We start from the raw sequence: 144,179 nt of genomic DNA, 5'->3' as shown, positions 1-144,179 counted from the left end.
CACCCCATGTACATCTGCCTCCTCTATCTGAGGCTCTGGTTCATCGTGATCCTCCGTAGATCTGTCCTCCTCTGCAACATGGTGGTTTGCAGGCTTAACAGGCTTTGCAGCTCGCCTGCAGACGCATTGGAGGTGTCCCATTGTTCCACAGCCCTTACAAACGTATCCATTTAATCGGCATGAATGGAAACGATGATCGCCCCCGCAGCGCCAACAAGGTGTTAATGGCCTTGCATTCATCACCCTTGATGGTGGACTCTGAGTCATCTTTGGACGTGCAGCTGCAGCTATCGCTATGGCCTTACTCAAGGTTGGAGTCTCTACAGTCAAAAGTTTGCGAAGTATGGTGTCATGGCCAATGCCAAGTACGAAAAAGTCTCTGAACATGTGCTCCAAATGTCCTTCAAATTCGCAATGTCCTTAGCTCGGCGACATAACTAGCCACTTCCTGGCCTTCAGACCTTTTGTAGGTGTAGAACCGGTACCTCGCCATCAGAACGCTTTCCTTCGGGTTCAAATGCTCTCTGACCAGTGTGCGCAAATCGTCGTACGATTTCTCCGTGGTTTTCGCTGGAGTGAGCAGATTCTTCATGAGGCCATACGTTGGTGGCCCACAGACGGTGAGGAGGCTCGCCCTTCGTTTGGCAGCGCTCTCTTCCCCATCTAGCTCGTTGGCCACAAAGTATTGGTCGAGTCGCTCCACAAAAGTTTCCCAATCATCTCCCTCTGAGAATTTCTCCAGGATGTCCACTGTTCTCTGCATCTTTGGGTTCGCTATCTGTATCTCGTCGCCAGTTGTAGTGTATGGAGAAGTGTGATCTTAGTCTTTTATTGCAGGTCTCCAGACCTCTCCAACCTGTGAAGCCTTCTTAAATACCTGTGTTCCCAAGGGATTATGGGATCCCTTGTGACTCCAGGGGATGAGCCCTCTGGTGGCTGCACAGAGTAAATACAAGACCACATATATATCATAGGGAGCACCTAATTGAATTACCAGAATAGGTAGAGCACTTAAGACAACAACAACAATTACAACATGCATTTATATAGTGCCTTTAACATAGTGAAATGTCGCAAGGCGCTTCACAGGAGTATTATGAGATTTTAAAAATTTGACACCGTGCCGCACAAGTAGAAATTAGTGCAGGCGACCAAAAGCTTAGGGGCTCACATGGGTGATAATTTAAAACTGTCTAAGTAGCAAAAAAACACAAGCTAATAAAAGCAAATGTCTCCCAAAAATGATCACCTCCCAACATATATTAATGAGGCTCCTGCATGTTTCTGACAAGGCTCTGACTGCCTGGATTGAAGTCTGCCCAAAAATTGGCATAGCGGGAATGTAATGTTATGGCGACACTTTTGTTGCGGCATTTGGACTGACTATTGCCCCATTTTTAAGTGCAAAATTGACAGAAGAGGTACTCAAATCGCCAACCACCCACCCCCCTATTGTATCATAGAGAGGCATTTTATGGATGGTTGGTGTATCAAATAAAACTATGAATGGTACTTAGAACTTGGGGCTTTGTTGAATTATTCACGGTTAAAAATTCAACATAATTTAAATGTAATTCCTGGGTATAGTCCCATATTCTCACATTATGTAATTTTTCCCTATTCCACCCAAGATTCTTTCGAATAATTATCTAATTATTCATTCATCGCTATCTTATAAAATTCTGTTAATATTCACCAAAATTCACAAAAAACATGATGTGAAGTGATATAATGTGATAGGAGAAGGGGTTGTTCATGTGAAATCAATCAAAGCAAGGTGACCATACTTACAATGTAAAGCACTTGTTCCCTATATGCCATTATTTCTGTTTCACTCATCAACATTTATCTACACTATCTAGAGAGGCATTGTAGTTTGGGCGGAGACACTTAGCTATGTATAGCTGAAGCCACAAACTGTGTGAGTGAAGCAACAGCAGCCTTTAAGTAGGATTGTACCCTCTTGTTACTCGATGTTAATTCAAGACAGACATCTCTTAAGTAATTGAATACAAGCTGACTAATTTATTTATGATGTCAGTTTCAGGAAAAGCCATTACCGATGGGAGGAAACTTTGTGCTCCTAAGCCTATACAACAGACCTGTAGACACTTGAATATTTGTTCTGGTCTATAGTTGTGAATGATTGTTGTTTGGACTGTATGTGACAAGGAGCTGTGCGCATTATGGGAGGGAGCTTCAGGAGGGCAAGGATAGCTAAGTTCTTTTGAGGATAACATTTTTGAGCTTTTAAAAGATGTTTTTTTTCCTGCACCTCAATGTTTTCTTTAATCTTATAATAAATACAATAAAGCAATAATAGAGAAATTATCAACTCTAAAAAATTGTTCATTACCATTTCTTAGCCAGATATTTTGGTAACTCTTCCTTTTCAACAGAAATTCACAGCTGTTTTGGTCACTGTTTCAAAATAAGTATAAAAATATTTAAAGCCAGATAATGTACAAGAAAGGGAGACAGACTTGGCTCAGTGGAAATGTTCTCATCTCTGAGTCGGAAGGTTTTGGGTTGGAGCCCCTCTCCAGATCATCCTGGTAAGCGGAAATGAAAGTTTCAGCCACTGAATACATCAAATCAAAGTGGAGTAGTGACCCCCATTGAATCTAGCCAGATCGAGATAACCTGTCCTCACAAAAAGGGATCTTTGTTAAGAACACAACCCAGAGTACAATCCACTTCTTGGGCAGCACCTCCCAAACCCGTAACCTCTGCCACCCACAAGGACAAGGGCAGCAGCTGGATGGGAGCACCACCACCTCCACGTTCCTCTCTTGCCTTTAATATATGTCGCTGTTTCTTCATTGTCACTGGGTCAAAATTCTGGAATTCCCTAGTTAACAGTGTTGTGGGAGCACATTCACCACACGGACTGCAGTAGCTCACAAAGAAGAGCCAACATCAGTTTTTCGAGAACAACGAGGGTTGGGCAATAAATGTCGGCCTTGCCAGTGACACTTACATCCCAAAAATGAAAATAAGTGCAAAGACGGTGGAAGAAACGGGTTGCCTCAAGGCAAAGCACAGAAAAGAAGATGAATGTAAAATAAAGGGCAGTAGAATTGAGATCTACCAGGGGTCCTTAGCTGTACTTTACAGTGACTACCTAGCATCATGAAAATTCAACTAGACAGATACCATGGGCTAGATTTTCTTATTGGGAAGAAGTGGAAGACTCTTTGTGCCTGCAAATTAGCAACACTTCGACCTTGATATTAACACCCCCACAATGGAGAAGAGATGGTCGGGGGGGTGGGGGGGAACTAAAATGAAAATAATGACGATCAAGACCCTAACCCACTGCGCACATACCCGTTGCTGTTTTTACGGCTGTGGGTTTCATGGTGTCTGATTGTCCCACCATGGTGAGACGGGGCACTTCATTAACCTATTTAAATCCACAGTGCAATTGGGAGCACGATTAAAATTTTACAGATGCCGCACGGTTTGAAAGGGAGGCGAGAGCTGCTGGGTCAAGAAAGTGCTTTTTACAGCACTCCTTGTGGACCAGGAGAAACACGAGTGTTCGCTCCGGCCCCTCAAGGAAGCCTTCGACCTCCCCTCTGCCGATCGCAGCATTCACTCGCTCCACCACCTGCACACCGTGGCTGCAGCATGGACCATGTACAAGATGCACCACAGCACCTCGCCAATGCTTCTTTCACAGCACCTCCCAAACCTGCGACCTCTACCACCTGGAAGGACAAGTGCAGCAGGCGTATGGGAACACCACCACCTCCAAGTTCCCCTCCAAGTCACACACCATCCTGACTTGCAAATATATCGCTATTCTTTCATCAACACTATGTCAAAATCCTGGAACTCCCTCCCTAACAGCACTGTGGGAGTACCTTCACCACATGGACTGCAGCAGTTCAAGGCAGCGGCTCACCACCACCTTCTCAAGGGCAACTAGGGACGGCATAAAATGCCAGCCTTGCCAGCGATGCCCAAATCACGAGAACGAATAAACAAAAAGGTCTCTCTCTCTCCTCCATCCCGATTGCCGACTTCCCCCTCCCCACCATCCTCACGCCAAGATGTCTGATCTTTCCCCTCCACACAGACAGCCTTTCTCTACCTCCAGACAATCGTGGCCGATCCCAACACCCCAAGTCCCGATCGACGACCTCTCCATTCTTCAGTCGCGACCGACCACCCCCCGTCCCACCACCGCCCAAGCCCCAAACATCCACCCGCCTGATTGCCGGCGACTGTTCCCAAGGTCCCCAGCTGCAGCCTCCCAACGCTGGTTTTCCCTATGACTAGGGTGTCAATTTGGCTGGCTGCCGAGTGGAAAACAGAACAAAAAAATGATGATGAGGTCCTGCCATTAAGTTCCGCAGGACCTCCGCAGCTCCAGCCTTGCTGGGTTCTTTGGTCATTTTTGGCTTCCTGCACCATCCCCGCCAATATTGGGTCCTTAAGTTTTCACTTTTGGTATGGTGGTAATTCTACCTGCAAGAAATTCAATCATCCATAAAAGTTATAGGGCCCGAAATTGATGGCTTTGCCGCCGACATTCCTCCTCGAGTTGCGCCCAGTGCCATTTTCGATTTGGGCTGGAGCGGGCGGGAGGGGAGAACCGCCAGGAATCGCCCGCTTACATCAGAATGGGAGTGGACCGCTGGCTGGAGGCTGGTCTGTCCCCGAGGGTGAGTATGAAGATCCTGAAAAAAAGGTGAGTAAACATTTTATAATTTTTTTCTTTACAGGGACTTACCTGGATGGGGTCCCCTAAAGGTCTTCCAATGTTTTTTTTATGCTTTTCCTTTTCAGGTCTTCGACCCTTCGTGGGCCCGACTCCATCCTCGGCGGCACTTGGGCGGCAAGTGCCTTTGCCGCCAAGATTGGGAGCTCCTGTCGGCTGACGCCCAGATTGGCGGTGTAAGTCCCTCTTTTGCCGTCCGCCGACCTTTGAAGGAACTTTTCGATGAAAACCCCGCCCAAAGTACCGTCAGGTACCTCGGCGGCCATCGGCGGTCCGTTGGGCGGCACTTGGGTGCGCGGGGGCCTTCACCAATTTCGGCCCAATATTCTGGTTCTTTAATGAGTTTCATGAACTAATCATGATTTTTCCCTTGACCTTCAAAGTCTACTGGTTTGGTGCAAAGCAGTAGAAAATGGCAGGCAAGGAACCTGTGTACAAAATCCTTCAGAACTGCTGGTGAACAAAAAAAAAATCTAATTTTTGATTAGAGAAGACATGCTCCAGTTAACATAAGAACATAAGAAATAGGATCAGGAGTAGGCCATAAGTCCCCTCATAAATCTGATTGAGCCTGAGCACACTCATTTTTAGTGGATAAATAAAGTGCCGTTTGAACTACTGGACAAGCAATCCACTCCTCAGGTTCAGTTCATTCTGTAAAGTAAAACAGATTAATTGCTATTCAAGGCACATTCAAAAGCACCTCATTCATTAACTAAAAGGTGATGAAGGATTAACTCCTATTAGACAAGATCATCACAAAGAGCAAGGCAAATAAATTACCTATCCAATGCCAGCTGTTAACTTGTTGTGCACTCAGTGAGCTTTCTCAGCAGCTCTGGTTTCCTTCATTGGCTCTATCTGCTTAGTGAAATATGTCCTTTTGTTTTTCACATATATTACGCAACACAAAATCCAATTGGCAACAAATACATTTATGATTTCAAGCAGATTCAAATGTATTTAGCACAGGGCCTTCTGCTATTCAGAGTTGATCCTTGCACATCACCTATGTACTGAAAAAAGAAAACCTATATTTATATAGTACCTTTCACAATCTCAGGCTGTCCCAAAGCCCCTCACAGCCAGTGAGGTTCTTTAGCAAGGCATTTGATAAGGTCCCATATAGCAGACTCGTCATGAAAGTAAAAGCCCATAGGATCCAGGGCAAATTGGCAAGTTGGATCCGAAATTGGCTCAGAGGCAGGAAGCAAAGGGTAATGGTCGATGGGTGTTTTTGTGACTGGAGGGCTGTTTCCAGTGGGGTTCCGCAGGGCTCAGTACTAGGTCCTTGCTTTTTGTGGTATATAACAATGATTTAGACTTGAATGCAGGGGGTATGATTAAGAAGTTTGCAGATTATACTAAAATTGGCTGTGTGGTTGATAATGAAGAAGAAAGTTGTAGACTGCAGGAGAATATCAATGTACTGGTCAAGTGGACAGAACAGTGGCAAATGGAAGTCAATCCGGAGAAGTGTGAGGTACTGCATTTGGGGAGAGCTAACAAGGCACGGGAATACACATTAAATGATAAGACACTGCTAAGTGTAGAGGAACAAAAAGGACCTTGGAGTGCATGTCCACAGATCCCTGAAAGGAGAATTTTAGCTATGGGGAATGATTGGATAGGCTAGGTTTGTTTTCTTTGGAACAGGTAGAGAAGGTGGTTAAGAAGGCATACGGAATACTTACCTTTATTAGCCGAAGCATAGAATACAAGAGCAGGGGGGTTTATGCTTGAACCATATAATACAATCATTCGGCCACAGCTAGAGTACTGCGTGCAGTTCTGGTCACCACATTACAGGAAAGATGTGATTGCACTAGAGAGGGTACAGAGGAGATTTACGAAGATGTTGCCTGAACTAGAGAATTTTAGCTATGAGGAATGATTGGATAGGCTAGGTTTGTTTTCTTTGGAACAGAGGAGGCTGAGGGGAGATCTTATTGAGGTGTAGACAATTATGAGCGGCCTAGATAGAGCAAAAAGGATGGACCTATTTCCCTTAGCAGAGGGGTCAACAACCAGGGGGCATAGATTTAAAGTAATTGGTAGAAGGTTTAGAGGGGATTTGAGGGGTAATTTCTTCACCCAGAGGGTGGTGGGGTCTGGAACTCACTGCCTGAAAGGGTGGTAGAGGCAGAAACCCTCGTCACATTTAAAAAGTACTTGGATGTGCACTTGAAGTGCCCTAACCTACAGGGCTACGGACCAAGAGCTGGAAAGTGGGATTAGGCTGGATCATCATCATAGGCAGTCCCTTGAGTCGAGGATGACCTGCTTCCACGCCAAAAAGTTCACAGGTGTTTCAATGAAGGACCTAAAATTCCAGGTCCCTAACTAAATCTTGAAGGGTGGAAGATGTCTGTGCGTGGATTTATTTAACGTGTGGTGACCGTTGCACACCAGCCACCACACTGGCTTGACAGAGCTAGGTCTTGGTCCAGTGGCAAGGGTTAACCAAGACGACTGGAGACCTGCTCTGCTGCACGGACCTAGTGCACACACATATCACAGTGTGGGCTGGCTCGTGCTGCCCCTGGGCCCTCGCCTCTCCTGGGCCCTGAACTCCTGGGCTCTGATGCACCTCAGCTCACATTTCTATTGAAAAATACAGACGTGGATCGCCTCTTGTTGGCCATCGCAGACACAATGGGCTGAAATGGCCTCCTTCCGTGCTGTAAATTTCTATGATTCTTTGATTCTAAGTACATACTGTTGTAATGTGGGAAATGCGGCAGCCAATTAGCGCACTACAAACAGCAATGTGATAATGACCAGATAATCTGTTTTTGTTATGTTGATTGAGTGATAAATATTAGCCAGGATACCGGGGATAACTCCCTTGCCCCCCTGTTTAACGTCTCATCCGAAAGATGGAACCTCCAACAGCACTCCCTCAGCACTGCACTGGAGTGTCAGCCGAGATTATGTGCACAAGTCCCTAGAGTAGAACTTGAATCTACAACCTTCTGACTCACAGGCGAGTGTGCTAGCCACTTAGCAGCAACAACTTGCATTTATAGTGCCTTTATGGTAGTGCCCCAAAGGCATAGGTGATGCTTTCAGCAACAGATGAGCTGAGGCAATGTTATGAAAGTGGAAGTAGGCGGTTTTGGTGAAGAGGAGGATATGGGGTCAGAAGCTGAACTCAGGGTCAGATAGGAAGCCAAGATTGTGAACAATCTATTTCAGGCTCAGTGGCTAGGGAGAGCAATGGAGTCATTGGCTAGGGAACCGAGTTTGGGGCGGAGACTGAAGACAATGGCTTCACTTCGAATATTTAATTGGAGGAGATTTCTGCTCATCATTATACAGTCATCCAACTCAGTTTAAGTTCTCTATTGCATGCTCACCTGCTAATTCAGGGAACATATTTTGTGTTCACCCTTGTGTTTGCTCATAAAATCCAGTTCAAAGATGACATTACATAACTCTTTTGGTGGGGTACAAATTGCAGGCGGATACCTATGCCCTGCAAAAAATCTATGAATTTACCTGGTGGTCCAGGAGATACGGTGACTTGCGGTCCTGGGGTTCCCCGGGTACCTGCAGTTAGAGGCCCACATATCCCAGTGGTGCATGTGGTTCGCAAGCTTGCCCAACCAAAAACAGAGGGGAATCTCCATTCATATTTATGGGGAGTTCCGTTTGTACAGAAACCCCATAAATATGAATGAGAATCACTTAAAAAATACACAAACACATGAAATAATTTTTTTTTAAACAAAACATATTTAAAATTAATTAAAATGCCATTTAATTAAATATTTTAAACAACAAATTATTTTTTTGAAATGTTTTAAAATATGTTTTAACGGGGCTTTATTAAAAAAAAAATTTTTTTTTTAATTGTTGTTTACCAGGCATAAAATTTCAAGGGCATTCGCTGGGCAGAAGTTGGGCAAATAGCCCAACTCTCCCCCCACGAATGCCCTTTACTTTTGGATTCGTACGATCTGTCAAGAGGCGCCGATTTTCTAAGTAGCAGGGGGTGGGAACAATTTAAATTAGCCTTCGTGGTGCCGGCAACCCTGCGCGTGCGCGTTGGAGCATGCGCACACACGCAGTCTCACACAAACATTGGCACTCGGCCATTTTTTAAAATACTGCAGAAAAAGTGAAGATTTTGTTTCTTGGACCCCTGCAAAGGCTTGTAATTTAATTTTTTTGGATATTTCTGTGTGTGAGGGAGTGCTTTTAGCAGCACTGCTGAATAAATCACCTGCTGAAATCAGTGAGTTCAGCTTTTCACTGCTAAACTTGCAGAACCGGTGCTGCATTGGTGCATGCAAATTAAGGACTGTGTATTTGGAGAAATAAGAGTGCCAATTCAACTTTGCAATGGATCAACGTCCACCAAGAACAAAGATGGCAAACAATTGCATAATACGTGGTGTTAAATATAATACTGTCGATGTGGCTGCCTCTCCCTGTCCAAATGGCCTCAGTCCCCCTCACAGCTCGAAGGCTGATGCTGTATCTTCGGCTGCCGTCGAGCCACTGACGCTACCCCTAAAGCGTGGCCGAATGGCCTCAAGCACCATAAAGAGCTGCGTGCATCAGGTGTTGATTCTTTGGCTGCCGGCCAGCCACTGACGCCGCTGATATCTCATGGCCAAATGGCCTCGGGTCCGTCCGGTGCTGCTTCTTCGCGGCCAGCCACGAAGAGAATGAAGGCCTGCCTCAAGCACTGCAGCTCAGCTCGAAGCTTGCTGCTGCTGCTGTCGAGACACTGACGCCACACCGCTGCCTGTCTCCAACATGAAAGGCCTGCCTGAAGCACAGCAGCTCGAAGGCTGATGCTATTTCACACAAGTAGGAACATGGTTTATTTAATCTTTTCTTTGCTTATAAATTTTTATTCAGGTTGGATTTATTTGTATAATATTTGTATAAGTATAACTAAGGATTGATTGTAGAATTTAATGACTTCCCTTCCCCCCCCCATTCCCTACGCCTGATTTTCTAAAGTGTAGACAAGGTTTTTTCGAGCGTACAAAAATCTTCACTTACTCCATTCTAAGTTAGTTTGGAGTAAGTTTTCACTCACGAAACTTTGAAATCAGGCGTAAGTGGCCGGACACGCCCCCTTTTGAAAAGAAAATTCTGTTCCAAAGTGAAACTGTTCTAACTGACTAGAACTGGAGCAAACTAAATAACGAGAATTCCGATTTCTAAGATACTCCGTTCTACACCAGTTGCTCCTAAAAATCAGGAGCAAATCATTTGGAAACTTGGGGCCATAGAGTGCTGCGTACAGTTCTGGTCGGGTGCAGAGAAGATTTATAAGGATGATACCAGAAATGTGAGGGTATACATATCAGGAAAGGGTGAACAGGCTGGGTCTCTTTTCTCTTGAAAAAAGAAAGCTGAGGGGTGACCTAAAAGAGGTCTTTAAAATTATGAAAGGTTTTTATAGAGTGGATACAGAGAGAATGTTTCCACTTGTGGGGACGAGCATAACTAGAGGCCACCAATATAAGATAGTCACCAAGAAATCCAATCGGGAATTTGGAAGAAACTTCTTTACCCAAAGAGTGGTGAGGATGTGGAACTCGCTACCACAGGGAGTGGTTGATGCGAATAGTATAGATGCATTTAAGGGGAGGCTGGACAAGCATATGAGGGAGAAGGGAATAGAAGGTTATGCTGATAGATGGATGAGGAAAGAAGGGAGAGGCTCGAGTGGAGCATAAACTAGCATGGACTAGTTGGACCAAAAGGCCTGTTTCTGTGTCGTACATCCTATGTAATCCTATGCAAATAAGATATAATCAACTATATGATGTCAGTGTATCTGAAAAATATGTACAGATGCATCATACCTCATACAATATCCAACATTTCTTCTAGTGGGTTGTAACATCTATTCTTTTCTCTTAACAGAAAACCATTTTCTTTAAAGTGTAATATTGGAGTTTGGCAGAGAACAATATAAAAGTATTTCAAATAAATGACAAAAAATACAATAATGAACAATAACAATAGATGATAAAATGCAGGAAGGACTGTAACCTTATTTAACCTTGAATGGCCAATTTGCTTTCCTGGTCCGCTGCTGTACATTTGCTAATCATCAGGGGGGTTTTCACCTTTGACCTCCTCCAAAATATGCATGAGTTCAACATTCCAGATCTACCTGAAGAATCATTGACAGTTATGCATTCATTAACCCGAAGCCACCTTCTCTGTTGTACAGTAGTACTGAAATGCCTCTAAATATTAATAGACGAAACAAGAGCTGCAGTTCCTAAGGAACTGTTCACTTTTCACCTCAAACTCACACACGTGAACTGGATTTGCCAACCTCTCAGTGTAGTCATGCATTAATTTTGAAAAGCACTGAAGTAACACTGAAGTTGCAGGGGAGACTTTCCTGTCCATGCGCCCAGGCACGCTGAATCACCTGAGCACAGCCAGGTTCAGAATATCAGCTGGGTTTCTTTATAGATGTGCATCTGACCAGCTACATTTTCCAATAGTCGCTACACTCAGGTGATCCAGTGTGCATAGACCCACGGAAATCAATCTCATAGTTTCGACTTTTTAAAGTAAATGATAGGATACATACACAGTATAGAAAAATATTCAATCTGTTTGGAATGAACATCTTTGGTGCTGGCACTTTATAGACAAATGAACTCCTTACAAGCCATAATATAACATGCAGTTTTAGTATGCAGCTGTAAACATTTTATTTTTGGGAGTGAAAATACCTGCATCTGCACATATACAGATGCACATACAAAGGCTGAACTCCAGGACATAGCCGACGTATTTACTGAGGCATACGAAAGCATGGGCCTTACGCTAAGCATCCGTAAAACAAAGGTCCTCTACCAGCCTGTACTCGCCACACAGCACTGCCCCCCAGTCATCAAGATCCACGGTGCGGCCCTGGACAACGTGGACCATTTCCCATACCTCGGGAGCCTCTTATCAACAAGAGCAGACATTGACGAGGAGATTCAACATCACCTCCAGTGCGCCAGTGCAGCCTTCGGCTGCCTGAGGAAAAGAGTGTTCGAAGACCAGGCCCTCAAATCTACCACCAAGCTCATGGTCTACAGGGCTGCAGCAACACCCGTCCTGTTGTATGGATCATGTACAGTAGACACCTCAAGTCGCTGGAGAAATACCACCAATGATGTCTCCGCAAGATCCTACAAATCGCCTGGGAGGACAAACGCACTAACATTAGCGTCCTCGACCAGGCCAACATCCCCAGCATTGAAGCACTGACCACACTTGATCAGCTCCGCTGGGCAGGTCACATTGTCCACATGCCAGACATGAGACTTGCAAAGCAAGCGCTCTACTCGGAATTCCTTCACGGAAAATGAGCCAAAGGCAGGCAGAGAAAACATTAGAAGGACACCCGCAAAGCCTCCCTGATAAAGTGCAACATCCCCACTGACAACTGTGAGTCCCTGGCCAAAGACCACCCTAAGTGGACAAAGTGCATCTGGGAGGGTGCTGAGCTCCTCGAGTCTCATCGCCGAGAGCATGCAGAAATCAAGCACAGCCAGAGGAAAGAGCGTGCGACAAATCTGTCCCACCCTCCCTTACCCTCAATGACTGACTATCTGTCCCACCTGTGACAGGGACTGTGGCTCTCGTATCGGACTGTTCACCCACCTAAGGACTCATTCTAAGAGTGGAAGCAATTCTTCCTCGATTACGAGGGACTGCCTATGATGATGGGTAAACATTTTATTTTTGGGAGTGAAAAGGAAGGATTTCAATCTCTCACCTGCTTTTTTATTTATTGCATTCTTAAGTGACCTTAGAGAAAGCACTTCAAGTTCAAGCCTGAATTAATTTTTTCATGGTCACTATAAGCATAACTTGATCTCATATCTGCAGCTTATTCTTTTACTTGTACTTAATTTCCTCTTTAGTTCCTAAAGTGCTTCACAGCCAATTAAATACTTCTTGTAATGTAAGGAAACCACAAGATAAATAACCAGATAATCTCATTTTGCTGGTTGAGGAATAAATGTTGTGCAGGACCCTGGGAAATCCACCCCCCCCCCCCCCCCCACCCCCTCTGCTCTTCATCAATTAGTGGATTAGGATCTTTGATGTTCATCTGAGAGGTCAGATAGGGCCTTCAATTAAAATCTTGTCTGAAAGACGGCACCTCCAACAGTGCAGCACACCCTCAGTACTGCACTGGGGCGTCAACATGGATTATGTGCTCAAATCTCGACAGTGTGGCTTCTGACTCAGAGGGGAGAGTGCTACCATTGAGCTAAGGCTACTTCTCAAATCCAGCTGATCCTGCCTCTCCAAATCCAATGGAGAAACGTACAGGGGAGTGAATCGATCACTTCTGTCACTGTACAGTGTGTTGCCCGTGAATCATGGTGAAGTTGAAAATGGAAACATACAGGGCTGAATCCTAAAGGGATGAGGTCCTACGAAACGAATTTAAGGAGCTAGGAGCTAAATTAAAAAGTAGGACCTCAAAAGTAGTAATCTCGGGATTGCTACCAGTGCCACGTGCTAGTCAGAGTAGGAATCGCAGGATAGCGCAGATTAATACGTGGCTTGAGCAGTGGTGCAGCAGGGAGGGATTCAAATTCCTGGGGCATTGGAACCGGTTCTGGGGGAGGTGGAACCAGTACAAACCGGACGGTCTGCACCTGGGCAGAACCGGAACCAATGTCCTAGGGGGAGTGTTTGCTAGTGCTGTTGGGGAGGAGTTAAACTAATATGGCAGGGGAATGGGAACCAATGCAGGGAGACAGAGGGAGACAAAAAGGAGGCAAAAGCAAAAGACAGAAAGGAGATTAGGAAAAGTGGAGGGCAGAGAAACCCAAGGCAAAGAACAAAAAGGGCCACTGTACAGCAAAATTCTAAAAGGACAAAGGGTGTTAAAAAAACAAGCCTGAAGGCTTTGTGTCTTAATGCAAGGAGTATCCGCAATAAGGTGGATGAATTAACTGTGCAAATAGATGTTAACAAATATGATGTGATTGGGATTATGGAGACGTGGCTCCAGGATGATCAGGGCTGAGAACTCAACATCCAGGGGTATTCAACATTCAGGAAGGATAGAATAAAAGGAAAAGGAGGTGGGGTAGCATTTCTGGTTAAAGAGGAGATTAATGCAATAGTTAGGAAAGACATTAGCTTGGATGATGTGGAATCTATATGGGTAGAGCTGCAGAACACCAAAGGGCAAAAAACGTTAGTGGGAGTTGTGTACAGACCTCCAAACAGTAGTAGTGATGTTGGGGAGGGCATCAAACAGGAAATTAGGGGTGCATGCAATAAAGGTGCAGCAGTTATAATGGGTGACTTTAATATGCACATAGATTGGGCTAGCCAAACTGGAAGCAATACGGTGGAGGAGGATTTCCTGGAGTGTATAAGAGATGGTTTTCTAGACCAATATGTCGAGGAACCAACTAGGGGGGAGGCCATCTTAGACTGGGTGTTGTGTAATGAGAGAGGATTAATTAGCAATCTCATTGTGCGAGGCCCTTGGGGAAGAGTGACCATAATATGGTGGAATTCTGCATTAGGATGGAGAATGAAACAGTTAATTCAGAGACCATGGTCCAGAACTTAAAGAAGGCTAACTTTGAAGGTATGAGGCGTGAATTGGCTAGGATAGATTGGCCAATGATACTTAAGGGGTTGACTGTGGATGGGCAATGGCAGACATTTAGAGACTGCATGGATGAATTACAACAATTGTACATTCCTGTCTGGCGTAAAAATAAAAAAGGGAAGGTGGCTCAACCGTGGCTATCTAGGGAAATCAGGGATAGTACTAAAGCCAAGGAAGTGGCATACAAATTGGCCAGAAATAGCAGCGAACCTGGGGACTGGGAGAAATTTAGAACTCAGCAGAGGAGGACAAAGGGTTTGATTAGGGCAGGGAAAATGGAGTACAAGAAGAAGCTTGCAGGGAACATTAAGGCAGATTGCAAAAGTTTCTATAGGTATGTAAAGAGAAAAAGGTTAGTAAAGACAAACGTAGGTCCCCTGCAGTCAGAATCAGGGGAAGTCATAACGGGGAACAAAGAAATGGCAGACCAATTGAACAAGTACTTTGGTTCGGTATTCACTAGGGAGGATACAAACAACCTTCCGGATATAAAAGGAATCAGAGGGTCTAGTAAGGAGGAGGAACTGAGGGAAATCTTTATTAGTCGGGAAATTGTGTTGGGGAAATTGATGGGATTGAAGGCCGATAAATCCCCAGGGCCTGATGGACTGCATCCCAGAGTACTTAAGGAGGTGGCCTTGGAAATAGCGGATGCATTGACAGTCATTTTCCAACATTCCATTGACTCTGGATCAGTTCCTATCGAGTGGAGGGTAGCCAATGTAACCCCACTTTTTAAAAAAGGAGGGAGAGAGAAAGCAGGGAATTATAGACCGGTCAGCCTGACCTCAGTAGTGGGTAAAATGATGGAATCAATTATTAAGGATGTCATAGCAGCGCATTTGGAAAATGGTGACATGATAGGTCCAAGTCAGCATGGATTTGTGAAAGGGAAATCATGCTTGACAAATCTTCTGGAATTTTTTGAGGATGTTTCCAGTAAAGTAGACAAAGGAGAACCAGTTGATGTGGTGTATTTGGACTTTCAGAAGGCTTTCGACAAGGTCCCACACAAGAGATTAATGTGCAAAGTTAAAGCACATGGGATTGGGGGTAGTGTGCTGACATGGATTGAAAAATGGTTGTCAGACAGGAAGCAAAGAGTAGGAGTAAATGGGGACTTTTCAGAATGGCAGGCAGTGACTAGTGGGGTACTGCAAGGTTCTGTGCTGGGGCCCCAGCTGTTTACATTGTACATTAATGATTTAGACGAAGGGATTAAATGTAGTATCTCCAAATTTGCGGATGACACTAAGTTGGGTGGCAGTGTGAGTTGCGAGGAGGATGCTATGAGGCTGCAGAGTGACTTGGATAGGTTAGGTGAGTGGGCAAATGCATGGCAGATGAAGTATAATGTGGATAAATGTGAGGTTATCCACTTTGGTGGTAAAAACAGAGAGACAGACTATTATCTGAATGGTGACAGATTAGGAAAATGGAAGGTGCAACGAGACCTGGGTGTCATGGTACATCAGTCATTGAAGGTTGGCATGCAGGTACAGCAGGCGGTTAAGAAAGCAAATGGCATGTTGGCCTTCATAGCGAGAGGATTTGAGTACAGGGGCAGGGAGGTGTTGCTACAGTTGTACAGGGCCTTGGTGAGGCCACACCTGGAGTATTGTGTACAGTTTTGGTCTCCTAACTTGAGGAAGGACATTCTTGCTATTGAGGGAGTGCAGCGAAGATTCACCAGACTGATTCACGGGATGGTGGGACTGACATATCAAGAAAGACTGGATCAACTGGGCTTGTATTCACTGGAGTTCAGAAGAGTGAGAGGGGACCTCATAGAAACGTTTAAAATTCTGACGGGTTTGGACAGGTTGGATGCAGGAAGAATGTTCCCAATGTTGGGGAAGTCCAGAACCAGGGGTCACCGTATAAGGATAAGGGGTAAGCCATTTAGGACCGAGATGAGGAGAAACTTCTTCACCCAGAGAGTGGTGAACCTGTGGAATTCTCTACCACAGAAAGTAGTTGAGGCCAATTCACTAAATATATTCAAAAGGGAGTTAGATGAAGTCCTTACTACTCGGGGGATCAAGGGGTATGGCGAGAAAGCAGGAAGGGGGTACTAAAGTTTCATGTTCAGCCATGAACTCATTGAATGGCGGTGCAGGCTAGAAGGGCTGAATGGCCTGCTCCTGCACCTATTTTCTATGTTTCTAACTCCCAAAAACAGATGGGTTGGGGAAAGGTCAGAGGTTCAAATTCAAAAAATCTGAAACAGGAACCCAACCCCTCTCGAACCTGTCCACTTCTGGTTTTAACGGAGGCGGGATGAGGCGCGGGTGACCAAGCCAGTCGCAGGAGGCAGGTTGATCATTTAAATATTATAATGAGGCTTCCTGCCTTCATTTTAACAGGCATTCTATTTATAACCACAGTGGGCTGAGTTTCCCAGGCCTCGGGAAACCCAGCAGATGAAAGGAGGCAAGAAGGGCTGAATCCATGAGGTGAGTGCTTTTACAGCATTGCTTGTGGGCCAGGATGAGCAGGAGTGTTTCCTCCAGGCACAACAAGCTACAAGCTACCCAGTAAATACCCACCCTCTCCACGATCTGTCTGTTCCCCCACCCCCCCCCACCCTCGACCACCATCGTACAACCCTGGACCATTATCTTCTCTTCCTCTCCCCCCCCCCCCCCCACCCACCAACTATTGGACCCCCCGTACCATCATCGGAACCATACCTGTGATTGGGACAGCGCCCCCCCACCGCGATTGGAACCCTCCCCCCTGTGATTGGGACCATCCCCCATGACAAGACCCCCCCTTGCGATCTCTCAATCCCACACCCACCCCCACTAGAACTACCTGCTCTCCACGGCTGCAGCCTTGTGCTGTAGGCTTCTCCCCCACCCCCGACAGGCCTCTGGTGTAAAAACTGCAGGACATTCGAGAAACCCGTTCTTTCAAAACAGCCACTGCATGGAACGCACCGCTAGGCTAAAATCCAAGCCACAGTTGCAATCTACCCTGTCAGAGTAATTGAAACTGCACCATACTTGAAATTAATAAGATTTTGTTCAACAAATCCTATACTTTTAATTGGCAGATTACCGGTGGATGAAACACGTCTGACATTCTACTACCAGCGACACTAATTTAACTCTTTAACACTCTTTAACATAAATTTTACTGTGCACTTTTCTTTATTCCTGTTTACAACAAAAACATGTAATGTAGAAAAACTTGTAAAGCACTTCATGGAGCTAGAAAGAGCTGAGCCGAAGGTGGTGATATTACAAGGGGTGACCAAAAGCTTGGTCAAAGAGGATGGTTTTAAGGTGGGTCTTAAAGGAGGAGCACTAGGTGAGAGGTTGAATATTTTAAGGAGAGACTTCCAGAGCATGGGGCTAATGCAGCTGAAGGCATAGGTGCCAATGGTGTGGTGAAGAGAGGCTGTAGTTCGAGTACGGAACATTCAGGGAGGAGTTGCAGTACTGGAAAAGGTTACAGAGGTGAGACCATAGAGGAATTTAAACACAACAATAAGAATTTTAAATCTGAGGCACTAGGGGACCAGGAGGCAATGTAAATCAGCAAGGCAGGGTGATGGGGGAGTGGAACTTGATGCAGGTTATCATGCAGGCAGCAGTTTCGGATGAGCTGACGTTTACAGAATGTGAAAGGTGGGAGGCATTAGAGCATGATAATGTTAAAGAGTAGGGGGTGGATGATTGACAGTGTGGGTTTGGGAAAAGAAGCCATTTCTAGAAATGCTGTGGCTACGATTGGATAGGTAAGGGTGGCACTAAATGAGGGCAGCGCCACCATTGTGAACACCAGTGTTAAAGTATTGGAGGAGCAACAATGTGGTTGACCATGTCAAAGGTTGCAGGGAGGTTAAGGAGGAAAAATGCACTACAGTCACCATCACAGCATTTTAACTGGGAGCGGGTTTCAGGTGATGGGGTCAAGCTTCAACGTCAACATGAGGTCTGAGCAATTCATCTGATTGATAACTTTAACTCCTGGGCCTCATTTGCATCTGATTGGCAGGCTGTCCAATCAATTGCGTCAGGAATGGAGTGCCATCCACTTTCTGAATGGGATTTTGGTGGGTCTTCCGAGACTTATTTAAAGCATAAATGCACCTCTTAAAGGGAAGTTGCATTCTTTTCTGATAAATTGTTGTTTAACACTGCTGCAAAGGGCTGATCATTCCAAATGAGTCACACGGCTGTCCCCAACATTTTCTGACATCTCCCTGAAGTTCCTGGTAGAAGAGATCAGGCCAAGGAGGGATGTTCTCTTTCCCACGAATGGGAAGAAGATCTTAAAGACCTACAGAGCTGGCTGCGTTTGTGAGTTTGTAAGGAGGGGAATGAAGAGGTTGCCCGAAGTGTTGTGATGTTAACTCATCTCTGACTGCATGGCATAGAGTGGCACTCCTTTCTCCTGCTACTTCCTGGCCTTCGCCCAAGCCTTCCACATCAGATGATATGTTGCTCTGCATTTTCCAAATGCAAACCTCTATAGAACGCAAGATTGTGTAAGATGCAGCAAACTACAATGTTAAAGGAGACTCTCCCTAGGGTATGTTGCCAGGCCTCTCCTGGCACCTAAACTTTTGTTTCGGGAGCCCCATTAGTGTGCTCAATGATGGTCCCATTGCTCTGATTGTACCTCAGTTGTTCAGGTGTGTTGGGGTTGCAGAGGGATGTCATCAGACATGTCAGCAGGCCTTTGTTCCCAAACAGCTATCCACTAACATTCCTGGAAGGATGGAATAGGGTGTGTGGTTGACTGTTGCAGGATAATGGTGTCGTTTAAGCTGATCGCAAACCTGGCACAGACTTGCATCATACTGTTGCGGTGATTACAGGCCAGCTGCTCATTAATGGAGTGAAATGTTTTCCTATTGATGAAAGCTCCGAGCTGGTCTTCCATGCCTTAATGGCTATGTGAGTGCATTCTATAATCCCCTGCACATGAGGAAAGCTAGCCACTGCTAGAAATCTCAGAGCTCTATCATTTTGTATGTGGGCATCTATAGGGAAGGGAACTTATTGGTTGGCACTAGAAAATAGGGCATTAGTAACCTGCTTGATGCACTGCAGACCGGTTAGCCTAACATCTGTCGTTGGGAAACTGCTCGAGTCCATTATTAAGGAAGCAGTAGCAGGACATTTAGAAAAACATAATTCAATCAAGCAGAGTCAGCATGATTTTATAAAAGGGAAATCGTGTTTTTTGAGGATGTAACAAGCAGGGTGGGTAAGGGGGAACCAGTGGATGTGGTATATTTGGATTTCCAGAAGGCATTCAATAAGGTGCTCCTTCAAAGGTTACTGCACAAGATAAAAGTTCATGAGCTTGGGGGTAATATATTAGCATGGATAGAGGATTGGCTAACCATCAGAAAACAGAGAGTTGGGATTTAAGCAGATTTATTGCAAGGGGTATCGAGTATAAAAGCAGATTTATTTCAAGGGGATAGAATATAAAAGCAGAGAAGTCCAGCTAAAACTGTACGGGATATTGGTGAGGCCACACCTGGAGTACTGCGTACGGTTTTGGTCTCCGTATTTAAGGAAGGATATACTTGCATTGAAAGCTGTTCAGAGAAGGTTCACTAGGTTGATTCCGGAGATGAGGGGGTTGACTTATGAAGATAGGTTGAGTAGGTTGGGCCTCTACTCATTGGAGTTCAGAAGAATGAGAGGTGATCTTATCGAAACATATAAGATAATAAGGGGGCTCGATAAGGTGGATGCAGAGAGGGTATTTCCACTTATAGGGGAAACTAAAACTAGGGAGCATAGTCTCAGAATAAGGGGCCGGCCATTTAAAACTAAGATGAGGAGGAATTTCTTCTCTGGGTTGTAAATCTGAGGAATTCTCTGCCCCAGAGAGCTATGGAGGCTGGGTCATTGAATATATTTAAGGTGGGGATAGACAGATTTTTGAGCGATAAGGGAATAAAAGGTTATGGGGAGCAGGCAGGGAAATGGAGCTGAGTCCATGATCAGATGAGCCATGATCTTATTAAATGGCGGAGCAGGCTCGAGGGGTCAAATGGCCTACTCCTATTCTTATTTCTTATGTTCTTATGTGCAGGAGATGTCCTCTTTCACATCTCAGAATAAGCCTGAGGCAAAGAAGTTAGGGGCAGTGGTGATTTTCACAGCCACTGGCAAAGCATGGCCATTTGGGCCCACAGGCAACAGGTTTTATTGCAGGAGGCTGCACAGGTCAGTGACAGCTTGCCTGGAGAAGTGCAGCCTCCTCATGCACTGCTCCTCAGACAGATCCAGGAAACTAACTGTGGGTTGAGTAAGGCCTCCTCATCTCATGTCTTCTAACAGGCCCAATTGCTCGTCCTCCTGGTTGTTCAGCCTGTTGCTGTTGATACTCCTCTTCCTCCATCCAAATCAAAGCAGCAAGAATGGCACCCATGATAAGTTCTGAGTGCTTATGCAGGGCAAAAAAAAATCAGGCAAAAGCAATCTCCAAGCTCAAATATCCCTTAGAAACCAAAAAGGCACAATAGCCCTATCATCTGAGTGCCTGGAGCTACGTGTCCCTTTAAGTATTGCTTCCAGTGGCTCTCTGAAACCAATCCTATTGCATAAATGTCTCAAGTACATCCTTGGACCCCGATTTGCTTGTATTTATGAGGTGCCTGCTTCCTTGACGTGGGTGTTTGGGCCGTCTACAGTAAGTGTGCTGTTAATATGGCAGTGGGCAAAAATTGAGTGGGAATGGGCAGAGTACTCCCAGGCTATTTTAATTGTGCACCTACCCTGTTCCAACCAGGAGTGGGGGTGGTTAAAAATCCAACCTAATGTCATTTGTTTAGTCTTGTTTCCAACTCTGCTGCTTATTGTCTATTCTTCACTAATGACAGAAATCTGTTCAATTACAGCAATGAGTCAGCATTAATGGCCCACACTTCAAGCTGCAATCTAGAATCCTTTCAGAGCTTCATTAGGAATGCTGCTGAAATAAACTATCACAATAATTATTGCATGCAGTGGGAGTTTGTTGCCTAGCAACAAAAAGATGTCATAGCTCGTTTGTGCCTGTATCCCTCATAAGTTGCGAGTCTTCCACAGTGTGAAAGCACAAACTGTCACCATCAAGCATGGGATGGGGCTGCACAGATTTTGATGAATTCAGTTACATAGATCAAATATTATACGACGTGTGTGTCTCAGAGAATACAATCCCCCTTAAATAAACACTAAATATGCCCAACCACTGTAATATGCAGGAATGACTCCTCATTTTACTTTTTAGCTGCAATCCCTGTTGCTTCCCTCAAGTGACTAGTTTCACACATGTAAGATGGTCAGTAAGTGTCAGGATTTGAACATCATCATCATCATAGGCAGTCCCTCGAAATCAAGGAAGACTTGCTTCCACTCTAAAAGTGAGTTCTCAGGTGACTGTACAGTCCAATACGGGAATTACAGTCTCTGTCACAGGTGGAACAGACAGTCATTGAAGGACAGGGTGGGTGAGGAGTCTGGTTTGCTGCACGCTCCTTCCGCTGTCTATGCTTGATTTCTGCATGCTCTCAGCGACGAGACTCGAGGGGCTCAGCGCCCTCCCGGATGCTCTTCCTCCACTTAGGGCGGTCTTTGGCCTGGGACTCCCAGGTGTCGGTGGGGATGTCGCACTTTATCAAGGAGGCTAGATCGAAGACCGTCCTATCCTTTGTTGTCGAACTACAGTACGCAGACGACGCTTGTCAACTCCAAGTTATTGTCAACACCTTCACCGAGGCGTGCGAAAGCATGGGAGGATTTGAACACAAAGGGCATCACATCTGAGCAAAATCGGACCTCCATACAGATGGCACGTTCTAGCAGGGATCACTGGACCTGCTCAGCCAATGGTTAGTTGAGTTGGACAAACATGAGCAGTCCCAGATTTTATCCCTAGTCTGTGCTGGGTGAGCTGTTTTTAATAGTGTGACAATATAAATAATATAATATTCAATAAAACAAACAATTTAAAATATGCAGCCTATGTTTGGACACTGTGTGAGACACACACGTCCTATAATAGTTGATCTATGTAACTGAAAGTACAGACTGCTACTTTACCTGAGCAGAGAACAGTGCAGAGCTGGCAGTAGAACTTACACTGCCGACCTGCATGATACTGGTGACCAACCTATTATATAACACACCATTATGGATTTACCCCATTTTTTTCTTGGATACAGTAGCCTAGTGGTTATGATACTGGACTAGCAACAGAGATTATGAATTCAGGTTCCACCATGACAAGTTATGAAATTGTATTTGATAAATCTGCTCATTAAAAGGTTTGCCTGAAAGCTTTCAGATTATATAAAAACTCAACTGGTTTACTAATGTCCTTCGAGGAAGGGAGTCTGCCCCTCTACCCAGTTTAGCCTACATGTGACTCTTGTTCCACACTATGTGGTTGACTCTTAATGCCAGCTGAAGTGACCTAGAAAGCCACCTGTTAGATCTCTTAATTCAATGAAATACGAACTCCGGTTGTAGTTTTAATATAACATTATTCTGGCAGCAGCAACAAGCTTCTGGCTTTAAGCCAGGCCTTTGTCCTTCTGAGACCACATGGCCAAAATGGCTGTACTTATACCTGGTTCAATTTACAGAAAAGAACTCGCCTTCTTTGACCTTATTGGCTCAATTGATAGTCTTTTAACCTTTAATTGGCTCGCTATCCAAGGTCCTAAAATGTCAAGTTGATTGATGACTTAATGCAATGTGGTCTGTGTTCTTTCAAAACTGCAGCCAGGCTGCAGAGCTTGAATTCTCTATTACCACCCAATTGTAAACAACCATTACAAATAAGAAGAGAATCAGATTAACCCCTGCATCGTATCAGGTTAAGACTAAGGACATCTCGATCCTACAAGGCCCTTTTCATTAATATCGGTGGGCTGGTGCCCCAGTTGGGAGAGCTGTCCTACAGACTAGTCAAACAATAGCCTGGCATAATTGTACTCTCAGAATTATATCCACCAGCCAACATACCAGACTCCTCTATCATCAATGACGGATCTGTCCTGTCCCACCGGCAGAGGTGAGCAACAGTGGTATACAGTTGTGTGGGAGTCGCTCTAAGACTCTGCAACATTGAGTCTAGAGGCCATAGTGTTTCATGGTTTAATATTAAACAAGATCAAGGAAGTGTCCTGGTGACCATCATCTACGCTCCCCCATTCAACAGATGAACTGGTATTCAACAACAACAACAACTTGCATTTATATAGCGCCTTTATCCTACTAAAAAGTCCTAAGGCGCTTCACAGGAGCATTATCATAAAACATTTATCACTGAGCCACATAAGGAGATATTAGGATAGATGCTTGGTCAAAGAGGTAGGTTTTAAGGGACGTCTTAAAAGACGAGAGAGAGTTAGAGTGGCGGAGAAGTTTAGGGAAGGAATTCCAGATCTTAGGGCGTAGGTAGCTGAAGGGGATGGGCAAGTGGTCAGAAATGGAGGAGAGCAGAGATCTCGGAGGATTGTAGGGCTGGACAATGTAACAGAGATAGGGAGGGACGAGGTCATGGAGGGATTTGAAAAGAAGGATGAGAATTTTAAAATTGAGGCATTGCCGGATCGGGAGCCAATCTAGGTCAGCAAGACCAGGGGTGATGGGTGAATGGACTTGGTGCAAGTTAGGATACAGGCAGCAGGGTTTGGCTCAAGTTTATGTAGGGTGAAAGATGGGAAGCCATCCAGGAGAACTTGGAATAGTCAAGTCTAGAGGTAACAAAGGCATGAACATCCATGAGAAGGTAACAGACATAGATGAAGGAAATGCAGTGAAAATGCTTATGGTCTACAGGGCAGTAGTGAGACCTACCCTCCTATATGGCTCAGAGACACGGACCATATACAGCAGACATCGCAAAGTGCTGGAGAAGTACCACCAACGCTGCCTACGCAAGATCCTGCAAATCCACTGGGAGGATAGACGTGCCAACGTCAGTGTTCTTGCTCAGGCCAACATCCCCAGCTTCAAAGCACTGACCACTCTCGGCCAGCTCCGTTAGGTGGGCAACATCATCTGCATGACCGGCACGAGACTCCCTAAGCAAGTGCTCTACTCGGAACTCCTACACGGCAAGCAAGCCCCAGGTGGGCAGAGGAAATGCTTCAAGGACACCCTCAAAGCCTCCTTTGATAAAGTGCAACATCCCCACCGGCACCTGGAAAACCCTGGCCCACGACCGGCCAAAATGGAGGAAGAACATTCGGTAGGGCGCTAAGCACCTTGAGTTTCGTCGCAAAAATCAAGCGCAGACAGCGGAAGGGGAGTGTGGCAAACCAGACTCCCCACCCACCCTTTCCTTCAACCACTGTCTGTCCCACCTGTGACAGAGACTGTAATTCCCGTATTGGACTGTACAGCCACCTAAGAACTCACTTTTAGAGTGGAAGCAAGTCTTCCTCGATTTCGAGGGTCTGCCTATGATGATGAATATGGATATAGTGTACATGGACTTTAGGAAATCCTTTTGACAAGGTACTACATGGGAAATTATGAGAGAAGATGGAGGGATATGGAATTAGGGGAAGTATTTTAAAAATGTTTAGAAGGAAGCAAACAGGGGGTAGGAGTTTGTCCATTTTTCAGCGCGGTGCGAAGTGGGATAATGAGGTCCCACAGTTCTGGTAGACATTTCTATTCACTGTGCAAAGCAATGATTTGGATATAGACCTAAAGGAAATAATGTCAACATTTGCAGACGATACCAAAATAGGAAGTATAGTTAATTCTTCAGAAGACCAAACGTATATTAATAAAATAGGGGAATGGGCTAAAAAGTGACAGATGAAATTCAATGTCAATAAGTGTGAGGTGATACATTTTGTTAAAAGAAAACAGCAATGATTATGATCTGAATGGAAGTGGGCTCGGTGGTGAGGGAAGAACAGAAGGATTTGGGGGTGAAAGAAAATATAAAGACTTGCATTTATGTAGTGCCTTTCACCATCTCAGGCCGTCCCAAAATGCTTTACAGCCAATTAAGTACTTTTTAAGTGCAGTCACTGTTGTAATGTAGGAAACGCGAATGTCAATTTGTGCACTGCAAGGTCCCACAAACAGCAATTAGATAATGACCAGATAATCAGTTTTGGTGATGCTGAATGACGGATAAATATTGGCCAGGACTCCCCTGCTCTTGTTCGAATAATGCCCCAGGAGAACTTTTACATCCACCTGAGGGGGCAGTTGAGGTTTCCGTTTAATATCTCGTCTGAAAGAGGGCACCTACTGAATGTCAGCCTGGATTATAGGTTCAAGTCTCAACCTTCTGACTCAGAGGTGAGAGTGCTACCAACATGGCTGAAACGCGATTCACAGGACATTAAAAGGCAACGGGGCCAAACTTGCCCCTTTCTACAAGGCCTCTGGCCACCTGAAAGTGGCGGCCACGGATCGTTGAAAAGGGATCGCCATTTTGAAAATTGCCTTTCCTCAGGTTTGGAGCGGTGTCGGGGCCCGTTTTCCCGCCACAGCATGCATGCGCCAACCCCTTACCAACTGGCGGGGACCCCTTTCCAAAATTGCCCCTCGGGAAATTGCCCCTTTCCTGGAATTGCCCCATGAGAGCAGCCCAGCTGCCGGTCGGTGCCACTGACAGCTTTTGCAGTCGGTACTCTCTCCGTAGCTTGGTGGCACGACCACCCTTAAAGGGGAAGTGGCGCTGCCGGCAACGCCATGTTATTTTTTTTTTTTGTCGGCCGACTGCCAGGTCGGGCTGACAATTATGGCCAACAGGCAACCTGGCAATCCCTCTTGGGTGCCAGGCTGCTGGCCCAGCCGAAACCCTCCATGGTGGCCCAATGTTTGCCACTAAAGTGGCTGCAGAGTTTGCACTGGCCCTCCCCTTTAACTGAAGGGGAGAGAAGTTGTGACGTGCCAGCGCCAGCACGACACTGATGCCTTGAAGCGTCAGTCACCCCACCCCACCCCCACCCCCATGGTGAGGCCACTTCCGCCCTGCTCAAACAAACCCCCAAAGTGCTGAATTTCTACGGAATGGCAGCCCCATGCATTTCGAACACTTTGAAAACGGCAGGTGCGCCTCGTTTTGGGCGGTGAGCAATTCTGGACAACACCTTCGGTTGCTAATGCCATAAAAGAAGTAATGTAATTCTACATTTTATCACAAGAGGTAGAGGGGGAAACATTTTTGTATGCCAAGAGAATTACCGGTGTCATCGGCAACTCAAGTTAACGACCTCTGAAAATGGCCGCAGCACTACCAGCCAAACATGTGCGCTAGAGGTTGGCGACGTGTAACGCCTCCCTGTAGCGTTAATGGAGGCCTCCGACCCAAAGTTCCCAACCACAGTCAGCATTGCAGCTTCTTACAGCCTGTGGGAACGAGGCTTTGGAGTTCATAAGGCATTGTGGGCAATTAAAGGAGCTATGAATTAAAGGGGCAATGCATTCAGAACTAATAAAAATTGCGATGCAGCTTTCAGCCCTTACTGCCTTTCAGTAAAACATTAATCATTAAAAAGAAGTCCCAAATGGGATTCTTCAGCACTTAAAGCTGAATTCCATTCTGAACCTCAAAAAAATGGGAAAAATGCTTCATCACTAATATAAATGGCTCAGCAGGGCAGGGAAGGGGCACCCGGGGGTCTCACATGTAGCATTCCAGCTTGTGCAGAGGGTCAACACTGCAAGAGAGGTGCTCTACGCACACGGGCCAGGAAGCCCTCCAGAAAGATGTGGGACTACTTCACTGAGGCCATCATTAACAGCAGTGTCGCCCCACCCCCACCTCCTGGCTCCAGTGCCCAAAGAAGCTTTCATGACCTCAGACCACAGTCAAGGTCAGTAAATGCATCTTTAAAAGCCGTCTTCTATCAACTGCATCACTAGCCTCACACACTTCCCAATGTACGACTCCCCCCCCCGCCAATCACTCACTTACTAGCAATTTGTACCCATCACGAGACACATCTCCCTTTCTAGCCTCACCTCACTCCCTTGGAGGAGATGGTGCAGATGTTTCTTGGCAGGAGAATTGTTGAACCCTTGGCCAGCGGCAGGCTGAAACAACACAAGATGCTGTATCCTCATATGTTATCCTCCTTCTCCCATGCACCTGTTGCTTTCAAGCCCTCCCCTCACAACTGGACCTTTGTGCCTTCCTCATTTCACACACCCAAGAAATGCAGCCTGCCCGGCCAGTGGGTGACCAAGAAGAGGGAGAGGAGAGTGAAGAAGACGACGATTGATTTCACACTCCCCAAGGTCGACAAACAAGGCCATTTGCAGTGTACCCACTGAAAGTCAGCAGCCTTCCACCAGCCATGCTGCAGCCACTGGGGTGACACTGCGTGACATCAGTAGGATTGGCAAAGGCTCACACCTGACGGTCACTAAGAGAATGCAAAAGGGTGATGAGTTGATTTCTTGATGTCATATTGGATGGATAGATGTGTAAAGTTGGATTAGAAAGTTTGCTTTCTGGTGGTTTTATTTCAGCATTGTGGCCAAGAAGACGCTGTGATGGTTAGTAACAGAGGGAGGATAAGGTGTGGGACTAATGTTGAAAGGGGAATTGGGGTTGTGGTCACTGATACCCACAGGTTGATGACTCCATCCCGGATATCCCGGCCACAAAGGAGCTGTCTGGGATGCATTCTTCCGTCTGCTTCCTCCTCTTCCCTGCGAGCGGATGCTGTAAATCTGAAATGACAGCATAAATTGTTGGAAATTCTCAGCAGGTCAGGCAGCATCTCGGCCTGAGACGTGAACTCTGTTTCTCTCATCACGGATGTTGCCTGACCGGCTGAGTATTTGCAGCATTTTCTGTTTTCTCAGAGGCCTTCCTTTACCAGCCAAAGCTTTGAAACCGAGTACTCCCTATACACCAAAAGGACTTTTAACATCTATTGCAGCAAGCCACTACTTTAATAAAATCAAAAAACCCAGTCCAAACGCTGAAAGGTAAACTTACCTGGAAGATGTGTGTGTCCCTTTAAGAAGTGCTGACAGTGCCTCTAGTCAGTCTGCTTGCACACTGGGTTTCCCTGGTGTGCTTAGAACCCAGCACTGAACTCAGCTAGGCTCAAAGTTGGTGACATTAAGTTGGCATTGCACGCCGACTGACATCACCAATCCGCCTGTTTTTTTTGCAGGGCACTAATACTCACCGGCAGTGCTACGGGAACGTCGGAAATGGCGGCCGCTGCAGGACCCGCCACCAGCTAGCGGAAGAACGCCATTTTTTCCCCGGTAACGGGTGGCGTAAAGCTCCCTAATTTTTCGCCCATAGAATATAAAAGCCTGAGGTAATGATGATCTTATATAAAACCTTAAAAGCCCTTAGCATATGCCATACCAGAAGACTTTAAAGAGGACACAACTCAGATTCACGAGGATGCTGTCTGCTACATGGAAATAATTCCACATTTTTTCATTAAAACTGCAGAGATTATGGGACGATATGAGAGACAGAAAGAGACTTTTTCCAATAGTTGAGGGGGACCATAGATATACATGAAATTAAAGAGATTTAGAACAGATGAATTTCTTTACACGGAGTTGTGAGGCTCTGGACTTCACTTCCAGGATTAGTGGTTGAGGCAGAAACGATGTCAACATTCAAGATTAGATTGGATAGGTAAATGAAGAAAAAGGGGATAAAGTGACATGGGAATAGGGCAGATAAAAGTGATTAGAACTATTTGTTCATGTGAAGGGTGAACGCTGACATGGACTGGTTGGGCCGAATAGTCAGTTTCCATTTATGTATTTGTCTATTGATTTCAGAATGACATCCACCCATCTGGGCTACTTTATATAAGATTAGCTTACATCACTAATGCTATAATACTTTGACAAAGAAACACTGATGTATAAAACTCCTTGATCCAGCAAGATTATCAAGCAAAACTATGGAATCTCTATAATTCAACTCTGGCCTTTCTCACAGCATAAGAACTATTGTGTTCTACGAAGTGTGAGAAAATATAGTTATGATGAGAGTCTTGAGGCACTAGGGATACTTCCACTAGAGCAGAGAAGGTCAAGGAGATTTAAGAAGAGATTATTAAAATTATGACATGTTTTGACAGGGTGAATAAGGCAGGACTATTTCCTCTGGGTTGCGGAGTTAATAACAGGGATTTATTAATTTAAAATTGTCCCTAACAGAGTGGAGAGATAGGTTAGGACGAATTTCCTTTTTCAGAGGGGTGTTGGATCTTTTAAGCGAAAACTGGATAAACATTTAAAGCAGAGAAAGATACAGTACTGTGAGGACAGATCAGGGAAGTGGGATTTGTTTTTGAATTGCTCTAGCAAAGTGTAATGTATGCACCTTCCTCTCGGCTTACTCCGATGACGTGTTCCTCTTGATCACGGATCCCCTTGACCTGTGGAGGATGCGTGAGTGCCAGAAGATTTACTCGGCCGCATCCTCCACCAGGATCAACTGGGAGAAATGTTCTGGACTCCTGGTGGCTCAGGCTTTTTGCCTGGAGTACAATCCATCTCCTCTATCTGGGAGTCTACCGTAGCCCTGCAAGAGCTGGAGGCCAAAGTCACCGCTCGCCTAGGGCGCTGTACAGGACTGCTCTGCGTGCTGTCCTACAGGGGTCGAGCGCTAGTCATAAAGCAGCTGGTGGCCGCTATGCTGTGGTACCGGCTGGTCACTTTGACCCCTCCCCCTGTGTTTGTCACCAAGATACAAAAGAAGCTCGTCGACTTCTTCTGGGACAACAGGAAGCATTGGGTCTCTGCTACGGTTCTGAGTCTCCCGCTTAGGGAGGGCGGTTAGGCGCTGTTGTGCGTGAAAACCCAAGCTGCGACTTTCCGTCTTCAGACCCTGCAGAGATACCTGTACGTTGAGCATCTTCCCAGATGGTGTGCGCTGGCGATGTATTTCTTCTGCCAGCAATACTGCCTCAATTATGACACACAGCTGCTGTTTGTAAACCTGGGAGGCATCCGGACCGCCATGCCAGGGCTGCCTGTCTTTTACTAGGAACTCATCAGGGTCTGGAACAAAGTCACCACCAAGCGCAGTTCTCCCCCGTCTGGAGTGGTGGCTGTCCTTAGAGAGCCGCTGCTCAGGAATCCGTACCTCCACGACCGCGGTTTTAGGTGACAGGTGGACGAGAGGGCTGTGTTTGGCGAGGTGACCAGGGTCAGGGACCTGCTCGATGGCGGAGGAGCGGGCTGAATGGCGCCAGGGGAGCTGGCATGTGCCTATCCTGGGTCAACATCCAGCCAATGCCATCGAGTTGCTAAAAATGGCACTGCGCCCTGACTCCACTCGATGTGTCGAGGAGGCTCAAGAGCGTGGGGCGATCCCGTCCGAACTGACCCCCGTTCGGACGAAATTCCTTATTGGCGCCAAGCCCTGAAACCTCCCTCGGGTGCCGGCGCCTCACAACTTGAGCCTCCTCCAGGAAATCCCCTCCGTGCCTTTCAGTTCTGTGCGGAGGGGATTCCTGTACGGGCCGCTCTTGCATACTTTCCACTTTGCCATCCTCGTCTGCCATCCGGACACGCCATGACACATCATCTTGCCATACAGAGGAGGCGGGGGTCCCCAATGGAGTGCTCTCTACATAGGAGTCCTCCCTTTATTTATTGGGGACTTGGCCTGGAGGGTGTTGCACGGGGCAGTCCCGTGCAATAGGTTTTTAAGTCGGTTCATGGACTCCCAGGCCGCCTGTAATTTCTGTGGTCTGGAAGAGGCCGTGTTCCATGTTTATGTTGAGTGTGTCAGGTTGCAGCATCTGTTCCAATATTTGATGGGGCTGCTCCTCAAATTCTGGTTGCATTTCAGTCCCACACTCCTGATCTTTGGGTATTCTGTGTGGAGTGGAGGGGGCAGGTCGGAAGGCCTCCTCGTAGGACTGCTCCTGGGCCTGGCCAAGGTGGCCATTAACTGGTCCAGGCAGCAGGCAGTTGACGGGATCGTTCAGCCTGACTGCCTGCCTTTCTTCCGCAGTTACGTTCGAGCCAAGTTGTCCATGGAGATAGAGCACTCGGTGTCCACCGGTACGCTCGCGGTCTTCCGTGAGAGGCGGGCATCGGAGGAACTGGAGTGCATCATCATCCCCGGCAACCAAATTTTAATTTGATCCTTTTCATGTCAAAAGTTTAATTTGTTTAATAAGGAGGTACTTGATTCATCGTTTCATCAAAATAGTTGTGGAGCTGTTGCACTGTGAGTTGCTTAGCCAGTCATGTGATGTTCACAAGACTTAATAAAATCCCAGTTAATTGTGTCCAGATTCTCCACGATGAGGCATGCACGTGAACCTGGTGAATGAACTAGTAGGGTTCAGTTTCATTGTTAAACCTTTGCTAATAAACCAATTAATTCTTTACAGCAAATGTGTAGCTGTGAATTCTTAAGCAAAGAATCCATGAAGCAAAAACACTACACAGAGTCAGCACAAACATGATGGGCTAAAATGGCCCACTCTTGTGCTGTAAATTGTTATGGTTATGTCGTTCCATCTCAGTCTATATTTGTAATCACCAATTCCATACCCAACCAAATGTTTACACAACTCTTTCTTGAATGAGTTAATTACCTCAGTCTCAGCTCCTTTGACTGGGAGTCTCTAAGTCTGCCAGGATATGAATAGTGAAATGCTTGGTTGTATGTTGGTAGACAAAGAGCACTGACAGGTAATATATTTTCAACCAGGCTGAAAAATACTTAGAGAGGAACATAAATATAGCCCAGTATTCCTAGGGACTGTAGCTTTTTTCTACATAATATTGACTGTGATGAGGTCAAATCTCTCAGCTTTTACTACATAATTTAGTAGGAATAACTAGAAGCACAAACATAACATTCATAAACATAAATTACTTCAATAAGACAAAAATCAACTCAAATATGTTGTGCTTCTAAGAGCTGGAAATGTGAGCAGGTTACACCCAAGAACTCAAAAATCAATTAGACTGTGCAATTGTAAATTAAGAATTATTGCTGCTCGATCAATGAATCACTTCTGAATTCACATAGCCAAGAATAACAATCAGACAGTAAGTTGGCATATATCGTGCTATTGTTCCAACTTTAATGTTTATAAATGTCAGTCACTAATGCCTGATTTATATTAAATCCAGAAACATGCTATCCAGAATAAATCTGGCTACATGCTGTTTCACCTGCAGTGATTTGTACTGCATACTCAGATTGGTTTTATTCTGACGTGAATAGTATGCGCACCATGGTTACATGATCCATAGTAACATCATTACATTGCCGCATTCTATAAAATTGTTTTAAAATCTAAAAAACTTATGATAGTATCAAGGGGCTGATTCTACAATCAAACCAAAAAATAGACTGCGCTCCTGGTGCTTCCAGGCACACCAGCAATGATTGAATGAAAGCCCAACCCTGTCACATTCCACAGGATCAGTTAATTGGAATAATGTTAATAATCTCTCTGCATGAAAGTGGTTAGACTCTCTCTTTCCACAGAACAATGCAGCTTCGCAGTTATAGAAATAGAAATGCGCTGTGACATGTTGTATCGACAAAATCTTTGCTCATCTATGTAATCATTAACCAGCAGGATTGGTGTGCTATAAATCAGGAAACTTGCACTGTAAATATATTCTGCCCTATTCATGCTTTCAATTTTATATTTAGTCAGAATTTAAATAATGCATTTACTGTAAATGCTTCTCAGCAAAATTCATTTTGTATGGAAGTATTGGCAACCTTATATTTTGCTAAATATTCCTTGTGCTGTTTTCTGATTTACAGCATATTTGACCCAACCTTGAATAGCTCCACCTACCTGAAATATTTACAATCAATCAACACTGATCCTGCAATTTATCAGCCTCATTTAAATGGACAGCGTTGCTGTTGAAAGTGCCATGCAAATCATTGCACTATGTTTACATACAGAGAATAGAGCTGAATTAAATCATTTGTAGCAATTTATTTTTATCTCTGTTTCGATAAAAATTAAGGAAAAAAATAGTAAAATCCACATTGCAAAAATGACAGTATAGCAGATGTGAACTTACCATGGCAGTCAATGTAAGGTTAAGGATTTCTAATTTCACTATGCTCCTCAGTTCAGTATTTCTAGCAAACATGTGCTTTTAAGACATGGTTACAATTTCACTAGAAATCTGAGGAAATCTTCACAAATATCTTCAATATCGCTGCACACGTCAACCAGGGGAATTCTGTTCTCAGGGTGAGTTTTTAGAACAGACTATTGCATGTATTCATATCGCATTTGTATTACAGAATTGCACCAGAGGCAGTCTCTGACTGACGACAGCAGTGCAGAGACTAAGCTGAAGAGGTGGGTTTCCCTCACACGACTGGAGGTGCGGTACTGCAGAAGGTGAACACCAATGTATGTCTCGGGCAGTACTTAGCTATTACAGGTTGCTCAATTTTCTATCTGCGAGCAGACTGATCTCCGTGTCCAACTGTGCTGGCCATCAACAGAGTGTTTGCATTGCCAACCTAGAAAGAGCAGGCCAGGATGCAGCCTGAAGACCGAACAATTTTTTAAAAACACATCAGGATTGGACCCGCTTATAAATGGGGCAATGGGGACACACAATGGGGCCTGGGGATCCTTCGACCAAATGCTGACAGGTGCTCGATTACCCAGCTGCACGGAGTAGGTGGACATCGGAGCTGTACCTGTTGGCACCATGCAAATTAGGTATGTTCCCAGTGACCCTGCAAAGTTCAACAGGGTCAGTACTGGAACACACCAATGGACATGAACCTGGTATAACTACTAGGATCGCGGTCCTGTGGCTTTTTGGGGCCAAAATCGGGGAAACGGAAAGCATTTATAAATTGGAAAGTATGGTATTGCATCTTCAATAACCATTTTGCTTCAACCAAGGCAGAACTGGGAATCAAGCATGTGAAATTTTCAAGAGACAGAGTAAGCAAAAAGGGAGGAAAAATTGAATTACTAATTAAGGATGCAATTATAACATTCAAAAAAAAATGATAGTGAAAAAAGCTGGAGTTCAGACTGAGTGATTTGAATGGAGAAATAACAAATAGCTCTGCAACAATACTTTAGACCATTATAAACTGTTAAATAGTGAGAAAAAATTACAGCTCTATTTCTTCTATTTGTAGAAGAAATAGGGCTGTAACAATGGAGGACTTTAAACAACCCAGAGGGAAATGGTAATGACAGTGGCCAAAAAGCAAGGGGTTCACAGAAGGCATTCAGGACTGTTTCCTAAGTCAGAATGTTACAAGTTCAATGGGAAAAGATGCAGTACCCTGTATTAGTAATGAATTGAAGCAATAAAATGTAGCAAGTGGCCTGAAGATAGGAGAACATTTATGTGCCAGTGATCATAACATAATTAGGTTTTAAAACCAGAATAAAGAAATAAAGTAGTCAAAAATTAAAGGTTTTTGGAATTGGCAAATTTCAGAAAGATTAAAAGGGACTGTGCCCTAATTGGATGGATAAACTGGGAGATAAAACAGCAGAGGAAGAGTGGAAAATATTTATGTACTAAATAGATAGAGGACAAACAAAAAGCATGCTGAACAGGAAAAATAAGGTTGAATAAGGAGACTGGGCCAAAAGTAAACAAAGATTTGACAAAGTTAAGACTAGTAATGGAAAGAAAAACCAGAAGAAATACAAAAACGTAAAGAAGCACAAGACTAGGAGGCTCAATGGGTATATGCAATGTGTTGTGACATTGAGCAGCACAAATTATGAATATTACAGATTTGTTGCCTGGTCTGTGCTGACTCAGTTGTTCTCAGATGGGACACTCTAACTGGCCTTAATGCCCCAAGGCTAGGATCACATTTTAGCCAAGGCACCTGTTCATTTGTTGTCCAGTAACCCCATGCTGGAAGTGCAGATATTGGGTGAAATCCCCATCCTGCTGGATTGTTATGGCACCCATGACCCAAATTAAGATGATGTTACTGCACTTAGCATTGACCACCTCAAGATGTGTTTTTCCTCTCCCATCACTGAAGTGTGTCATCACACTCAAGTAGCCTGCTGACATACTGTCTGGGCTCATAAGTAATGAATGTCCACTCAGGCAAGGTGTGGGGAGGCTACTGAAATCATACTGGAAGATTTATGGGTAGAAATTGAAGGGAATATCATACAGTGGGGAGAAGGAGAATTGCCAATTTGATCTTTAGGAACATAGGAACAGGAGTAGGCCATGAGCCCCTGAAGCCTGTTCCACCATTCAATGAGATCATGGCTGATCTGCGATCTAACTCCATATATCCGTCTTTGGACCATATCCTTTAATACATTTGGTTAACAAAAAGCTATCAATCTCCGATTTAAAATTAACAATTGATCTGGCATCAATTACCATTTGCGAAAGAGAGTTCCAAACTTCTACCACACTTTGCATGTAGAAGTGTTTCCCAATTTCACTCCTGGCTCTAATTTTTAGACTATGCCCCATAGTACTAGAATCCACAACCAGCGGGAATAGTTTCTCTCTATCTACCATATGTTTCCCTTAATATCGTGAAATCTTCAATCAGATCACCCCTTAACCTTCTAAATTCTAGGGAATACAACCCTAATTTGTGTAATCTCTCCTTGTAATGTAACCCTTGAAGTCCAGGTATCATTCTGTTAAACCTGCACTGCGCTCCCTCCAAGGCCAATATATCCTTCCTAAGCTGTGGTGCCCAGAACTGCTCACAGTACTCCAGGTGTGGTCGAACCAGGGTTTTGTACAACTGCAGCACAACTTCTACCTCCTCATACTCTAGTTCTCTAGATATAAAGGCCAGCATTCCAATAGCCTTTTTGATTTATTTCTGTAAATGTATGTGACATTTTAATGATTTATGTACCTGAACCTCCCTCCCCAAATCTCTTTGGACATCCACTGTTTTTAGCTTTCCACCATTTACAAAGTACCCATTTACTAAAGGGACGGTTCCTGAATCTATAGAATATTGGAAGATTATAGTTAGGATATCTGCAATGTGCTCACCTACGTCTTTTTAAACCCTGGGATGGAAACCACCTGGCTCTGGGGATTCGTCACTCTTTAGTGGCATTATTTTATTCATTATTGTTATTTTACTTACGCTAATCTTATTGGGTCCCTATCCCTGATTCAATATTAGTTTCTTTAGGATTACCAGCATGCTATCATCTTCTACTGTAAATTCTGAATCAAAACAATTATTCAAGGTGTTCGCCATTTCCCCACTGTCATTGATAATATCATCACTTCCAGTTTTTAAGGGCTCAACATTGCTCTTTTATGTCTCTAAAACTTACAAAGCCCCAAGTAGCAAGCAACTGACACCGAGGCCCTAAAATTACTCCTTAGGTTAATGGCGTGCACGTAGCGCATTTGTCTGAACTTCTTCTGTCTGCTATTTTAGTCAGCATTGACCCATTCCCAATAAATGGGTTAACACCTCTACTAAAATAGCAGAAAAAGGAATTTCAGACAATTAAGGATTTGTATGCGATTATCCCACAGCTTCCAGAGTGGCGGGTTATGTTATCAATATGATTCAGCACTATTCATATTCCAGGAACAGAGGCAGCGTTTGTGTGGGTTTGAAATGTGGTCAAACAGACCAGAAAAATTAATACAAAGGCAAAATACTGTGGATGCTGGAAACCTGAAATATAAATAGAAAGTGCTGGAAATACTCAGCAGGTCAGGCAGCATCTGTGGAAAGAAAAACAGAGTTAACGATTCAGGCTGGTGACCTTTTGTCAGAACTGGAAAATGTTACAGATGTAACAGGTTTTAAGCAAGTCATCATCATCATCATCATCATAGGGAGTCCCTCAAAATCAAGGAAGACTTGCTTCCCCTCTTAAAATGAGTTCGTAGGTGGCTGAACAGTCCAATACGATAATCACAGACTCTGTCACAGGTGGGGCAGATAGTCGTTGAGGGAAGGGGTGGGTGGGACTGGTTTGCCGCTGTTTCCGCTGCCTGCGCTTGATTTCTACATGCTCTCGGTGATGAGACTCGAGGTGCTCTGTGCCCTCCCGGATGCACTTCCTCCACTTAGGGCGGTCTATGGCCAGGGACTCCCAGGTGTCAGTGGGGATGCTGCACTTTATCAGGGAGGCTTTGAGGGTGTCCTTGTAACGTTTCCTCTGCCCACCTTTGGCTCATTTGTCGTGAAGCAGTTCAGAGTAGAGCGCTTGCTGTGGGAGTCTTGTGTCAGGTATGCGAACAATGTGGCCTGCCCAGCGGAGCTGATCAAGTGTGGTCAGTGCTTCAATGCTGGGGATGTTGACCTAGTCGAGGACACTGACGTTGGTACGTCTGTCCTCCCACGGGATTTGTAGGTTCTTGCGGAGACATCGTTGGTGGTATCTCTCCAGCGACTAGAGGTGCCTGCTGTACATGGTCCATGTCTCTGAGCTATACTACATATTACTACAGCCCTGTAGACCATGAGCTTGGTGGTAGTTTTGAGGGTCTGGTCTTCAAACACTCTTTTCCTCAGGTGGCCAAAGGCTGCACTGGTGCACTGGAGGCTATGTTGAATCTCGTCGTCAATCTTGTTGATAAGAAGCTCCCGAGGTATGGGAAATGGTCCATGTTGTCCAGGGCAGCGCCGTGGATCTTGATGACTGGGAGGCAGTGCTGTGTGGCAAGGACAGGCTGGTGGAGTACCTTTGTCTTACTGATGTTTAACGTAAGGCCCATGCATTCATACGCCTTAGTAAATACGTCGACTATGTTCTGGAGTTCAGCAAGTACAGAGGCAGGGGAAGGAGGGAAGGAAAGAACAAAAGGGAAAGTGTGTGATAGGACGGAAGGCAGGAGTAATTAAATGACAAAAGGGTGGTGCAAGGCGTAGCCCTGGGTGGAAATGGGATAAGTAAAGCAACAAAAGATTGTTCAATGTAAGAATAAGTTCAGCCAGACAGAGGAGGGAGGTGGTGGATGGAGACTGGTTGGGCCTCTGTCCGAGAACAACTTCTCCTTTGACGCCTCTCACTTCCTCCAAATAAAAGATATTGCTATGGCAATCATATGGGTCCTGGCTATGCCTGCCATTTCATGGGATATGTGAAACATTCTTTGTTCCAGTCCTACGCAGATTCCCTCCCTCATCTCTTTTTCAGATACACTGATGACTGCCGCTTCATGCTTTCGCCCTGAACTAGAAACTTTCAGCAACTTTGCTTCAAATTACTTCCTCTCCTTCACATGGTCCATCTCCAACTCATCCCTTCCCTTCTTCGACTTCTCTATCTCCATTTCTGGGGATAGGCTGGCGACCAATATCTACTATAAATGACACTGACACCCACCTTGACTACACTTCCTCCCACCCCGCTTCCTGTGAGGACTCTATTGCATTCTCTCAGTCTCTCTGTCTCCATTGCATCAGTTCTGATGATGCCACCTTCCAAAGTAGTGCTTCCAATATATCTTCCTTTTTCCTCAACCGAAGAATCCCTTCCACCATGACTGACATGGCCCTTGTCGTATCAGTCCCATTTCTTGCACTTCTGCTCTCACCCCTTCTCCTCCCTTCTAGAACCACAATATGGTTCCCTTGTCCTCACCTTCCACCCCACCAGCCTCCACATTCAATGGATCATCCTCTGCTATTTCCGCCACCTCCAGCGCGATGCACAACCAAACACACCTTTCCCTCCCCTCTCAGTATGCCAAAGGGGCTGTTCCCTTTGCAACACTTGGTCCACTCTTCCATCACCGCCAACACCTGTTCCCCTTCCCACAGCACCTTCCCATGCAACCACAGGAGATGTAACACCTGCCCTTTCACCTCCCCCCTACAAATCATCCAGGGCCCCAAACACTCCTTCCAGGTGAAAAGAGGTTTACTTGTACTTCTTTCAATTTAGTATACTGCATTCACTGCTCACGATGCGATATCACCTACATTGGGGAGACCAAACACAGATTGGGTGATTGCTTTGCTGAACACCTTCGCAAGCGTGACCCTGAGCTTCCGGTACCATTTTAATTCTCCGCTGCACTCCCACTCTAATGTCCTCGGCCTCCTACACTGTTCTAATGAAGCTCAACGTAAGCTCGAGGAACAGCACCTCATCTTTCAATTAGGCACTTTACAGCCTTCGGGACTTAAGATTGAGTTCAACAAATTCAGATCATAACCAATGCTCTCATTTTTTTGGACAGCAGCTGTGGATAATGATTCTACTGTTGCCATTTACAGCTTCTCTGGACTAATCTTTTATTTTTTTCACTTGTCCCATTACCATCTCCTTTCGCTTTGCACCATCATCCCTTTTGTCATTTAATCACTCCTGCATTCCACCCTATCACAGACCTTCCCTTTTGCTCTTACCTCTCTCCCCCTCCTCCCACCACCATCTCTGTACTTGCTTAAAACCGGTTACATCTCTAACATTTTCCAATTCTGATGAAAGGTCACTGAATTGAAACGTTAACTCTGTTTCTCTCTTCACAGATGCTGCCTGACCTGCTGAGTATTTCCAGCATTTTCTGTTTTAATTTCAGAAGGATTAATAATTACTTCTAAAAAAAAAAGTAATTACATTGTCGAATTGCCATCATTGACGGTCCCACATTTTGGCAGCTGTGCTATGATATAAATATGATGCCTGTCACTAGTGCATACAGGAGGTACCAGAATACCACCTGAAGAGGAGGGTTTTCTCATGTCACTGAAGGCAGAGCATCACCGGTGATAAACAGGTGCCAACAGCAGCACCAAATGCAGTTGGTTGCCACGATTGAGTGCTCAATAGAGACCAACAATGCTATTTTCGTACTACTACCTTGTAAGGACATTCACCCGCATTCAGAGCAGGTACAGCAGCAAGAAATTAAAAGATGGTGACTTATAAACAGTTCTACGTGCACAAACCTATAAACGTGCAACTATTTTTGTGTTGTAGTCAATGATTGGAAATATATCCGTCAACAAAAACAGTTGGATTGCACAATGCAGGCAGCCGATACAAACAGAACTACTTCTATTTCTGTACAATATAAACGGGACATATGTTTGTACCAATATAAAATCAACACTTTCATATACAGTATGTAGTCAACTTAAAATATAAATTTGGCAAACATCACTGAAATGGAAAGGGACATTTAACAAATGCAAACAAAATCCATCTTTATGAACAAGTGGGTATCTTGATACATGCCATGACACTAAGTATAGTTGAGATTTTATGTGTGTACTCAGTTTCACATCAACTTTGATAAGATTAAATCCTGAATGAGTTCAAAAGTATTCCATCTATAAACCATCTTCTTTGGCTGCCAGATAAACTGACAGATATTGTGGTTTAATATTAACTCCATAGGATCTAATCCTTGTCAAGATCAAAAGTGTAGACTCTAATTTAAGTTCAAGGTTATTTATTATGAACCATTTGTCCCATCCCAAATTACTCAAAGTATTCGATTAGTGACATCTTCATGGCTCCGATTATCTCATGTTTATTGCTTTGCCAGTGTTCAAATGCAAATGTTAAAGACAGACCTTGATTTGCAAAATTGCCTTCAAAAATCAGATAAAAGTGATTATTACTATTCCCCCTAATGTTTAGCTGGTGCATGCACTGACTAGCATTCAACTGACAAGGAAGATGACAAGTTCAATCCCCAGCTTTGAAACACAGCCCATACTGTGGTACTAGGAACTAAGGCCTAGAAATTGGATCATGTAGCACACGTTTTACTGGCGTAAAACAGGCATCTAATGGCACCCTATGGCAGGTGGCATGTGCATGCTCATTCTGTGCCAGAAGTACACCGTTTGCCATATTAGTAAAGGTTCCTCCATAGGCGTCCAGGGCGCGTGCCTTCAATAGGCGTTAGGCACTTTGCATATGCAAATAAAGGACTTGATGTCTGCTTAAGGCTCCCTTTGTAAAATTGGGTGTGCATCATCGCAGCATGCATATTGCAGCCACTTTCTTCAGTCGCGTGGACACCATATCAGTATGGTCCTTAAAAGATAAAAAGTGTCTGAGTTACGAGGAGAAACATCAGGGGAACAGTAACGAGAAACTGGATAGACTGCTGCTTTTCAGCCTGGAAACGAGGCATCTGAAAGGTGAACACAGATAAATATAGGATTGTTAAAGGTTTAGAGAGAATTAACCCAGAATTTTGCTTTAAAGTAAGCTGTGGAAGTTGAACTCGGGGACACAGGTTCAAACAATTAAAAGGTAATTTTAGGACTGTGATCAGGAAATTATTTTCAGTGTAGAATAAACTCAGAATAATAGAGGCAAAAACCCTGGAATCAATTAAGAAGCAATTGGAGGCTACAATAGAGGATCATTAGGATCTTTCAGGTGGATGAATTAAAATGGGCCGATTGGCATTGCCTTCTTTGATTTGAAGTTTGACTTGGTAAAATATCTATGTTGTAAGATATTAATGGTACTGTGTCATGAACTATAGATTAATATCCTCAGTATTATCTTGCCTTTGCAACAACACTATTATAAAGAGCAAGCAATGTTGATCCATTTGTGAAAAGACTTGTTTTATAAAAATATATATATTAAAAATGAAGATATTGATAAATCATTAATGCCTTCTTCATGTGTAATTATCTTCTGATTTTGTGAACTTCTCTCTGATATTTAGTGCAGGCATTAACCCATTTATTTTAAATGAATTGATGCCACTACTAAACTAACGGAGAAAGGACTTTGTAAGGCGAGTGTTCAGCATTCATAGACTGCCATCCCATGGCATAATTTCAGGGCTTTGATCTTTTTCTTTGTGGTTGAGAAATGTGCAATACTAAAAGGAACTTAACTCTCTTCAAACAACGATGAATTTCATTCATTTCCTCATAAATAGAAGCTTTTGTTTAGTTTTGTGAATGGTGTGCTCCAGTGTTATGTGAAACTCAGCCTGTAAGGTTGCATGTGCTCGCGGCCTTCCGCGAGAGATGGGCACCGGAGGGACTGGAGTGTATCATCACCCCTGGCAACCAAATTTTAATTTGATCCATTTAATGTTAAAAGTTTAATTTGTTGGTTTTAGTGCCCCTTTAATAAGGGGGCACTTGATTATTGTTTCAACTTAAAATAATTATAAGGCTGCATGTTGCCATTTTCAGCTTTCCTGTCTGGTTAACAAGAAGAGTTTGCCCTAATAAAAATACATTATCCAAAGCAATGGGTTCCAAAGCAAATAATTAGCAACTGGTGCCATTTTTGCCAGAAAACCTGTCCAAATAAGCCAGACAAAAAAAATAATTATTTACAATCAATTGACCTTAAAAGAAAATTGTTTATAAACCTCTTTGACTTGAAGTTTGACTTGGTAAAATATCTATGTTGTAAGATATCAATGGTACTGTGTCATGAACTATAGATTAACATCCTCAGTACTGTTAACATGTTCTTGCCTTTGCACCAGCACTATTATAAAGAGCAAGCAACGTTGATCCATTTATGAAAAGACCTGTTTTTATAGATACGTATGTCATTAAAAATGAAAGCATTGATAAATCATTAATGCCTTGTGGGTAAGTTACATTATATTTGGCAAACAAAATGAACCAGCAACTTAAAATGTTTCTGAACTTGAGGCAATACAATAGCAGAGTCTGTTTATTACCATGGGACTTCCAGGCTCAGCATTGGGAATAATTATCTCCCCTGTTCGTGCTGGATAGGCAGGTTAAAATCTCCTTATGATTCAAATTAATCTATTGGTAAATCCATCAGTTATTATTCAATAGTAGTTAACTTCTTTTAACACCCATGCCATAGATAGTATCATGAGCAGCCAGTGAATATTTATCCAACAGGCAGAACCAATGTTAAAATGCAGAATGGCTATATAATTTATTCAATATCTTTTTTTAGCAGCGAGTTGTTATGATCTGGATTGCAATGTTGAAAGGATGGTGGAAGCTGATTCAAAAATAAATTTGAAAAGGGAGTTGGATAAATACTTGAAAGGAGAAAAATTGTTGAGCTATGAGAAAAGAGCAGGGGTGTAGGACTAATTGGATAGCTCTTTCAAAGAGCTGGCACAGGTAAGCTGGGCCGAATGGCCTCCTTCTATGCTGTATAATTCTATGATCTCCATTGGATACATTTTGTATGCTGTAGTTGTCCAATATGTAGCTTCTCAACTGCAATGAATCGGAGATTGTTGTCTTATAAACTAAATGGTGTTATGTGTGGGTTCTCAATTAAAAGAGCCATAAACATCACTTATTATATCAGTGCAATGGTGTATCAACTTAATGCTACGCGCTTAAGTCGCTTCCCAATCACAACACAAGCACTGCCCAATAGGTATACAGTGGTATAGACCAATAACAACAACTTGTATTTTATGTAGCGCCTTTAACGTAGTAAAACGTCCCAAGGCCCTTCACAGGAGCATTATAAAACAACATTTGACACCAAGCCACATAAGGAGATATTAGAGCAGATGACCAAAAGCTTGTTCAAAGAGGTAGGTTTTAAGGAGTGTCTTAACGAAGCAAGAGAGGTAGCGAGGCAGAGAGGTTTAGGGAGGGAATTCCAAAGCTTAGGGCCTTGGCAGCAGAAAGCTCGGCCACCAATGATGGACCGATTAAAATCGGGGATGCTCAAGACGCCAGTAAATATGCACACAATGCAACCAGTAGCGGAACGCAAAGAGATTGAAGAAGTCGACAACAGTACTATCAAGCGACACTTACTCACCAATAACCTGCACAGTTTGGGTTCCGCCAGGACCACTTGACTCCAGATCTTGTTACAGCCTTGGTCCAAACATGGAAACAAGAATTCCAGGTGTGAGGTGAGAGTGACTACCCTTGACATCAAGGTAGCATTTGACTGAGTGTGGCACCAAAAAGCAGTAGTAAAACTGAAGTCAAGGGGAAGAATCTCCAATGGCTGGAGCCATACCTGGCACAAAAGATGACTGTGATTATTGGAAGCCAATCATCTCAGGACATCACTGCAGGAGTTCCTCAGGGCAGTGCCCTAGGCCCAACCATCTTCAGCTACTTCAACAATGACCTTCCCTCCATCATAAGGTCAGAAGTGGAGCTATTCGCTGATGATTACACAGTGTTCAGCTACATTTGCGATTCCTCAGATAACAAAACAGTCCATGCCTACATGCAGCAGGATTTGGACAACATTTAGGCAACATAAGTGACAAGTAACATTTGTGCCACACAAATGCCAGACAATGGCCATCTCCAACACGAGAGAGCCTAGCCATCCCTCTTTGACATTCAATGTCATTATCATCGTCGAATCCCCCACCAGCAACATCCTGGGGGGGTCACCATTGACCAGAAGCTCAACTGGACCAGCCACATTAATGCCATGGCTACTAAAGCAGATCAAAGGCTCAGTATTCTGCAGCAAACGGCTCACCTTCTGATTCTGCAAAGCCTCTCAACCACCTATAAGGCACAGGGTCAGGGGTGCAGTGCTCTGCAACACTCGAAGCTCGATACAATCCAGGACAGAGCAGTCCACTGATTGGCACTCCATCCACCAGCTTAAACATCCATTCCCTCCACCACCAGAATACTTTGGCTGCACTGTGTACCATCCACAGGACGCCCGACAGCAAGAAGTCAATGCTTTTTTGGCAGGATCTCCCAGACCCGCGACCTCCACCACATAGAAGGTCAAGGGCAGGAGATGCAAGGGAACACCATCACCTCTGACTTCCTCTCCAAGGCACCATCCTGCCTTGGACATATATCACCGGCTCAAAACCCTGGAAGTCCCTACCTAACAACATTGTGAGAGCAACTTCACCATAGTGATTCAAGAGAATGGTCCATCAGCACTTTCTCAAGGGCAACTAGAGATTGGTAATAAATGCTGATCTTACCAGCCATACCCATACCCCACGAATGAATTAAAATGATGTGCAAGACCGGCATTTATTGCCCATCCCTAGTTTCCCTGAGAAAGTGATGCTCGAAAGTGGTGAAGGGAAAAGCCATCTTTTCTTGTATAAATTCTGAAAAATGAAAGTCAAATAATAATGAAGGAATACTATTTTATTTTACATTCCATAGTATTTTAAAGATTCTGCATCACAATTCAATCATGTTCCCATTATATTATGAAAGACACAATAGGTTTATTGATAATCATATTTTCTCAAATATGCATAATGTAATATTTGTCAGAAATTGCATTTTAATTGACTTTATTACCAAATTCACCACAACAGAGCAAACAATATTGAGAACATCACAAAAAAATTACCTGTAAGCATATTTCTTTCTTTAAACGTTTCTTCAATGACAGAGCTGAAGGCAGACATTTTAGTTCAGAGACTAGAAAGGCAGCCTGTATGGAAAATATAATTTGGCAAGGCAAGCAATCAGCTGAGTAAATGTTGCTGACATGACCTTGAGCAGAGCAACAGGGAAGTTGTTCTGAAGGTAATGCTGTCAGCTGAATTTTCAGAGCTGAACGCGTACAAACAGCAGGCGTCTGCTGCCTTACAATGTGTAGACAACACTCCTGACTAGATTTCAAGTACGCTGTGAACTTCCTGCAATTCATGTCTGAACAAATGCGGAAAAATAAAAACAGCTGAAGTCGGATCACTCTGTATTCGCAAGAGTTTTTTTTTTAAAGGAATAATATATTCTACCAAGTTAAAATGTCGAGTGAGAACCCCTAATAGAAGTATCCTGATTTGTAGTTTGATAGAAAATGCATAACTTCCAGAACACTAATATTTTTGGTGTCCAGAGAGAGCAAATATGACCTTTAGAGAGGTTAATAATGTAGACAGTGTTTGTTAATAATGTTAAACCACTCTTGTGGGAATTGCTGCTTGCAGGGCTGGTGCTGGCTACTGTACAGGTCTCATGTGGCATTGCTGAGACGATTGTGAAACAGCTCCTCAACTCACTCCTGTTAGGTTTGCTGCCGTAGGATCTTCATGTTGCTCTCATTCGCTCTTTTCCCTTTCCTGGGTGCATTTGCCTTCCCTCCCATAATTACTTTTTCTCCCCCTCACCCTGCTGCTTTGATTTGACATAACTCCAGTGTGACCTTGAGCTTCCAACCAGCACTCCAATGACCCAAAGTCCAGCTCCAGCAACATTAAACTTCAACCATGGACCCCATACATGTTTAAAGCATATAAATATGTACGTGTGTATATAATAAAGCCAGTAATAATGTGTGGCGCATGAAAATACAAATCCCAGTAAGGATTCTCCCTTCTGCTTTTAAGAGAGCGTTGGCCTGTTCTTTCTTTGGGCATTTCTCAAAATGCATTTAAGCGCGCAATGGGTTATTTCAGGAACTATCTCTGGATATTTGCGATTATACCGGTAGTCTGCACAGCTCGGGGCCGGAAGAGCTTGAAACAGCCCCCACATTGCCCAGACCAGTCCCTCTGACACTTGGACTGGGAACGAATCGCTCTGCACAAGAGCAGAACGGTGACATTTCACTTCTGACTATCGGGGTCCAAAGATCTTAACTCCTCCTAGTGACTGTTGGAGTGGGACTGCCCTGGGGGGTAATAACGCGCTATTGAACCGCTGTCATACCCAAGGTGACAACGCGGGCAAGGGCTGCGATTGTAAGGAAGCGAACGTCATAAAATTGTTTTATTTGTCATATAAAAATAGTTTTTTTTTTAAATGGGTGACATTTCATTCAAAATCTTACCCGCTGAATGCAGCGTACATAGGACACGATAGCTGGGGAAGGGGAAAGACAGACAGATTGTTTGGACTAAATCCAGTCGGATCTGCTGGGTAAATTACGTGCATTTACTCCCTGCTTGAACAGCAGCGTGTCGGATTAGCAGAGGCCACGCATTCCTTTTGCAGACCTTGTACTCTCCGTTCCCCGAGCCACCTTCCCAGTGACTGCGGCTGGAGGGCGTTGTGTCTGCAAAGATTACACCTCCCCGCCGCAAGTGACGGCAGCAATAAAACCGGCGGCAAACTGGCTTCTCTCTCTGCTCACAGTGTCACGGGGGAAAGAGCCAAATCCCCTCTAGTCACGATTTCTAGTAAAGGTTTATTTTAAATGCTGTCACCATTTCTCTAGAAATATTGAAGAAAGATCTTTCCACTATATTTTTTCATGTCTTTTAAAATAAATCTTCCCAGTTTTTTAAATCCAAGTTTTCTTTCCCATTTTAAAAACTCTTTTCTCTCCCCCCTTCCCCTTCTTCAGATTTTCCTAAACTGCACACTATTCCTTACCTGAACAAGCAGGTAAGTGATTTGCTCCCAGGCTATATTAAGATGGCCCCCTAAAAGACGTGAGGAAGCTTCCAGTTGTCAGGCTAGTTCCCATCCTTCAGATGCCCTTCAGTCAAAGCCTCTCGGCACTTCGACTATTAGAATTGTGTGTAAAAAAAAGTTGCACAAACCCAACTCCTGCCATCCGCAGTGCATCAGTACTCCACACAGCCCTGGCATTGGAAACAAAAAGCATTAAAGCTGTAGATGCTGGTAATCTGAAACAAAAACAGAAAATGCTGGGAAAAGTTTTGACCACATTTGAAAAGTTAACTCCTTTGTTCTTTCCACAGAGGGGTGCATGCAATAAAGGTGCAGCAGTTATCATGGGTGACTTTAATATGCATATAGATTGGGCTAACCAAACTGGAAGCAATACGATGGAGGAGGATTTCCTGGAGTGCATAAGGGATGGTTTTCTAGACCAACATGTCGAGGAACCAACTAGGGGGGAGGCCATCTTAGACTGGGTGTTGTGTAATGAGAGAGGATTAATTAGCAATCTCGTTGTGCGAGGCCCCTTGGGGAAGAGTGACCATAATATGGTGGAATTCTACATTAGGGTGGAGAATGAAACAGTTAATTCAGAGACCTTGGTCCAGAACTTAAAGAAGGGTAACTTTGAAGGTATGAGGCGTGAATTGGCTAGGATAGATTGGCGAATGATACTTAAGGGGTTGACTGTGGATGGGCAATGGCAGACATTTAGAGACCGCATGGATGAACTACAACAATTGTACATCCCTGTCTGGCGTAAAAATAAAAAAGGGAAGGTGGCTCAACCGTGGCTATCAAGGGAAATCAGGGATAGTAGTAAAGCCAAGGAAGTGGCATACAAATTGGCCAGAAATAGCAGTGAACACAGGGACTGGGAGAAATTTAGAACTCAGCAGAGGAGGACAAAGGATTTGATTAAGGCAGGGAAAATAGAGTATGAGAGGAAGCTTGCAGGGAACATTAAGGCGGACTGCAAAAGTTTCTATAGATATGTAAAGAGAAAAAGGTTAGTAAAGACAAACGCAGGTCCCCTGCAGTCAGAATCAGGGGAAGTCATAACGAGGAACAAAGAAATGGCAGACCAATTGAACAAGTACTTTGGTTCGGTATTCACTAAGGAGGACACAAACAACCTTCCGGATATAAAAGGGGTCAGAGGGTCTAGTAAGAAGGAGGAACTGAGGGAAATCCTTATTAATCGGGAAATTGTGTTGGGGAAATTGATGGGATTGAAGGCCAATAAATCCCCAGGGCCTGATGGACTACATCCCAGAGTACTTAAGGAGGTGGCCTTGGAAATAGCGAATGCATTGACAGTCATTTTCCAACATTCCATAGACTCTGGATCAGTTCCTATGGAGTGGAGGGTAGCCAATGTAACCCCACTTTTTAAAAAAGGAGGGAGAGAGAAAACAGGGAATTATAGACCGGTCAGCCTGACATCAGTAGTGGGTAAAATGATGGAATCGATTATTAAGGATGTCATAGCAGCGCATTTGGAAAGAGATGACATGATAGGTCCAAGTCAGCATGGATTTGTGAAAGGGAAATCATGCTTGACAAATCTTCTGGAATTTTTTGAGGATGTTTCCAGTAGAGTGGACAAGGGAGAACCAGTTGATGTGGTGTATTTGGACTTTCAGAAGGCTTTCGACAAGGTCCCACACAAGAGATTAATGTGCAAAGTTAAAGCACATGGGATTGGGGGTAGTGTGCTGACGTGGATTGAGAACTGGTTGGCAGACAGGAAGCAACGAGTAGGAGTAAATGGGGACTTTTCAGAATGGCAGGCAGTGACTAGTGGGGTACCGCAAGGTTCTGTGCTGGGGCCCCAGCTGTTTACATTGTACATTAATGATTTAGACGAGGGGATTAAATGTAGTATCTCCAAATTTGCGGATGACACTAAGTTGGGTGGCAGTGTGAGCTGCGAGGAGGATGCTATGAGGCTGCAGAGTGACTTGGATAGGTTAGGTGAGTGGGCAAATGCATGGCAGATGAAGTATAATGTGGATAAATGTGAGGTTATCCACTTTGGTGGTAAAAACAGAGAGACAGACTATTATCTGAATGGTGACAGATTAGGAAAAGGGGAGATGCAACCAGACCTGGGTGTCATGGTACATCAGTCATTGAAGGTTGGCATACAGGTACAGCAGGCGGTTAAGAAAGCAAATGGCATGTTGGCCTTCATAGCGAGGGGATTTGAGTACAGGGGTAGGGAGGTGTTACTACAGTGGTACAGGGCCTTGGTGAGGCCACACCTGGAGTATTGTGTACAGTTTTGGTGTCCTAACTTGAGGAAGGACATTCTTGCTATTGAGGGAGTGCAGCGAAGGTTCACCAGACTGATTCCCAGGATGGCGGGACTGACATATCAAGAAAGACTGGATCAACTGGGCTTGCATTCACTGGAGTTCAGAAGAATGAGAGGGGATCTCATAGAAACGTTTAAAATTCTGATGGGTTTAGACAGGTTAGATGTAGGAAGAATGTTCCCAATGTTGGGGAAGTCCAGAACCAGGGGTCACAGTCTAAGGATAAGGGGTAAGCCATTTCGGACCGAGATGAGGAGAAGCTTCTTCACCCAGAGAGTGGTGAACCTGTGGAATTCTCTACCACAGAAAGTTGTTGAGGCCAATTCACTAAATATATTCAAAAAGGAGTTAGATGTAGTCCTTACTATTAGGGGGATCAAGGGGTATGGCGAGAAAGCAGGAATGGGGTACTGAAGTTGCATGTTCAGCCATGAACTCATTGAATGGTGGTGCAGGCTCGAAGGGCCGAATGGCCTACTCCTGCACCTATTTTCTATGTTTCTATGTTTCTATGCTGTCTCACCTGCTGAGAGTTTCCAGCATTTTCTGTTTTTGTTTTATATTCTGGCATTGGACTGCCTTAAAACTACCAAAACTCACCCAACACTGGGTGGCAGGCAGCCATAGATGAACTCAATTTTTCAAGGTAGAAGCCAAATACTCAATCACTTCCATTATCATGTCACCCTTCATATGGAACTTTGCGAAATATGCATTTCTTATTTACTGTTTTCCCAGTGCCTCTGCACAATTCACTATGAAGTATTTTTTGAAGTATAGTCACTGTTGTAATGTAGGAAACCCAGCAACCAATTTGCTCACAGCAAGCTCCCACAAACAGCAATGTGATAATGATCAGGTAATCTGTTTTAGATGTCTGGGTGAGGGATGAATATTGGCTAGAACACCAGCCATAACTTCCCTGCTCTTCTTCAAAATAGTGCCATAAGATATTTTGCATCCACCTAAGAGTGCAGACGGGCTTTGGTTTAAGGTCTCAGTTGAACAACTGCACCTCTGACTGCACTCCCTCAGTAGCATGGACTTGAACCCACAACCTTTTGGCTCAGAGGCAAGAGCCAGGGCTGACAACTTAGTAGTGGATAAGACAACTTGTTCCTAAGGCTGTAATGTTATTTTGTAACCACCAATGCACCAATTTTCTTCTTGACCTACTTGATGGTACAGCTGAAATGAGAAATGTAACTTGTTATGTGAAGAAATACAGGCCTGAACCGTTGATCTATCATCCACTGGCATAATAGGTTGATACATCAATGCACTGCTCATATCAAATATGAAATTCAGTGGTACATATCTGAATTCATCATGAAAATTATGCATGATTTAATGTTCCTTTGCTGAATAATACGTGCTTCTAGATTCAGAAATGCTGAATGCTCTGTGCAGAAGGTAAAAGCTGGAAAAAACAGCTTACGGTGAATGGACCTTTCTCCTTGAGAGCAAATATTTGACCTTTGCTCACTACCTAACCCCAGACAGCAAATCTCAGAACTTAGTGGTTAAGGAATTGTAGCCGTAAAACCACATTTTACTGTGCCACCACACCCTGGGAATCTACCTTTCAGCACTATCATAATTACATATTTCACAAGCAAAAAAGTACCATGTTTTCAGAACAATTACGTTTTTATTCCGATTTTGCTTGGTTTGCTGATTTGCGTGTGAAATATTTCTGGAATTCAGCATTTTAAAAAATGCCGGCACTTCAAAAATCATTCACCAGCTAGATTAGGTGTAGTGAAGGAGTTGTATTATATTTCCAAATCATTTAGAGCAGGTCAGAAAAGATAGGATGTTTAAAGCCACTGGAAAATAGATTTGGGAAAAATAATAAAAATGAAGACCTATATTTGCTTAGGTAATGTTTTCCTGAGTTGAGGTGTGATCTCAGTATTGTGAGAGGCCTAGAGTGAAGGTTACATGTCCTTCCTCAGAGAAAATGCATCATCACTGAGTGCCATGGAGTACTGTAAACTGAAGGGCAACCAAAAGGAGCAATAAATAAATGCTTATTATTATCCAAAGAAAGGCAGGGCCCTACGATGTCAATTTCTATCACCCAGCTGGGGGAAATGATCAGTTCTCACACATGTGATGTCATTACAGATTCTTTTCTCCCCTGAACCCTTTTTCCTCTTGGCGAAGTATGGTGTCATAGGCACTAATAGTCCTGCAGTACTTTACCCAACTTCCTTTTCTTTATTTGTTAACCCACTCAACTGTGGGACAGTTCATAGCCAAGCCTGATGCAAAATGAGCAAGGGTTCCCAGGGAAAATACCATTTCTGTGTGTCTCCACTGTCACCCCCGCTGAGACTGATTAATTCAGGACAGACCAGGAATTGAAGCTGTTATGTATGAATAAAGAGTCTGACTGGATACTGTGAGCTCAAAGTAAAGTGTGACCTTAGTCTTTTATTGCAGGTCTCCAGGGTGCCTCTCCAGCCTGTGAGACCTCCTTAAGTACCTGTGCTCCCAAGAGATTATGGGATCCCTTGCGACTCCAGGGGATGAGCCCTCTGGTGGCTTTACAAAGTATATACAAGTTTACATATATAACAGAAGCTGAGATCTATTGTCAGTCTATATGGTTCATACCACACAGCACAGTGCACACACCCACCAAGGGATTAGCCTAGGCTTCTAATATGCTTTTATGTTTCAATTTATTTCTGACTTACTTACTTCATTCTCTTATGAGGCCCCTTTCTCCACAGAGAGGAGAAGCAGATAAACTATTGTCATTCATTCCTACAACAGTAACTGCACTTCAAAAAGTATTTCATTGGCTGTAAAGCGCTTTGAGGTCGTGAAAGGTGCAATATGAATTCTAGTCTTTTTTGTTAATGCCGCATTATAGCCAGCCACCAGGAAATGTGTGAGATTGACTCGGCCTTTGAATTAACTTCTTTCATTGTTCTTGCCTCTCTCAGATTGGCTGGCTGCTTTTGGAAACTCAGTGGCCCTAAAATTCTAGGCCCCTTTATTGAGCACTGAAAGTGTGGCAGAAAGTGTGACACTAGTGAAGAAAACTGAAGCAGCACCCTTGCTCTCTGATGGTGAGCTACAGGCCCTTAACAGATAAAGACAAAAGTCAAAATATTTGGGGAAAATTGGCCATTTGATCTATTCTGGGATTGATTAGCTTTGCCAACATCTCAGCTGGCATAGGTCCTACTGGACTTTGGGAGAGCATACTGAGCAGAATTCCCAGAATAACTCCCAGACATGCCTCTAAACTGTTAGCAGATCTGGAGAGGAGGGGTGGATGACACACCTACTCTCCCCACCTCCAGTATTTGGACCCATAGTTACAACTCTTTTAGGGGGGGGGGGGAGACAAAATAAACATTAAATCAAGTGCCCCCCGATCTGGGGGACACTCCAGACACTTATATTGGACCCATAGTTACATGGAGCAGAAACCCAGCACAGCATATCTGGATTATGCTTCAAATTGCAGACTCTCCCCCACAGGTGATCTGCCTGCTTTACATCCTTCCTGGCCCTCCAGAATTTGGGGCCCAGTGTTTTTAAAGTGAACTCTCATCAGTGTTTTACCTTTCTGTATACCAGCCCACTGAATCACCAAGCTGGCAGGACTTTTCAAATGTGAAGCAGTATTTCCTGAAAGTTAAAGACTTTTTGTTGAAATGAGGTGTGGGAGAATTGAAAGGAAGTGTTCAAAATGTTAATAAAAATGATAGCAATGTGGAAATGTCATTTTTACACAACCTCAATACATAATGCAAGTCTTAAGGATTTTTTTTTTTTATAAATTGCTTTCCAAATATAACCCTACGTGTCCTGAAGGCATTGAGTCATGCTGCGTTGTAACACCACAGAAATCTCCCACCCTATGCTATTTCACAAAAGCAGTCGTTCTTCATATGGTGAGTTCAGACAGTGAGTGTTGGCAGCCTGCGTGAACTAGGAAAAAATTCCTGTTTTTTCATGCTGCAAACACAAGATTAAAATACTGGGGAAAAGATCCAGACCATAACAGATATATTCAGTCGAAATCTCAGTGTACATTTAGGTGGAAAAAAGTGACATCTATTATTGATCTGTTAATTAACCAATAGATTAAATAATTCATTTATTTGTCTCTATACTGTTTCTTACTTTTAACTTCTCCCAAATCCATAAAATGACTGCAGGCAGACATTTACACTCGCTCATAGTGGTTAGTGGTTCCTGACAGTGTGTGCCAGACTGTGCGTAATTTGTTCCAGATTCACTTGTTCTGGCTCAGCCAAGACAGGAATACTGGATGAGAATCAACAATGGTCTGTCTCCTGGCTTTGCAAATGGTTCTCTGACAACTTTTGTATATCAAGCACTCATAGTACTTAGGATTTTTTTTTCTTTAATAAAAGGAACAACTGGAGAACAGATGAGATGTTTACCCCTTTCTGATGTGTGCGAACAGATGGAAGATGCCTGAAGTATTTGCCTTTAAACAAAAATTCTAGGCAGTTGATAAAATTGCCACATAGATATGTAAAACTGGAGCTCTGTGTGAAGGCTTGATGTGCAAATATCTATATTTATTCAAAAATCACCTACAGATCTCCAGTGGTGTGTTCCCAGTAAGCCAGATGATACTCTGTTTTATACTTTCTAAGTGCAATGGAATATTCTGCTGCTGAGCTAAGCTATGTTTAACCTAGCCTGCCTTTATAAAACTGCAAAGTTTAATTGCTGTAAATCCTGAAGTCAGTTACAGTTGAATTGCTGTTGGTGAAGAAAGTTTGCTAGATATTTTATAAATGTATAAATCTCCAGCTCCAGGTCAATGTGCTAACTTCCTTCACGAATAGAAACATGTATCCATTCAAACATACATAGAAACATAGAAACATAGAAAATAGGTGCAGGAGTAGGCCATTCGGCCCTTCTAGCCTGCACCGCCATTCAATGAGTTCATGGCTGAACATTCAACTTCAGTACCCCATTCCTGCTTTCTCGCCATACCCCTTGATCCCCCTAGCAGTAAGGACCTCATCTAACTCCTTTTTGAATATATTTAGTGAATTGGCCTCAACAACTTTCTGTGGTAGAGAATTCCACAGGTTCACCACTCTCTGGGTGAAGAAGTTCCTCCGCATCTCGGTCCTAAATGGCTTACCCCTTATCCTTAGACTGTGACCCCTGGTTCTGGACTTCCCCAACATTGGGAACATTCTTCCTGCATCTAACCTGTCTAACCCCGTCAGAATTTTATATGTTTCTATGAGGTCCCCTCTCATTCTTCTGAACTCCAGTGAATACAAGCCCAGTTGATCCAGTCTTTCTTGATACGTATGTGTATCTGTCAACACTTTCTGTCAATTTTCTAAAATTATAAATTCCTATGATCTTAATTAAATGAAAACTGCCTGTGCAATCTTGCCACACTGTAATTACACCCTCTTCCCTCCCCCCGCCCCCAACTCCCCTCAGTGGAAGCACTGTAGTGCCAGCACTGGCGGGAGGGTGTAATTACAAGATGACAAGTTCACATAGGGAGTCACCACTGAAAATGTCGACATATGAATTAATAATGGAGATACACAAAATAGGACAGAAGGCATGACTTTGAAATACGGACTGAATTATATCTGTTTCCTGGTCTAATTATCCCCACCTCTACTCCCAATACCTCATGTCTACACTTGCTCTTGACTGCCTATGTGCAATTCCACAGGAGATTAACTAATAATATATTAAAATCCTAAATCTGGGTGCACTTCCTGTCAACATTTCAATGATAACTTCCCATGTCCTTAATTATAATGGAAACTGTCATTGTAAACTGTCACTCCGTAATTACACATTACTGCCAGAGGAGCCACTACAGTGCCACCACTGGTGAAAGGCTGTGATTATTGCAATGACAAGTTTACATTGTCAGTTTCTATTATAAATGTGGAAATAAGAAATTATAATGAAAATATAAAAATAAGGACATAATGTATGGCTGTAAAATGGGTACTGATTAATGTCTGTGCATCCTAGTCCAAAAAAACTTCGCCCTCCAAGTCTACATTTGGCCTTGATCCCCATGTGCACTGCCATTGGAGATTGATATACACACACACATATATCGTCAACAAGAAACCAATCTTCACTCTACAGTAAAGAAACCAATTAATATAGCAACACAGACAAAAATGTTCATTTTTGTTGCAATACATAAACATGAAGGAAGGTAGCAGTCGTTAAAGATATAGGTATAAACAGATAGAAATGTTTTCAAAGATGTGTCAAATAAGAAAATGCGAATAAAAGTAAAAAGAAAGAACTTACATTTATGTAGTGCCTTTCCTGTCCTTAGCACATCCTGAAGTGCATCACAGCCAGTTAAGTACTTTTAAGATGTAGTAATGTTTGTAATATAGGGATATCGTACAGTATATATGTAATGATGGCACAGAGAATATGCAGCAGGAAAGAGTTTCCATGTGTTCACATTTCTCTTATGATTAAAGGCTAAACTAGTATATAATTGGTAGTGGTTTTATAGAAAAGTGGTGAGCCACAGGTAGAAAACAACTTACTCCTTCTCAGAAAGCTATTATTAAGTTGTTTGAGGGGGAACCTGGAAGGCATGGGGCATTTGGAGATTAGAAGCAAGTATTGAACTCATGAAATGTTCAGATATTCTGTGATTTGCATGGTGTGCTACACTAATTTATCCATACCCAGCGATTGTGCACAATCACATCCTCTTCTTCTTAGGCAGTCCCTTGGAGTCGAGGATGACTTGCTTCCACACTAACATGAGTTCTCAGGTGACTAAAGAGACCAATGCGGGACCTACAGTCTCTGTCACAGTTGGGGCAGATGGTGGTTGAAGGGACAGATGGATGGGTGTCGTACGCTCCTTCCGCTGTTTACGCTTGGCTTCCGCGTGCTCACGGCGATGAGACTCAAGGTGTTCGGCGCCTTCCCGGATGCTTTGAATGGTCTTGAGTCAGGAATTCCCAGGTGTTGGTGGGGATGTTGCACTTCTTCAAAGAGGCTTTGAGGGTGTCCTTGAATTGTTTCCTCTGCCCACCTGGGACATGCTTGCCGTGTCGGAGCTCTGAGTAGAGCACATTTTTGGGGAGTCTAGTTTCGGGCATGCGGATTACAATCACATAACAGTGTATTCAATGGCAATGCAGTACCCAAAAGGATAAGTGTGATTATTTACTTATAATATGCTACCTGCTCTCTTCACAGAGCAAGGAAACACCAATACCCACAAGCTTAATCTGAAGAGTACCACATGCCAGAGCACCAACTGTCATCACCCAAACTTGAATCAGTCAGCAGCAATGTTGCCCCTAAGGTGCACAAGTGCATGGCCATGCATTAATCTGGAAGTCCCGCGTAGGCTGCTCACAAGATGTTGTCATTGGAAGATACTGCGCATGTGTGGCCTCACAGCAAATTTAAAGGGACTGCTCACGAAAAAAAAATTAAGAGGGAATATTGACCACCAGTACAAATGCAGATAACATAGACGATTTTGATGTTGATGTTGACAAGGAAACGCAGGTTGAATACCAGTGAAGAAAGGGTGCCAGTGATGGGTTGACGATGGGCCAGCTGGTGCAGTGTGGCGGCATAGCATGCTATGTGCTACTCTCGAGTTGCAATGTGGATGTGAATCTCAGTGGTCTACTTTCACTTAGAAGCTGTTACAGGACCTGAGGAGTCACGTATCTTGTTGCATGATAGCGGGAAATGATTTGCTCATGTGGAAGGATCCAACAGAAAAATCTGCACTGTCATGGAAGAATGATTGTCTGCACTATAACCTGTCATTGCACACATGACAACAACCGTGGCACACTGTCAGAGAAGGTTGAATGCCATCACAAACCTCGAAACAATGACACTTGGTGTTGCATCATAGATCAATGGATATGAAAATCGGGCTGTGTCTATATCGGACGGCCAGTTACAGAAACAGCAGAGTGAGTTCCTCTGTGACATCCCTCCATTCCTTCAGGGATTGGATATGTGAATATATTGGCCCTGAAATTCCGTTTTGGCCTTCCTGCGGGCATTTTAAGGAAAAAATACGCACCTACCTTAAGCTGCTGCCCACATTCGACTTTCCGATGCTGAGGCCTCCTTCGACTGAGATTCGCAGCACGTGCACGTCGACATGTGCGCAGGCCTCGAGCTGGAGTCACATGGCTCTGGGCAGCCAATCAGGTAAAGTGTCATAATAATAGGAGTTGCGCAGGGTCCTAAACTCCTATTACTATGATTGTGATAGAGCCCGAAACATCCAAAACACTAATAAAAAATAGAAAATAATTAAACTACATTCATTTAAATTAAAGTTATTAATGTCTTAAAAAAAACATTTCCCAATTTTTAAAAAAGTTTTTCTAAATAAACTTACCGTTGTGCGGAGGGTTTTTAATGATAAAATATGTTTTAATAACTATTTTTATATGTTTTTGTGTTTTTTAAAACATTTGCACCTGTAAAAGTAGGCTATGCGCCTGCTTTTTCAGGCGCAAGATTTTTGAGGACATTTGTAAGTGTAAATATCGGAAATTTCCATTTACAAGTGCCCTAGCTCCCATCATGCAGCCATCCATCAAGCCAGAAACTTGACAGATTGGAAATGCCAGTTTCCAGCACATGCGCATTGCGCGCTGGAAACCGGCATTTCCGATGCCTTCCCGGATCCTCCATATGGACCCGGGGAGGCCATGGAATTTCAGGGCCATTATTTTTTAATGTAGGCTTCTATATTTGATTTACCTTCTTCCTCCCTCCAACACCACTCTCCCTTTCCTCTTCCCCTCTCCCACTCTACCCTTTATATTTAACTTCTTGCTCTCTTCTGATCTCCAACATTGCAGTCCTGAAGTATCTTCCATCCCCAGTCTCAAACCCCTCTCCTGACATGCTCCACCTTTTATCTGCCCCCCAACCCTATCTGCCTCACTCTTTTGTTCTCCTGCAGTGCAGTTCTGCCTCTTTCCCAGCTCAATTATCTCCCCACCGTCTACCCTGCTTGCTCTGAAGAATCTTGATCTTAATCTCCATATGCAACACCACAGGAGATCGACTAATGAGACCTATAATCATCTGCACATCTTTATTGTACATGCTCCATTTTTTGTTCCTGATAAGAACATAAGAAATGGAACAGGAGCAGGCCATACAGCACTTCGGGCCTGCTCCACCATTGAATAATATCATGGCTGATCTGATCGTGACCTCAAGTCCACTTTCCTGCCTGTTCCACAAAACCATTGGCTCCCCTACAGTTCAATAATCTGTCTATCTCACCTTTGAATACATTCAATGACTCAGTTACCACAGCTCTTTGGGGTAGAGAATTCCAAAGATTCACGATCAACTGAGAGAAGAAATTTCTCCTCATCTCGATCTTAAATGGGTGACCCTTTATTCTGAAACTATGCCCCCTAGTTCTAGATTCCCCCACAAGGGGAAACATCCTCTCAGTATCGACCCTGTCAAGCCCCCTCAGAATCTTGTATGTTTCAATGAGATCACCTCTCATTCTTCTAAACTACAATGAGTGGAGGCCCAACCTTTCCTCATAAGACAACCCCTTCATCTCAGGAATCAACCTAGTGAACCTTCTGTGTACTGCCTCCAATGCAAGTATATCCCTCCTTAAATAAGGTGACCAAAACTGTATGTAGTACTCCAGGTGTGGTCTTACCAACAGTTGTAGCAAGACTACCCTACTTTTATACTCCATCCCCCTTGCAATAAAGGCCAACATTCCGTTTGCCTTCCTAATTACTTGCTGTACCCACATGCTAACTTTTTATGTATCATGTACGAGGACCCCCCAGATCCCTCTGTACTGCAGCATTCTGTAGTCTCTCTCCATTTAAACAATATTTTGCTTTTTTATTCTTTCTCCCAAAGTGGATAACCTCAAATTTTCCCACATTACACTCCATCTGCCAAATTTTTGCCCACTCACTTAGCCTGTCTATATCCCTTTGCAGACTCTTTGTGTCCTCCTCACAACTTGCTTTCCCACCTATCTTTGTATCGTCAGCAAATTTATCTACAATAAACTCGGTCCCTTCACTCAGGAGTCCGTGAATTTGGTGAGAGGCCTATAAAAGGCTGCGAGGTCGGGAGGTGCGTCGCTGAGTCGGGAATCCGTGAGTTCGGCGAGAGGCCTATAAAAGGCCGTGAGGTCGGGAGGTGTGTCGCTGAGTCGTGAGTCCGTGAGTACGGCGAGAGGCGTGGCTTGTGCAGCTACAGGGAGAAGGCAAAAAAGAAGTAGAAAGAAATAGAAAAGTGACGTCACAGCCAAGGGGGTAAGTGATTGGCTGGTGATTGGTAAGTAGTTTTTTCTTTTTTCTTTTCTTTTTTCTCTTCTATATCAGTGAGTAACTTTTAACACTGTTGTTGCCAATTTAAGTTAATCTAACGGTTAAGTCATGGCAGGAGAGCTCGGACACGTGTTATACTCCTCCTGCACTATGTGGGAAATCAGGGGCGCCTCCGGTGTCTCTGACGATTACGTGTGCGGGAAGTGTATTCACCTCCAGCTCCTGACGGACCGTGTTGCGGAATTGGAGCTGAAGGTGGATTCACTCTGGAGCATACACGATGCTGAGAATGACGTGAATAGCACGCTTAGTGAGTTGGTCTTACCACAGGTAATGTGTCCACAGCCAGATAGGGAATGGAAGACCAACAGGAAGAGCAGTGCAAGGAAGGTAGTGAAGGGATCCCCTGCGGTCATCCCCCTGCAAAAGAGATACACCGCTTTGAGTACTGTTGAGGGGGATGACTCATCAGGGGGGAGCAGCAGCAGCCAAGTCCATGGCACCGTGGCTGGCTCTGCTGCACAGGAGGGCAGGAAAAAGAGTGGGAGAGCGATAGTGATAGGGGATTCAATTGTGAGGGGAATTGATAGGCGTTTCTGCGGCCGCAACCGAGACTCCGGGATGGTATGTTGCCTCCCTGGTGCAAGGGTCAAGGATGTCTCGGAGCGGGTGCAGGACATTCTGAAAAGGGAGGGTGAACAGCCAGTTGTCGTGGTGCACATTGGTACCAATGATATAGATAACAAACGGGATGAGGTCCTACAAGACGAATTTAAGGAGCTAGGAGCTAAATTAAAAACTAGGACCTCAAAAGTAGTAATCTCGGGATTGCTACCAGTGCCACGTGCTAGTCAGAGTAGGAATCGCAGGATAGCGCAGATGAATACGTGGCTTGAGCAGTGGTGCAGCAGGGAGGGATTCAAATTCCTGGGGCATTGGAACCAGTTTTGGGGGAGGTGGGACCAGTACAAAACCGACAGTCTGCACCTGGGAAGGACCGGAACCAATGTCTTAGGAGGAGTGTTTGCGAGTGCTATTGGGGAGGAGTTAAACGAATATGGCAGGGGGATGGGAACCAATGCAGGGAGACAGAGGGAAACAAAATGGAAACAAAAGCAAAAGACAGAAAGAAGATGAGTAAAAGTGCAGGGCAGAGAAACCCAAGGCAAAAAACAAAAAGGGCCATTTTGCAGCAAAATTCTAAAGGGTCTAAGTGTGTTAAAAAGGCAAGCCTGAAGGCTCTGTGCCTCAATGCAAGGAGTATTCAGAATAAGGTGGACGAATTAACTGTGCAGATAGCAGTTAACAGATACGATGTGGTTGGCATCACGGAGACATGGCTCCAGGGTGACCAAGGCTGGGAACTCAACATCCAAGTGTATTCAACATTTAGGAAGGATAGACAGAAAGGAAAAGGAGGCGGGGTGGAGTTGCTGATTAAAGAGGAAATTAATGCAATTGTAAGGAAAGAGATTAGCTTGGAAGATGTGGAATCGGTATGGGTGGAGCAACGGAATACCAAGCTTCAGAAAACGTTAGTGGGAGTTGTGTACAGACCTCCAAACAATAGTAGTGATATTGAGCAGGACATCAAACAGGAAATTAGGGGTGCAAGCAATAAAGGTGCAGCAGTTATCATGGGTGACTTTAATATGCATATAGATTGGGCTAACCAAACTGGAAACAATACGGTGGAGGAGGATTTCCTGGAGTGCATAAGGGATGGTTTTCTAGACCAATATGTCGAGGAACCAACTAGGGGGGAGGCCATCTTAGACTGGGTGTTGTGTAATGAGAGAGGATTAATTAGCAATCTCATTATGCAAGGCTCCTTGGGGAGGAGTGACCATAATATGGTGGAATTCTACATTAGGATGGAGAATGAAACAGTTAATTCAGAGACCATGGTCCAGAATTTAAAGAAGGGTAACTTTGAAGGTATGAGGCGTGAATTGTCTACGATAGATTGATGAATGATGCTTAAGGGGTTGACAGTGGATGGGCAATGGCAGATATTTAGAGACTGCATGGATGAACTACAACAATTGTACATCCCTGCCTGGCGTAAAAATAAAAAAGGGAAGGTGGCTCAACCGTGGCTATCAAGGGATATCAGGGATAGTATTAAGGCCAAGGATGTGGCATACAAATTGGTCAGAAATAGCAGCGAACCCGGGGACTGGGAGAAATCTAGAACCCAGCAGAGGAGGACAAAGGATTTGATTAGGGCAGGGAAAATAGAGTACAAGAGGAAACTTGCAGGGAACATTAAAATGGACTGCAAAAGCTTCGATTGATATGTAAAGAGAAAAAGGTTAGTAAAGACAAAAGTAGGTCTCCTGCAGTCAGAATCAGGGGAAGTCATAACGGGGAACAAAGAAATGGCAGACCAATTGAACAAGTACTTTGGTTCGGTATTCACTAAGGAGGACACAAACAATCTTCCGGATATAAAAGGGGTCAGAGGGTCTAGTAAGAAGGAGGAACTGAGGGAAATCCTTATTAGTCGGGAAATTGTGTTGGGGAAATTGATGGGATTGAAGGCCGATAAATCCGTAGGGCCTGATGGTCTGCATCCCAGAGTACTTAAGGAGGTGGCCTTGGAAATAGCGGATGCATTGACAGTCATTTTCCAACATTCCATAGACTCTGGATCAGTTCCTATGGAGTGGAGGGTAGCCAATGTAACCCCACTTTTTAAAAAAGGAGGGAGAGAGAAAACAGGGAATTACAGACCGGTCAGCCTGACATCGGTAGTGGGTAAAATGATGGAATCAGTTATTAACGATGTCATAGCAGCGCATTTGGAAAGAGGTGACATGATAGGTCCAAGTCAGCATGGATTTGTGAAAGGGAAATCATGCTTGACAAATCTTCTGGAATTTTTTGAGGATGTTTCCAGTAGAGTGAACAAGGGAGAACCAGTTGATATGGTGTATTTGGACTTTCAGAAGGCTTTCGACAAGGTCCCACACAAGAGATTAATGTGCAAAGTTAAAGCACATGGGATTGGGGGTAGTGTGCTGACATGGATTGAGAACTGGTTGTCAGACAGGAAGCAAAGAGTAGGAGTAAATGGGGACTTTTCAGAATGGCAGGCAGTGACTAGTGGGGTACCGCAAGGTTCTGTGCTGGGGCCCCAGCTGTTTACATTGTACATTAATGATTTAGACGAGGAGATTAAATGTAGTATCTCCAAATTTGCGGATGACACTAAGTTGGGTGGCAGTGTGAGCTGCGAGGAGGATGCTATGAGGCTGCAGAGTGACTTGGATAGATTTGGTGAGTAGGCAAATGCATGGCAGATGAAGTATAATGTGGATAAATGTGAGGTTATCCACTTTGGTGGTAAAAACAAAGAGACAGGCTATTATCTGAATGGTGACAGATTAGGAAAAGGGGAGGTGCAACGAGACCTGGGTGTCATGGTACATCAGTCATTGAAGGTTGGCATGCAGGTACAGCAGGCGGTTAAGAAAGCAAATGGCATGTTGGCCTTCATAGTGAGGGGATTTGAGTGTTACTACAGTTGTACAGGGCCTTGGTGAGGCCACACCTGGAGTATTGTGTACAGTTTTGGTCTCCTAACTTGAGGAAGGACGTTCTTGCTATTGAGGGAGTGCAGTGAAGGTTCACCAGACTGATTCCTGGGATGGCGGGACTGACATATCAAGAAAGACTGGATCAACTGGGCTTGTATTCACTGGAGTTCAGACGAATGAGAGGGGATCTCATAGAAACGTTTAAAATTCTGACGGGTTTAGGAAGGAAGAATGTTCCCAATGTTGGCCACGCCCAGAACCAGGGGTTACAGCCTAAGGATAAGGGGTAAGCCATTTAGGACCGAGATGAGGAGAAACTTCTTTACCCAGAGAGTGGTGAACCTGTGGAATTCTCTACCACAGAAAGTTGTTGAGGCCAATTCACTAAATATATTCAAAAAGGAGTTAGATGTAGTCCTTACTACTAGGGGGATCAAGGGGTATGGCGAGAAAGCAGGAATAGGGTACTGAAGTTGCATGTTCAGCCATGAACTCATTGAATGGCGGTGCAGGCTCGAAGGGCCGAATGGCCTACTCCTGCACCTATTTTCTATGTTTCTATGTTTCTATGTTTCATCCAAGTCATTAATATATGGCTCAATTTTCCCCAAGCCGGTTTTCTGGCGTATTGCCAGAGTTACGCCGGGTTTTCTAGGCCAGAAATGCAGCAGAAATATTTTGCCAAACATTCTCCGATGTATAATTCAAATTTGGTGCCGCGCAGCATGTCCAGTCTCCTCGGGAGGTAAAACCTGATGTCTGTGCCAAAAAACAAAGCTGCACCTTCTGCGCATGCGTGGAAAAAAAGTTACGTTTTTGACATCATTCCAATGGATGTGCATTATCAATACAGCTCAGATTTGGCAATCTGCCATTTTTACAGAGCCAGTTGTATATATGAGAAGGTGCTATGTGAGAGAATTGGAAAAATCACAGCTGGAGCAGTACAAGATGCAACGCGGACCAAGGACCAAGAATTTCTTGCTCGAAGAAGTGGAGGCACTAGTTACTATGATTCGGAACAGATGGTAGGAGCTGGATACCAGCAGAGGTCACATCAAAGTTCCAGCCACTCACCTCAGGTGGGTCTTCCACTACCAGGTGCTGCTGCCTCATGATGTCTAAGTTATGCAGCATGCAGCACACAACAGTGAACTGACCGACAATCTCAGGGGAGTACAGCAAGTAGCCTCCGGAATGGTCCAGGCATCAGAAACGCTGTTTCAATATGCCATTGGTCCTCTCAATGATGCTGAGCATCGCTATGTGCGACATGTTGTATTGACGGTCAGCTTCCGTCCGGGTTACGTGAGCCAGGTGGTGAGGCCATACCCTTTGTCTCCCAGTAGCCAGCTCTGCCCTTCTGGCTGCTGCTCAAACATGTCAGATATAACGCTGTTGCGTAGGATGAACGCATCATGGGTGCTCCCAGGGTATCTTGCATTGACTGACATGATGCGATGCATGTCATCACACACGAGCTGTACATTAATGGAGTGGAAGCCTTTTCTATTTCTGTCCATCTCAGAATCCTGCAAAGGTGCTCGCAAGGCGATGTGGGTACAATCAATGCAGCCCTGTACTTTTGGGAAGCCAGCAATCCTTGAGAAGCCCACAGCCCGGTCATGGATTGCTTGGGCGGTCATGGGGAACTTGATGATGTCATTCCTACGCGCATACAGTGCAGCCGTGACCTGGCGAATGGAGACATGTATTGCATGCTTAGAGATGGCGAACACATCCCCAGTTGTAGTTTGAAACGATCTGGAGGCATTGAATGAAAATGCAGCTGTAATCTTCACTTCAACTGACAAAGCAGTCCTCCTGACACTTCTTGGCTGCAGGCCTGGTTTCACCAACTCACAGATGTCACGGACAACTTCTTTGCGGAAACGCAGCCTTTGACACAGTGTGCATCAGTCAATGGAGGTACGAACACCTGTCTCGATATACCTGAGGTGGGTAATGCCTCCTGCCCAGCACCCTACGGGTTCTGATGTTCCTGATGCGATGAGCTCCAATCAATTGTCTCCTACGTAGCACCATGATGCAGAAGGCTCGCACAAGGTATGGCATTGTCAGTATTGCCCCCATACTTATTAAAGTTAAACTTTCAAAGAAATTCAAAACGGCAGGAAAGCAGGCAGCCAAGGTTCGCAGTTCTCTTTCTCACCAAGGTCTGTATGGATAGACCACGCACAAAGGTCTTGTGACCTTTCCTCTCTCCCACACACCCCACTCCCCCCCCGTTGAGTCTTGTGACCTCTCTCTCCCTCCCCCTCCCTGAGCTACAAGCCGAAAGATCAGCTATCTCTCTCCCTCCCCGGGCTGCAAGCCGTAAGATCGGCTATCTCTCTCCCTCTCCCTCCTCGGGCTACAAGCCGTAAGATCGGCTATCTCTCTCCCTCTCCCTCCTCGGGCTACAAGCCATAAGATCGGCTATCTCTCTCCCTCTCCCTCTTCGGGCTACAAGCCATAAGATCGGCTAGATCTCCCTCCTCTCCTCTCTTCCCCCCGCGCCCCCCACGGCTTGTTTTGTAGCTAAACCCCGAGCTGCTGTGTTCGGACGCGAGGCCAATTCTGCCGGCCAAACCTACAACCTTCCAGGCCTTCTTCAAGACGTTCGGTGGTGGCGTGTGTGAGTTAGAAAATGAGAAAACTTAAGAAATCCAACAAATTTACACTTCTACGTTGACAGATTTTTTTTAAAGTTTAACTTTATTATTGATTTTGCCAGTGTACTTGACACCGTCCAAAATCTTCGATTTAAAAACAATGGCGTCTTTTCAGCGCAGATTTGTGAATGTGCGCTGGTTTTCTTAACTCACCAAAAGGTTTTTTGGGAGTGGCCAGATATGTCAACGTAATGGAGAAAAATGCTGGCCAAACTGCGAACAATTGAAAAAACCGGCGCAGATATGAGGGAACGCCCCCTTTGAGGTGAAAAAAAACTGGCCTAGAAAAATCATAACTAAGTCCGTTACACTGGCGCAGATCGCAGGGGGAAAGTTTGAAAAAAAAAACAAAATTTAACTCAATACGCCAAAAAAAAGCAGCCTACTCCAAAAAAACGGAGAAAATCACTGGTAAAAATTGAGCCCATAGATTGTAAATAGTTGAGGCCCCAGCACTGATCCCTGTGGTACTCCACTAGTTACAGTTTGCCGACCTGAAAATGACCCATTTATCCCGACTCTATGTTTTCTGTTAGCTAGCCCATCTTCTATCCAGGCTAATATATTAACATAGAAATATAGAAACATAGAAAATAGGTGCAGGAGTAGGCCATTCGGCCCTTCGTGCCTGCATCACCATTCAATAAGATCATGACTGATCATTTCCTGCTTTCTCTCCATACCCCGTGATCCCTTTAGCCATAAGGGCCATATCTAATTCCCTCTTGAATATATCCAATGAACTGGCATCAACAACTCTCTGCGGTAGGGAATTCCAAAGGTTGACAACTCTCTGGGTGAAGAAGTTTCTCCTCATCTCAGTCTTAAATGGCCTACCCCTTATCCTTAGACTGTATCCCCTGGTTCTGGATTTCTGCAACATCGGGAACATTCTTCCCGCATCTAACCTGTGCCGTCCCGTCAGAATCTTATATGTTTCTATGAGATCCCCTCTCATCCTTCTAAACTCCAGTGTATAAAGGCCCAGTCAATCCAGTCTCTCCTCATATGCCAGTCCAGCCATCCCGGGAATCAGTCTGGTGAACCTTCGCTGCACTCCCTCAATAGCAAGAACGTCCTTCCTCAGATTAAGAGACCAAAACTCAACGCAATATTCCAGATGAGGCCTCACCAAGGCCCTGTACAGCTGCAGTAAGACCTCCCTGCTCCTATACTCAAATCCCCTAGCTATGAAGGCCACATATCATTTACCTTCTTCACCACCTGCTGTACCTACATGCCAACTTTCAATGACTGATGAACCATGACACCCAGGTCTTGTTGCACCTCCACTTTTCCTAATCTGCCACCATACAGATAATATTCTGCCTTCGTGTTTTTGCCACGAAAGTGGATAACCTCACATTTATCCACATTATGCTGCATCTGCCATGCATTTGCCCACTCACCTAACCTGTCCAATTCACCCTGCAGCCTCTTAGCGTGCTCCTCAAAGCTCATACTGCCACTCAGTTTAGTGTCATCTGCAAACTTGGAGATATTACACTCAATTCCTTCATCTAAATCATTAATGTATATTGTAAAGAGCTGGGGTCCCAATACTGAGCCCTGCGGCACCCCACTAGTCACTGCCTGCCATTCTGAAATGGACCCGTATATCCCGACTCTCTGCTTCCTGTCTGCCAACCACTTCTCTATCCACGTCAATACATTATCCCCAATACCATGTGCTTTGATTTTGCACACCAGTCTCTTGTGTGGGACCTGGTCAAAACCCTTTTGAAAGTCCAAATACACCACATCCACTGGTTCTCCCTTGTCCACTCTACTAGTTACATCCTCAAAAAATTCCAGAAGATTTGTCAAGCATGATTTCCCTTTCATGAATCCATGCTGACTTGGACCGATCCTGTCACTGCTTTCCAAATGTGCTGCTATTTCATCTTTAATAATTGATTCCAACATTTTCCCCACTACTGATGTCAGGCTAACCAGTCTATAATTACCCGTTTTCTCTCTCCCTCCTTTTTTAAAAAGTGGTGTTACATTAGCTACCCTCCAGTCCTTAGGAACTGATCCAGAGTCGATAGACTGTTGGAAAATGATCACCAATGCATCCACTATTTCTATGGCCACTTCCTTAAGTACTCTGGGATGCAGACTATCAGGCCCTGGGGACTTATCGGCCTTCAATCCCATCAATTTCCCATCATAATTTCCCGCCGAATAAGGATATCCTTCAGTTCCTCCTTCTCACTAGACCCTCAATCCCCTAGTACTTCTGGAAGGTTATTTGTGTCTTCCTTCGTGAAGACAGAACCAAAGTATTTGTTCAATTGGTCTGCCATTTCTTTGTTCCCCATTATAAATTCACCTGATTCTGACTGCAAGGGACCTATGTTCATCTTCATTAATCTTTTTCTCTTCATATATCTATAGAAGCTATTGCAGTCAGTTTTTATGTTCCCGGCAAACTTCCTCTCATACTCTAATTTCCCCCTCCTAATTAAACCCTTTGTCCTCCTCTGCTGAATTCTAAATTTCTCCCAGTCCTCAGGTTTGCTGCTTTTTCTGGCCAATTTATATGCCTTTTCCTTAGATTTAACACTATCCTTAATTTCCCTTGTTAGCCACGGTTGAGCCACCTTCCCTGTTTTATTTTTTACTTCAGACAGGGATGTACAATTGTTGAAGTTCATCAGTGTGATCTTTAAATGTTTGCCTTTGCCTATCCATCGTCAACCCTTTAAGTATCATCTTGTGCAGTAACCTTTTATGTGGCGCCTTATCGAATGTCTTTTGGAAATCCAAATATACTACATCTACTGGTTCCCCTTGATCCACCCTGCTCATTACAACCTCAAAGAACTGTAATAAATTTGTCAAACATTTTTCCCTTTCATAAAACCATGTTGACTCTACTTGATTGTATTATGATTTTCTAAAGGTCCTGCTACGACTTCCTTCATAATGGATTATTTCGGCTTCTCTCACACCATTTGTTATTGCCCAACCATGAGAGTGGGCTGGCAAACTCCTCTCAGGCACCTGCTAATACTGTTCTATAAGCAGACACTAAAGGGTGTACCAGAATGGCACAAGTCAACTTGTCCTTTTAGTTTTACTCCTTTCTTCTGCAGGATTGTCCCACCTGCATCCAAGTGCATGTGGAATCAGAGGCTCAGACCTGCAACAGTGCAATTTAAAAATATTTGTAGAATTAAAGCAAATTTCCGGTAATAAAGCTTTGTGATTTATTCAAGAAGAAAATAAGAAAAAAAGAACTTGCATTTATATAGCTCTTTATCACATCCTCAGGATATCCCAAAGTGTTTCACAGCCAGTTAATTACTTTTGAAATGCAGTCATTGTTGTTATGCCGACAAATGCAGCAGTCAATATGCACACGGCAAGGTCCCACAAACACCAATTGAGATGAATGGCCTGTTAGATTTTTGAGGTGTTGCCTGAGGGAGAAATGTTAGACAGAACACCGCAAGAACTCTCAGCTGTTCTTCAAATAGCGGTATGGGATCTTTTATGTCCATCTAAACAGGCAAATCTCATCAGGAAGACAACATTATGACAACAACTTGCATTTGTGTCAACTGCGGGTAGCACCCTTGCCTCTAAGTCAGAAGGTTGTGGATTCATGTCCCCCACTTCAGAGACTTGAGCACAAAAATCTAGGCTGATACTCCACTGCAATAATGACGGAATGCTGCACTGTCAGTGCTGCCATCTTTCAGACGAGACATTAAACCAAGGCCCCGCTGCTGTCTTGAGGATGTAAAAGATCCCATGGCACTATTTCGAAGAAGAGCAGGGGAGTTGTGGTGTCCTGGCAAATATTTATCCCTCAATCAACATCATTAAAACAGATTATCTGGTCATTGTCACATGGCTATTTGTGGGAGCTTGCTGTGCGCAAATTGGCTGCCGCATTTCCTACATTACAACAGTGATTACACTTCAAAAAGTACATCATTGGCTGCAAAGTGTTTTGGGACATCCGGTGGTTCTGAAAGGCGCAATATAAATGCAAGTCTTTCTTTCTTTATATAGCACCTTTAACCGAGAAAAATGTCTCATGGCACTACATAGAGGCTTAAAGAAATAATGGATACTGAGCAAAAGAAGGAGACATTAAGAAGGGTAACTAACAGTGTGGACAAAGAAGTGGTGGAGTGGAAGATTGAGAGATGGAGGAGTTTAGGGAGCTTAATTCCAGGACATGGGGTATAGATGACTGGAGGCATAGCCACCAGTGATGGGACGAAGAGAGGAGGCATGCACAAAAGGCCAGAGTCAGAGGAATGCAGATTTCTGAAGGAGGTTACAGATATAGGGAGGGGCAAAGCCATATTGGGATTGAAACAGAACGATGAGAATCTTAAATCTGAGGAAGCCAAGATCGGTCCAAAAACTCCCTTAGTACTACACTGAAGAGTCAGCTAGATTGTGTGCTTAAACTCTGGCATAGGGCTTGAGCACAGCGCCTTCCAATTCAGATGTACCAAAAAGCCAAACTTAGTCTTAACTGGGCTAAATGACACAAACAGCTCTATTTACAAATGTTCTGCTTCACCTTTCTGTACAGCAAGCATTGGCAGAAAGTCAAATCTGATCGATTTGTTCCAAAAAAAAGCCTTTCAACTTATTTGATTGGTTCCAAGAGCCTGCTTTCCAAATGATCTAATTGGCTGGCAGTGGCAACCTCTAATCCTAGTGAAAACAGATGATTTTTCTTGGGGTAAACACCAACTAAAGGACATGTGTTTAAATGCTGGCTGTGAGCTTAACCTATTAATAGCTGGCATGCATGACCGGCAGGACCGGAACCAATGTCCGAGGGGGAGTGTTTGCTAGTGCTGTTGGGGAGGATTTAAACTAATATGGCAGGGGGATGGGAACCAATGCAGGGAGACAGAGGGAAACAAAAAGGAGGCAAAAGCAAACGACAGAAAGGAGATGAGGAAAAGTGGAGGGCAGAGAAACCCAAGGCAAAGAACAAAAAGGGCCACTGTACAACAAAATTGTAAAAGGACAAAGGGTGTTAAAAAAACAAGCCTGAAGGCTTTGTATCTTAATGCAAGGAGTATCCGCAATAAGGTGGATGAATTAATTGTGCAAATAGATGTTAACAAATATGATGTGATTGGGATTACGGAGACGTGGCTCCAGGATGATCAGGGCTGGGAACTCAACATTCAGGGGTATTCAACATTCAGGAAGGATAGAATAAAAGGAAAAGGAGGTGGGGTAGCATTGCTGGTTAAAGAGGAGATTAATGCAATAGTTAGAAAAGACATTAGCTTGGATGATGTGGAATCTATGTGGGTAGAGCTGCAGAACACCAAAGGGCAAAAAACGTTAGTGGGAGTTGTGTACAGACCTCCAAACAGTAATAGGGATGTTGGGGAGGGCATCAAACAGGAAATTAGGGGTGCATGCAATAAAGGTGTAGCAGTTATAATGGGTGACTTTAATATGCACATAGATTGGGCTAGCCAAACTGGAAGCAATACGGTGGAGGAGGATTTCCTGGAGTACATACGGGATGGTTTTCTAGACCAATATGTTGAGGAACCAACTAGGGGGGAGGTCATCTTAGACTGGGTGTTGTGTAATGAGAGAGGATTAATTAGCAATCTCATTGTGCGAGGCCCCTTGGGGAAGAGTGACCATAATATGGTGGAATTCTGCATTAGGATGGAGAATGAAACAGTTAATTCAGAGACCATGGTCCAGAACTTAAAGAAGGGTAACTTTGAAGGTATGAGGTGTGAATTGGCTAGGATAGATTGGCGAAAGATACTTAGGGGGCTGACTGTGGATGGGCAATGGCAGACATTTAGAGACCGCATGGATGAATTACAACAATTGTACATTCCTGTCTGGCGTAAAAATAAAAAAGGGAAGGTGGCTCAACCGTGGCTATCTAGGAAAATGGGATAGTATTAAAGCCAAGGAAGTGGCATACAAATTGGCCAGAAATAGCAGCGAACCTGGGGACTGGGAGAAACTTAGAACTCAGCAGAGGAGGACAAAGGATTTGATTAGGGCAGGGAAAATAGAGTATGAGAGGAAGCTTGCAGGGAACATTAAGGCGGATTGCAAAAGTTTCTATAGGTATGTAAAGAGAAAAAGGTTAGTAAAGACAAACGTAGGTCCCCTGCAGTCAGAATCAGGGGAAGTCATAACGGGGAACAAAGAAATGGCAGACCAATTGAACAAGTACTTTGGTTCGGTATTCACTAGGGAGGATACAAACAACCTTCCGGATATAAAAGGGGTCAGAGGGTCTAGTAAGGAGGAGGAACTGAGGGAAATCTTTATTAGTCGGGAAATTGTGTTGGGGAAATTGATGGGATTGAAGGCCGATAAATCCCCAGGGCCTGATGGACTGCATCCCAGAGTACTTAAGGAGGTGGCCTTGGAAATAGCGGATGCATTGACAGTCATTTTCCAACATTCCATTGACTCTGGATCAGTTCCTATCGAGTGGAGGGTAGCCAATGTATCCCACTTTTTAAAAAAGGAGGGAGAGAGAAAACAGGGAATTATAGACCGGTCAGCCTGACCTCAGTAGTGGGTAAAATGATGGAATCAATTATTAAGGATGTCATAGCAGCGCATTTGGAAAGAGGTGACATGATAGGTCCAAGTCATCATGGATTTGTGAAAGGTAAATCATGCTTGACAAATTTTCTGGAATTTTTTGAGGATGTTTCCAGTAAAGTGGACAAAGGAGAACCAGTTGATGTGGTATATTTGGACTTTCAGAAGGCTTTCGACAAGGTCCCACACAAGAGATTAATGTGCAAAGTTAAAGCACATGGGATTGGGGGTAGTGTGCTGACGTGGATTGAGAACTGGTTGTCAGACAGGAAGCAAAGAGTAGGAGTAAACGGGTACTTTTCAGAATGGCAGGCAGTGACTAGTGGGGTGCCGCAAGGTTCTGTGCTGGGGCCCCAGCTGTTTACATTGTACATTAATGATTTAGACGAGGGGATTAAATGCAGTATCTCCAAATTTGCGGATGACACTAAGTTGGGTGGCAGTGTGAGCTGCGAGGAGGATGCTATTAGGCTGCAGAGTGACTTGGATAGGTTAGGTGAGTGGGCAAATGCATGGCAGATGAAGTATAATGTGGATAAATGTGAGGTTATCCACTTTGGTGGTAAAAACAGAGAGACAGACTATTATCTGAATGGTGACAAATTAGGAAAAGGGAAGGTGCAACGAGACCTGGGTGTCATGGTACATCAGTCATTGAAGGTTAGCATGCAGGTACAGCAGGCGGTTAAGAAAGCAAATGGCATGTTGGCCTTCATAGCGAGGGGATTTGAATACAGAGGCAGGGAGGTGTTGCTACAGTTGTACAGGGCCTTGGTGAGGCCACACCTGGAGTATTGTGTACAGTTTTGGTGTCCTAACTTGAGGAAGGACATTCTTGCTATTGAGGGAGTGCAGCGAAGATTCACCAGACTGATTCCCGGGATGGCGGGACTGACCTATCAAGAAAGATTGGATCAACTGGGCTTGTATTCACTGGAGTTCAGAAGAATGAGAGGGGACCTCATGGAAACGTTTAAAATTCTGACGGGTTTAGACAGGTTAGATGCAGGAAGAATGTTCCCAATGTTGGGGAAGTCCAGAACCAGGGGTCACAGTCTGAGGATAAGGGGTAAGCCATTTAGGACCGAGATGAGGAGAAACGTCTTCACCCAGAGAGTGGTGAACCTGTGGAATTCTCTACCACAGAAAGTAGTTGAGGCCAATTCACTAAATATATTCAGAAGGGAGTTAGATGAAGTCCTTACTACTCGGGGGATCAAGGGTTATGGCGAGAAAGCAGGAAGGGGGTACTGAAGTTTCATGTTCAGCCATGAACTCATTGAATGGCGGTGCAGGCTAGAAGGGCTGAATGCCCTGCTCCTGCACCTATTTTCTATGTTTTCTATGTTTTCTATGTCTATAAATTCCTCCCTATGTGTCCAATATGAGTAAACAATGGGTTAATTTTCATTTCTCTAAATTCTAACTTACATGCTGTTTTGCTTTTTTGGATTTGCGGTTGTTTGAATGCACTATAACAGACACACAACAGAACAGACAATTGTATCACATTTTACAGGCTCTCTTTAATAAAGCCAAATGGGCTTTAAATCCAATTGTTGCTGGAATAAACTTGTGGGAACTGGAGTGGAGGAGATAGAGGAAAATGAACGTAAGTGACAAATGTTTAATGTAAGTTTTGTATGAAGGAGTTGAACAGAGAACAGTAAAGGTAGGTATAAAAACATGAAATCATGCAGCAAAGGCCCCATGCAACACTATTTTCACACCCTTTTGTTGCTCTCCAGATTTTCAAAGTCCATTCTACTTTTAAGGAGTGAATTTTCACATTTCTGTGACATGTTGAATATAACTCAAATTCCTTATCAAGGCTATCGTGCTGTTACAGGGAATGATGGGTCGGCAAAGCCCTTCCCACCCACCCCAATAATTGGTGAATAAAGCATGGGTGGGCAGAAATAAAAGAACTGAAACGGTCTGAGAAGCACCACACACTCTGAATATGCGATGAAGTCTGAAAACAAGTATTTGACCTAAAGGAAATCCTAAAGGCAAAGAATGAATATCAATACAACTGACATAAACATTTGAGATCAAAAGGGAATTCCACCATGCAGATTAAGGTGAAGTGAGACCAAGTCCCATATAACGAGAGCTCAAAGACAAAGAGCTGACTTGGAATTTGATTCTGAAATCTGGAATCAAAGCAAGAGCTAGCAATGCCATCTTGTGTTATTATATCTTGGAAGTGCATTATAATGCTCATCTACCTTCACTGTACATGGTGTCAAATGTACTTTTGCTGCATGCATATATCATTAATGCAACATTCATAACATAAAGCTGGCATTCAGTTTCTGTCAGTAGAGGCAGACAGACAGAAGGACTAAGCAGGCTACAGGACTCACACCTATGAGTTGGCTACAATGGAGATCATAGGCCTAGAGACCTTAGAATACATGGACAATGGCGAAGTGGAAAATATTCCAAGTCAAGGTTAGTATTAGAATACTCACTTTGTGCAATATTGCCAATAAGTGAAACATTATCTAGACCACAGATATTCATACCAGAGCACAACATGTTCTGTGAGTACAGCCGCAACTGCTGAGCCCACATACTCAAAATGCCACATATTTCCTTTTTAGACTTGAGCCAGTTCCTCCCAGCAAGCTCCCATAGTACAACACTCTGTGTCAACACTATTTCAAGAAGTGCCAATTGAGAAACATACACACACCAAAAAGTCAAACCTCAAAGATACAAAGGGAACACAGGGTGAGGCAAGGCACATAAATTAAAATGGGCAATTAGTGTTGGCTACAAAATATCCAATGATTGTAGAGCAGTATGGTACTTGATGTGCTGCACTGCCTCAGGATTCTGGTTACCATTGGGCCTGCTTACAAAAGAAAATGCAGCATTGACACCAGATTTTTACAAGGGGTTGTTTCCATGGAAAGTACCTTTTTAGGGGCTGTGTAAACGAATTCACCACACAGATTTGCTCAGTCATGAAGGAACAGTTGTCTGCACTGCAGCCAACCATGGAGTATGGGACAATATAGATGGTATCTGCAGCGAAGCACCCATTAATCCAGGCAGAGTATGAGTAACTCTAACATAAATGATTATACAACTGCTATGGAGGCTAGGGTCCAAATTCCAGGAAGCAGTCATAGTTGGTTTCCATCCCCTCCAGGAACACTTAGAGGCATGAGAAAAGGTTTTCAAGACTTTGCAGAAGGCAAGTGGTTTCTGGCTCACAAAAATCAGTGGCCTCTCTGAGGAGTTGGTCTTGAGCAGTGGCATGGATTCAGTCTCCTAGGTACAGACAGTTGGCTCCTAAATCAATGCTACACCTAGGCTCTGCACAAATGACAGTGGATGTACTCCATGTAATATATAGCTCCCCCTAGTGAACGACTGCTCCACCTAGTGGACAACTGTAGTAATGCAATTACTGATGTAAATACAATAAAAGTTACATGATGAAATGGAGCTTTAGTGATGTTGTAAAAAATATATCACATTGGCAATGGAGGATAGGATAATTGGATTCCCTAGCTGAAATTTTTGTTGGTGGATGATTCCAGCCACCAACAGAGAAACTTTGAGAATTTCTTTCTTTTGCAGCACAGCTAAAAATCCAAGGTAAATTTCAAGCACATTGTTGACATTGCCAGAATCCAGATGGCCACGCCTATGTGAATAAAAGGGCGCTTGGGGTGAGTTCCATTACAACCAAGAGACTTTCGGAACATATGTGGAGCGGCTAGAAATAATTTTCACCACAAATAGTGTCGTTGAAGTCCCCGATGATGAAAACCGTAACCGGGTGGTGTTAGAAAGAAAATGGGCTATTTTCTTGACTGAAGCAGGCCCCGAGGTGTATGAAACCCTGAAAAATGTGCGGGTTCCTGTCAAGCCAGAGGACATCCACTGGCAGAGATTCAGCACTACAGTCTTGGCCCCTGGAAATTGCTGAAAGTTATCATTTTGGAATACAAGGTCAATTAATTGACGAGAGTATCAGTGAGTACATTGTAGCTTTAATAAAGCTAACCATTCATTGTCATTTTGGAAACTTTCAGGACCGAGCATTGCATGACCGTTTTGTTTGTGGGATGAAAAATAAAGCAATCAGAAGAAAGTTATTGACAACCCCTAACTTGATTTTTGATTTAGTTTGTCGATAAATATGGTTGACCTATACTTCTGAGAATTTCATACCATTTCCAGTCATCAGACAACTGAGGTGAATCGCCTGCAGGTTAGAAGTAAAAGGCAGTTGAGCCCCAAGGTCTCAGCAACTTACCAAGGTAACAGTGCGTTGAAGTCGTGCTATTGGTGCCTGGGACAACACATTGCTCAAAGTTGTCCATATGTGAGGGCAGAGTGTTTCTTCAGCAAGAAAACTGAGCAATTTGCGATGGCATGCCGACTGAAGAATAAACCAACATTCAATGCTATAAGTAGAAATCGGCAGAGACTACATAGCATTGAAGAGAAGCAACAGGATGAGGAGGTTCTGGAGATATACATCATCAGGAGCACAAGGTTATGTAACAGCGATTCGCGAAGTATCGTCATCCAAGTAGACGTTGCAGAAACCAGGATACCCATGGAAATCAATACTGGTGCGTAGTACCGGAATCGCTATATCTAGACAAGTTGAGTGATTTTCCATTGGAAAAGTCGAAGATAGAGCTACGAGGCTACTCAGAAGAGCAAATCCCTGTGGTAGGACATATCACTGTACCTGTGAAATACAAGGCTCAGTTTCAGAGCTTGCCTTAATAGATGGCAATTGGTTGGGAACACTGAAGCAGGATTGGAATGAGATTTTTCGTGTTGAAATGAGATTTGCATTGAAGTATGTTATCATCAAGCAGTATCCAAAGGTGTTTCGTGAAACGGGCAGTCCGGTTTCAAGGCGAGTGTCAGAGTACAGAAGGATGCTAGACCAGTTTACTACAAGCCACGTACCGTACCAAACGCACTCAAGGAGAAAGTTGAGCAAAAACTCAAATGACTAGAAACTGAGAACATTATCTCAAAGATAGATCTAAGTAATTGGGCTACACCCATTGTTGTTGTACCTAAGTCAGATGGTAAGGTAAGGTTGTGTGGTGATTATAAAGTAACTGTAAACCAAGCTCTAGAGGGTAATCTACCCAATACATTGCCAAAAATAGAAAATTTGTTCACAAATCTGACAGGTGATCAGATCTTCTCAAAATTAGATCTCACAAATGCCTACTTACAACTTGAACTAGATGAGGAGTCCAAGTCATGTTTGACTATAAATATTCATCTAGGCCTATATCAATTTAATAGGCTACCATTTGGAGTGTCTTCTGCCCCCGCCATATTCCAAGGGGTGATGAACCAGATTTTGCAAGGCATTGAAGGGGTAGTATGTTATTTAGATGACATACTCATTTCAGCACCAAACAGGCAAATCCATAATAACATATTGATTGAAGTGCTCAAACAGCTAGAGAAGCACAGAGAATGAGTGACTTCTCCCAATCTGAGTTCTTTAAAAACTCAGTGGAATACTTAGGGCACAAAGTAGACAAAGATAGTTTACATCCAACCAAGGGAAAGCTGGGTGCAATCAGAAATGCATCCACTCCCAAGAATGTCACTGAACTTTGCTCATTTTTCAGTCTTTTGAACTATTATGGGAAGTTCCTACCAAATGTGGCTACAGTGTTACATCCACTGAATGAGCTGTTGAAAAAATAGGTCCATTGGAAGTGGTCGGAAGAATGCGACACAGCATTCAAAGAGTGCAAAAGCCAGTTGGTAGAGAGTACCATGTTAGTTCACAATGACGTATCTAAGGAGATTAAGCTAGCATGTGACACCTCTCCATATGGAGTTGAGACAGTGATCTCTTATGTACTATATAGTGGGGAGGAGAGACCAATTGCTTTTGCTTCACGCACTCTCAGTGCCAGTGAATGCAATTATTGGCAAATCGAAAGGGAAGCTTTGGCATTAATTTTGGGGGTCAAGAAGTTCCACAAATACTTGTATGGTCGTAAGTTTATCATTGTTACTGACCATAAGCCCCTGACAGCATTCCTCCATCCAAAGTCCCCAGTTCCAATCTTAGCTGCAGCCTGAATGCAGAAACGGGCTTTGATTTTGTCAGCATACACGTTTGATGTTGAATACAAACAATCAGCTGATCACAATAATGCTGATGCTATGTCCAGGTTGCCATCCCCATTACAAGTTACACCCAATAGGGAAAAAGTGTTCTATTTTTCATACATTGATGAACTGCCAGTCACAGCTGAAGAGATTGGTAGAGCAACCAAACCTGACCCAGTTATGTCAAAGGTCTATGATTACATAGCAAATGGCTGGCCAAACCAGGTATCAGAGAAAGATATTCATTCATACTTCGTTCTTAGGAATGAATTATCATGTGGGGTGCAAGAGTAGTTATTTCAAATAAGTTCAGGTCCAAATTGTTAGGTGATCTTCATGACCAGCACCTGGGAATATGTTTGAGCAAGAGCTTTGCACGCAGTTACTTATAGTTCCACTGTATCACCCGACTTCAAATAGTGCACTAGAGCACACAGAACAAATTGTAAAACGTGCCCTCATCAAGCAAATGTGGATTCAAATCCAAAGAAACGACAGTTGTCGTTGGACCACAAATTGGCAAATTTTCTAATTACTTATCATAATACTCCTCATACAAGTCCTGGTAGAGCACCAGCAGAGTTGTTTCTCAAACGACAGCCATGAACCAGGTTCTCGTTTTTAAAACCAAACTTGGCACAGTCAGTAGAAGAGAAACTTTCAATGACTGATGTACCATGACACCCAGGTTTCGTTGCATCTCCCCTTTTCCTAATCTGTCGCCATTCAGATAATATTCTGCCTTCGTGTTTTTTTCACTTTGGTGGCAAAAACACGAAGGCAGAATATTATCTGAATGGTGGCAGATTAGGAAAAGGGGAGGTGCAACGATACCTGGGTGTCATGGTACATCAGTCATTGAAAGTTGCCATGCAGGTACAGCAGGCGGTGAAGAAGGCAAATGGTATGTTGGCCTTCATAGCTAGGGGATTTGAGAATAGGAGCAGGGAGGTCTTACTGCAGTTGTACAGGGCCTTAGTGAGGCCTCACCTAGAATATTGTGTTCAGTTTTGGTCTCCTAATCTGAGGAAGGATGTTCTTGCTATTGAGGGAGTGCAGCGAAGGTTCACCATACTGATTCCCAAGATGGCAGGACTGACATATGAGGAGAGACTGGATCGACTGGGTCTGTATTCACTGGCGTTTAGAAGGATGAGAGGGGATCTCATAGAAACATATAAAATTCTGACAGGACGGGACAGGTTAGATGCAGGAAGAATGTTCCCGATGTTGGGGAAGTCCAGAACCAGGGGACATAGTCTAAGAATAAGGGGTAAGCCATTTAGGACTGAGATGAGGAGAAACTTCTTCACTCAGAGAGTTGTTAACCTGTGGAATTCCCTACCGCAGAGAGTTGTTGATGTCAGTTCATTGGATATATTCAAGAGGGAGTTATATATGGCCCTTATGGCTAAAGGGATCAAGGGGTATGAAGAGAAAGCAGGCAAGAGAGACTGAGGTGAATGATCAGCCATGATCTTATTGAATGGTGGTGCAGGCTCGAAGGGCCAAATGGCCTACTCCTGCACTTATTTTCTATGTTTCTATGTTTCTAACAATTAAGACAGGAAGAGAATCATGATAGAGTTACAGTAAGAGAGAGAAGTGTGAAATTGAATCAGAAGGTGAGAGTGAATAACCATTACCATAAATTATTAAAGTGGTTACTAGGAAGAATAGTGAAGATATTTGGTCCTCGCACATATTTGGTCAAGATGTTTGATCATTAGGTTTGTTTACGTTGATCATATTTTACCTACAGATGTGGAAGGAGTTGAAAGTTGTAATGATTATTATTTCTGATGAGTCAGATAGTCTTGTTGCAAGTAGAGTACCAGTAGCAAATCCTACATCAGATGTACTAGAAACAAGTCCAAGTGAAAGTCAGAATTTAAGTCTGAGTCTGAGTCAGGCAAACAAACAGTCTGAAGTTCTAGAAAGTCCAAATGCAGATCAAGTGTTACCCTTGAAGAAAAACTCGCCTAAAGCTCAACCTAGAATGAGTCTAAGTTCGACACCAAGTTTGGAAAGTTCTGTTCAAGAACGAAAGTATCCTCTTCGAAACAGAAAACAAGTGGTTACATTTGATTTGTAAATATGGCAAAATAAGTCCAATCTTTTGTTGTGTATAACCATACAAGTTATGTATGAAGATTATTTTGTTATGATTACTTTTTCATTAAGGAGGGAGAAGTGTAATATATAACTCCCCCTAGTGGGCTACTGCTCCACCTAGTGGACTACTGTGGTAATGCAACTGCTGATGTAAAGTGACATCATGTAATGGAGCCATCTTGTGTGTGTTTGTGCTTTAGTGATATCATAAGGAATATATTACACCCCTCTCCCAGAAACTCCAGACCTAAACTACTAGAACTACACAAGGCATTACTGCCATTGGCGCAGGATGCTCTTGGTCAATGGCAATCCCAATTCCACCAAGAATTCAGTTAAGATTAGTTCACAAGATAGGTCATTCAGTACAAATACATGGGGTATAAGGAGCCAGCACTGTGATGCATTACGTAAAGCGCATTGATTGCATGCTCTATTACATGATTTAAAACACTTGACTTTCTTGATAATTTGAGTCACTCTTTTTATTGTATTTATTAGGAAAGCAGTACTCATAGTATCAGAAATAGGAAGGCTGAGTGTACTGATGAATGGGAAACAGAGGTATGAAGAAGAAAATGGGTTCTGCTAATGTTTGTGAAATTTGGATTATTCTGGAGAATCTTCAATATTGTGACCAATGTGTTTTGTGGCGGCTTTGATGTTTTAGGAATCTTAATGTTGTTAGTGCAATTTATAGTGTGATGGGGAATATTTTTCAATTGAAGGTAATAACTAGAGCCTGACACTGCAGTCTTCCTCTCTCTACTGGTGGTTTTACTGCTGTTGCTTCCAGTACAGCATCTAGTTCCCTCTCCAATTTCATGCTGATCCTCGACTTCTTCCAGGGTGAGGCATGTTGATCAATTGTGTAGCAGCCTTCCTGACTCATGGTTCTCTCAGAATGATCCAAACATCTGAAGCATTGCATCAGTGTCCCAAATGTCTGCTCATTTGCAAATGTTGTCCACTGCCTGTGTCTCATTATACTTATCCTCCTTGGGGTACAGATATTATTAACCAGGGCTGGAGCAGGTAACCAAGATCTCCCAAGAGCTTCCCTACACCTTTAAATAATTGGGCACCTAAGGTTATTGCAGCATGCACTTTCCAAGAAGCTTCCATTAACATGCATGGTCTTCTGCAGATGGTTGTCTACCACCTGAACATTAACAGAATAGATTCCCTTCCTGTATAGGTTGGTCATGGCACCTGTGGAAAGGCACAGAATCTTGAGTGGATGTCAAGTGAGGACATAATCAGCCTCATCTATAATTCCCCCCAGCTTAAAACAGCAGCCAACATCCAGAGTCAAGTTTTGCACATCAAATAATTACCATGGCACCAGAGGGCAACAGGCATGCCTGGGCTGTACCCTAGGAAGGAGTTCATATCTTCAGGGAGGGAGAGGAGCAAAGGGAAGAAAATCGAAAAAAATGTAAAGGCAGGTCTGTGGGCGGTCAGAGAATTTTAAATTTTCAAACGTTCTAATGCAACCGGTGTGAAGGAATCATGGCTCCAGTTGGGGTGGAGTGTAGAATGTTTCAGTATAAGGGGTGTCGCAGTTGTGTGAGGCGGACTGGTTTGGGCTGGGTGCTCTTTGCCTTTCCGCCATTGTCATAGGTTTATATGTAACCTTTAGGGCTGCTGACCAAGGGCCGTGCATGGACACGATGGGCCAAAATGGCCTCCTTTTGCGCTGTAAATTTCTATGTTTCTATGTTTCTATGAAGTGTGAGAGTATTTCCTTGACGTGGTCTCACACCCAAAGCTGAATCCTGAACTCTTGTTGGTTAGAATACATGGTAATCCTGAAATCGCTTTCAAGTGACACAATGGTCTCAATATTTACTCGGGGCCGGGAAGAGAGCAAGTAGGAGGAGTTCCAGACTGGAAACCCGAAAGTAAAGGTTTCCCAAAAATTATTTGCAGGATGTCTTCAAAGTTTTTTCAATAGGTTTCCCACGCAAAGCCAGCCAGATTGATAGGTTGGCTGCCTAACGAGTGGGAAAGCAGCAGAGACATTACATCTGACATGATGGGGGGTGGGGATGGGGGAGGGGGGAAAGGTTGGACTTTGTGGGGGGGGGTCGGACATTCATGAGATAAAATTAAAAATTCAGATAAATTGGAGGCATGCCGCCTCCTTAAAAGATTTCTATGACCGACCCACCTCCTGAGAGGGAATTGGTTGCCCGCACCCCAACTTATCTCCGTTAAAACCGGAAGTGGAGCCGGGTTGGGGTTGGGTTTGAGAATTTTTTTAAAATTACCTTCTCATCCACCCCCAACCCACCACCCATCCTTGGGGTTTAAAATTCCTCCCAATAAGTTTAGAACAAGTGTCCTATTAAACACCACTCACTGATTTCAAACTGGCCATTATGAACTGCACCCCACTTTACTGCAATGCATTTTACCATAGCTTTCAGAGCTAAGAATTTCTATTTGCTCTATTTGATTCAATGAATCACAAGACAAAGTACTCGTCGGACTTTGCTGGTGCAATTCCACATAGGAAGTTCACAGTACTTGTTAATACTATAACTTTTGAAAGAAACATCTCACACTCACTGATTCCTTGTTTTAGTGAAATGGAGTGGGTAGACAGAAATCTTAGTAAATATAAAATTCTGGTGTCAGATGAATAATTTGATATGAATGGTACAAGGTGTTATGATGCAGTAAATTATTAATTATCAATAACTGCATCACAGTGAAGTCTAATATTGACATAGGTGTTCATTTTAATTTTACTGTTATGTATGTCTCTAATTTTCCTTCATATTGGGATGTGCTGTGAATGTTTTAATTTTTACCGACTATTCTGCCTGTGATGTAAATATATTTAGTGTGTAGCATGCAAATGTTGATATTTCAAAATGATTATATGAATTGATTACCATTATGAATTTTTAAATGATGCCCCACTCTTAACTTATACGAAGTCTGTAATGGCCATCATGCAGAAAAAAAAACAGTGCTCCAGACACGCAAAAGAGGGAATTGCTCTATGACAGTACAGTCAAACATCAATACAGTGGCCGATCACAGCAGTACATTCAAATACAATTACCATTCACCACAGCTAGCCTCCAGGGTTATTAGTAAGATACGCTTCACACTACACTTTATCATGTACTCTGGAAAAAGCAAAGTATTGCACATGCTGGGAACTTGAAACAAAAACAGAAAAGGCTGAAAACACAGGGTGAATCTGCATCTGTGGAGAGAGTAGATAGTCTATGTGGGGTGCATACTCATCTCCAGTACTGAAAGACAAGGGATGGACTGGCCTATTAATGTGATCAGAAAACAAGGGGAAAATATATATAGTTGAAAAACAAATAAACATAGAGAGAGGTCATATACGCTGTGTTATGTGTGATCTACACCATAAAAACATGTATAATGTATGAGAACACGCTGTAACTGAAGAACCATTGCAATAAAATAAAAATGCAATGTACTGGAACAGAAATGCGGGCAAAGTTTAAATCAGAAATTTCTGTGGGAAAATGATGTTGGCTATTCTTCGCAACATATTTCTTCTCTTATTATAGCAGTCAGGATAATAATGAGTTTTAGTCTCAATTAATGATGTGGATGTGAAATTAATAATCTGAAAAAAATTAACAGTACCAAATTTTTTTAAAAACACTTCCAATTTTGGCAGTAGTGTATAAATAAAGAAGCTCTTCTTTGACTTGCAGAATCATTTATTGTGAATAGACAATAGTCTCACTCCCACCAGGGGACTGTCATTGTAGGTTCCCAGGTCCCACAATGCATTGTGACTCAGCGCAGCTCGACACTCGGTAACTCAAGACTCTGAAAGTGTTTTAATTGAATTAGTAGAATAGAATGGCTCTTGACAATAATATAAGAACATAAGAATATCAGAAATAGGAGCAGGAGTAGGCCATACGGCCCTTCGAGCCTGCTCCGCCATTCAATAAGATCATGGCTGAGCTCAACCTCCTTACAAAATTGTCCTCTAAAGATCAAAGGCTTAGGCTTCACAAGAAAGGAAAATAAATACAGCACTGTCATTGGAAAACACAGTCAGCAGAGAAATAACTTTCAACATAAATCTATAGCTCCTGTCCTGAAGATGGCACGTCTATATGTTAAACCTCCAGCATTTCATTTTACACATTGATTACTTTGTTGGTAATTTTGTATTTTATTCTATTTATTTAAATTTTTAAATATGCAAATATTCCAACAAATAACATAAAACTATAGCTATATAAAAACCCACAAAAATACCATCAATAATTAAAACCATCCCTCAAACCTGCAGGCAACAACAACCCCGAATCACAAAATACAGATTCACATTCTCTGTAAAATCGCTCAGCTCTTGGTATCCTTGATCATTTTCCATGTTGAAACAAGACCACAAGTTAGTGTTTTTCTTATGCTATTTTACCCGGTGATTTTTTTTTACATCTAAAATTTAATAGCATTTACAGGAATCACTTTCCCTTGACAGTAACCCCAACTTCTGACTACGACCCCGATATACATTTACAGGTCACAAAAAGGCCCAAGAGAACCAATCTGTTATTGTCCAGCCCTGTCAATAAGTGTCAGCTCTCCAAATAAATACACAAAACATAGTCTTCTTAATTTTAATATAAATTACCTTTCCCACATATTTGAGAACTTCCCTGTAATATAGCAGAACACGAGAACAATCCCAGATGTGCGAAGTACTTCAATAAATACAACTAGGTTGCCATCACCCCAAAAAATGGGCCTTGTTCCAGCGATGTAGGACGTCTCAGCTTTACTGATCGCTGGAATATGTCCCATTTTTTGGGGGGCGATTTTCCACTCGGCCTTAGGCCAGCGATGTGGAATGGGCAATCTGATTTTTCGGCGATGTCACGTTCGCTCACCGAACAAGGAAGTCAAAAGCTTCCCTAGCAACGAGCTTCTGGGCATGTGTGGGAGGTCAGGGGTCATCCACACATGCGCAGAAGGCATAGGGAGGGGCAGAGAGAGAGAGGACAGAGAGTGTGGAGGAAGGCAGAGACAGAGAGGAGAGAGGAGAGATCATTGTTCATTGTATGTTAAATTGTTTAAAATGTTCGTTCATAGTTGGGGGTGGGATGGGTGGGGAGGAGGGTGTTTGAAAAGAATTCTGTTTGCAATAAATTTTGTTTATGATTTTAACAATTGTTGTGCATTCTCTGAAAAGGTTAGTTAACTTCGGCATTTTGAATAATTTAATATCTTTATTCTCTTGTAATAACATTAGTTAAGTTAAGCATTAATGCAAATGCTGCACTACAAAGGACAGGCCAGTGCAGGCAAGGAAAAACGTAACTCACCGTAACTCAATGCAAATGCAACTTTTGTATAAACGTAATTGTTAATCTAAATGTAAATATGACGATCCCCAATGTAAGTTCATGCAAGCGTTCCTTTATCAGCTGCTGACGCAACAGCTTTGCGCCGTGTAACTCACACGGAGTACTGTTCTTCTCGGGGGGTGGTGGTAGGACCAAGGCTACATCGCCAGGCTGGTCCTCCCCGAGATCCTCACCAGCCTCCCCTTCCTCCTGCTCCTCCTCCTCCTCCTCTTGCTCCTCGCCGGCTGGCTCTTCCGTCTCCCCTCCTTCTGGAGGTGGACCTGCAGCCCCATCAGGCATTTGCTGTCCTCTCCTTATTGCTAGGTTATGTAGCATGCAACACACCACAATAAACTCAGTGACCTGGTCAGTGTGGTACTGTAGGCTGCCACCAGAGTGGTCCAGGAATCTGAAGCGCTGCTTTAGGACTCCAATTGTCTTCTCGACGATGTTCTGTGTCACAATGTGCTTTTGTTGTAACGTTTCTCTGCTTCAGTGACGGGATTATGCAAAGGGGTCATCAGCCAGCTGGCAAGGCCATATCCCTTATCCCCCAGCATCCAACCGTGACCTTTTGGCTGATTGACAAACAGGTCAGGGATAGCTCTCTCATGTAGGATGTGCCAGGAAATGTAGCATTAACTGTCAGAATGAGTTGGCTGTGGTCAACAACAAGCTACACATTTAGGAGGTGGAATCCCTTTCTGTTACGAAACACCTCCGCGTTCTGTAAAGGGGCTTTCAGGGCGAAGTGCATGCAGTCTATTGCTCCCTGCACTTTGGGGAAGTTTGCTATTCTGGAGAAACCCAAAGCCCTCCTGGTCTGTGCCTCCCTGGTCATATGGAAGCTAATAAAGCTCATTCTGTGAGCGTAAAGGGCTTCAGTCACCTGCCGAATGTAGCAGTGTGTGGCGTGCTGAGAGATACGACAAATATCGCCAGCTGAAGCCTGAAAGGATCCCACTGCGTAGAAGGCTAGTGCTGCAGTAACCTTTACCTCAACGGACAGTGCGGTTCTGATGGTGCTGGAAGGTAAATCCCCCTTGACGAGCTCGCAAATCTCATCAATGACCTCCTTCCGGAAGCGCAGCCTCCTAAGACACGTGTTTCCAGACAAGTTGAGGTAAGGTTGCTTTTCCAAGTACCTTCGTTGGCTGTATGCTCGCCTCCTCTGTCTCCTCTGTCTCCTCTGTCTCTGTCTACGCATTACTCTGCCACCTCTTCGATTGATCCTTTCAGAAACCAGCGTGTGAGCAGTTATGAGTAATGGCACAGAAAGCATAGGCCCATCACTAGCAATATTTTTTTCAATTGCTATAAATGTACTTTTCAGTAAAGAATGTCAATCTATTAAACTACACTCTCTATACAACCCCAGTCTAACACTGTATATCAATCTCAGTCTAATATTCTCTCTATTCCAGCCACAGTTTAACACTAGGCCCCATCACTTTCAATAATTATTTTCACTTGATATAAATGCACTTTTCACTTAAAAATGCCTAATCCACTAGGCTACTATTATTAAAATTAAATATAATTAATAATCTGAGTAGATCTATCTATACAGGACACTTAAATAACTCTCAACTATCTAAGCACGATTTTTTATTTGCCTCGACCCTTCCTCCGATCTTCAAAATGGTGTCCGTAGTGCCCATTTCCTTCAGTAAAGCCTGGGAAAAGCAATTATTACCTAGCCATGTTCTCAGCAAGCGATCAGCCTGGCCATGTGATGGCGACGTACCAAAAGTTGGGATGGGCCATGTGTGGGCTATCAGCTCGGCAATCAGTTTAGGGAAGTGAGCCAAAACTTGGGGGCTTATTTTTCCGGTGATCTTTCTGGCCTAGTTTCCACTTTTTCCTCAAAATGGGCGATAGAGATCCGTTTTGGGCGATATATGACCCATAGATGGGCGATGTGAAGTGGAAAGTCTAGCCCAACGTATTTCATAATTTTTACATTCCAACAACTTAAGAAGTTCAAAATAGTCATTCTTTTCAATCTGTTTGGACAAAATCCTTTGCTTTATATGCTGTTACACAATTGGCTACATTAACTAGAAAATTCTGGCCATGATCTGACCATTAGACTGGATGCAGTTGCCTTATCTAGTCTACACTACCTAAATGGGCTTCATATGTGGTCGGCACTCAGGAAACAATATCAGATGCCTATTAAACATTGTGCACTACTATTACAGTATCAACATTCCTGTCCTAATGCTGTCTTTAGAAGCAGAAAGGCTCCGAACCAAATGGAATGGGGTTCCTTCATGCTGTACGCAGGCAAATGGCCTTCAGTGGGACATTATAAAAATGGATTAGGCTCCTATGCTTCATGTGAATGACCAGCCTCACATCCTCAGTGTTCCCCTTTCAGAGGCAGACCTGAAAAAGGTGTCTCCTGCTCCCACTCCTCTTTGTGCTCATTCATCATCATCATAGGCAGTCCCTCGGAATCGAGGAGGACTTGCTTCTACTCCCAAAGTGAATTCTTTGATGGCTGAATAGTCCGATACGAGAGCCACAGACCCTGTTACAGGTGGGACAGATATTCGTCGGGGGAAGGGGTTGGTGGGGCTGGTTTGCCGCGCGCTCCTTCCGCTGCCTGCGCCTGGCCTCTTCATGCTCCTTACGTCGAGCCTCAAAGAGCTCAACGCCCTCCTGGCTGGACTTTCTCCACCTCGGGTGGTCTGCAGCCAGGGTCTCCCAGGTGTCAGTGGTGATGTCGCACTTTACCAGGGAGGCTTTGAAGATGTCCTTATAATGTTTCCGCTGTCCTCCTTTGGCTCGTTTACCATGAAGGGGCTCCACATAAAGCATTTGCTCAGGGAGTCTCGTATCTGACATGCGAACTATGTGGCCTGCCCAGCGAAGCTGATCGAGTGTGGTCAGTGCTTCAATGCTGGGGATGTTAGCCTGGTTGAGGACACTGATGTTGGTGCACCTGTCCTCCCAGGAGATTTGCAGGATCTTGCGGAGACATTGTTGGTGATATATCTCCAGCGACTTGAGGTGCCTTCTGTACATCGTCCATGCCTCAGACCTATACAGGAGGGTGGGTATTACTACAGCCCTGTAGACCATTGAGTTTGGTGGTAGATGTGAGGGCCTGGTATTCAAACACTCTTTTCCGCAGGCAGCCGAAGGCTGCGCTGGCGCACTGGAGGCGATGCTGAATCTGCCTTTGTTGATAAGAGGCTCCCGAGATATGGGAAATGGTCTTGTGCTCATTATTTAGCCCCCATCCACAATCGTCAGAATGAGCTTGCATCAAAGCAGCAGTAGCTGGAGGAACCGCATACAAAATAAATGAACTCATGAATGTAAAGGTGTGAGTCTCAATTTTAACTAGGGTGAAGCTGAACACTGAAAAGGAACCTGCATGATTAAAAACTCCAAGATACATACACCTCAAACTTGACTTCTGCCCTTATATTATGAGGTTTAAAAAATATATCTGCAAGGAATAAGATATATATTGATTTAAATTGCATATATACTTTTCAAAACTGTTGTAACTACTTGGCAGCTCAATAAAATGTTAAAGGAGTTACCAGAAGCATAAAAGAACATTACATAGAGGATTTCTAAGAAGGCAATCAGCCATCTATGTGCTGCTCCAAGGTCACTATGCCAATGGCTTTACAATGCTGCTGTAGCCAATCACAGGATTAAGATCGCTTTGCATATAATCTAACAATCATTTTCTGTCACCCTGAGTACGACAGGGCTTGGTAAAATAATTACAACAGGAAGTCTATGATGATGATTGTGGTTAGAGCTGGTCAAAGTACTTCAAGTTCTAGGATGTTAAATTGAGAGATTTGTTTCTAAGTATTTTATTTCTCAACTATCAGGTTAGCATGAGACAGAGTATTATTGAGTCACTTGTACATTATATATAGCCACCACTGTTGACCAACCATCGGGAGAATATCCAAAGTCTAACAACAAAAATCTCTGAACACTGTGACCTGGTTACGAATGCAGACTGTTCATGTACAACAAATATTTCTTCTTGTCTAACCTAAAGTAAAACAGCTATAACAGAACTTATATTGGCTTTTGAATTAAACTCTCCAAAGTTAGCATTAATCAGGCAGGCGGTTTAAATGTCCCAACAATCCCACTGCCTTCCTGCGGTTCCTGATATTAACCTACTCTCGTTAGCTGGTGAGCAATTACCTGCTCCATATGCAGACAGGGCTCCAATTATGTTATTGGGGCCCAATTGCAATATCAACTACAGGCCTGCATGGGGAAGCCATGATGGCTTCGCTGCCAGTTCAAACCTGTGGGGAAGAGGAACTAGGCTACATGAGGCCCAGACAGGTAAGTGTCTTATCATTTTGCATTTTGTTTCCTTGTAGGCCAGGAAAAGCAGAAGTACTGCTCTGGGTCCCGCAAGGAAACCTCATCCTCTCCTGCCCTAGGGTTTCCTCCTCCTCTGACTGTCCAATACCCCTTCCCAACCACTTACCTTCGTGCAGGGTGTTATGTATGTAACTGTATAATATTTGCCACCAGAGGGCGCAACTGTTGGAGTCCTAATGGTCACCTGCACACATGTGCAAGGCCAATATAAAAGGTTGGCTGCCATGTTGTTTAGGTACTCTAGCGTTGCAATAAAGAAGACTAAGGTCACACTAAGTTTAGCTCACAGTACTCAGCCTTGTGGCGTTCTTCTATACATAACTATTGGCGACGAGTAACAGAATACGAACCTTTCGCAACCATGGCTGCTGTTGGAATATTAGAGAGATTCATAGAGGGTGATGATTGGGAAGCCTTCGTCGAGCGTCTCGACCAGTACTTCGTGGCCAACGAGCTGGAAGGAGACCCTAACGCGGTCAAGCGCAGGGCAGTTCTCCTCACCGTCTGTGGGCCTAAAATATACGGCTTCATCAAGAATCCGCTCGCACCGACAAAACCAACAGAGAAGGAATATACAGAGTTGTGTACGCTGGTTTGGGACTACTTCAAGCCGAAGGAGAGTATCCTCATGGCCAGATATAATTTTTACACGCACCATCGCTCCGGGGGCCAGGACGTAGCGGATTATGTCGCCGACCTGAGACGCCTCGCGGGACCTTGTGATTTTGGAGCTGCGTTGGGGGAAATGCTGCAGGACTTTTTTGTGCTTGGCATCAGCCACGAGGTCATTCTTCAAAAGCTGCTGGCTGCCGAAACCTTAGACCTGAGCAGTGCCATCGCGATCGCCCAGGCATGCATGGCCACGGATGATAACATCAAACAGATATCTTCTCAACATCGAAGCTCACCGGCAAGTACTGTGCATAAAATGACATCGCTAGCAGGCCGAACTGCATATGGCAGGGCCTATAAGTCTGCGGCTGTAAGACCTATGATGACTCAGAGTCCGCCATCGGGTTGAATGTGAATCCATTAGCACCGACACGGATCATGCAGCACAGGCAAGTCAACCCGAGGAAGAAGTGTGTGGGGTACATACCTTCACCACCAAGAGCCCTCCTATAATGCTGAAAGTCAAATTAGATGGAGTTCCAGTATCCATGGAGTTGGACACGGGTGCAAGTCAGTCAATAATGAGCCAGAAGGCTTTCGAGAAGATGTGGGGCAATAAGGCACAAAGGCCCAAACTGAGCCCGATTAATGCAAAGCTGCGTACCTACACCAAAGAGCTCATACCAGTCATTGGAAGTGCGGCAGTGAAGGTATCGTAGGATGGAGCTGTGCCTGGCCTATCATTGTGGATTGTTCCAGGCAATTGTCCAACGCTGTTCGGCAGAAGCTGGCTAGAAAAAATTAGATGGAATTAGAACGCCATCAAAGCACTATCTTCAGTGGATGAGGCCTCGTGTACTCAAGTGCTGAGCAAGTTTCCCTCGCTATTCGAACCAGGCATCGGTAACTTCACAGGCGCCAAGGTATAGATCCATCTAAGCCCCAATGCACAGCCCGTCCATCACAAGGCTCAGGCGGTTCCGTACATGATGAGGGAGAAAGTCAAGATCGAACTGGACAGACTCCAATGCGAAGGAATTATATCACCAGTCGAGTTCAATGAGTGGGCCAGTCCAATTGTTCCGGTGTTGAAAAGCGATGGCACGGTCAGAATCTGCGGAGACTACAAGGTAACGATTAACCGAGTCTCACTACAGGACCAGTACCCGCTGCCCAAGGCAGATGATCTGTTCACAACGTTAGCCGGGGGGGGGGAAGTCGTTCACCAAGTTGGACCTAACCTCTGCCTACATGATACAGGAGCTGGCTGAATCTTCAAAAAGACTGACGTACATCAACATACACAAAGGACTGTTTATATACCACAGGTGCCCTTTTGGGATTCGCTCGGCTGCAGCAATTTTCCAGAGAAACATGGAGAGTTTGCTGAAATCTGTTCCGTGCACCAATGTGTTTCAAGACATCCAATCATGACACCATCGAACACCTACACAACCTGGAAGAGGTTCTAATTCGCCTAGACAGAGTGGGACTCAGGCTGAAACACTCCAAGTGTGTTTTCCTGGTGCCAGAAGTCGAATTTTTAGGGAGAAAGATTGCAGCAGATGGCATCAGGCCCACGGACTCAAAGACAGAGGGCATCAAGAATGCACCCAGACCACAGAATGTGATGGAGCTGCGTTCATTCCTGGGACTCCTCAACGATTTCGCTAACTTTCTACCTGGGTTGAGCACATTGTTAGAGCCTTTGCACATGTTGCTACATAAGGGTGATGACTGGGTTTGGGGAAAATCTCAAGACACAGCCTTTGAAAAGGGTAGGAACCTACTATGTTCAAATAAGTTACTTGTACACTATGACCCATATAAACGTTTAGCGCTAGCTTGTGACACCTCATCGTATGGGGTCGGCTGTGTGTCACAGCAAGCCAATGTATCGGGCAACCTCCAACTGGTTGCATACGCGTCTAGAAGTCTGTCTAAAGCTGAGAGAGCCTATAGTATGGTTGAGAAAAAGGCATTAGCATGTGTATATGGGGTTAAGAAAATGCACCAATACCTATTTAGACTTCGGTTTGAGCTTGAAACTGACCACAAGATGCTCATTTCGCTATTTTCAGAAGGCAAAGATATAAACACCAATGCTTCGTTCCACATCGAAAGATGGGCACTAACCTTATCTGCTTATGACTATGTTATCCGCCACAGACCAGGCACTGAAAACTGTGCCAATGCTCTCAGCCATCTACCATTACCCACCACCGGGGTTGAAATGGTACAGCCCGCACACTTGCTACTGGTCATGGATGCTTTTGAGAGCGAGGGGTCATCCGTCACGGCTCGCTAGATCAGGACCTGGACCAGCCAGGATCCTGTGCTATCATTAGTAAAAAATTGCATCCTAAGTGGGAACTGGTTAGCCGTTCCCAGGGAAATGCAAGATGAAATGAAGCCGTTTCACCGCCGCAAAGATGAAATGTCCATCCAGTCGGATTGTCTCTTATGGGGTAATTGTGTGGTTTTGCCAAAAAAAGGCAGGGAAACAGTTATATGTGACCTACACAGTACCCACCCAGGCATTGTCATGATGAAGGCAATTGCCAGGTCGCATGTTTGGTGGCCCGGCATTGACTCAGACTTGGATTCATGCGTGCATCAGTGCAACTCTTGCTCGCAACTGAGCAATGCACCAAGGGAGGTTCCACTGAATCTGTGGTCATGGCCCTCCAAACCGTGGTGCAGGATCCACGTAGATTTTGCCGGCCCCTTTCTAGGAAAGGTGTTTTTAGAAGTTGTGGACGCTTACTCCAAATGGATTGAATGCGTAATCATGTCATCCAGCCTCTGGGCCATGATAACCACCCATGGCTTGCCCGACGTCCTTGTCAGCGACAATGGATCGTGTTTCACCAGCTCGGAATTCAACGAGTTTATGACCCACAATGGCATCAAGCATGTGAGGTCTGCTCCGTTTAAGCCCGCGTCTAATGGTCAAGTAGAGCAGGCAGTCCAAACAATCAAGCAAAGCAGCAAACAAGTGATGGACGGCTCCCTGCAGACCTGCTTGTCTCGCATTCTGCTCAGTTACCGGATGCGACCTCACTCGCTCACCGGGGTTCTCCCAGATAAATTGTTAAAGAAGAGAGCCCTCAAAACCAGACTCTCCCTGGTCCACCCGGATTTTAATGATCAAGTGGAAACCTGGCGACACCAACAGAACATGTACCACAATCGTGCAGCTGTTTCACGTGACATTGATGTTAACGACCCTGTGTTTGTCCTGAATTACGGTCATCGTCCCAAGTGGGTTGCTGGCACTGTTTTGGCCAAGGAATGGAATAGGGTGTTTATAATCAAACTGTTAAATGGCCAAAGTGCAGAATGCATTTAGATCAGACCAAATTGCGATTTACTGACAACCAGGAACGACTTGAAGAGGACATCACCAGTGCGATCCACCAACACACATCCAACCAGCAATCGACCTTGCTGTCAATCACGAGGATGAACCCACCGTTCCTGACAGTTCGGTCAGACCAGCCGCAGTGCAGTGCAGCAATGTCCCGACCAATTCACACATGCCAGGGTTTGAACTTAGACGATCAACAAGGAAGCGAAGGGCTCCGGATCACTTCAACTTATAAATAACTTGTACCGAAGACTTTTTTGGGGGGGGGGGGTGATGTTATGTATGTAACTATGTAATACTTGCCACCAGAGGGCGCGACTGTTGGAGTCCTAATGGTCACCTGCACACATGTGCAAGGCCAGTATAAAAGGTTGGCTGCCATGTTGTTTAGGCACTCTGGAGTTGTAATAAAGAAGACTAAGGTCACACTAAGTTTAGCTCACAGTACTCAGCCTCGTGGAGTTCTTCTATACATAATACAGGGGACCATTCGTTCAGGCCCCAGGCAGCAGCCTCCTTCTGCTTGAAATCCCGTTCACTCTAGCCAGCCCGCGACTGCCTCCTCCCAGGTTCAGGCCAGAGATTAACGGCAAGCACGTCGATGAGGCTCAGGAGTAAAAATCTCCCTTTTCGCTAAAACCTCCCTGTATTGTTTGTGCACTTCAGAACAGAAGAACGAGAAAAATGAAATTTAATAACAAATTTAACAAAAAACATTCACAAGATCGGCAAAAGTAGAATTCCCAATAGTATTACATTGCAACAACTGGACCTGGTGCGCAGACTGTGCTTAATACAAAGAACATTTAGTTAACACAACGGGAGCAGTGAAAGCAAGCCCAATAAAAATTAAAGCAGAGCTTTAGTGTGTCCCATAATTAAATTTCCCATATAGGACGGAGCAAAGATCACAAGGTGTGTTCAAATTTTATCACTTCTTTAAAAGAGCAAGTCCTTCAAATGTCCTTGTTTTGATCTTGTTGATTTTGCTTCCATTTAAGATTATATACAGTATGCTCTTGAATACAATGAGTGCAGTTTGCAATATTTTTCAGTACTATTTCTTTCTTCAATTAAGAGTGACTTCCTTCTGTGTGAAGAAACACAAATGGTTGAAACTGCTGATAATAGCAGTTCAGGGGATTTTGGTTGCCATATAAAGCAAGAGGTCAAATCCAATCAACTTGCTCATCTGTACTCTGGGGGCGGGGGGGTGGAATGTGTGGGTGCGGGGGATAACATTATTGGGCATATATACTCTTCATTGAAATGACCATTTGCAATATTAGCAGTCAAATACTTTAGGGCAGAATTTGCTGCTCAAACGGAATGCCGGTGGAATGGACGTTGTGCCTTCTAAATCTGGCTGAGTTTACATAGTATTTACAGCACAGAAACAGGCCATTCAGCCCAACAGGTCCATGTCGGTGTTTATGCTCCACACGTGCCTCTTCCCACCCAACTTCATCTAACCTCATCAACATATCCTTCTATTCCTTTCTCCATCGTGTTTATCTAGCGTCCCCTTGAATGCATCTACAATAGTCACCTTACATACTCTTCGTGGTAGCGAGTTCCACATTCTAACCACTCTCTGGGTAAAGAAGTTTTTCCTGAATTCCCTATTGGATTTATTAGTGACTAAGTTATATTTATGACCAACGTTTCCCGCACCTCGGCTTTTTGAATTTAAAGTTTCGTGCATGGGCCGCACAGCCACCAAAAAGTAAGACAGACCATTGTTTATGACCCCTAGTTCTCATCTTGCCCACAAGTGGTAACATCTTCTCTATGTCTACGCTGTTGAATCCTTTCTGGGTCAGTTCCTCTTGTATATTTTAGATGGGCTCGTGGCTCAATTCTCATCTCTGATGGGGGGTCCACCTAGGAAAAAGAGAAAATGATCCTGTGTGGCTGCAGCCTTTAGGGCTGCTCATACTTTTAAAAAGTTTTATTAGCACAATCCTGCCTTGGCCTGTGCAATCAATCACAGATCAATTGCATAGGCTAAGTTGACCATTTAACCTTTAAAAATGACACCTCCAGCGTCCACTCCTGCAGCAACCCAGGATGTCAGGAACACACAGGTGTTTCTGTGGCCCAGGCTTCCCAAATTGCAAATTATGGGAAATATGTAGAATGATGAATTCCTGTCATTTGCATGTCATTAGAATAACCCCATCCATATTAGGGTGCATGTATTCTATGTCCCCGTCACCTCTAGCAGGAAAACCCAGAGGCAGTGAGCTGAGTGGAACCCCAGTGAAGCAGCTCCAGAAGAATTTCCCTCCCAGGTCTGGTAGTGTTATGGCGCAGTAACGTCGTCAGAAAATCCTCCCTAAATCGGTTTGCATAATATTCCTTTGTCTGCTATATTAGCTGAGATGTTACCCTATTTCAAATAAATGAGTCAACGCATGCATTAAAATAGCAGACAGAAGAATGTCATACAAACACATTAAATGTTTCTCCATTAATGTCAGTAACAATTATTTCTACATTTATATTGTTGCAATCCCCTCCCCATTGAAATTTGCATGTGGAACATTGCATGCTCATTTCATTTTTAAGGAAAAAAGCCCGAGAATGCCCCAATTGTTCAGTGGGAATAGCATCATGTAGTGAGCCATACAGAACAGGACAATTCTAGATTCTATCCCCGTCTGTGTGTTCAGTCAGTGGGATACCACAGTCTAGATTTTCTCATGCCAGTTACCCATTATTGAGGCATAAATCATGTGGCTGGCATCGCAATATGGATAGAAGTCGTGCCCTGTCTGAAATGTGCCCACTTTGTGTTCCAATGCTTATTCCAATGGGTGGGAGCAGCGACAGTAGAAGTGTTCATTCCTCATTTTAATATTAATTTGCAGGTGTTTCACCAGATATAATGAAAGCCCATTTTGAAATGGCCATCCAGGGTTGCTAGGCACTAGTAAGTAGGTTAAAGGTCATGGGACGAACACAGTGCTATTAAGGTAAATGTATCTGAGTAATTTCTTAACCATTTTCTTCATCTCTTTTTTTCTTGCTAGCTCATAGGTTCTCCTGAGCCGTGTGCCAATGAATGCAAGTAGTTTGTTTTTGCCTGTTTACTTTTACTGGCAGCAACGAGTTTCCCAAAAGGAACCTCCTTATCTGACATGTTTGAAAGAAGAAGAGGACCCATGGAGCGATGTCAAGCCGCAGGACAGATGCTCTGTGCCACCTACTGGTACCAGCACACCTGCATCTGCAAACAAAGGTGACATACCTCATCTTGGCAGATGATTGATACTGATGGAGGCTCCTGTTCCCAAAGGAAGCGGGACCAGCATACCTGATAGCATTACTAAGATATGTGAATCTCTGATTAACTGTATTGTTGGATAATTCCTCAGAATCGCAGCATGTCATGTTTTTAGTGGCACTGCATGAAAGATGGAATTCCAGGGTGATCAAGATCCAGTGTTGCCTGATTGGCTGCACCTGCCAAGATGCTACTAACCATTTCTGCATTCCCAGGCACGTTTACCTGGCAATGAAACCAGAGAACTGTCATCTTAGTGTCTGGGTTAACGGAAAGGCAGCTATAGTGCTTCGCCATCTATTGCAAGACTATCTGCAGCTGCTACACATTATCATCATCATCATCACAGGCAGTCCCTCGGAGTCGAGGAAGACTTGCTTCCACTCTAAAAATGAGTTCTTAGGTGGCTGAACAGTCCAATATGAGACCCACAGCCCCTGTCACAGGTGGGACAGATAGTCGTTGAGGGAAAGGGTGATTGGAACTAGTTTGCCGCACACTCTTTCCGCTGCCAGTGCTTGATTTCTCCATGCTATCGGCGATGAGACTCGAGGTGCTCAGCGCCCTCCCGGATGCACTGCCTCCACTTAGGACGGTCTTTGGCCAGGGACTCCCAGGTGTCAGTGGGGATGTTGCACTTTATCAGGGAGGCTTTGAGGGTGTCCTTGTAACGTTTCCTCTGCCCACCTTTGGCTCGTTGCCGTGAAGGAGTTCCAAGTAGAGCACTTGCTTTGGGAGTCTCGTGTCTGGCATGCGAACAATGTGGCCTCCTCCAGCTACTATACAGTAGGGCTGACACAGCCAGTGACAGTAACAGTCAGTTGTAGCCTAAAACTTAGCTCCGTCTACCCGCAAACATGATGCCATGCAGTGGCACAGAAGGAACCCACCACATGCAGCATAAACTCCACTTCAGTAACTAGCAAATAGAGGTTAGGGTTCTGGGCTTCTCTTTCACTATCCTGCACCTTGGATTTGCTCTCATGATTGCTATCCAGTGACCCCTGCTTGAAATTTCCTGTGGATGGATAACAGGCGAGGAGAAACTCAGACTTATTTGTGATGGTCCCCATGACTGAACGGCCAGCCCACGCACACTTTCCAGTCTCATATATGAAGAATAGCCATTTGGGCAAGTTAATGGAAGGGCTGCCACCTGCCACGGAACTGTAACTCAGTATGAGTCAGTGCATACAGGAGAGAGGAAGGGACATTTAGGAGATTTAAAAAAGAGTGATTTTCCTAAGACTCAAACTCAAATTCACAATAGTGTCTTCAAAATTCAGCAATTTTTTTACTGATAGATTTGCTGGCCAAAGTCTTTGTTCCTTGTCTGTGCACGGTTTTATTCCTCAATAATATGATGGCAACAACACAAACTACTGAAGTGTTTTGGGCACATGCTTCCTCGAATGTCAGGCACAGTGCCCTACAATGTGTCTGGGGTACTCAGTGCAATCCTGGGAGTGCAAAAGAGGTAGCGAGCCAATGCACAAGTTGCACACTAAGGTCATTATGGTCTTGATTTTAAAAGGTGGGGCAGGGCGGGAAGGGTTTGTGCGAGATCGGTATCAGGCAAGGTCAAGGATGTAGCGACCCTGCCAATTTTAACATCAGGGCCTCATTTAAATAAATCTTCCCAGAGTCCCGCCAGACACTCGGCCAGATTGACTACCAGGGAAACTAGTGGGGAACCGGTGGCAGAGATCCGCAGCCAGGGACCCATGGAAACAGTGGGGGGGAGGCGGGGGGAAGGGGGGGGCGTCTGGCCGTGATTGGTGAGGGAAGGCTATGGCCACAATCGAGTGAAATGAGGCAGTGGGGAGATCTGTCCACGATCGAAAGTGAGGTATTCCTGCACAAGGAAGGCCCAAGGCCCAGAACAGAACTCCTGCCCCGCAAGAAAATCTAAAATAGAACCTTAAACCTTACCTTCTGGCCCATGATCCAGTTCCCGACTTATATGGCCTGATGGGGAAGCTCCCTCACTCAGGCCTTCAACTAAAATTGCTGATTAGTCCTGCTAACATCATCGGACCCGATCTGCATATTTAAAGAAGGACCCTGCTTCCTTCCTGCGGATATCCCACTCGCCTGTTCAAAAAAGCAGGTTAAGCTCGGGACATGGTGGGAAGGCAGCGACATAAGAGGGGGTATGTAACTGATCCTATTTTAACTGCTCTCCCACCCCCACCCCCATGCCCATATTCCGCCAGGTGGGAACAGTTAAAATCGGTGCTCAGGTCTCGATGCTAATCAAAGAAGGGCTGCAGTTTTACTCAGGGGTTATGTTTACATGTTACTCCAAAGTCATGATGGTATGAAACACAAGCAGGAGATATTTCAGCAAAACGAGCGAGAATCACGGATTTTCTGATGAGTCTTAGTTTTTTTAGGACTGTTCTCATGACCTTAGTAAAAAATAAATCAAATTGCTACCATTTGGTTTTAACTCCAGATGTTCTGCACTGTTTGTATGATTAAAAGTACAGCCTAATTCTGCCTTAATTGGGTATAACATTTACCATTTTAATTGAATAACATTCAACAATTTCACTGCAAAAATCACCCAATAAATTCTGTAAACAGGTGGGATGAACCATATAATCTCACTGAAACTCCGGAAGTTGACAGCTCTGCATTTGCTCCAGTTTGATAATTGAATAACATTCAACAATTTCAGTGCAGAGGCGTAAAACTGCAGCCCTTCTTTGATCAGCATTGTGACCTAACTTTCACTTAAATTATTTACACACCCAATAAAGTGCAATATTTTTTCTGTTTATTTTTGCTCTGGTGGAATTTCAGCATGGATTCATCTACAGAAAAGGTAACTTGCAGCATTAACTGTTCATTATCAAACTGGAGCAAATGCAGAGCTGTCAACTTCCAGAGTTTCAGTGAGATTATATGGTTCATCCCACCTGTTTACAGAATTTATTGGATGATTTCTACACTGAAATTGTTGAATGTTATTCAATTAAAATGGTAAATGTTATACCCAATTAAGGCAGAATTAGGCTGTACTTTTAATTCTTGCTCGATTTGCTGAAATATCTCCTGCTTGTGTTTCATACCACCATGACTTTGGTGTAACGTGTAAAGTGTAAACACAACCCCTGGTAAAACTGCAGCCCTTTTTTGATTAGCATTGTCTCCAGGCAACAGAGGTCTCCTGTGTTGCAACTTGACGTCACCTCATACCATCTGTCCTTACACCTGAGTGGCTGGATTCTTATTAAAATTCAAGGTCGGCAGTGAGCTGTACACTCTATTGTTACTCATGGATACATGCAAGGGAGGCTGCTGTAACCGTATACCTCTCCTTGGCCTGGAACAGACAGTTAATTATTGAGAGATCAACAGGATCTATTGTCTGTGGAAAGGCTGAACACTTGCAATTATTTTAAATGTCATTTAGATTTTTGGTGGTGTATATTGCTACATATTGTGCAGGACATTTTGTTATTTAAAAAATAGAATACTACACTCAATATTTTAATATCATACATTTAAATTCAAAGATGCAGAATATCATTGTGGCAGGGGCCAGTAAACATGCTCTTGGAATATATTTGAAACCAATTTTTTTTACTTCCCCCAATTCCTCGCCTCCCCCCCCCCCCCCCCTTTTCTTAAGCTGCTGACTTATCCTGGAGTAGAATTCCATGGATGTGGGATACCCTTCGGTACCTCTCCCAAAAGGGTCATTCTTTATGCATGAATCTAGACAGTGCGTGTTGGCACTCCGTGAACACATTTAGATGACCTTTCTGAAGCCATGCTCATAAAGCTGGCGCAATTAAATCAAAAAGGAAAATCTCCTGGATCTACAGAGAAAAATGACGTACATGCAATGACAAACAACCAGCAAGAACAATGAATCTGAATAATAGCTCACAATCTATTTTTGAACATTTCATTCTATTTTTTGCCACAATTTATTAATCCCCGGTGCACATTAAAAATGCTTAGCTTGCTTTGCCTCACGCTCAGACCTCATACACATACAGAGGAGGATTGAGTCATACATCACGCTTTGCTGCAGTGAATGATGAGCTGCAGTATTAGAAACAGAAACAGATCTACATGTGTATTAACTGTTTCAAGTTCTGAAATGATAGCATTACTGGAAAATATATAATGTAGGGCTGAGCTAACTGATTGTTTCAGCAATTTCATATTCTATTGTTTTTGGCATAACATGATTAGATAATTGGATAGATTAAGATACATTGCCACCTGGATTCGGTACTGTTGTGTATGGAGAAAGAGTCAGACTGAACACTGTGAGCTCAAAGTAAAGTGTGACCTTAGTCTTTTATTGCAGGTCTCCAGAGTGCTTCTCCAACCTGTGAAGACTTCTTAAATACCTGTGCTCCCAAGGGATTATGGGGTCCCTTGGGACTCCGGGAAATGAGCCCTCTGGTAGCTGTACAGAATGAATACAAGTCCACATATATAACAACATTCCCCCCCCACCAAAGTCAATAGTGTAACTATTTATAATGTGAGTCGATCTGGGGCCCTTCTTGCCCTGGTTGATCGTCTCGGTGTGAAAGCTGGTGTTGTTGAATCATTTGTTGGGCCCTCGCTGGGCTGCTGTGCAGCTGGCCTTGCTGGGCTGCCTGGTGTGTTGGGTCCTGCAGGGCTGCTGTGGACGATGGGTTCTGCTTCGTGGTCAACCATGGTGTCGGTTGCCACTGGTGTGTTTGTTGGGGGATCAAAAAACGTAGGGTCCAAGGTGGGTAGTCCGTGAAACTGAGTTAGATTTGGTCCAAGTGGTTCCAGTGAATGAGTCCATTTGAAAGTTTGACCCGAAACACCCTGCTCCCCTCTTTGGCCACGACAGTGCCGGGAAGCCACTTGGGATTTTGTCCATAATTTAAAACAAATACAGGATCATTGATTTCAATCTCGCGTGACACATTTGCGCTATCATGGTATGCACTTTGTTGAAGCCGCCTGCTCTCTACCTGTTTATGTAGATCAGGGTGAACTAACGAGAGCCTTGTCTTAAGTGCTCTTTTCATGAGCAGTTCAGCAGGTGGGATGCCAGTGAGTAAGCGGAGTCTCGTGCGGTAGCTAAACAGGACTCGGGATAGGCGAGTCTGCAGTGAGCCTTCAGTTACCCTCTTCAAGCCTTGCTTGATGGTTTGCACTGCTCTCTCTGCCTGACCATTGGACGCTGGTTTAAACGGGGCATATGTAACATGTTTGATCCCGTTGCGGGTCATGAATACTTTGAACTCATCACTGGTAAAACATGGCCCATTGTCGCTCACCAGGGCATCGGGTAAGCCGTGAGTGGCAAAACATGGCCCGCAGGCTTTCAGTAGTGGCAGCGGACGTGCTAGCCGACATTATCTCACATTCGATCCACTTGGAGTATGCGTCTACAACCACAAGGAACATTTTACCCAAGAATGGGCCTGCATAGTCGACATGTATCCTAGACCACGGTTTGGAGGGCTAAGACCATAGACTTAATGGCGCCTCCCTGGGTGCATTGCTTAACTGCGAGCATGTATTACATCTGTGAACACGGGACTCTAATCCACATCGATACCGGGCCACCACACATGGAATCTGGCTGTCGCTTTCATCATTACGATGCCTGGATGGGTACTGTGGAGGTCATTGATGAAGGTGTCTCGGCCCTTCTTGGGGACCACTATTCAATTGCCCCACAGAAGGCAGTCTGCCTGTATAGACATTTCATTTTTGCGCCGCTGGAACGGCTTTATCTCTTCCTGCATTTCCACTGGGACACTGGACCAGCTCCCGTGAAGCACACAGCTTTTGACTAGAGATAATAATGGGTCCTGGCTTGTCCAGGTTTTGATCTGCCAGGCAGTGACGGGTGATTGCTCACTCTCAAATGCTTCCATAACCATGGCTAGATCTGTGGGCTGCGCCATTTTCACTCCCGTGGTGAGCAATGGCAGCCTACTGAGAGCATTGGCGCAGTTTTCTGTGCCTGGCCTGTGGTGGATGGCGTAGTTGTATGCGGACAACGTGAGTGCCCATCTCTGGATGCGGGCCGATGCGTTGGTATTTATCCCTTTACTCTTGGAAAACAGGGATATAAGTGGCTTATGGTCAGTTTCCAATTCGAATTTTAGCCCAAACAGGTATTGATGCATTTTCTTTACCCCATAGATACATGCTGATGCTTCTTTTTCAATCATGCTGTAGGCTTTCTCAGCCTTAGACAGACTCCTGGATGCATAAGCAACCGGTTGCAGTTTCCCGAAATCATTAGCTTGTTGCAATACACACCCGATGCCATATGACGACGCATCACATGCTAGTACCAAACGCTTACATGCATCATACAACACAAGCAATTTGTTTGAGCATAACAATTTTCTCGCTTTTACAAAGGCATTTTCTTGGCTTTTGCCCCAAACCCATTCGCCCCCTTTTCGTAGTAAGACATGTAGTGGTTCTAGCAGGGTGCTGAGACCTGGTAAGAAGTTACCAAAGTAGTTCAAGAGTCCCAGAAACGACCGCAGCTCCGTTATGTTCTGTGGCCTCAGTGCGTTCTCGATTGCCTCCGTCTTCGCGTTGGTGGGCCTGATGCAGTCCATCGCAATCCATCTTCCCAAGAACTCCACTTCAGACGCCAGGAAAATGCACCTCGAGTGTTTTAACCTGAGCCCCACGCGGTTGAGTCGCCTAAGAACCTCCTCCAGGTTCTGCAGGTGCTTGATTGTGTTCTGACCTGTGACCAATATGTCGTCCTGGAAGACCACGGTGTGCGGGACCGACTTCAGTAAACTTTCCATGTTTCTCTGGAATATCGCCGTCGCTGATTGGATTCCAAACGGGCATCTGTTATAAATAAAAAGACCTTTGTGGGTGTTAATGCAGGTGAGTGCCTTCGATGATTCCTCCAGTTCCTGCGTCATGTAGGCTGAAGTCAGATCCAGTTTCGAGAATGTCTTTCCTCGTTGGAGCGTTGGAAAGAGGTCGTCGGCCTTTGGTCGTGGGTATTGGTCCCGCAGGGAGAAACGATTGATAGTTACTTTGTAATCGCCACAGATTCTGACAGTGCCGTCTCCCTTGTGGACTGGGACAATAGGACTGGCCCACTCGCTGAACTCGATCGGTGAGATGATGCCCTCTCTTTGCAGCTGGTCTAGCTCGATCTCTACCCTTTCTCTTATCATGTACGGTACTGCTCTCACCTTGTGACGGATGGGTCGCACCCCCGGAATTAGGTGGATATGCACTTTTGCTCCTTGGAATTTCCCGATGCCTGGTTCGAACAGCGAAGGAAATTTATTTGAGACTTGGGCACATGAAGTGTCGTCAGCTGGCGATAGCAATCAGACGTCATCCCAGTTCCAGCGTATCTTTCCCAGCCAGCTCCTGCCGAGCAGCGTGGGACCATCGCCCGATACTACCCAGAGTGGTAGCTTGTGCACCGCTCCATCGTAGGAGACCTTTCTGGTAGCACTGCTGATTACAGGAATCAGTTCTTTTGTGTAAGTTCTTAGTTTCGTGCGAATTGGAGTTAAGACTGGCCTTGAGGCCTTGTTGCACCACAACCTGTCGAAAGTCTTTTTGCCCATGATGGACTGGCTTGCGCCCATGTCCAGCTCCATTGACACCGGGAGTCCATTTAGTTCAACATTCAGCATTATCGGGGGACAATTCGTAGTGAATGTGTGTACCCCATGTACCTCTGCCTCCTCTATCTGAGGCTCTGTTTCGTCGTGATCCTCCGTAGATCTGTCCTCCTCTGCAACATGGTGGTTTGCAGGTTTAACAGGCTTAGCAGCTCGCCTGCACACTCGTTGGAGGTGTCCCAATGTTCCACATGTATCCTTTGAATCGGCATGAATGGAAACGATGATCACCCCTCGCAGCGCCAACAAGATGTTAATGGCCTTTCATTCATCACCCTTGATGGTGGTCTCTGAGACACCTGTGGATGTGTAGCTGCAGGTATGTGTGACCTGCCCTGTACGTTACGATTCAAAAACAACATCACTTTGTTCACAGTACTTGTAGCAGCACTTGTGTGCTGAGAGATTTGCTTCGTATTGTCACTGGTGACAATGAATGCCTGGGCTATCGCTATGACCTTACTCAAGGTTGGGGTCGCTACAGTCAAAAGCTTGCGAAGTATGGTTTTGTGGCCAATGCCAAGTACGAAAAAGTCTCTGAGCATGTTCTCCAAATGTCCTTCAAATTCGCAATGTCCTGCAAGGCGTCTCAGCTCGGCGACATAACTCATCACTTCCTGGCCTTCAGATCTTTTGTAGGTGTAGAACCGGTACCGCGCCATCAGAATGCTTTCCTTCGGGTTCAAATGCTCTCGGACCAGTGTGCACAAATCGTCGTACGATTTCTCTGTGGGTTTCGCGGGAATGATCAGATTCTTCTTATGTTGGTGCCCCACAGAATGTGAGGAGGATCGCCCTTCGTTTGGCAGTGTTCTCTTCCCCATCTAGCTCGTTGGCCATGAAGTATTGGTCGAGTCGCTCCACAAAAGTTTCCCAATCATCTCCCTCCGAAAATTTCTCCGGGATGCCCACTGTTCTCTGCATCTTTGGGTTCGCTATCTGTATCACATCGCCAGTTGTTGTGTATGGAGAAAGAGTCAGACTGAACACTGTGAGCTCAAAGTAACGTGTGATTTTATTGCAGGTCTCCAGAGTGCCTCTCCAACCTGTGAAGCCTTCTTAAATATCTGTGCTCCCAAGGGATTATGGGGTTCCTTGGGACTCTGGGGAATGTGCCCTCTGGTGGCTGTACAGAATGAATACATGTCCACATATGTAACAGGTACGTTGAAGACATTTTATCAGGTCTATTGAGGCCGATTTTAACTCTACTCGCTGAGCAGAAACCTGGCAGGTAGGCAGTTAAAATCACTCTTTCCAAAAGTTACTATGATTGCAACATCTGCAATTTTAACCGACATGTGCCCAGAGTCAACCGGATCCTTTTTTACATATGCTTGTTGCAGCCCAATGGTATCATTGAGACCCAAGTGTAATTTTAAGTCAGGTCTGAATGGGGAATCCACCTGGAGTTAAAATCAGGGCCTTCAGAGACTATAATCATAATTTAAAATGCAATTGGAAAGGTATTTGAAAAGGAAAAAATTTAAAGACTACAGGGTAAGAGCAGAGCAATGAGGATCTGACACTGACACAGGTGTGATAGGCTGAGTAGCCTCTTTCAATGCTGTAGATTCTTTGAGGGAATTTTAACCCCTAGGATGGACATGTTAGTGGCCGGCGGGGAGGTTAATATATTAAAAATGGGAAACCCAATCCCAAACCGCCTCCAACATGCCCACTTCGTTTTAATGGAGGCGGGTTTATGAGTGGCCAAGTAATCCGTTCACGAGAGGCACATCTGTATGAGAGAGGCGGGAGTCCAGAGAGGCAGCGGCCTATAAAAGGCTCAGCAGTCCGGGGAGCGTCGAGAGAGGCGGGAGTCCAGAGAGGCAGCGGCCTATAAAAGGCTCAGCAGTCCGGGGAGCGTCGAGAGAGGCGGGAGTCCAGAGAGGCAGCGGCCTATAAAAGGCTCAGCAGTCCGGGGAGCGTCGAGAGAGGCGGGAGTCCAGAGAGGCAGCGGCCTATAAAAGGCTCAGCAGTCCGGGGAGCGTCGAGAGAGGCGGGAGTCCAGAGAGGCAGCGGCCTATAAAAGGCTCAGCAGTCCGGGGAGCGTCGAGAGAGGCGGGAGTCCAGAGAGGCAGCGGCCTATAAAAGGCTCAGCAGTCCGGGGAGCGTCGAGAGAGGCGGGAGTCCAGAGAGGCAGCGGCCTATAAAAGGCTCAGCAGTCCGGGGAGCGTCGAGAGAGGCGGGAGTCCAGAGAGGCAGCGGCCTATAAAAGGCTCAGCAGTCCGGGGAGCGTCGAGAGAGGCGGGAGTCCAGAGAGGCGTAGCGGTGCAGCTCCAGCTGGGAGAGAAGGCAAAAAAGAAGTAGAAGGAAATCAAAAGGTGACGTCACAGCCAACGTGGTAAGTGATTGGCTGCTGATTGGTGAGCAGTTTTTCTTTTTCTTTATTAGTCAGTAACTTTTAACATTGTTGTCGGCAATTTAAGTGTATCTAAGGGTTAAGTCATGGCAGGACAGCTCGGTCACGTGATATGCTCCTCCTGTACCATGTGGGAACACGGGGACAACACCAGTGTCCCTGACGACTACATGTGCGGGAAGTGTGTCCACCTCCGGCTACTGACGGTCCGCGTTGCGGAGTTGGAGCTGAAGGTGGATTCACTCTGGAGCATCCACGATGCTGAGAATGACGTGAGTATCACGTGTAGCGAGTTGGTCTTACTGCAGGAGAAGGGTCCACAGCCAGCGAGGGAATGGAAGACCAGCAGGAAGAGTAGTGCAAGGAAGGTAGTGCAGGGGTCCCCTGTGGTCATCCCCCTGCAAAACAGATACACCGCTTTGAGTACTGTTGAGGGGGATGACTCATCAGGGGAGGGCAGCAGCAGCCAAGTTCATGGCACCGTGGCTGGCTCTGTTGCACAGGAGGGCAGGAAAAAGAGTGGAAGAGCGATAGTGATAGGGGATTCAATTGTAAGGGGAATAGATAGGCGTTTCTGCGGCCGCAACCGAGACTCCAGGATGGTATGTTGCCTCCCTGGTGCAAGGGTCAAGGATGTCTCGGAGCGGGTGGAGGACATTCTAAAAAGGGAGGGAGAACAGCCAGTTGTCGTGGTGCACGTTGGTACCAATGACATAGGTAAAAAAAGGGATGAGTTCCTACGAAATGAATTTAAGGAGCTAGGAGCTAAATTAAAAAGTAGGACCTCAAAAGTAGTAATCTCGGGATTGCTACCAGTGCCACGTGCTAGTCAGAGTAGGAATCGCAGGATAGCTCAGATGAATACGTGGCTTGAGCAATGGTGCAGCAGGGAGGGATTCAAATTCCTGGGGCATTGGAACCGGTTCTGGGGGAGGTGGGACCAGTACAAGCCGGACGGTCTGCACCTGGGCAGAATCGGAACCAATGTCCTCGGGGGAGTGTTTGCTAGTGCTGTTGGGGAGGAGGTAAACTAATATGGCAGGGGGATGGGAACCAATGCAGGGAGATAGAGGGAAACAAAAAGGAGGCAAAAACAAAAGACAGAAAGGAGATGAGGAAAAGTGGAGGGCAGAGAAACCCAAGGCAAAGAACAAAAAGGGCCATTGTACAGCAAAATTCTAAAAGGACAGAGGGTGTTAAAAAAACAAGCCTAAAGGCTTTGTGTCTTAATGCAAGGAGTATCCGCAATAAGGTGGATGAATTAACTGTGCAAATAGATGTTAACAAATATGATGTGATTGGGATTACGGAGACGTGGCTCCAGGATGAGCAGGGCTGGGAACTCAACATCCAGGGGTATTCAACATTCAGGAAGGATAGAATAAAAGGAAAAGGAGGTGGGGTAGCATTGCTGGTTAAGGAGGAGATTAAGGCAATAGTTAGGAAGGACATTAGCTTGGATGATGTGGAATCTATATGGGTAGAGCTGCAGAACACCAAAGGGCAAAAAACGTTAGTGGGAGTTGTGTACAGACCTCCAAACAGTAGTAGTGATGTTGGGGAGGGCATCAAACAGGAAATTAGGGGTGCGTGCAATAAAGGTGCAGCAGTTATAATGGGTGACTTTAATATGCACATAGATTGGGCTAACCAAACTGGAAGCAATACGGTGGAGGAGGATTTTCTGGAGTGTATAAGGGATGGTTTTTTAGACCAATATGTCGAGGAACCAACTAGGGGGGAGGCCATCTTAGACTGGGTGTTATGTAATGAGAAAGGATTAATTAGCAATCTCGTTGTGCGAGGCCCCTTGGGGAAGAGTGACCATAATATGGTGGAATTCTGCATTAGGATGGAGAATGAAACAGTTCATTCAGAGACCATGGTCCAGAACTTAAAGAAGGCTAACTTTGAAGGTATGAGGCGTGAATTGGCTGAGATGGATTGGCGAATGATACTTAAGGGGTTGACTGTGGATGGGCAATGGCAGACATTTAGAGACCGCATGGATGAACTACAACAATTGTACATTCCTGTCTGGCATAGAAATAAAAAAGGGAAGGTGGCTCAACCGTGGCTATCAAGGGAAATTAGGGATAGTATTAAAGCCAAGGAAGTGGCATACAAATTGGCCAGAAATAGCAGCGAACCTGGGGACTGGGAGAAATTTAGAACTCAGCAGAGGAGGACAAAGGGTTTGATTAGGGCAGGGAAAATGGAGTATGAGAAGAAGCTTGCAGGGAACATTAAGACGGATTGCAAAAGTTTCTATAGATATGTAAAGAGAAAAAGGTTAGTAAAGACAAATGTAGGTCCCCTGCAGTCAGAATCAGGGGAAGTCATAACGGGGAACAAAGAAATGGCGGACCAATTGAACAAGTACTTTGGTTCGGTATTCACGAAGGAGGACACGAACAACCTTCCGGTTATAAAAGGGGTCGGGGGGTCTAGTAAGGAGGAGGAACTGAGGGAAATCCTTATTAGCCGGGAAATTGTGTTGGGGAAATTGATGGGATTGAAGGCCGATAAATCCCCAGGGCCTGATGGACTGCATCCCAGAGTACTTAAGGAGGTGGCCTTGGAAATAGTGGATGCGTTGACAGTCATTTTCCAACATTCCATTGACTCTGGATCAGTTCCTATGGAGTGGAGGGTAGCCAATGTAACCCCACTTTTTAAAAAAGGAGGGAGAGAGAAAACAGGGAATTATAGACCGGTCAGCCTGACATCGGTAGTGGGTAAAATGATGGAATCAATTATTAAGGATGTCATAGCAGTGCATTTGGAAAGAGGTGACATGATAGGTCCAAGTCAGCATGGATTTGTGAAAGGGAAATCATGCTTGACAAATCTTCTGGAATTTTTTGAGGATGTTTTCAGTGGAGTGGATAAGGGAGAACCAGTTGATGTGGTATATTTGGACTTTCAGAAGGCGTTCGACAAGGTCCCACACAAGAGATTGATGTGCAAAGTTAGAGCACATGGGATTGGGGATAGTGTACTGACATGGATTGAGAACTGGTTGTCAGACAGGAAGCAAAGAGTAGGAGTAAATGGGTACTTTTCAGAATGGCAGGCAGTGACTAGTGGGGTACCGCAAGGTTCTGTGCTGGGGCCCCAGCTGTTTACACTGTACATTAATGATTTAGATGAGGGGATTAAATGTAGTATCTCCAAATTTGCGGATGACACTAAGTTGGGTGGCAGTGTGAGCTGCGAGGAGGATGCTGTGAGGCTGCAGAGCGACTTGGATAGGTTAGGTGAGTGGGCAAATGCATGGCAGATGAAGTATAATGTGGATAAATGTGAGGTTATCCACTTTGGTGGTAAAAACAGAGAGACAGACTATTATCTGAATGGTGACAGATTAGGAAAAGGGGAGGTGCAAAGAGACCTGGGTGTCATGGTACATCAGTCATTGAAGGTTGGCATGCAGGTGCAGCAGGCGGTTAAGAAAGCAAATGGCATGTTGGCCTTCATAGCAAGGGGATTTGAGTACAGGGGCAGGGAGGTGTTGCTACAGTTGTACAGGGCATTGGTGAGGCCACACCTGGAGTATTGTGTACAGTTTTGGTCTCCTAACCTGAGGAAGGACATTCTTGCTATTGAGGGAGTGCAGCGAAGGTTCACCAGACTGATTCCCGGGATGGCGGGACTGACCTATCAAGAAAGACTGGATCAACTGGGCTTGTATTCACTGGAGTTCAGAAGAATGAGAGGGGACCTCATAGAAACATATAAAATTCTGACGGGGTTAGACAGGTTAGATGCAGGAAGAATGTTCCCAATGTTGGGGAAGTCCAGAACCAGGGGTCACAGTCTAAGGATAAGGGGTAAGCCATTTAGGACCGAGATGCGGAGGAACTTCTTCACCCAGAGAGTGGTGAACCTGTGGAATTCTCTACCACAGAAAGTTGTTGAGGCCAATTCACTAAATATATTCAAAAAGGAGTTAGATGAGGTCCTTACTGCTAGGGGGATCAAGGGGTATGGCGAGAAAGCAGGAATGGGGTACTGAAGTTGAATGTTCAGCCATGAACTCATTGAATGGCGGTGCAGGCTAGAAGGGCCGAATGGCCTACTCCTGCACCTATTTTCTATGTTTCTATGTTTCTATTATAATATTATAATGAGGGCACTTCCCTTCAATTTTGACTGCGATTTGAAATTAATACCTCCAACAAAGGTTGAAACAAAGGCAAGATTGAGCTGCATGTTATGGGAATGGTTAAAGGGCATGTGTCCCAATATGAATAAAGGCTCATTGCTCACAGCTCAGTTCCCTCTAGTAAACGGTTTACTGAGAGTTCTTATGTTGGCAGACACATAGGTAAAGTTTGGTAGTGTTCACACAGAGAACATCAGGATGGGAGGCACCACGGGTACCTTAAATTGGACCTCGGAAGAGAAAAATAATCATCATCCACAGCAGTAAGGTTGTGTCGGGATTGGGGGCTGCAGGTGGACAACAGGAAGGTGGACAACAGACAAAGGGCAAAAGGCAATGGACAACAGGCAATGGAAATAGGCAATGCGCAACAGGCAGGTGGACAACAGCAATGGACAATAGGCAATGGACAACAGGCAGGTGGACAACAGGCATTGGACAACAGGCAGGTGGACAACAGGCAATGCACAACCGGCAATGGACAACAGGCAGGTGGACAACAGGCAGGTGGACAACAGGCAATGGACAACAGGCAGGTGGACAACAGGCAATGGACAACATGCAATGGAAATAGGTAATGGACAACAGGCAATGGACAACAGGCAGGTGGACAACAGGCATGGATAACAGACAATGGACAACAGGCAGGAGAAAATCAAGAAATGGACAACAGGCAGGTGGACAAAATGCAAGGGACAACAGGCAGGTGGACAAAATGCAAGGGACAACAGGCAGGTGGACAACAGGTGGGTGGACAAAAGGCAATGGACAACAGGCAGGTGGACAACAGGCAATGGACAACAAGCAATGGACAATAGGCAATGGACAACAGGCAGGTGGCCAACAGGCAATGGACAACAAGCAATGGACAAGAGGCAGGTGGACAACCTGCAATGGAAATAGGTAATGGACAACAGGCAATGGACAACAAGCAGGTGGACAACAGGCAATGGACAACAGGCAAAGGACAACACACAGGTGGACAACAGACAGGTGGGCAACAGGCAATGGACAACAGGCAGCAGACAACAGGCAATGGACAACAGGCAGGTGGACAACAGGCAATGGATAACAGGCAGGTGGACAACTGGCAGGTGGACAATAGGCAATAGACAACAGGCAGGTGGACAACAGGCAATGGAAACAGGCAATGGACAACAGGCATGTGGACAAGAGGCAATGGACAACAGGCAATGGAAATAGGAAATGGACAACAGGCAGGTGGACAAGAGGCAATGGATAACAGGCAATGGAAATAGGTAATGGACAACAGGCAATGGGCAACAGGCAGGTGGACAACAGGCAGATGGACAACAGGCAGATGGACAACAGGCAATGGACAACAGGCAATGGACAACAGGCAGGAGAAAAACAAGAAATGGACAACAGGCAGGTGGACAACATGCAAGGGACAACAGGCAGGTGGACAACAGGCACGTGGACAATCGGCAATGGACAACAGGCAATGGACAACAAGCATGTGTACAACAGGCAATGCACAGCAGGCAATGCAAACAGGCAATGGAAACAGGCAGGTGGACAACAGACAGGTGGACAACAGGCAACGGACAAGAGGCAGGTGGACAACAGGCAATGGACAACAAGCAATGGAAAAGAGGTCGGTGGACAACAGGCAATGGACAACAGACAGGTGGACAACAGGCAATGGACAATAGGCAATGGACAATAGGTAATGGACAACAGGCAGGAGGAAAACAAGAAATGGACAACAGGCAGGTGGACAACATGCAAGGGGCAACAGGCAGGTGGACAACAGACAGGTGGACAACAGGCAATGGACAACAGGCAATGCACAACAGGCAATGAACAACAGTCAGGTGGACAACAGGCAATGGACAACAGGCAGGTGGACAACAGGCAATGGACAACAGACAGGTGGGAAACAGGCAATGGACAACAGGCAGGCGGACAACAGGCAATGCACAACAGGCAATGGAAACAGGCAATGGACAATAGGCAGGTGGACAACAGGCAATGGACACCAGGCAATGGAAATAGGTAATGGACAACAGGCAATGGCCAACAGGCAGATGGACAACAGGCAATGGACAACAAGCAGGTGGACAACAGGCAGGTGGACAATAGGCAATGGACAACAGGCAATGGACAAGAGGCAGGTGGACAACAGGCAATGGAAACAGGCAATGGAAATAGGTGATGGACAACAGGCAATGGACAACAGGCAATGGACAACAGGCAGGTGGACAACAGGCAATGGATAACAGGCAATGGACAACAGGCAGGAGGAAAACAAGAAATGGACAACAGGTAGGTACAATAGACAGGTGGACAACAGGCAGGTGGGCAACAGGCAGGTGGGCAACAGGCAATGGACAACAGGCAGTAGACAACATGCAATGGACAACAGGCAATGGACAACAGGCAGATGGGCAACAGGCAGGTGGACAACAGGCAGTGGACAACAGGCAATGGAAATAGGCAATGGACAACAGGCAATGGACAACAGGCAGGTGGACAACAAGCAATGCACAACCGGCAATGGACAACAGGCAGGTGGACAACAGGCAGGTGGACAACAGGCAATGGACAACAGGCAGGTGGACAACAGGCAATGGACAACAGGCAATGGACAACAGGCAGGTGGACAACAGGCAATGGAAACAGGCAATGGACAACATGCAAAGAAAATAGGTAATGGATAACAGACAATGGACAACAGGCAGGAGAAAATCAAGAAATGGACAACAGGCAGGTGGACAAAATGCAAGGGACAACAGGCAGGTGGACAAAATGCAAGGGACAACAGGCAGGTGGACAACAGGTGGGTGGACAAAAGGCAATGGACAACAGGCAGGTGGACAACAGGCAATGGACAACAAGCAATGGACAAGAGGCAGGTGGACAACAGGCAATGGAAACAGGCAATGGACAACAGGCAGGTGGACAACAGGCAATGGAAATAGGTAATGGACAACAGGCAATGGACAACAAGCAGGTGGACAACGGGCAATGGACAACAGGCAAAGGACAACACACAGGTGGACAACAGACAGGTGGGCAACAGGCAATGGACAACAGGCAGCAGACAACAGGCAATGGACAACAGGCAGGTGGACAACAGGCAGGTGGACAACAGGCAATGGATAACAGGCAGGTGGACAACAGGCAATGGAAACAGGCAATGGACAACAGGCAGGTTGACAAGAGGCAATGGACAACAGGCAATGGAAATAGGTAATGGACAACAGGCAGATGGACAAGAGGCAATGGATAACAGGCAATGGAAATAGGTAATGGACAACAGGCAATGGGCAACAGGCAGGTGGACAACAGGCAGATGGACAACAGGCAATGGACAACAGGCAATGGATAACAGGCAATGGACAACAGGCAGGAGAAAAACAAGAAATGGACAACAGGCAGGTGGACAACATGCAAGGGACAACAGGCAGGTGGACAACAGGCATGTGGACAATAGGCAATGGACAACAGGCAATGGACAACAAGCAGGTGTACAACAGGCAATGCACAGCAGGCAATGGAAACAGGCAATGGAAACAGGCAGGTGGACAACAGGCAATGGACAAAAGGCAGGTGGACAACAGGCAATGGACAATAGGCAATGGACAATAGGTAATGGACAATAGGCAATGGACAATAGGTAATGGACAACAGGCAGGAGGAAAACAAGAAATGGACAACAGGCAGGTGGACAACATGCAAGGGGCAACAGACAGGTGGACAACAGACAGGTGGACAACAGGCAATGGACAACAGGCAATGCACAACAGGCAATGAACAACAGTCAGGTGGACAACAGGCAATGGACAACAGGCAGGTGGACAACAGGCAATGGACAACAGACAGGTGGAAAACAGGCAATGGACAAGAGGCAGGCGGACAACAGGCAATGCACAATAGGCAATGGAAACAGGCAATGGACAATAGGCAGGTGGACAACAGACAGGTGGGCAACAGGCAATGGTCAACAGGCAGCAGACAACAGGTAATGGACAACAGGCAGGTGGACAGCAGGCAGGTGGACAACAGGCAATGGATAACAGGCAGTTGGACAATAGGCAATGGAAACAGGCAATGGACAACAGGCAGGCGGACAAGAGGCAATAGACAACAGGCAAAGGAAATAGGTAATGGACAACAGGCAGGTGGACAAGAGGCAATGGATAACAGGCAATGGAAATAGGTAATGGACAACAGGCAATGGGCAACAGGCAGGTGGACAACAGGCAGATGGACAACAGGCAATGGACAACAGGCAATGGATAACAGGCAAGAGAAAAACAAGAAATGGACAACAGGCAGGTGGACATCATGCAAGGGACAACAGGCAGGTGGACAACAGGCAGGTGGACAATAGGCAATGGACAACAGGCAATGGACAACAAGCAGGTGTACAACAGGCAATGCACAGCAGGCAATGGAAACAGGCAATGGAAACAGGCAGGTGGACAACAGGCAATGGACAATAGGCAATGGACAACAGGCAGGTGGACAACAGGCAATGGACAACAAGCAATGGACAAGAGGCAGGTGGACAACAGGCAATGGAAACAGGCAATGGACAACAGGCAGGTGGACAACAGGCAATGGAAATAGGTAATGGACAACAGGCAATGGACAACAGGCAAAGGACAACACACAGGTGGACAACAGACAGGTGGGCAACAGGCAATGGACAACAGGCAGCAGACAACAGGCAATGGACAACAGGCAGCAGACAACAGGCAATGGACAACAGGCATGTGGACAACAGGCAGGTGGACAACAGGCAATGGATAACAGGCAGGTGGACAACTGGCAGGTGGACAATAGGCAATAGACAACAGGCAGGTGGACAACAGGCAATGGAAACAGGCAATGGAAATAGGTAATGGACAACAGGCAGGTGGACAAGAGGCAATGGATAACAGGCAATGGAAATAGGTAATGGACAACAGGCAATGGGCAACAGGCAGGTGGACAACAGGCAGATGGACAACAGGCAATGGACAACAGGCAATGGACAACAGGCAATGGATAACAGGCAATGGACAACGGGCAGGAGAAAAACAAGAAATGGACAACAGGCAGGTGGACAACATTCAAGGGACAACAGGCAGGTGGACAACAGGCAGGTGGACAACAGGCAATGGATAACAGGCAGGTGGACAACTGGCAGGTGGACAACAGGCAATGGATAACAGGCAGATGGACAATAGGCAATGGAAACAGGCAATGGACAACAGGCAGGTGGACAAGAGGCAATGGACAACAGGCAATGGAAATAGGTAATGGACAACAGGCAGATGGACAAGAGGCAATGGATAACAGGCAATGGAAATAGGTAATGGACAACAGGCAATGGGCAACAGGCAGGTGGACAACAGGCAGATGGACAACAGGCAATGGACAACAGGCAATGGATAACAGGCAATGGACAACAGGCAGGAGAAAAACAAGAAATGGACAACAGGCAGGTGGACAACATGCAAGGGACAACAGGCAGGTGGACAACAGGCATGTGGACAATAGGCAATGGACAACAGGCAATGGACAACAAGCAGGTGTACAACAGGCAATGCACAGCAGGCAATAGAAACAGGCAATGGAAACAGGCAGGTGGACAACAGGCAATGGACAAGAGGCAGGTGGACAACAGGCAATGGACAATAGGTAATGGACAACAGGCAGGAGGAAAACAAGAAATGGACAACAGGCAGGTGGACAACATGCAAGGGGCAACAGACAGGTGGACAACAGACAGGTGGACAACAGGCAATGGACAACAGGCAATGCACAACAGGCAATGAACAACAGTCAGGTGGACAACAGGCAATGGACAACAGGCAGGTGGACAACAGGCAATGGACAACAGACAGGTGGAAAACAGGCAATGGACAAGAGGCAGGCGGACAACAGGCAATGCACAATAGGCAATGGAAACAGGCAATGGACAATAGGCAGGTGGACAACAGACAGGTGGGCAACAGGCAATGGTCAACAGGCAGCAGACAACAGGCAATGGACAACAGGCAGGTGGACAGCAGGCAGGTGGACAACAGGCAATGGATAACAGGCAGGTGGACAATAGGCAATGGAAACAGGCAATGGACAACAGGCAGGTGGACAAGAGGCAATGGACAACAGGCAATGGAAATAGGTAATGGACAACAGGCAGGTGGACAAGAGGCAATGGATAACTGGCAATGGAAATAGGTAATGGACAACAGGCAATGGGCAACAGGCAGGTGGACAACAGGCAGATGGACAACAGGCAATGGACAACAGGCAATGGATAACAGGCAATGGACAACAGGCAGGAGAAAAACAAGAAATGGACAACAGGCAGGTGGACAACAGGCAAGGGACAACAGGCAGGTGGACAACAGGCACGTGGACAATAGGCAATGGACAACAGGCAATGGACAACAAGCAGGTGTACAACAGGCAATGCACAGCAGGCAATGGAAACAGGCAGGTGGACAACAGGCAATGGACAAGAGGCAGGTGGACAACAGGCAATGGACAATAGGCAATGGACAATAGGCAATGGACAAGAGGCAGGTGGACAACAGGCAATGGAAACAGGCAATGGACAACAAGCAGGTGGACAACAGGCAATGGAAATAGGTAATGGACAACAGGCAATGGACAACAAGCAGGTGGACAACAGGCAATGGACAACAGGCAAAGGACAACACACAGGTGGACAACAGACAGGTGGGCAACAGGCAATGGACAACAGGCAGCAGACAAGAGGCAATGGACAACAAGCAGGTGGATAACAGGCAATGGACAACAGGCAAAGGACAACACACAGGTGGACAACAGACAGGTGGGAAACAGGCAATGGACAACAGGCAGCAGACAACAGGCAATGGACAACAGGCAGGTGGACAACAGGCAGGTGGACAACAGGCAATGGATAACAGGCAGGTGGACAACTGGCAGGTGGACAATAGGCAATAGATAACAGGCAGGTGGACAACAGGCAATGGACAACAGGCAGGTGGACAAGAGGCAATGGACAACAGGCAATGGAAATAGGTAATGGACAACAGGCAGGTGGACAAGAGGCAATGGATAACAGGCAATGGAAATAGATAATGGACAACAGGCAATGGGCAACAGGCAGGTGGACAACAGGCAGGTGGACAACATGCAAGGGACAACAGGCAGGTGGACAACAGGCACGTGGACAATAGGCAATGGACAACAGGCAATGGACAACAAGCAGGTGTACAACAGGCAATGCACAGCAGGCAATGGACAATAGGTAATGGACAACAGGCAGGAGGAAAACAAGAAATGGACAACAGGCAGGTGGACAACATGCAAGGGGCAACAGGCAGGTGGACAACAGACAGGTGGACAACAGGCAATGGACAACAGGCAATGCACAACAGGCAATGAACAACAGTCAGGTGGACAACAGGCAATGGACAACAGGCAGGTGGACAACAGGCAATGGACAACAGACAGGTGGAAAACAGGCAATGGACAACAAGCAATGGAAAAGAGGTAGGTGGACAACAGGCAATGCACAACAGGCAATGGACAACAGGCAGGTGGACAACAGGCAATGGACAATAGGCAATGGACAATAGGTAATGGACAACAGGCAGGAGGAAAACAAGAAATGGACAACAGGCAGGTGGACAACATGCAAGGGGCAACAGACAGGTGGACAACAGACAGGTGGACAACAGGCAATGGACAACAGGCAATGCACAACAGGCAATGAACAACAGTCAGGTGGACAACAGGCAATGGACAACAGGCAGGTGGACAACAGGCAATGGACAACAGACAGGTGGAAAACAGGCAATGGACAAGAGGCAGGCGGACAACAGGCAATGCACAACAGGCAATGGAAACAGGCAATGGACAATAGGCAGGTGGACAACAGGCAATAGACACCAGGCAATGGACACCAGGCAATGGAAATAGGTAATGGACAACAGGCAATGGACAACAGGCAGATGGACAACAGGCAATGGACAACAAGCAGGTGGACAACAGGCAGGTGGACAATAGGCAATGGACAACAGGCAGGTGGACAACAGGCAATGGATAACAGGCAATGGACAACAGGCAGGAGGAAAACAAGAAATGGACAACAGGTAGGTACAATAGACAGGTGGACAACAGACAGGTGGACAACAGGCAATGGACAACAGGCAATGGACAACAGGCAGGTGGGCAACAGGCAATGGACAACAGGCAATGGACAACAGACAAGTGGGCAACAGTCAATGGACAACAGGCGATGGACAACACACAGGTGGACAACAGGCAATGGACAACAGGCAATGCACAACAGGCAATGAACAACAGTCAGGTGGACAACAGGCAATGGACAACAGGCAGGTGGACAACAGGCAATGGACAACAGACAGGTGGAAAACAGGCAATGGACAAGAGGCAGGCGGACAACAGGCAATGCACAACAGGCAATGGAAACAGGCAATGGACAATAGGCAGGTGGACAACAGGCAATGGACACCAGGCAATGGAAATAGGTAATGGACAACAGGCAATGGCCAACAGGCAGATGGACAACAGGCAATGGACAACAAGCAGGTGGACAACAGGCAGGTGGACAATAGGCAATGGACAACAGGCAATGGACAAGAGGCAGGTGGACAACAGGCAATGGAAACAGGCAATGGAAATAGGCAATGGACAACAGGCAATGGACAACAGGCAATGGACAACAGGCAGGTGGACAACAGGCAATGGATAACAGGCAATGGACAACAGGCAGGAGGAAAACAAGAAATGGACAACAGGTAGGTACAATAGACAGGTGGACAACAGACAGGTGGACAACAGGCAGGTGGGCAACAGGCAATGGACAACAGGCAGTGGACAACAGGCAGGTGGACAACAGGCAATGGACAACAGGCAGGTGGACAACAGGCAGGTGGACAACAGGCAATGGAAATAGGCAATGGACAACAGGCAATGGACAACAGGCAGGTGGACAACAGGCAATGCACAACCGGCAATGGACAACAGGCAGGTGGACAATAGGCAATGGACAACAGGCAGGTGGACAACAGGCAATGCACAACAGGCAATGGACAACAGGCAATGGACAACAGGCAGGTAGACAACAGGCAATGGAAACAGGCAATGGAAATAGGCAATGGACAACAGGCAATGGACAACAGGCAATGGACAACAGGCAGGTGGACAACAGGCAATGGATAACAGGCAATGGACAACAGGCAGGAGGAAAACAAGAAATGGACAACAGGTAGGTACAATAGACAGGTGGACAACAGACAGGTGGACAACAGGCAGGTGGGCAACAGGCAATGGACAACAGGCAGTGGACAACAGGCAGGTGGACAACAGGCAATGGACAACAGGCAGGTGGACAACAGGCAGGTGGACAACAGGCAATGGAAATAGGCAATGGACAACAGGCAATGGACAACAGGCAGGTGGACAACAGGCAATGCACAACCGGCAATGGACAACAGGCAGGTGGACAATAGGCAATGGACAACAGGCAGGTGGACAACAGGCAATGCACAACAGGCAATGGACAACAGGCAATGGACAACAGGCAGGTAGACAACAGGCAATGGAAACAGGCAATGGACAACATGCAATGGAAATAGGTAATGGACGACAGGCAATGGACAACAGGCAGGTGGACAACAGGCAATGGACAACAGGCAATGGATAACAGGCAATGGACAACAGGCAGGAGAAAATCAAGAAATGGACAACAGGCAGGTGGACAAAATGCAAGGGACAACAGGCAGGTGGACAAAATGCAAGGGACAACAGGCAGGTGGACAATAGGTGGGTGGACAAAAGGCAATGGACAACAGGCAGGTGGACAACAGGCAATGGACAACAAGCAATGGACAATAGGCAATGGACAACAGGCAGGTGGACAACAGGCAATGGACAACAAGCAATGGACAAGAGGCAGGTGGACAACAGGCAATGGAAACAGGCAATGGACAACAGGCAGGTGGACAACAGGCAATGGAAATAGGTAATGGACAACAGGCAATGGACAACAGACAGGTGGGCAACAGGCAATGGACAACAGGCAATGGACAACAGGCAATGGACAACAGGCAGCAGACAACAGGCAATGGACAACAGGCATGTGGACAACAGGCAGGTGGACAACAGGCAATGGATAACAGGCAGGTGGACAACTGGCAGGTGGACAATAGGCAATAGACAACAGGCAATGGATAACAGGCAATGGACAACAGGCAGGAGAAAAACAAGAAATGGACAACAGGCAGGTGGACAACATGCAAGGGACAACAGGCAGGTGGACAACAGGCATGTGGACAATAGGCAATGGACAAAGGCAATGGACAACAAGCAGGTGTACAACAGGCAATGCACAGCAGGCAATGGAAACAGGCAATGGAAACAGGCAGGTGGACAACAGGCAATGGACAAGAGGCAGGTGGACAACAGGCAATGGACAAAAGGCAATGGACAATAGGTAATGGACAACAGGCAGGAGGAAAACAAGAAATGGACAACAGGCAGGTGGACAACATGCAAGGGGCAACAGGCAGGTGGACAACAGACAGGTGGACAACAGGCAATGGACAACAGGCAATGCACAACAGGCAATGAACAACAGTCAGGTGGACAACAGGCAATGGACAACAGGCAGGTGGACAACAGGCAATGGACAACAGACAGGTGGAAAACAGGCAATGGACAAGAGGCAGGCGGACAACAGGCAATGCACAATAGGCAATGGAAACAAGCAATGGACAATAGGCAGGTGGACAACAGACAGGTGGGCAACAGGCAATGGTCAACAGGCAGCAGACAACAGGCAATGGACAACAGGCAGGTGGACAGCAGGCAGGTGGACAACAGGCAATGGATAACAGGCAGGTGGACAATAGGCAATAGACAACAGGCAGGTGGACAACAGGCAATGGAAACAGGCAATGGACAACAGGCAGGTGGACAAGAGGCAATGGACAACAGGCAATGGAAATAGGTAATGGACAACAGGCAGGTGGACAAGAGACAATGGATAACAGGCAATGGAAATAGGTAATGGACAACAGGCAATGGGCAACAGGCAGGTGGACAACAGGCAGATGGACAACAGGCAATGGACAACAGACAATGGATAACAGGCAATGGACAACAGGCAGGAGAAAAACAAGAAATGGACAACAGGCAGGTGGACAACATGCAAGGGACAACAGGCAGGTGGACAACAGGCACGTGGACAATAGGCAATGGACAACAGGCAATGGACAACAAGCAGGTGTACAACAGGCAATGCACAGCAGGCAATGCAAACAGGCAATGGAAACAGGCAGGTGGACAACAGACAGGTGGACAACAGGCAATGGACAAGAGGCAGGTGGACAACAGGCAATGGACAACAAGCAATGGAAAAGAGGTAGGTGGACAACAGGCAATGCACAACAGGCAATGGACAACAGGCAGGTGGACAACAGGCAATGGACAATGGGTAATGGACAACAGGCAGGAGGAAAACAAGAAATGGACAACAGGCAGGTGGACAACATGCAAGGGGCAACAGGCAGGTGGACAACAGACAGGTGGACAACAGGCAATGGACAACAGGCAATGCACAACAGGCAATGAACAACAGTCAGATGGACAACAGGCGGTGGACAACAGGCAATGGACAACAGACAGGTGGGAAACAGGCAATGGACAAGAGGCAGGCGGACAACAGGCAATGCACAACAGGCAATGGAAACAGGCAATGGACAATAGGCAGGTGGACAACAGGCAATGGACACCAGGCAATGGACACCAGGCAATGGAAATAGGTAATGGACAACAGGCAATGGACAACAGGCAGATGGACAACAGGCAATGGACAACAAGCAGGTGGACAATAGGCAATGGACAACAGTCAATGGACAAGAGGCAGGTGGACAACAGGCAATGGAAACAGGCAATGGACAACAGGCAATGGAAATAGGTAATGGACAACAGGCAATGGACAACACGCAGGTGGACAACATACAATGTTGGTGAGAGGGGAGCGACCTGTCAAAAGCCCAGCGGGAGATCGAGAGCCAGCGGCAGTTGGTGAGAGGGGAGCGACCTGTCAAAAGCCCAGCGGGAGATCGAGAGCCAGCATACCGGTGCAGCTACAGCGGGAGAGAAAGCAAAATAGAAGTAGAAAGTAATCAAAAAGTGACGTCACAGCCAATGGGGTAAGTGATTGGCTGGTGATTGGTGAGTAGCTTTTCTTTTATTTTTTATATCAGTAAGTGAACTGCAACATTGTTATTACCAATTTAAGGGTATCTAAGGTTAAGACATGGCAGGAGAGCTCAGTCATGTGATATGCTCCTCCTGTACCATGTGGGAACTCGGGGACACTTCCGGTGTCCCTGACGACTACGTGTGTGGGAAGTGTATCCGCCTCGAGCTCTTGACGGTCCGCGTTGCGGAATTGGAGCTGAAGGTGGATTCACTCTGGAGCATCCACGATGCTGAGAATGACGTGATTATCACGTGTAGTGAGTTGGTCTTACCGCAGGAGAAGGGTCCACAGCCAGATAGGGAATGGAAGACCAACAGGAAGAGCAGTGCAAGAAAGATAGTGCAGGAGTCCCCTGTGGTCATCCCCCTGCAAAACAGATACACTGCTTTGAGTACTGTTGGGGAGGATGACTCATCAGGGGAGGGCAGCAGCAGCCAAGTTCATGGCACCGTAGGTGGCTCTGCTGCAAAGGAGGGCAAGAAAAAGAGTGGGAGCGCGATAGTGATCGGGGATTCGATGGTGAGGGGAATAGATAGGCGTTTCTGCGGACGCAACCGAGACTCCAGGATGGTATGTTGCCTCCCTGGTGCAAGGGTCAAGGATGTCTCGGAGCGGGTGCAGGACATTCTGAAATGGGAGGGAGAACAGCCAGTTGTCGTGGTGCACATTGGTACCAACGACATAGGTAAAAAAAGGGATGAGGTCCTACGAAAAGAATTTAAGGAGCTAGGAGCTAAATTAAAAAGTAGGACCTCAAAAGTAGTAATCTCGGGATTGCTACCAGTGCCACGTGCTAGTCAGAGTAGGAATCGCAGGATAGCGCAGATGAATACATGGCTTGAGCAGTGGTGCAGCAGGGAGGGATTCAAATTCTTGGGGCATTGGAACCGGTTCTGGGGGAGGTGGGACCAGTACAAACCGGACGGTCTGCACCTGGGCAGGTCCGGAACCAATGTCCTAGGGGGAGTGTTTGCTAGTGCTGTTGGGGAGGAGTTAAACTAATATTGCAGGGGGATGGGAACCTATACAGGGAGACAGAGGGAGACAAAAAGGAGGCAAAAGCAAAAGACAGAAAGGAGATGAGGAAAAGTGGAGGGCAGAGAAAACCAAGGCAAAGAACAAAAAGGGCCACTGTACAGCAAAATTCTAAAAGGACAAAGGGTGTTAAAAAAACAAGCCTGAAGGCTTTGTGTCTTAATGCAAGGAGTATCCGCAATAAGGTGGATGAATTAATTGTGCAAATAGATGTTAACAAATATGATGTGATTGGGATTACGGAAACGTGGCTCCAGGATGATCAGGGCTGGGAACTCAACATCCAGGGGTATTCAACATTCAGGAAGGATAGAATAAAAGGAAAAGGAGGTGGGGTAGCATTGCTGGTTAAAGAGGAGATTAATGCAATAGTTAGGAAAGACATTAGCTTGGATGATGTGGAATCTATATGGGTAGAGCTGCAGAACACTAAAGGGCAAAAATCGTTAGTGGGAGTTGTGTACAGACCTCCAAACAGTAGTAGTGATGTTGGGGAGGGCATCAAACAGGAAATTAGGAGTGCATGCAATAAAGGTGCAGCAGTTATAATGGGTGACTTTAATATGCACATAGATTGGGCTAGCCAAACTGGAAGCAATACGGTGGAGGAGGATTTCCTGGAATGCATAAGGGATGGTTTTCTAGACCAATATGTCGAGGAACCAACTAGGGGGGAGGCCATCTTAGACTGGGTGTTGTGTAATGAGAGAGGATTAATTAGCAATCTCATTGTGCGAGGCCCCTTGGGGAAGAGTGACCATAATATGGTGGAATTCTGCATTAGGATGGAGAATGAAACAGTTAATTCAGAGACCATGGTCCAGAACTTAAAGAAGGGTAACTTTGAAGGTATGAGGCATGAATTGGCTAAGATAGATTGGCTAATGATACTTAAGGGGTTGACTGTGGATGGGCAATGGCAGACATTTAGAGAACGCATGGATGAATTACAACAATTGTACATTCCTGTCTGGCGTAAAAATAAAAAAGGGAAGGTGGCTCAACCGTGGCTATCTAGGGAAATCAGGGATAGTATTAAAGCCAAGGAAGTGGCATACAAATTGGCAAGAAATAGCAGCGAAACTGGGGACTGGGAGAAATTTAGAACTCAGCAGAGGAGGACAAAGGGTTTGATTAGGGTAGGGAAAATGGAGTACGAGAAGAAGCTTGCAGGGAACATTAAGGCGGATTGCAAAAGTTTCTATAGGTATGTAAAGAGAAAGAGGTTAGTAAAGACAAACGTAGGTCCCCTGCAGTCAGAATCAGGGGAAGTCATAACGGGGAACAAAGAAATGGCAGACCAATTGAACAAGTACTTTGGTTCAGTATTCACTAAGGAGGACACAAACAACCTTCCGGATATAAAAGTGGTCAGAGGGTCTATTAAGGAGGAGGAACTGAGGGAAATCTTTATTAGTCGGGAAATTGTGTTGGGGAAATTGATGGGATTGAAGGCCGATAAATCCCCAGGGCCTGATGGACTGCATCCCAGAGTACTTAAGGAGGTGGCCTTGGAAATAGCGGATGCATTGACAGTCATTTTCCAACATTCCATTGACTCTGGATCAGTTCCTATCGAGTGGAGGGTAGCCAATGTAACCCCACTTTTTAAAAAAGGAGGGAGAGAGAAAGCAGGGAATTATAGACCGGTCAGCCTGACCTCAGTAGTGGGTAAAATGATGGAATCAATTATTAAGGATGTCATAGCAGCGCATTTGGAAAATGGTGACATGATAGGTCCAAGTCAGCATGGATTTGTAAAAGGGAGATCATGCTTGACAAATCTTCTGGAATTTTTTGAGGATGTTTCCAATAAAGTGGACAAAGGAGTACCAGTTGATGTGGTATATTTGGACTTTCAGAAGGCTTTCGACAAGGTCCCACACAGGAGATTAATGTGCAAAGTTAAAGCACATGGGATTGGGGGTAGTGTGCTGACATGGATTGAGAACTGGTTGTCAGACAGGAAGCAAAGAGTAGGAGTAAATGGGTACTTTTCGGAATGGCAGGCAGTGACTAGTGGGGTACCGCAGGGTTCTGTGCTGGGGCCCCAGCTGTTTACATTATACATTAATGATTTAGACGAAGGGATTAAATGTAGTATGACACTAAGTTGGGTGGCAGTGTGAGCTGCGAGGAGGATGCTATGAGGCTACAGAGTGACTTAGATAGGTTAGGTGAGTGGGCAAATGCGTGGCAGATGAAGTATAATGTGGATAAATGTGAGGTTATCCACTTTGGTGGTAAAAACAGAGAGACAGACTATTATCTGAATGGTGACAGATTAGGAAAAGGGGAGGTGCAACGAGACCTGGGTGTCATGGTACATCAGTCATTGAAGGTTGGCATGCAGGTACAGCAGGCGGTTAAGAAAGCAAATGGCATGTTGGCCTTCATAGCGAGGGGATTTGAGTACAGGGGCAGGGAGGTGTTGCTACAGTTGTACAGGGCCTTGGTGAGGCCACACCTGGAGTCATGTTCAGCCATGAACTCGTTGAATGGCGGTGCAGGCTAGAAGGGCTGAATGGCCTGCTCCTGCACCTATTTTCTATGTTTCTATGTTTCTAATGGACAACAGGCAATGCACAACAGGCAATGAACAACAGTCAGGTGGACAACAGGCAATGGACAACAGGCAGGTGGACAACAGGCAATGGACAACAGACAGGTGGAAAACAGGCAATGGACAAGAGGCAGGCGGACAACAGGCAATGCACAACAGGCAATGGAAACAGGCAATGGACAATAGGCAGGTGGACAACAGGCAATGGACACCAGGCAATGGAAATAGGTAATGGACAACAGGCAATGGCCAACAGGCAGATGGACAACAGGCAATGGACAACAAGCAGGTGGACAACAGGCAGGTGGACAATAGGCAATGGACAACAGGCAATGGACAAGAGGCAGGTGGACAACATGCAATGGAAACAGGCAATGGACAACAGGCAATGGAAATAGGTAATGGACAACAGGCAATGGACAACAGGCAATGGACAACAGGCAGGTGGACAACAGGCAATGGATAACAGGCAATGGACAACAGGCAGGAGGAAAACAAGAAATGGACAACAGGTAGGTACAATAGACAGGTGGACAACAGACAGGTGGACAACAGGCAGGTGGGCAACAGGCAATGGACAACAGGCAGTGGAGAACAGGCAGTGGACAACAGGCAGGTGGACAACAGGCAATGGACAACAGGCAGGTGGGCAACAGGCAGGTGGACAACAGGCAGTGGACAACAGGCAATGGAAATAGGCAATGGACAACAGGCAATGGACAACAGGCAGGTGGACAACAGGCAATGCACAACCGGCAATGGACAACAGGCAGGTGGACAACAGGCAGGTGGACAACAGGCAATGGAAACAGGCAATGGACGACATGCAATGGAAATAGGTAATGGACAACAGGCAATGGACAACAGGCAGGTGGACAACAGGCAATGGACAACAGGCAATGGATAACAGGCAATGGACAACAGGCAGGAGAAAATCAAGAAATGGACAACAGGCAGGTGGACAAAATGCAAGGGACAACAGGCAGGTGGACAAAATGCAAGGGACAACAGGCAGGTGGACAACAGGTGGGTGGACAAAAGGCAATGGCCAACAGGCAGGTGGACAACAGGCAATGGACAATAGGCAATGGACAACAGGCAGGTGGACAACAGGCAATGGACAACAAGCAATGGACAAGAGGCAGGTGGACAACAGGCAATGGAAACAGGCAATGGACAACAGGCAGGTGGACAACAGGCAATGGAAATAGGTAATGGACAACAGGCAATGGACAACAAGCAGGTGGACAACAGGCAATGGACAACAGGCAAAGTACAACACACAGGTGGACAACAGACAGGTGGGCAACAGGCAATGGACAACAGGCAGCAGACAACAGGCAATGGACAACAGGCAGGTGGACAACAGGCAGGTGGACAGCAGGCAATGGATAACAGGCAGGTGGACAACTGGCAGGTGGACAATAGGCAATAGACAACAGGCAGGTGGACAACAGGCAATGGAAACAGGCAATGGACAACAGGCAGGTGGACAAGAGGCAATGGACAACAGGCAATGGAAATAGGTAATGGACAATAGGCAGGTGGACAAGAGGCAATGGATAACAGGCAATGGAAATAGGTAATGGACAACAGGCAATGGGCAACAGGCAGGTGGACAACAGACAGATGGACAACAGGCAATGGATAACAGGCAATGGACAACAGGCAGGAGAAAAACAAGAAATGGACAACAGGCAGGTGGACAACATACAAGGGACAACAGGCAGGTGGACAACAGACAGGTGGACAACAGGCAAAGGACAACAGGCAATGCACAACAGGCAATGAACAACAGTCAGGTGGACAACAGGCAATGGACAACAGGCAGGTGGACAACAGGCAATGGACAACAGGCAATGGACAACAGCAGGTGTACAACAGGCAATGCACAGCAGGCAATGGAAACAGGCAATGGAAACAGGCATGTGGACAACAGACAGGTGGACAACAGTCAATGGACAAGAGGCAGGTGGACAACAGGCAATGGACAATAGGCAATGGACAACAGGCAGGAGGAAAACAAGAAATGGACAACAGGCAGGTGGACAACATGCAAGGGGCAACAGGCAGGTGGACAACAGACAGGTGGACAACAGGCAAAGGACAACAGGCAATGCACAACAGGCAATGAACAACAGTCAGGTGGACAACAGGCAATGGACAACAGGCAGGTGGACAACAGGCAATGGACAACAGGCAATGGACAACAGCAGGTGTACAACAGGCAATGCACAGCAGGCAATGGAAACAGGCAATGGAAACAGGCATGTGGACAACAGACAGGTGGACAACAGTCAATGGACAAGAGGCAGGTGGACAACAGGCAATGGACAATAGGCAATGGACAATAGGTAATGGACAACAGGCAGGAGGAAAACAAGAAATGGACAACAGGCAGGTGGACAACATGCAAGGGGCAACAGGCAGGTGGACAACAGACAGGTGGACAACAGGCAAAGGACAACAGGCAATGCACAACAGGCAATGAACAACAGTCAGGTGGACAACAGGCAATGGACAACAGGCAGGTGGACAACAGGCAATGGACAACAGACTGGTGGAAAACAGGCAATGGACAAGAGGCAGGTGGACAACAGGCAATGCACAATAGGCAATGGAAACAGGCAATGGACAATAGGCAGGTGGACAACAGACAGGTGGGCAACAGGCAATGGTCAACAGGCAGCAGACAACAGGCAATGGACAACAGGCAGGTGGACAACATGCAAGGGGCAACAGGCAGGTGGACAACAGACAGGTGGACAACAGGCAAAGGACAACAGGCAATGCACAACAGGCAATGAACAACAGTCAGGTGGACAACAGGCAATGGACAACAGGCAGGTGGACAACAGGCAATGGACAACAGGCAATGGACAACAGCAGGTGTACAACAGGCAATGCACAGCAGGCAATGGAAACAGGCAATGGAAACAGGCATGTGGACAAGAGACAGGTGGACAACAGTCAATGGACAAGAGGCAGGTGGACAACAGGCAATGGACAATAGGCAATGGACAATAGGTAATGGACAACAGGCAGGAGGAAAACAAGAAATGGACAACAGGCAGGTGGACAACATGCAAGGGGCAACAGGCAGGTGGACAACAGACAGGTGGACAACAGGCAAAGGACAACAGGCAATGCACAACAGGCAATGAACAACAGTCAGGTGGACAACAGGCAATGGACAACAGGCAGGTGGACAACAGGCAATGGACAACAGACTGGTGGAAAACAGGCAATGGACAAGAGGCAGGTGGACAACAGGCAATGCATAATAGGCAATGGAAACAGGCAATGGACAATAGGCAGGTGGACAACAGACAGGTGGGCAACAGGCAATGGTCAACAGGCAGCAGACAACAGGCAATGGACAACAGGCAGGTGGACAACAGGCAGGTGGACAACAGGCAATGGATAACAGGCAGGTGGACAATAGGCAATAGACAACAGGCAGGTGGACAACAGGCAATGGAAACAGGCAATGGACAACAGGCAGGTGGACAAGAGGCAATGGACAACAGGCAATGGAAATAGGTAATGGACAACAGGCAGGTGGACAAGAGGCAATGGATAACAGGCAATGGAAATAGGTAATGGACAACAGGCAATGGGCAACAGGCAGGTGGACAACAGGCAGATGGACAACAGGCAATGGACAACAGGCAATGGATAACAGGCAATGGACACCAGGCAGGAGAAAAACAAGAAATGGACAACAGGCAGGTGGACAACATGCAAAGACAACAGGCAGGTGGACAACAGGCACGTGGAAAATAGGCAATGGACAACAGGCAATGGACAACAAGCAGGTGTACAACAGGCAATGCACAGCAGGCAATGGAAACAGGCACTGGAAACAGGCAGGTGGACAACAGACAGGTGGACAACAGGCAATGGACAAGAGGCAGGTGGACAACAGGCAATGGACAACAAGCAATGGAAAAGAGGTAGGTGGACAACAGGCAATGCACAACAGGCAATGGACAACAGGCAGGTGGACAACAGGCAATGGACAATATGCAATGGACAATAGGTAATGGACAACAGGCAGGAGGAAAACAAGAGATGGACAACAGGCAGGTGGACAACAGACAGGTGGACAACAGGCAATGGACAACAGGCAATGCACAACAGGCAATGAACAACAGTCAGGTGGACAACAGGCAATGGACAACAGGCAGGTGGGCAACAGGCAGGTGGACAACAGGCAGTGGACAACAGGCAGGTGGACAACAGGCAATGGACACCAGGCAATGGAAATAGGTAATGGACAACAGGCAATGGCCAACAGGCAGATGGACAACAGGCAATGGACAACAAGCAGGTGGACAACAGGCAGGTGGACAATAGGCAATGGACAACAGGCAGGTGGACAACAGGCAATGGACACCAGGCAATGGAAATAGGTAATGGACAACAGGCAATGGCCAACAGGCAGATGGACAACAGGCAATGGACAACAAGCAGGTGGACAACAGGCAGGTGGACAATAGGCAATGGACAACAGGCAATGGACAAGAGGCAGGTGGACAACATGCAATGGAAACAGGCAATGGACAACAGGCAATGGACAACAGGCAGGTGGACAACAGGCAATGGATAACAGGCAATGGACAACAGGCAGGAGGAAAACAAGAAATGGACAACAGGTAGGTACAATAGACAGGTGGACAACAGACAGGTGGACAACAGGCAGGTGGGCAACAGGCAATGGACAACAGGCAGTGGACAACAGGCAGATGGACAACAGGCAATGGACAACAGGCAATGGATAACAGGCAATGAACAACAGGCAGTTGGACAACAGGCAATGGAAATAGGCAATGGAGAACAGGCAATGAACAACAGGTGGGTGGACCGCAAGCAATGGACAACAGGCAATGGACAATGGGCAGGTGGCGAACAGGCAATGGACAACAGGCAATGGATAACAGCCAATGGACAATAGGCAGGTGGATAACAGGCCATGGGCAACGGGCAGGTGGGCAACAGGCAATGGATAACAGGCAGGTGGACAACCGGCAATGGACAACAGGCAGATGGACAACAGGCATTGGACAACAGGCAGGTGGGCAACAGGCAATGGACTACAGGCAGGTGAACAACAGGCAATGGACAAAAGGCAATGGACAAAAGGCAGGTGGACAGCTGGCAATGGACAACAGCCAGGTGGACATCAGGCTGGTGGACAACAGGCAATGGCCAACAGGCAGCTGGACAACAGGCAATGGACAACTGGCAATGGACAACAGCCAGGTGGAGAACAGGCAATGGAAAATAGGCAGGTGGACAACAGGCAGGGGGACAACAGGCAACGGACAACAGGCAGGTGGACAACAGGCAGGTGGACAACCGGCAATGGACAACAGGCAGGTGGACAATGGGCAATGGACAACAGGCAGGTGGAGAACAGGCAATGGACAGCAGACAATGGACAACAGGCAGGTGGACGACAGGCAATGGACAACAGGCAATGGACAACAGGCAGGTCGACAACAGGCAGATGGACAAAAGGCAGATGCACAATAGGGAATGGACAACAGGCAGGTAGACAACAGGCAGGTGGACAACAGGCAGGTGGACAACAGGCAATGGACAACAGGCAGTTGAGCAACAGGCAATGGATAACAGGCAATGGACAACAGGCAATGGACAACAGGCAATGGATAACAGGCAATGGACAACAGGCAGGTGGATAACAGGCAATGGACAACAGGCAGGTGGACAGCAAACAATGGACAACAGGCAGGTGGACACTGGCAGGTGGACAGCAGGCAGGTGGACACTGGCAGGTGGACAGCAGGCAATGGATAACAGGCAATGAACAGCAGGCAGTTGGACAACAGGCAATGGACAACAGTCAGGTGGACAATAGGCAATGGACAAAAGTCAATGGACAACAGGCAGGTGGACCACAAGCAATGGACAACAGGCAGGTCGACAACAGACAATGGAAAGCAGGCAATGGACAACAGTCAGGTGGACAACTGACAATGGACAACAGGCAATGGACAACAGACAATGGGCAACAGGCAGATGGACAACAGGCAATGGACAACAAGCAGGTGGACAGCAAACAATGGACAACAGGCAGGTGGACAACAGTCAATGTACAACAGGCAGGTGGACAACAGGCAACAGACAACAGGCAGGTGGACAACAGGCAATGGACAACAGGCAATGGACAACAGGCAGGTGGACAACATAGCAATGGAGAACAGGCAATGGATAACACACAGGTGGACAACATGCAATGGGCAAAAGGCAGGTGGACAACTGGCAGGTGGACAACAGGCAATGGATAACAGGCAATGAACAACAGGCAGTTGGACAACAGGCAATGGAGAACAGGCAATGAACAACAGGCAGGTGGACCACAAGCAATGGACAACAGTCAGGTGGACAACAGGCAATGGACAACAGTCAATGGACAACAGGCAGGTGGACCACAAGCAATGGATAACAGGCAGGTCGACAACAGACAATGATCAACAGGCAATGGACAACAGTCAGGTGGACAACTGGCTATGGACAACAGGCAATGGTCAACAGGCAATGGACAACAGGCAGGTGGACAACAGGCAATGGACAACAGGCAGGTGGTCAACAGGCAATGGACAACAGGCAATGGACAACGGGCAGGTGGACAACAGTCAGATGGACAACAGGTAGGTGGACAACAGGTAGGTGGACAACAGGCAATGAACAGGCAATGGTCAACAGGCAATGGACAACAGGCAAATGGACAGCAGGCAATGTACAACAGGCAATGGACACCAGGCAGGTGGACAACAGGTGGTGGACAACAGGTAGGTGGACAACAGGTAATAAACAACAGGCAATGGTCAACAGGCAATGGACAACAGGCAAATGGACAACAGGCAATGGACAACAGACAATGGACAACAGGCAGGTGGACCACAAGCAATGGACAAGAGGCAGGTCGACAACAGACAATGGACAACAGGCAATGGACAACAGGCAGATGGACAACAGGCAGGTGGACAGCAGGCAATGGACAACAGACAGCTGGACAAAAGACAGGTGGACAACAGTCAATGGACAACAGGCAGGTGGACAACAGGCAACAGACAACAGGCAGGTGGACAACAGGTGATGGACAACAGGCAATGGACAACAGGCAATGTACAACAGGCAAGTGGACAACAGGCAAGTGGACAACAGGCAATGGACAACAGGCAATGGACAACAGGCAGGTGGTCAACAGGCAATGGACAATGGGCAGGTGGACAACAAGCAGTGGATAATAAGCAGGTGGACAACAGGCAATGGACAATGCAATGGACAACAGGCAGGTGGACAACAGGCATTGGACAATCAGCAGGTGGACAACAGGCAATGGGCAAAAGGCAGGTGGACAACTGGCAGGTGGACAACAGGCAATGGATAACAGGCAATGAACAACAGGCAGTTGGACAACAGGCAATGGAGAACAGGCAATGGAGAACAGGCAATGAACAACAGGCGGGTGGACCGCAAGCAATGGACAACAGGCAATGGACAATGGGCAGGTGGCGAACAGGCAATGGACAACAGGCAATGGATAACAGCCAATGGACAATAGGCAGGTGGATAGCAGGCAATGGGCAACGGGCAGGTGGGCAACAGGCAATGGATAACAGGCAGGTGGACAACCGGCAATGGACAACAGGCAGATGGACAACAGGCATTGGACAACAGGCAGGTGGGCAACAGGCAATGGACTACAGGCAGGTGAACAACAGGCAATGGACAAAAGGCAATGGACAAAAGGCAGGTGGACAGCTGGCAATGGACAACAGCCAGGTGGACATCAGGCTGGTGGACAACAGGCAATGGCCAACAGGCAGGTGGACAACAGGCAATGGACAACCGGCAATGGACAACAGCCAGGTGGAGAACAGGCAATGGAAAATAGGCAGGTGGACAACAGGCAGGGGGACAACAGGCAACGGACAACAGGCAACGGACAACAGGCAGATGGACAACAGGCAGGTGGACAACAGGCAGGTGGACAACCGGCACTGGACAACAGGCAGGTGGACAATGGGCAATGGACAACAGGCAGGTGGAGAACAGGCAATGGACAGCAGACAATGGACAACAGGCAGGTGGACGACAGGCAATGGACAACAGGCAATGGACAACAGGCAGGTCGACAACAGGCAGATGGACAAAAGGCAGATGCACAATAGGGAATGGACAAAAGGCAGGTAGACAACAGGCAGGTGGACAACAGGCAAGTGCCCAACAGGCAATGGACAACAGGCAGTTGAGCAACAGGCAATGGATAACAGGCAGCGGACAACAGGCAATGGATAACAGGCAATGGACAACAGGCAGGTGGATAACAGGCAATGGACAACAGGCAGGTGGACAGCAAACAATGGACAACAGGCAGGTGGACACTGGCAGGTGGACAGCAGGCAATGGATAACAGGCAATGAACAGCAGGCAGTTGGACAACAGGCAATGGACAACAGTCAGGTGGACAATAGGCAATGGACAAAAGTCAATGGACAACAGGCAGGTGGACCACAAGCAATGGACAACAGGCAGGTCGACAACAGACAATGGAAAGCAGGCAATGGACAACAGTCAGGTGGACAACTGACAATGGACAACAGGCAATGGACAACAGACAATGGGCAACAGGCAGATGGACAACAGGCAATGGGCAACAAGCAGGTGGACAGCAAACAATGGACAACAGGCAGGTGGACAACAGTCAATGTACAACAGGCAGGTGGACAACAGGCAACAGACAACAGGCAGGTGGACAACAGGCAATGGACAACAGGCAATGGACAACAGGCAGGTGGACAACATAGCAATGGAGAACAGGCAATGGATAACACACAGGTGGACAGCATGCAATGGGCAAAAGGCAGGTGGACAACTGGCAGGTGGACAACAGGCAATGGATAACAGGCAATGAACAACAGGCAGTTGGACAACAGGCAATGGAGAACAGGCAATGAACAACAGGCAGGTGGACCACAAGCAATGGACAACAGTCAGGTGGACAACAGGCAATGGACAACAGTCAATGGACAACAGGCAGGTGGACCACAAGCAATGGATAACAGGCAGGTCGACAACAGACAATGATCAACAGGCAATGGACAACAGTCAGGTGGACAACTGGCTATGGACAACAGGCAATGGTCAACAGGCAATGGACAACAGGCAATGGAAAACAGGCAGGTGGACAACAGGCAATGGACAACAGGCAGGTGGTCAACAGGCAATGGACAACAGGCAATGGACAATGGGCAGGTGGACAACAGTCAGATGGACAACAGGTAGGTGGACAACAGGTAGGTGGACAACAGGCAATGAACAGGCAATAGTCAACAGGCAATGGACAACAGGCAAATGGACAGCAGGCAATGTACAACAGGCAATGGACACCAGGCAGGTGGATAACAGGTGGTGGACAACAGGTAGGTGGACAACAGGCAATGAACAACAGGCAATGGTCAACAGGCAATGGACAACAGGCAAATGGACAACAGGCAATGGACAACAGACAATGGACAACAGGCAGGTGGACCACAAGCAATGGACAAGAGGCAGGTCGACAACAGACAATGGACAACAGGCAATGGACAACAGGCAGATGGAAAACAGGCAGGTGGACAGCAGGCAATGGACAACAGACAGCTGGACAACAGACAGGTGGACAGCAGTCAATGGACAACAGGCAGGTGGACAACAGGAAACAGACAACAGGCAGGTGGACAACAGGTGATGGACAACAGGCAATGGACAACAGGCAGGTGGACAACATAGCAATGGAGAACAGGCAATGGACAACAGGCAATGGACAACAGGCAATGTACAACAGGCAAGTGGACAACAGGCAAGTGGACAACAGGCAATGGACAACAGGCAATGGACAACAGGCAGGTGGTCAACAGGCAATGGACAACGGGCAGGTGGACAACAAGCAGTGGATAATAAGCAGGTGGACAACAGGCAATGGACAACGCAATGGACAACAGGCAGGTGGACAACAGGCATTGGACAATCAGCAGGTGGACAACAGGCAATGGTCAACAGGCAATGGTCAACAGGCAATGGTCAACAGGCAGATGGACAACAGGCAATGGACAACATACAGGTGGAAAACAGGCAATATACAACAGGCAACGGACAACAGGCAGGTGGACAACAGGCAATGGACAACAGGCAATGGACAACAGAGAGGTTAGCAACAGAGCGACCGAGTTCGCAGGGGCACTACCAGTTTCTTAACCGATAAGGGAATAAGCGGTTATGGGGAGCGGGCAGGAAAGTGGAGCTGAGTTCATGATCAGATCAGTCAAGGTCGTATTAAATGGCGGAGCAGGCTCAAGGGACCATATGGCCTGCTCCTGCTCCTATTTCTTATGTTCTTATGTTCTGATGTACCCACATAACAGGATGTACAGACAGCATCCTTGCCATCTCTGAAGAGTAGTGCTTCCCCAGGCTCAGACTGATACATCAGGTAATCACAGACATCTGCAATCTCCTAGAAAAAGAACTACTCACTGCTGGACCAGATGGCCGTGCATTACCAGTTGATATGAAAGTCACCACTGCCCTCAATTTGTTTACCTCTGGCTTCTTCCAAGGTGACACCGGAGACATATCTAGGGTTTCCCAGTCAGATGCACATAATCATATAAGGCAGGTGACGGAGGGGTTGTTTTCCAGGGCTGTGAGTTATGTCCACTTCCCCTGCAATGACAATACAATTCGCATCTCGTTGATAGGCTTCCCACAGGTACAGGTGCCGTCAATTGCACACAAGTGGCAATCCGAGGACCACCAGACAAACCAGGAGCGTTCGTCAACTGCAAGGGATTTCATTCCATTAATGTGTAGCTGGCATGCAACCACAAGAAAAGGTTTATATAGGTGTGCGCCAGATTTCCTGATAGCTGCTATGATGCTTTCATCCTGCGGCAGTCCATGATTCCCGACCACTTCATAACTGCAACCAGACCTATGGGGTAGTTGTTAGGAGACAAAGATCACCCCCTTCAAACCAGGCTGATGACACCTGTGAGGAACCCCACCAATTAACCCCAAGAACAGTACAAGGACAGTCATATGACTGCCGGATGCGTCATCGAGCAAGCAATCGGCAAGCTCAAGATGCACTTCAGGTGCTTGGACAAGTCTGGAGGCGCCCTTCGGTACTCGCCAGTGAGGATCTCTAGAATGATTGCGGTTGTTACATATGTAAACCTATAAATACAATGTTTAACCACCAGAGGGCTCATCCCCTGGAGTCCCAAGGGATCCCACAATCCCTTGGGAGCACAGGTATATAAGGAGGCCTCACAGGCTGGAGAGGCACTCTGATTATCTGCAATAATGGCCTATGGTCACACACTACTTTGAGCTTACAGTATCTTATTCAATACACAACAACTGGCGACGAGATACAGATGTCGAACCCCAACGCAACAATGCAGAGAACCGTGGGCATCCTGGAGAAATTTTCGGAGGGAGATGATTGGGAAACCTTTGTGGAGCAACTCGACCAATATTTCGTGGCCAATGAGCTGGAAGGAGAAGCGAACACTGCCAAACGAAGGGCGATTCTCCTCACCTTTTGCACGGCACCAACGTATGGCCTCATGAAAAATCTGCTTGCTCCAGCGAAACCCACAGAGAAGTCATACAATGATTTGTGCACACTGGTCCAGGAGCATCTAAACCTGAAGGAAAGCGTTCTGATGGTGAGGTATCGGTTCTACACATACAGGAGGTCTGAAGGCCAGAAAGTGGCGAGCTATGTCGCCGAGCTAAGACGCCTTGCAGGACATTGTGAAGTTGAAGGACACTTGGAGCATATGCTCAGGGACTTCTTTGTACTTAGCATTGACCATGAAGTAATACTTCGCAAATTTTTGACTGTAGAGACCCCAACCTTGAGTAAAGCCATAGCGATAGCCCAGGCGTTCATCGGCACCAGTGACAATACCAAACAAATCTCTCAACACACAAGTGCTGTTGCAAGTACTGTGAACGAAGTAATGTTGTTTTCAAGTCATAACATACAGGGCAGGCCTCACATGCCTGCAGTTGCACGTCCGCCCATGTCTCAGAGTCCACCATCAAGGGTGGTGAATGCAAGGCCATTAACACCTTGCTGGTGCTGCAGAGGTGATCATCGCTTCCATTCATGCTACTTCAAAGGAAACATTTGCAAGGGCTGTGGAATAATGGGACACCTCCAACGTTTGTGCAGGTGAGCTGCAAACCCTGCTAATCCTGCAAACCACCATGAGGAGGCAGAGGTATATGGGGTGCACACATTTACCACAAAGTGTCCCCCGATATTGCTGAAGGTTGAATTAAATGGACTCCCGGTGTCAATGGAGCTGGATACGGGCACGAGCCAGTCCATAATGAGCAAAAAGACTTTCGATAAACTGTGGTGCAGCAAGGCCCCAATGCCAGTGCTGACTCTAATTCGTACTAAACTGAGAACTTATACAAAGGAGCTGATTCCCGTAATCGGCAGTGCTACCGTAAAGGTCTCCTACAATGGAGCGGTGCACAAATTACCACTCTGGGTGGTACCGGGTGATGGCCCCATGCTGTACGGCAGGAGCTGGCATGGAAAGATACTTTGGAACTAGGACGATGTCCGAGCGCTCTCGTCCATCGACGACACCTCATGTGCCCAAGTCTTAAACAAGTTTCTCTCGCTGTTCGAATCAGGCATCTGGAAGTTCCAAGGAGCAAAAGTGCAGATCCATTTGATTCCGGGGGTACGACCCTTCCATCACAAGGCGAGAGCGGTACCGTATATGATGAGAGAGAGGGTGGAGATCGAGCTAGACCGGCTGCAACGAGAGGGCATCATTTCGGCGATCAAATTCAATGAGTGGGCCAGTCCGATTGTTCCAGTCCTCAAGGAAGATGGCACCGTCAGAATCTGTGGCGATTACAAAGTAACTATCAATCGTTTCTCCCTGCAGGATCAATACCCGCTACCAAAGGCAGATGACCTATTTGCGACGCTGGCAGGAGGAAAAATGTTCACGAAGCTGGACTTGACCTTGGCCTACATGACGCAGGAGCTGGAGGAATCATCGAAGGGCCTCACCTGCATCAAAACGCACAAAGGTCTTTTCATTTACAACAGATGCCCGTTTGAGATTCGATCAGCTGCAGCGATATTCCAGAGGAACATGGAAAGCTTGCTGAAGTCGGTCCCACGCACTATGGTCTTCCAGAACGACATCTTGGTTACAGGTTGGGACACCGTTGAGCATCTGCAGAACCTGGAGGAGGTTCTTAGTCGGCTTAATCGTGTGGGGCTCAGGTTAAAACGCTCGAAGTGCATTTCCTGGCACCTGAAGTGGAGTTCCTGGGGAGAAGAATCGCGGCCCACCGATTCGAAGGCAGAGGCAATCAAGAACGCACCGAGACCACAGAACATGACGGAGCTGCGATCGTTTCTAGGACTCCTGAACTACTTTGGTAACTTTTTACCGGGTCTTAGCACATTGTTAGAACCACTGCACTCTTTACTGCATAAAGGAGATGAATGGGTATGGGGTAAAAGTCAAGAAAATGCAATTTGGGATGAGGTCAATGATTTTGGGGCAGGGTGGATGGGGGTATCGCTGCACTGCACCCGTGCCAGCGGAGAATGCAATATCTGGGGTATGGAATTTTACAGGATAGAAGGAGGCCACTGACCCCAACATATCAATGCTGGCTCTCTGAAAAAGAGCTGTCACCTTAGTCCTATTTCCATGAACTTTCCCCATACCCTTTTAATTGTTCTTTTCAAATATTTTTTCACTTCTCTTCTAAAAGCTATTATGAATTATGTTTCCATTACTGTTCTGGATAGGCATTCCATGACCTAACAACACTCTGTGTTTAAAAAAAAATTCTAACCTCTTCCTTCATTCTTTTGGTGATGATCTTAAATTTAAGCTCTCTAGTTACCAACTCTCAACTATGGAAATAATTTCCCCTATTTATTTATCAAATAACTCATAATTTTAAACACCTCTATCAGATCTCCTCTTAAATGTCTTTGTTGTAATGAAAACAGTCTCAGTTTCTCTAGTCTCTCCTCATACCGAAAGGTTCTCATCTCTGACATAATCTTTGTGAATCTCTTCTGCAACCTCTCTATGGCCTTAACATCCATCCTAAAGTAAATGGTCTAAAGCTGGGTGCAATATTTTAACTGTAGACTAACTAATTACTTGTATAGGTTTAGAACTGCCTCTTTGCTTTTGTACCTTATGTCACTATTTCTAAAACCTAGAATCCTGCATGATTTTTTTTTGACAGCTTTATCAACCTGTCTCCCACTTTTAAATATCTATGTAAATGAACACCGAAGGCTGTTGCTCCTTTACCTCGTTTAAAGTTTTACTTTTTAGTACTTATTGTTAATTTCAAAATATATCACTTTATATTTCTCTGTATTAACTTTCATCTGATATGTATCTGCTCAACTAGAATCCTCTTCACAGTTAACCACACTACATATCGATGTTATTGTGTCCTATATGGCCACATTCAGAACCTTTTTTCATACTGAGAAGAGCAATGGTCCTAAAACTGATCCTTTAGGAATACCACTATCTATATCCCTCCAGGTCTGAAAAATATCCATTAACTATGAGTCTCTGTTTTCTATTTAAGAAAGGAGGGAGAGAGAAAACGGGGAACTACAGACCAGTTAGCCTGACATCAGTAGTTAGGAAAATGCTAGAATCTATTATTAAGGACGTGGTAATAGGGCACTTGGAAAATAATGATAGGATTGGGCAGAGTCAACACGGATTTATGAAAGGGAAATCATATTTGACAAATCTGTGGTTGTAACTAGCAGAACAGATAAGGGGGAACCAGTGGATGTGGTGTATTTGGATTTTCAGAAGGCATTCGATAAGGTGCCGCCCAGGAGGTTTTTAAACAAAATTAGGGCTCATGAGATTGGGGGTAATGTACTAACATGGATTGAGGATTGGTTAATGGACATTTTCAGGTTGGCAGATTGTAAGTATTGGGTCTGAGCTATTCACAATCTATATCAATAATTTGAATGAGGGGACCAAATGTAATACGTATGCCTAAGTTTGCTAATGATAAAAGTTAGGTGGGAATGTAAGTTATGAGGAGGATGCAAAGAGGCTTTAAGAGTATATAGACAGGCTAAGTGAGTGGCCAAGAACATAGCAAGTGGAATATAATGTGGAGAAATGTGAAGTTACCTACTTTGGTAGGAAAATAGAAAAACAGAATAATTTTTAAATGGTGAGAGATTGGGAAATGTTGGTGTTCAGAGGGACCTGGTTGTCCTTGTACATAAGTTATTGAAAGTTAACATGCAGGTACAGCAAACAATTAAGAAACCAAATGGTATATTGGTCTTTATTACAAGAGGATTTGAGTATAAGAGTAAAGATGTCTTACTGCAATTATATAGAGCACTGGTGAGACCACACTTGGAGTATTGTGTACAGTTGTGGTCTCCTTACCGAAGGAAGGGTATACTTACCATAGAGGGAGTGCAACGTTGGTTCACCAGACTGATTCTTGGGATGAGGATTGTCCAATGAGGGGGGATTGAGTAGACTAGGTTTATATTCTGCAGTGTTTAGAAGAATGAGAGGTAATCTCTTTGAAACATACAACATTCTTACAGGGCTTGACAGGGTAAATGCAGGGAGGTTGTTTCCGCTAGAGTCTAGAATCAGGGGTCACAGTCTCAGAATAAGAGGTCGGTCATTTAGGACTGAGATGAGGAGAAATTTCTTCACTCAGAGGGTGGTGAATCTTTGGAATTCTCCACCCCAGAGGGCTATGGATGCTTAGTCGTTGAATATATTC

Source organism: Pristiophorus japonicus, chromosome 11 (assembly GCF_044704955.1).
Source record: "Pristiophorus japonicus isolate sPriJap1 chromosome 11, sPriJap1.hap1, whole genome shotgun sequence".
Lineage (NCBI taxonomy): Eukaryota > Metazoa > Chordata > Chondrichthyes > Pristiophoridae > Pristiophorus > Pristiophorus japonicus.
This window is presented reverse-complemented; position numbering follows the sequence as displayed.